At 43.4% G+C, this 144,179-nt stretch overlaps 1 protein-coding gene and 2 long non-coding RNA genes across 7 annotated transcripts; 1 reads left to right on the forward strand and 2 right to left on the reverse strand.

Annotated features, from left to right (window-relative positions):
* Positions 1–264: 264 nt before the first annotated feature.
* Positions 265–3,144, reverse strand: LOC142757448 (uncharacterized). The gene is made up of 2 exons (XR_012883030.1): positions 2,963–3,144; positions 265–894 (listed from the first exon to the last, which is right to left on the reverse strand). It is a non-coding gene; the product is annotated as an uncharacterized LOC142757448 (long non-coding RNA).
* Positions 3,145–3,274: 130 nt separating this feature from the next.
* On the forward strand, positions 3,275–64,078 carry UBE2D3 (ubiquitin conjugating enzyme E2 D3). Of its 5 annotated transcripts, none has more exons than XM_075860615.1 (7): positions 3,275–3,331; positions 46,234–46,297; positions 47,272–47,303; positions 48,812–48,889; positions 53,120–53,225; positions 54,842–54,935; positions 63,094–64,078. In XM_075860615.1, the coding sequence occupies exons 1-7, from the start codon at positions 3,290–3,292 to the stop codon at positions 63,137–63,139; spliced, it is 462 nt and encodes a 153-aa protein (XP_075716730.1). In that variant the 5' UTR covers positions 3,275–3,289; the 3' UTR covers positions 63,140–64,078. The 5 variants fall into 5 exon arrangements, with proteins under 5 accessions (XP_075716730.1, XP_075716732.1, XP_075716731.1 ...); XM_075860617.1 differs by lacking the exon at positions 3,275–3,331 and adding an exon at positions 3,678–4,093; XM_075860616.1 differs by lacking the exon at positions 3,275–3,331 and adding an exon at positions 4,296–4,372.
* LOC142738443 (uncharacterized) lies at positions 6,321–8,353 on the reverse strand. Its single transcript, XR_012880594.1, has 2 exons — positions 8,320–8,353; positions 6,321–6,647 (listed from the first exon to the last, which is right to left on the reverse strand). It is a non-coding gene; the product is annotated as an uncharacterized LOC142738443 (long non-coding RNA).
* Positions 64,079–144,179: the final 80,101 nt, after the last annotated feature.

Consider the following 144,179-nt stretch of genomic DNA (forward strand, 5'->3'; position numbering starts at 1 on the left):
AGTATTTGATTTGCTATTCAGGTGGGATCAATTATTGGTGACTTTTGAGTCCTCTTTTGGAGGAATTCTTATTTGGTAATTTACACAGCATTGACCCACAATTGCAGGAGCTCTGAACTCAAATAGTAGAAAAAAAAAAAAGTGACCCCATTTTAAAAACTACATCCCTCTCCCTCAGGATATTCATCTAGGAGTGTAGTGAGCATTTTGACCCCACAGGTGTTTTCAAGAAATTTGTGGTCAATGGATGTTGCCAAGTCAAAATTGCCATTTTTCAACAGATATTTAATCTTCTCGCCAAGAAAAACATCAAGGATAGACTGACATTCTGCAGGAAGTACAGGGATTGGACTGCAGAGGACTGGGGCAAAGTTATTTTCTCTGATGAAGCCCCCTTCAGACTGTTTGGGACATCTGGAGGAATGATTGTCCGGAGAAGAAAAGGTGAGCGCTACCATGAGTCCTGTGTTATGCCAACAGTAAAGAATCCTGAGATCATTCATGTGGGGGGGTTCCTTTTCATCCAAGGGAGTGGGCTCACTCACAAGTTTGCCGAAGAACACTTCCATGAATAAAGGTTATTTCTAAACATTCTCCAAGAGCAACTTCTCCCAACGATCCAGGAGCAATTTGGTGATGAACAATGTCACGAGGAAAAAGTGATCACTAAGTGGCTCGGTGAACAAAACATTCAAATTTTGGGTCTGTGGCCAGGAAACTCCCCAAATCTCAATCCCATTGAGAACCTGCGGTCAATCCTCAAAAAGCGGGTGGACAAGCAAAAACACAGAAATTGTGATAAACTCCAACGCTGATTGGGCAAGAATGGGTTGCCATCAGTCAGGATTTGCCCCAGAAGCTGATATCCGGGATGCCAGGGCGAATTGCAGAAGTCTTGAAAAAGAAGGGGTGAACACTGTAAATATTGAGTCTTTGCATAAACGTGATTTGTCAATAAAAGTTTAAAATCTTATAAAATACTTATAATTGTACTTCAGTATACCATAGAAACATCTGACTAAAAGATCTTCAGAAACACTGAAGCAGCAAACTTTGTGAAGACTGAAATTTGTGTCAGTCTCAAAACCATTGGTCAGGACTGTACATTGGATTCAGATTTTTCCTTTCTTGCCGATATTCATTTCATTCACCTCCTGAATCTTTCCCTTCATCACTATAAAAACTGCTAAAATACCAATGCGTGCCATAAAGTACATCTTATGTGGATGTTCATACTTCACTATTGATAAAATACTACTCCTGAGGTCTACCTTAAAGAGACTCTGTCACCACATTATAAGTGCCCTGTCTCCTATATAAGGAGATCGGCGCTGTAATGTAGGTGACAGTAATGCTTTTTATTTAGAAAAACAATCTATTTTAAACCACTTTATGAGCGATTTTTAGCTTTATGCTAATGAGTTTCTTAATGCCCAAGTGGGCGTGTTTTTACGTTAGACCAAGTGGGTGTTGTACAGAGGAGTGTGTGACGCTGATCAATCGGCATCATGCACTTCTCCCCATTCATTTACACTGCACTAGCGATATAGTTATATCATTATGTGCAGCCTCATACACAAACACTAACATTACTGCAGTGTCCTGATAATAAATATACATCACTACCAGCCAGGACGTGATGTTTATTCAGAATCCTGAAATGTCTGTAGCGTCTCTGTGAGATTCCAGCAAGGCAAGCGTAATCTCGCGAGATTACGATGTAACCTGTCATTTCGAACGAGATTACGCTTGCCTTGCTGGAATCTCACAGAAAATATTCAGAAGTGTCAGGATTCTGAATAAACATCACGTCCAGGCTGGTAGTGATGTATATTCATTATCAGGACACTACAGTAATGTTAGTATTTGTGTATGTATCTGCACATAGCAATATAACTATATCGCTAGTGCAGTGTAAATGAATGGAGAAGTGTATGACGCTGATTGGTCAGCGTCATACACTCCTCTGTACAACGCCCACTTGGTGTAAAGTAAAACACGCCCACTTGGGCATTAAGAAACTCATTAGCATAAAGCTAGAAATTGCTACGTTCATGAAGTGAGGAGGAATGGGGGCTCAAGACCCTCATTCTAGTGATGAGTGGTGGTCCCAGCAAACATACATTTATCACCTATCCCGTGTATTTTTTTTCGTGGGATAACCTTTACATCAACTTGGTCTCGTTAGATGGACTGACGGTGATCAGTTGATCGCTGCGCTGGCTCTCGGGTTAAAGGGGTTTTCTGCAGACAATCCCTTTAAAATTAATCGATGGAATTTCATTTACATAGTGTTAGAAGATTGCAATGTGTTCAGGGAATGATTTGATTTCTGTTTTCTTTATTGTCTTAGGCTATGTTCACACGGGGTATTTTGGCGAGTTTTTTGACGCGGAAACCGCGTCGCAAAACTCGGCAAAAACGGCCCGAGAACGCCTCCCATTCATTCAATGGGAGGCGTCGGCGTCTTTTTCCCGCGAGCAGTAAAACTGCCTCGCGGGAAAAAGAAGCGACATGCCCTATCTTCGGGCGCTTCCGCCTCTGACCTCCCATTGACTTCAATGGTAGGCAGGAGAAAGCGTATTTCTCACTGTTTTATGCCCGCGGCGCTCAATGGCCGAGGGCGAAAATCGGTGTGCAGGGAGAGGAATATCTGCCTCAAAGTTCCAAACTGAATTTTGAGGCAGATATTCCTCCCCCAAAATACTCCGTGTGAACATAGCCTTACTATCATAGGGAGTTTTCACCTTCAGAACTGTGATGCAGTTTTCCAGTCAAGGAACATTTTCTTTTATAAAACCGCATGTATTTCCACATACTACTGGTACATGCGCCATTCTCTAGGCTTTTGTTCCACTATCAGATGTTTTTCATTATTTATGGAATATGTTGTTACTCTAGAATTTATACTGATATCCATATATATTTTCCTTTTATTCAACCCAAGATTACTTTAGCCCACCATCATAATGAGGCAGGTTAACAGGTGCACTGCCAGGTTAGTACGCTCATTGTGATACACACTATGGTTCTTGCTGCGTCAGGAGTCACTACAAGCTTGTATAGCGATCGCTCCACGTATTCCCGCCACTCGGTCACGACGCCATGCCTTCAACGGCGGTTACATGCTGCTGCTGCTGCTGCTGCTGCTGCTGCTGAAACGTCACATTCGTCGGAGACACTCATTGTGTGCCCGCGCCTAGCAACAAACCCGCGCACTTCTCGACGTTTCTGTGACGCAGCGGGCGCGCGGATTTTAGCTCCCTGCATTTGTTTGGCTGCGCGCCTCATGTTCTGTAAAAGCCCCTCCCACACACACCAACCACCCAAGGTGGGTAATGTGGTATAATGGCGGGAGTACTGTACATCTAGAAACAAGATCACGCAGGCTGATACAGACACTCTCGTTAACTCAGTGTATCAATTCTCAGTCACAGACCACCCTTCTTTTACCGCCACGTCAGTGAACCGGTGCCGCACCTCGTTGCATAACACCGGACTCCACCATTAAAAGCAGAGTAGAAAAAAGGGTGTGAGAACCGCCGCTTCCGCTCGTGCACTCGTGGCGTGACATCACTCTTCACACATTGCCATGTTTTGTTCTTCCCACAGCTGTCAACCTCATAAGCAGCGGACACCAGCACGTCCGCTGGTGCCGCCCGCAAGCTGCCGCCGTGCGTTTCGCATTCACGTGATGCCAAATGGGGCGTGTCTTGCGTGAAAAGGAAGAGAGCGCGCTACCCAGCCACAGCTGTAGCTCAGCCTATGACGTATAGTGTGCGTGGCCAGGCCAGCCCAAAGGTGGTTGCGACGAGCTGAGGACAGAGCCGTATAACGGGGGGAGGGGCGAATAAAAACAAAACACCCGGTGGGTCAGATAATTGTCGTGAGACACCCGCCTTCATTCACCCCCTGCGACGAGTGTGGGCGGCTCCGGGTTGTAGCGTGTCCCGGATATTGTAGGGGGAGGACCACCACCTCTCCTCTTTCTCCGCCTCTTCCTCGGCTCTCTCCTCCTCCGCCCAGCTCGCCCGAATACCCGCCCGGCACCGGCAGAAGCAAGAGCATCATGGCGCTGAAGCGGATCCACAAGGTGAGGGACGACCGATTGTGTAGCTATCATCGGTTGTATGTACATATGTAATACTACTATAGAGGCAAGCGTACGGCTTGGGCCTCCTGTAGTATCCGCTCTGCGTACACTAGACTCCCGCCGGGTCATCCTACTTTTCGCCTCAGGTTAGATGGCCGGAGATGGAAGCTGGATTTGCGTGACGGTGCGGATGGACGAGGATAGGGTTATGTACTGTGGGTGCACCCAGCCTTAGTCTGGACTGAGATGGCTTCTTACCATCCCCCATGTTGCCCCATGGTAGGTTACGTGTGTGTATACTGTATGTGAAGGAGTGCCTATCATGGCCGGGCTTGTGTTCATGTGTATCTGTAGCATCGTCTCGTACATGCAGAGCGCTGCTGTTCCCTCCCATGGCTGATCCCGCAGTATAAGATGGCGGCGCTGCTTCTGTGTTGTTGCCGCACACAGCGCGATGTGTAACACTAGCACCGACCTCCCACAGGCGACGTCCACCAGTACCCGATGTGGGAGAACATGTCAGTGAGGCAAGGCCTCCGCTGGGTGTTGACTACGTGGTTGTGACATGTGTGTTCGGCAGATACTGGCCAGTCACACCGCATAATGACTGCCTGCTCATGTGACTGCCAGGCCATAGAGGCCTCAGGTAGATTCGCGTTCTCGAGCCTTGGTTATCCTGCCTGATCCTTTCACTCTCCCGTTTCTGATACCCGATGACTAGGCCCAAGTGCGCTGCTTCATGTTCAGCTTCTTACGTCCGTGACACGACTGACTGACCTCCCTTTACTGCAACTATAAACAAGTATCGGGAGTCGGGACACGATGTATGTTACGTATATACAAATTCCGTACTTCCTCCTTTAGGGTGCTTTCACTTCCGTACTACCATCTCATTGAGATGTATTTATTTTAAATATACGTTATTTGAGGGACAGAAGTGCTTACTAGCCAAAATGCCTAGAAGCCGGATAGTTGTGCCTATCTTCTTGGTTTATTTTCTATAGTACTCTTTATGTAGTTTTGGCTAGTGGTCTCCGTAGAGGTGTAGACTGAGACCACTCATTTACACATCCCTATGATCATTAGTGTTTCTATTCAAGTATGAGTGCCCCGTCTAAATCTGGTAAAACCACGCTTTATTGAATAAAATTCGTAGCGGATACATAAGTCGTTATTGGCGGTATCTGGTAAATGTGGCTAGTCTGAAACTAACAGTACATAAGCGGTGACAATCAAACTTGCGTTAGAAAATGGCGGCAGGCGTTGATTGTAGTGATGGACATGTCCATCACATACTTGTTATGATTCCTCAAACTATCAACCATGTTAAAGGGGTTGTTGGACTCGGGGCAGCTTTTCATACTGATAACCTGTCCACGGGAACACGGCCTGGTGACAACCGGAGCAGCCGATCGGTGTTGGATCCCCATCAGCTGATACTTTAAGGCTTCGTTCAGACGAGCGTCTGCAACCTCGGACGTGAAAAACGGACGATGTGCACCCGTGCGGGACGCGTTGTCACGGACTAGTCTATGGAGGGATCCGTTAAACGGCATAAAATAGGACATGTCATGCGCTCCATTGAAACGGTCATGTGTGACGGCCGTTGTTTTACATGCTCGTCTAAATGAGCCCTAATGTCTGGCTAAAAAAATCTGATAAACTGTGTCAAAACTGTGTGTGTGATCATAGCCTTAGACTTTGACAGGAGCCGCTCCGTTCATAGTCTAGGGGACTGACTGAAGCGAGTACAGCACTTTGCTGTTTTAGTAAGTCCCATAGATATTAAATGGAATGGCAAGTGCATTCTGTAAAAGCTCCTCCTCACTGCGGTCAACAGTGATGAGAAATGGAGAGTTTGGGGACCTCTGATCTCACGATTGGTGGGGAGCCCAGCTGGATAGGTGATAACTGTCGTTTCTGATACAACCCCATAAAACGGGGCTGTGACCATTGAGAGATCCCAGTGACTTATCAGATTTCCTTTGGTGGTTCTGGGATGTTTGTTGGCCATAATAGAACTGCAGACTACACTGTTCTCGCCATCAAAACCTGGACCGAGCACAACTTCAGTGTGAGTAGTACCATTGCGTTATCGTTCTTCTCCGTCTAACTTGTGAAAGGCTAGTCCTAGTTTTCATTATGTAAAATATTACATAGTGCTAAGAATAACTGTAAAAGCAGTCATGACTAATTTTTCTCAACAATTTTCTCTCATAGGCACCTGTAACATGTATGAAACAATTTTTATCTTGGATATTCGATTCTGTTGACTAATGGGACACAGCAGATGTGTCACCAACACGGTCACTGACACCTCATCAAATTTATAACCTCAATGTGAGAGGTTGGTTATTATAGTGCAGGTAAAAATTCAGTCTTCAGATCCCTCGGCTTTACTTGTAGGAGCTCCTGTTTCACAGCAGAACACACATTTAGTGAGTATACCCAACATAAAAGTTGATGGCACCCAACTGATGCCCAGCACGAAGTTGGCTTTGGAAGCGGCCCTTTTGTTCTGGAACAGCACAACTCCTGGCCTAGAAGTGGTATGCTATGGAAAAAAAAAAGGATGATTAAGTTCTAGGCATTTGTAGGGGTCTGTCTTGCTTGCCCCCCACCAATTAGACTTTGCTGGCATATCTGCTCGATATGTCACCTGATATTTCTTATTGGGGATCGCTTGAAATGCAGTGTCCTTCTCTTGGTCTTTTTATTAGACCACCCTTGTAAAATGTTTAGAGAGGTTCCCTACGATCAGCTGTAGGGTGAGACCACTTGTAGTGGCCAAGCATCAGGCAATGTGCAAAAGTTTTTGGAAGTTTTTTTTTTTTTTTTTTTTTTTTTTACTTTTTACATGCAGAACTCCAAAATCGCCTGCTTTTGCAGTTTTTGGTCACGTATCCGCCAAACATCGATCACTAACTCTTACACATTAACGTTACTCAAGTGTCCTGACAGTGAATATACATGACCTCCAGCCAGGATGTGATGTCTATTCAGAATCCTGACACTTCGGTAACGTTTGTGTGAGCAGCAAGGCAAGTGTGATCTCGCAAGATTACGCTGTAAACTGTTATTTAAAACGAGATCACACTTGCCTTGCTGTAGATCTCACACAAAAGTTACCGACATGTCAGGATTCTGAATCGACGCCATGTCCTGGCTGGAGGTAATGTATATTCACTGTCAAGATGCTTCAGTAACGTTCGTGTATGTGATCTAGCTAGAACACTATGTGCTGTGTAAATGAATGGGGAGAAGTGTATTATGCTGATTGGTCAGCGTCATACACTCCTGTACAACGCCCACTTGGTCAAAAAGTAAAACATGCCCAATTTGTCCATTAAGAAACTCATTAGCATAAAGCTAATATAGGTCATAACTCTGTCAAAAATGATCATTTTTCTAAATAAAAAACACTGCTGTAATCTACATTACAGCGTTGATCACATGATGTACAAGATAGGCCACTTATAATGTGGTGACAGCCTCTTTAATATGTCATCTTGGATGTTCGTGTAAGGCAAGCCCTCTTATGGATAAATATACAGTGCTAATGAGCAGACAGGTGTTCTGAGTATGTGTTTAGCATCCCATGAATAGTATACTTTCAATTTAGTGATGGGCCTTATTCATGTCAGTTGGCTTTTGGAATACTAGATATGTTGTCCTGGTAGGTTTCGTATTCAAACTAACAACCTAAACGCACAAGACATGTCATCTGCCAGCACCCCCATGGACCCATCCAAAATAGTATAAGGCTACGTTCACATCTGCGTTTTCATGTTCCATTCTGCTCAGTAGAGCAGAACAAGAGAATAACTGAAGCAACGGTTCTGTTGCACGACGCCAATGGAACCCATTGACTTTAATAGGCTCTGTCAGGGTGCCGTGATTTTACTGGAGACAGTAGCGCAGCATACTGCGCTATTGACTAATCCCTGCCGGATCTGCAGCAGAGGCCTCCAACGCAAATGTGAAGGAAGCGTAAGTTGTGTTAATAATGAAAGCTATAACGCTGTGCTGGATCTGAACAGACCCCTTTGATTTACAATGGGGTTGGTCTGTGCTCTGCATTCATGCGTTAGTCTTGCGCTATTTTTGCTGTCATGTGACTGAAACCTCGACGGATCCCTGAATGAAATCCCCAATGCAAATGTGAACAGAGCCTATGAAAATTAGGGAAGTCTTTGCTCCAGCGATATATTCCACTGATGGCTTACTCTGTTTCTTGAATGGGGTGTCTGAGAAATGCGGTAACTTGTATGTTTTTTTTATTAGTTTATTTCAGATTACATCCTATCGTGCATCTCTGTTGTGAGGTCACAATTAAGAAAGTGCTTCTGCAGTCGACAGTAGTAATTTATCAGATACCCGTTTCAGAGCTGAGGCCCCGCTCTCTGAGGCCCTGGCACCAGAATCTCCTGTTGCGGTCGCGTGTCGGTGTAGTTTCTGACACTGAATCCAATTGCTGGCCCCAGCGGTCACCAGCAGTTTATGGCAGCATATTTGCGGCAAGTTTGTAGTGTTATACAGTACCGGCAAAGTAAATGAGATTTTAAGTAATCTCCTATACAAGTCTGTCCATGGATTTTGAAATCTGCAGCATGTACATTTTATTTGACAAGTTTATAAAATAACGCACAAATTCTGTAGCATATAATCTGCACTTGCTTACGCAAGTGTAAAATACCCATTAAAAAACAGAATATTAGGTATTTTTTTACCTGCGGAACTACCTGAAATTATCTGCGGTTTTGATGCAGGTTTCCCGCATCAAATTCCACAACGTGTGCATATAGCCTTAAGGCCAGGTTCACACGTAGCATAAACGCTGCAGAATTTCTGCAATGAAATTCTATGCCCACACTTTGCAGCATTTACAGTTGCCGCAAAGTGTATGAGATTTAGAAAATCTCGTGCACACGCTGCGGAAATTGACCTGCGGTGTGGATTTTAAATCTGTGGCATGTCAGTTTATGCTGCGTTCTTCCTTTTGTATTGCGGGTTTTCTCCATTGAATTCAATGGGGATGTGAAACCCGTAACAATTAGCCAGGTATTGCGACTTTTGCAGTGGAATCGCAGTGATTCTGCCTGAAATAGCAAGTCGGCGGGAAAAAAAAAAGCTTATACTTGCCCAGAACACTCTGCTCCTGTGTCCAGCTCGGCCTACATGGATGAGGTTTCATCCCAGGTGACTGCTGCAGCCAATTGCAGGCTACAGTGGTCACATGGGATGAAATGTCATCCCAGGAGTCCGGGATTCAAGTTGTCAGGGGGACGCGTTACCATGGTTACAGCCGGGTTAAGTATGAACTTTTTATTTTCTTGCGCTGCTTTCCGTTGTGGAAATTTCGCCTGATAAACTGTACCACAATGTGGTTTGGTTTTCCCGGGTGGAATGTGCTTTTGGTTCTGTCGGGTACGTTGCGTAGTTCTACACAGTGTATCTGACCTGTGGGAACCCAGCCTAACGTAACACTCCGGTGAATTATTATTATTTTTTTTTATTATTGTGGGTCTGGTTTTGCAAGTACACTTGGTAAAAGGTAGGGTAATTCTTCCTCTTACTGGGCGCTTTGTTGCCGTCTTAAATACGCAGTTCCCGGGCCACCGTTGCGTTACTGTCTGATCCTACAGCTTCTACTGTGTGGACCGGAAGTCTTCCACTATGCATTCCTGTGTGATGCTCATTGTTGGTCGCATAGTAAAAGCGACTTCTGGTACACACAGCAGATGCTGTAGGAATCAGACAGTCACAATGCAGTCACGTGACAGAACGGTGGCCCGGGAACTGAGTGTATAGTTCGGCGACAAAGCGCCCGGTAACGGGATGAACTGCCTTACCTATTAGGCCCCATACACACATGTAATTTTATCCGCAATTACGTATCTATTGCAGATAAAATATTGACCTGCTTTTCTGTTGGCCATGGACAACTTCCCATTTATTTACAGGTGTGTCCGGCCTGTAGAAATGAGCCACAACAAATAGGACGTTCTATTTTTCGCATTTACGGACTGTGCTGCTATATTACTGTGAGCACGGTCCGCAAATGCGGCTGACACTGCGGCTTGTCCGTGCAGTATTTACTGACCGTAAAAAACGTCTCGTTGATTTCAATGGGGTTTTTGTGGTGGAAAACGCCTCAAGATAGGGCATGTCACTTCTTTTTACTGCAAGTGTTTTTCAAAGTCGGTCGTTTTTTGCCGCAGTTTCCGCTGCAAAAACCGCGGCAAAAAAACTGAACAGGGCCCAAGGCCCCATGCACATCACTAGATTTTGTCCATAATTACGGACCCATTCAGTTCTATGGCCCACTGACACCTTCCCGTATATTTACGGCAAGGTGTCGGTGCCGTAGAAACCTGTGAAAAAAAATAATTAATAATTTACGGACCGTGCTCTCATACTCTATAATGGGAGCATGGCCCGCAAGTGCAGACGGATGCCTGTAAACAGCTTTGTGTCCTGTGTGTGGAGGAACATAATTATCTGATGCTAGGAGTGCCTTCCTCTCTGTGGGAATACTGTCTCGTATTGTAATGTTTTCAGTATGGGACAGTAGTTCTGCAGGGAGGCAGTGACTCTCCGTGTCATGGATGACTGATGCTAGTAGTCTGGCTCCCTGAACGGTTTGGTCTGGGATAATCTGTCCATAGCCTTAGGCTATGTTCACACATCGCGATATGTTGCAGATTTTTTTTAGCCGGATCCAAATGTGGTTTCAAAGGAATGGGGAAATATAAAGGAAGAACTTCTATCCACTTCTGGCTTTAGCTTAAAAAAGACCATCAAATTCTGTCACAAATTGCGATGTGTGAACATTGCCTTAGTGCATTTAGATCTCCAAATAGAAAAAACTTGGAACATTGGGGAAAGTTACTAGGAGTGTCAGAATTGCCATATGGGCACAGTTGCCACTGACAACGAAGTTTCAGAACATTAAATAGTCTCCGTCCGTCACCGACTGTCCACACACACACACACACACACACACACACACACACACACACACACACACACACACACACACACACACACACACACACACACACACACACACACACCTTTTTGAAAAGCCATAACTTTATTTTACGTATAAGCTCCATTCTGGGCTGCTGTTGGGTGACGTGATCCCTGCTCTGACTTCTGTTTTCTACAGAGGACACTGAAGGATTCAAGGCGTCAGTCTATTAATGCAAACCTATGTCAGCCTTGATGTGAGTCTCGTAGACTTGCGTTGAGACTTAAGACGCTCTGTCACCAGTTTATAACTGCCCTATCTCCTACCCAATGTAATAGGCGCTCTGATGTAGATAACTACTGGTTTTGTTTTGAGGGTACGTTTATTTTTGTCAGTTATAAATAGTTTAAGATTTATGCAAATTTGTTAATGCCCAACTGGGTGTTTTTTTTTACTTTTGACCAAGTGGGCGTTGTAAAGAAAAGTGTGTGACTGATTGGTCAGCATCATACAGTTTTCTTTACAATGCCCACTTGGTCAAATTAGCATAAATCCTAGTCTTCATAACTTTGTCTAAATAAAAAAAACAGTACTTATCTGCGTCAAAGCGCCTATTGCATTAGGTAGGTGGTAGGGAAGCTATAAACTGGTGACAGCCTCTTTACGGGAAGGTATCCGTGCTATCTCTTCAGCAATCGCAGTAGGATTTGGGTGGTCAGAGTGCAGGTCACATGATCCAGGAGCAGCTAACCGTAAAATAAATTAAGTTTTAAGGAAATAAAGCCCACTACCTTTCACTTAAGCCCTTCCAGCTCAGTACTATTACGTTGGGCTGAGTGCATCGTTCGCGCTCAGCTCCGTAATATTACTGACCTGAGTTAACACGTCGCCGGTTTTCCCAGGCACACGTTTTAGAGCTGTGATGCCTATTTCCAACAGCAGGCTGTCACAGCTCAGTGTGCAGGGACCGATCACGGTGGTCCCTGCTAATTAACCCCTTAGAAGCCACGTTCAATACCAATCGCAGATTCTTGGAGGTTAAAACACGATCGACATGATCACATCCGCCGATGGTTGCTATGGCAACCGGAGGCCTAACAAAGGCCTCCGGCTATGCCATCTACGGAAGCCTAGTGGGTCCTGACAATGGGTTGCTGTCAGTGAGTAGCCTGTGTATTAGAATTGCAATCAGGGCCTCCTTCTTTCAAGTCCCCTAGTGGGGAAAAAAAACAAAACTTTAAAAGTAACTGTTTCTCTTAGGGCCCTGTTCACAATGCGTTGTTTGACGCGGAATCCCCGTCTGAAAACGCCTCCCATTGATTTCGATGGAAGACGGAGGCTTTTTTTTCCCCCCGAGATCAGTAAAACCGGCTTGCTGGGAAAAAAGCGACGTGCCCTATGGGTGTTTACATCTGACTTCCTATTGACATCAATAGGAGGCAGAGAAAGTGTTTTTTCGTGGTAATCAGAAGCAGAATGCCTCCAAACATCTGCCCATTGATTTCAATGGAAAGAACAGTGTTCAGTTCAAACGGGACGTTTTTTTACGCGGCTGTTTTTCAAAACAAAACTGCCGTGTAAAAAAAAAAACTGCTGCGAAAAAGTGCATGTCACTACTCCAGCCGTTTTTGGAGCAGTTATTCATAGACTATAGAAAAACAGCTCATGATTTTCAGATGTTGTTTTTTTTTAAGCAAACTCGTGTTTTTCATGCCACTTTTTGGAGCTGTTTTTCTATAGTCCATGAGAAACGGCTCCAAAAACTACTTAGGACGTGACATGCACTTTTTTGCGGTCGTTTTTTTTTTACGTGTCCGTTTTTCAAAATGGCTGCATAAATAACCGCTCCCGTCGGATCAGAACGCTGTATTTCCCATTTGAAATCAATGGACAGATGTTAAAGGTTCTGCTTCTGATTTTTCGGCCTGAAAATAAGCCGTGTGCACATAACCTAAAAGGTAAATAATGAACCATACCAGAATAAAACATTTTTTGGTCCCTTCACCTCCAACAAAAAGTAATAAAAAGAGATCTAAGTGTTGCATGTACCCAAAACTGGTACTGATCGAAACTACAGTTTGTTACGCAAAAAACAAGCCCTCACAGCTTTTCTGATGGAAAAATAAGTGTTCGCTCTTGGAATAAGGCAACACAAAAAGTAAACTATTTTATTATAAAGTGTTTTATTGTGCAAATGCTAAGACATAAAAAGCTATAAACCTACGGTATCACCGTAATTGTATCGACCCGCAGAATAAAGTGTCATTTGTGCTGTAAAAAAACAAAAAAAAACTGATCAAAAAGTCGCGCACCCCATAAAAACTACAATGAATTCCTCAAGGGGTCTAGTTTCCAAAATATAGCCACTTTTAAGGGGTTTCCCCTGTACTGGTATCTCAGAAGCTCTGCAAATGCAACATGGTGCCCAGAAACCAATCCCGCAAAATCTACATGCCAAATAGCACTCCTGCCTTTCTGAGCCCTTCAGTGTGTCCAACCAGCAGTTTATAACCACCTATGGGGTATCGCCATAAAGGGGAGATATTTATTTTTTAAATGTTGGGGTGCTTTTTCTCCTTTATTCCTTGTAAAAATTAAACATTTTTTACCTTTTTATCTGAAAAATGTGTATTTCAATTGCACAGCCTAATTCCACAAAATGCAACAAAAAACTGTGGGCACCGCAAACCCTCTTAACCCCTTCCCGACATTTGCCGTATAGGTACGTCATGGAAAGCATTGACTTCCCGCATTTTGACGTACCCATACGCCGAATGTTTGGCACCGGCTCAGAAGCTGAGCCGGTGCCATCATCACCGGATCTCAGCTGTATCTTACAGCTGACATCCGGCTGTAACGGCGGGGACCGAAATTAGCTTAAATCCCCGCCATTAACCCCTTAAGTACTGCGCTCAAACGCGATCGCTACATTTAAGGTGTTTGCAGCTCATCGGAACCCCAGTAATGAAATTGCTGGGGTTCCGGTGGCTGCAATGGCAACCGGAGGCCTAATACTGGCCTCCCGGTCTGCCTAGCACGGAAGCCGGTCAAGATCCGCCCGGCGGCGGAGCCTGATCGGCTTCCGTAGCCGCCGGCAAGATGGCTGATCCGGCGTAGTCAGCGGTGGAAGTCAGCTGTATGTTACAGTTGACATCCACCTGTAACGGCATGAAACCGGAGCTAGCTAGTTTCCTAAATGGTGTCACTTTTTGGGCGTTTTCATTGTTTTTTTTTCCCCTCAGGGGCTTTGCAAATGTGACATGGCCGCCGCAAACCATTCCTGCTCAATGTGATCTCCAAAAGCCAAATAGCGCTCTTTCCCTTCTAAGCCCTGCCGTGGGTCCAAACAGCCGTTTATTACCACATGTGGGGTATTGTTTTACTCGGGAGAAATTGCTTTACAAATTTTGTGGTGCTTTTTCTCCTTCAGTCCTTGTGGAAATGAGAAAAAATAAGCTAAACCTACATTTTCTTTGAAAAAATGTAGATTTTTATTTTCAGGGCCTACTTCCAATAATTTCTGTAAAAAAAACCTGTGCGGTCAAAATGCTCACTAAACCCCTAGATAATTTCCTTGAGGTGTGTAGTTTCCCAGATAGGGTCACTTTTGGGGGATTTTCACGGTTTTGGCACCGCAAGAGCCCTTCAAACCTGACATGGTGCCTAAAATTTATTCTAACAAAAATAAGGCCCCAAAATCCACTAGGTGCTCCTTTGCTTCTGAGGCCAGTGCTTCAGTCCAGTAGCACACTAGGGCCACATGTGGAATATTTCCTAAAACTGCAGAACCTGGGCAACAAATATTGAGTTGAATTTCTCTGGTAAAACCTTCTGTGTTATAAAAAAAAATTTTATTCAACATTTATTTCTGCCAAAAAATATGAAATTTGTAAATTTCACCTCTACTTTGCTTTAAAGAGGCTCTGTCACCAGATTTTGCAACCCCTATCTGCTATTGCAGCAGATAGGCGCTGCAATGTAGATTACAGTAACGTTTTTATTTTTAAAAAACGAGCATTTTTGGCCAAGTTATGACCATTTTTGTAATTATGCAAATGAGGCTTGCAAAAGTCCAAGTGGGTGTGTTTAAAAGTACAAGTCCAAGTGGGTGTGTATTATGTGCGTACATCGGGGCGTTTTTAATACTTTCACTAGCTGGGCGCTCTGATGAGAAGTAACATCCTCTTCTCTTCAGAACGCCCAGCTTGTGACAGTGCAGATCTGTGACGTCACTCACAGGTCCTGCATCGTGACGGCCACATCGGCAGCAGAGGCTACAGTTGATTCTGCAGCAGCATCAGCGTTTGCAGGTAAGATCGACTTACCTGCAAACGCTGATGCTGCTGCAGAATCAACTGTAGCCTCTGGTGCCGATGTGGCCGTCACGATGCAGGACCTGTGAGTGACGTCACAGATCTGCACTGTCACAAGCTGGGCGTTCTGAAGAGAAGAGGATGTTACTTCTCATCAGAGCGCCCAGCTAGTGAAAGTATTAAAAACGCCCCGATGTACGCACATAATACACACCCACTTGGACTTGTACTTTTAAACACACCCACTTGGACTTTTGCAAGCCTCATTTGCATAACTACAAAAATGGTCATAACTTGGCCAAAAATGCTCGTTTTTTAAAAATAAAAACGTTACTGTAATCTACATTGCAGCGCCTATCTGCTGCAATAGCAGATAGGGGTTGCAAAATCTGGTGACAGAGCCTCTTTAATTCCTGTGAAATGTGTAAAGGGTTAAGACATTTTCTAAATGCTGTTTTGAATACTTTGAGGGGTGAAGTTTTTAAAATGGGGTGACTTTTTGGGGGTTTCTAATAAGGCCTTCAAAGCCACTTCACAACTGAACTGGCCCCTGTAAAAATGGCCTTTTGAAATTTTCTTGAAAATGTGAGAAATTGCTGCTAAAGTTCTAAGCCTTGTGATGTCATAAAAAAATAAAAGGATGTTCAAAAAACAATGCCAATTAGCAACAATTTTGTGTGGTATAACGGCCTGTCTTACAAGCAGATACATTTAAATTGAGAAAAATGCAAATTTTTGCAATTTTTCGCTAAATTTTGGTGTATTTCACAATTAAATACTGAACATATCGAGCAAATTTTGCCAGTAACTTAAAGTCCGATATGTCACGAGAAAACATCTCAGAATCTCTTGGATAGGTGAAAGCATTCCGGAGTTATTACCACATAAAGTGACACATGTCAGATTTGAAAAATGAGGCTCGGTCAGGAAGGTCAAAAGTGGCTAAAGAGGGAAGGGGTTAAAGGGAATGTGTCGCTAGAAATTTTTTTTTTTTTTTGTGTTTAACAGTTAGTATATACAGGATTAGACATTGTCTTATTTTTTTAACATTTTTTCACACGTCGGGAAATATTATAAATTGGATTCTAATTTATAACATTTCCCTCTGGTCACTAGAGGGAGCAATTCCCAAAATTGCAGCATTGGCATGTGGTAAAGCAACCACATTGCTTTATGCTGCAAAATTAGTGTAGACACACACGCTCTAGTGAGCTCACAGAATCCCCCCTCCCTTATCCTGGCTAGTTCCAGGAGAAAGGAGGGGATTGAATGTTCAAACCTACTACACTGTGTGCCGCCATTTTTTGAGCGAATGCAGTGTAGTAGGCTTACATACAGTGGTAATCACACAGTAAAACACAAACATAACTTACCTGCCGCTGTCCCCTCCGCTCCTAGTACTTCTAATCACATGTCCGGAAGCCGCGACCGGAAGTAGTCATCTTACTGTCCGGCCGCAGCTTCCGGTCCACCTGAAAATGGCGCCGGATGTCGCTCGGGCGAAGACCTTCCTTTTGGACTGTGTGGGAGCGGCGCATGCGCCTTTCCCACACAGACGGCGTACACCATAGTGAACGGAACGGCTCCCGTACGCATTCTCTATGGGGATGTATGTGCCGTATTCCAACTCTGTGTCGTTAATCGACACATACAGAGATGAGAAAAAAATATGGCAGCCCCCATAGTGAAGTAAAAGTTAGAAAAAATAAACAAGTAGAACACAAACACACAAATCAATAAAATTAATTTTAATAACACACTAAAATCTAATTTATATTTTAAAAAAAATTCACGACACCCTTCCTTTAAAACCTGACATTGTGCCTAAAATATAATCTAATAAAAGGAGGCCTCAAAATCCACTGGTTGCTCCTTTTGCTTCTGAGGCATGGGCTTCAGTTCATTAGCACTCTAGGGTCACATTTGGTATATTTCTAAAAACTGCAGAATCTGGGCAATAAATATTGTTTCTTAGGGTAAATCCTATTGCTTTACAGAAACAAATGAAATAAAAGATTTTCTCACAAAAAAGAAATTGGTAAATTTCACCTACTTTGCTTAACCCCTTCATGACATTTGACGTATCCATACGCCAAAGTCGGGTAGGGGGAAGTATGGAGCGGGCTCACGCAGTCTGTGTAGTCTGTATGATACAGCCGAAACTTCAGAGTAACTAGCGGCATCGCGCTCGAGCGCGATCCCACTAGTTTAACTCGTTAAATGCTGCGGTAAATGTAAATCGTCAGAAAGAGGGTGGGCGGCCCCCTCAAACAGGTCATCACGCCCCCCGCAACGCGATAGCGGGGAGGGCGATGGTTGCTATGGCTGCCTGGGGGCTTAATGAACGCCCCCAGGTCCGCCATCTTTGTACACCTATTAAGCCTTGCCTCCGGCAGGGCTTAATGGGTGCCTGTCAGAATCACGATATACTGCAATACATTAGGGGGATAGGACGCAGCAATACCAATTATGTTTATTTATTTATTTTTTTACTATGCTCTAGGGGCAAAATGGGAAAAGTTTTTTTTTTTTTTTAACTTTTAATTAAAAATTTGTTTTTTTACACCAAAAAAAGTAAAAATAAGTTAGTTTTTTTTGGTGTAAAAAAACAAATTTTTAATTAAAAGTTCAAAAAAAAACCTTTTCCCATTTTGCCCCTAGAGCATAGTAAAAAAATAAATAAATAAACATAATTGGTATTGCTGCGTCCGTAAAAGTCTGAACTACTATAATATATCGTTATTTAACCCGCACGGTGAACGCCGTGAAAAAAAAAAAATTGTCAACGCCAGAATGTCTATTTTTTTGGTCCCCTCATCTCCCACAAAAAAATGAAATAAAAAGTGATCAAACCGTCGCATTTATACCAAAATCGTATTAAAAACGATAGCTTATGCCGCAAAAAATAAGCCCACATAATGCTTAATCGACGGAAAAATCAAAAAGTTGTGGCTCTCGGAATTTGGCGACGCAAAATTAATGTTGTTTTTTACACTTAGGTTTTTACATGTAAAACATAGAAAAAACTATATATATATTTGGTATCGGCGTAATCGTATTGACCCATAGAATAAAGTTAACATGTTGTTTTAATTGCACAGTGAATTCCGTAAAAACGGTGCGCAAAAAAACATGGAGGAATCGCTTTTTTCATTTTCTACCCCACAAATAATTTTTTCCCCATTTCCCAGTACATTATATGGCAAAATAAATGGTGCTACGAAAAACTACAACTCGGCCCGCAAAAATCAAGCCCTCATAGTACTATATCGATGGAAAAAGAAAAGTTATGGCTTCTGGAATGTGGGGAGGAAAAAACGAAAATGAAAATCTGAAAGTTGTTTACGACGGGAAGGGGTTAAAATTCCTGTGAAACGCCTAAAGGCTGTTGTCTCCTGTTGCCATAGCAGCAGTTGCCTGTCAGGGCTGGCGATCTGCTAGTAACCGCTAAAATGCACCAATCTCTTTCGATTGCTGCATCCAAGGGGTTAATGGCAGGGATCGGATCTAGCTCCGGTTGCTGCCATTACAGGTGGATGTCAGCTGTAACATACAGCTGACTTCCACCGCTGATGACGCCGGATCAGCTCCTGAGCCGGCGCCATCTTGCCGGCGGCTACGGAAGCCGGTCAGGCTCCGCCGCCGTGCAGATTTTGACCGGCTTCCGTGCTAGAAAGACCGGGAGGCCAGTATTAGGCCTCGGGTTGCCATTGCAGCCACCGGAACCCCGGCAATTTCATTACTGGGGTTCCGATGAGCTGCAAATCGCTTAAGTGCAGCACTCGCGTTTGAGCGACCATGGCAACCTTTGACCTGCACATAATTAATTGCAACACACAGGATAGCTCCTCTGAGATATGCAGCAGTTAGGCCCCATGCACAGGACCGTATTTTTTCCCACCTTTTTTAACCCGTATTTATGGACCCGTCCCCGTAAATACGGGTCAGTTGTCGTCCGTATTCCATCCGTATTTACGGACCCGTAAAAAATGGGGGGCTGGAAATGTCACAATCATGTCCAAAACCCCTTAAGAGTCACATGATCGCTCAGACACCATTTTCTCTGCTTCTCTTTATTCAAAAATTGACATCCCCTGATATCGCCTAGCAACGCTCCCGTAATTACGGGTGCACACACAGTCACTCGTAATTACGGGAGCCCCATAGATTCTATGGGCCTGCCCGTGCTGTAATTATGGCCTGAAATAGGACCTGTTCTATATTTTTCAACGGCCCGGGCACCTTCCTGTACGCAAACGGGAAGGTACCCGTGACCAATAAAAGTCTATGGGCCCGTAATTACGGGAGTCTTTACGGTCATGTTCATGGGGCCTTAGGCTTAATTCACAGCAGATTTGCACCCATGCATGACCAGTTTTCACAAATCGCTCGTAGACTTCAGTGTGAATAGCCCCATATAGATGCGTTGACGTTAATGCAGTCGTGTGATGGCCGCCACCTGGCCGATTATCCCGGTCATGCGAGTAAGGCCTTAAACTCCGGACGCATAAGATTTTTATTTTTTTTCATGGATCTACCTATACTTTGAGATGTCTGCAATTATCAATGTAGAAGAAGCAGTATCACACTGATGACTCCTGTCAGGTACAAGCAGTCACTATTGCAGCATGCTCCAAACAGCTGCTCACCTGCGAGTTAAGCTATTTGATAGGCTGAAACTTCAAAAGCTCGTGCTGTGACTCCAATTCAGTTTAGTCTCTTAGGTAAAAAAATAAAAAAAAAATAAAAAAAGGCTGCCTTTAAAGTGTTAATATGCACAAACTGCTGTCAATGATGTCCGTAGAGGTGTTATTGCGACTTTTGTTTTAGAGTTCTGGTGACCAAAAGACCCCAGAACTGTTTCTTTGCGTGACTTAATGTTTGGTTCGATCATAATCTGCTATGTTTTAACCCGTTAGTGACCGCCAATACGCCTTTTAACGGCGGCCACTAACGGGCTTTATTCTGATGCATATGCCTTTTTACGGCACTGCATCAGGATAATGTAAATAGAGCAGGGAGTGTCAAATCTCCCTGCTCTCAGCTGCTAGAGGCAGCTGAGGGCTGGGAGCGTCCCTGCTCTGCCGGGTGAGATCGATATTCGTATCGATCTCACCCGTTTAACCCTTCAGATGCGGTGCGCAATAGCTCCCCCTAGGACATAGGATGCATGCAGGTTGTTGGTACCCAGATGCATAACTTTACATTTATCTACATTAACCCGTTAGTGACCGCCAATACGCCTTTTAACGGCGGCCACTAACGGGCTTTATTCTGATGCATATGCCTTTTTACGGGAACTGCATCAGGATGAGTAAACAGAGCAGGGAGCCGTCAAATCTCCCTGCTCTCAGCTGCCAGATCTGCCGTGTGAGATCGATATAAGTATCGATCTCACATGTTTAACCCCTCAGATGCGGTGCGCAATAGCGAGCACCGCATCTGAGCTCCCTCTCTCTCCCACCGACACCCGGCGATACGATCGCCGAGTGTCTGTGTCTCTAATGGCAGCCGGGGGCCTAATAAAGGCCCCCAGGTCTGCTTGGAGCGACTGCCTGCTAGATCATGCCGGAGGCATGACCTAGCAGATGCCTGTCCGTTTTAAACGGACAGGCAGTAATACACTGCAATACAAAAGTATTGCAGTGTATTACAATAGCGATCGGAGAATCGCATATTATAGTCCCCTAGTGGGACTAGTAAAAAAGTAAAAAAAAAGTTTAAAGTTAATGTAAAACCCAGCTTTTCCCCTTACAAACTGCTTTACTATTAAAAAACCAAAATAAAGTAAAAAAGTTACACACATTTGGTATCGCCGCGTCCGTAACGACCCCGACTATAAATCTATAATATTATTTAACCCGCACGGTGAACGGCGTAAAAAATTTAATAAACTATGGAAAAATTGCTGTTTTCTGTGAATCCTGACTTTAAAAAAAATGTTATAAAAAGTGGTCAAAAAGTCGCATCTACTCAAAAATGGTACCAATAAAAACTACAAGTCTTCCCGCAAAAAAAAGCCCTCATACAACCGCATCGGCGAAAAAATGAAAACGTTACGGCTCTTCAAATATGGAGACACAAAAACAAATAATTTTGAAAAAAAAGCGTTTTTACTGTGTAAAAGTAGTAAAACATACAAAAACTATACAAATTTGGTATCGTTGCAATCGGAACAACCCGCTGAATAAAGTTACTGTGTTATTTATATCACACGGTAAACGCCGTTGATTTAAGACGCGAAAGAGTGGCAATTTCAGGTTTTTTTCTATTCCCTCCCCCCCCCAAAAAAAAGTTAATAAAAGTTAATCAAATATGTCCCCCAAAATGGTGCTATTAAAAAGTACAACTTGTCCCGCAAAAAACAAGACCTTATATAGCTATGTCGACGCAAAAATAAAAGTTATAGCTCTTGGAATGCGACGGTGGAAAAACGTAAAAAATGGCTTAGTCATTAAGGTCTAAAATAGGCTGGTCATTAAGGGGTTAAGGGTATGTCCACACGTATTGTAAATACTGCTGATTTTCCGCACCATATTTCATTGTGGAAAACCTGCAGCATAATGCAGTAGCAGCGAAGTGGATACGTTTTGAACAAATCTCATACACACGGTGTAAAATATTCACCAAAAAAAACATCCTCTGCATGTCAATGAATAAGTGAAATTTTTTTTTTTTATGCTGCCCATTCGCTGGTATTCTGTTGCGAGTTTTCTCCTTTTGAAATTCTATAGGGAGGTAAAACCTGCAACAAATAGCAGATGTGGAGATCGCCTTTAGCAGGAATGGTTTGCGGAGCCTATGTCCCATTTACAAAGCCCCTCAGGGCCAAAACGTGACTCCATTTAGGAAACTGCACTCCTTGAGGAATTCATCTAGGGGTGTAGTGAGCATTTTGACCCCACGGGTTTTTAATAGAATTTATTAGAATTTGGCAGTGAAAATAAAAATCCCTTTTCTTCTATAAGACGTAGCCTTAGTTCAAAAGTTTTTCCTTTATTTGTTGAGGAAAATGAAAAAAAAAAACCCCAACATTTGAGAAGCAATTTCTCCCGAGCACGGCAAACCCCATATGTGGTCATAAGCTGCTGTTTTGGCACACGGCAGATCTCAGAAGGTTAGGAGCGGCTTTTGGAGTGAGTGTAGCTTTTGCTGGATTGGTCTCTGGGCACTGTCGTATTTGCAATGCCCCTGTGGAACCAAAGCAGTGGACCCCTTCCCCCCCCCCCCCCCAGAAGTGACCACATTTTGGAAACTACACCCCTCAAGATGTTCCCTAGGGGTGTAGTGCGCATGTTAACCCGGCAGGTGTTTTGCAGAAATTAGTGTGCACTCGATGTTGTAGAGTGAAAATGGGATTTTTTCCATAGATATGCAAATATGTTGTCCCCAGCTTGTTCCACCTTAAGGGTATGTTCACACGACAACGCCAAATACATCTGAAATTACGAAGCTGTATTCAGGAGAAAACGGCTCCTGAATTTCAGACGTTTTTACAAGTGCACGCGTTGTTCGCGGCGTCTTTTACGGACGTGATTGGAGCTGGTTTTCATTGGAGTCAATGAAAAATGGCTCTAATTACGTTCCAAGAAGTGTCCTGCACTTTGACGCCGTCGTAATTTTACGCGCCGTCTTTTGACGACCGGAAGTAGTCGTCTTACTGTCTGGCCGCGGCTTCCGGTCCACATGAAAATGGCGCCGGATGTCACTCGGCCGAAGACCTTCCTTTTGGACTGTGTGGGAGCAGCGCATGCGCCGTTCCCACACAGACGTACGCTATAGTGAATGGAACGGCTCCCGTTCGCATTCACTATGGGGATGTATGTGCTGTATTCCATCTCTGTATGTGTCGTTAATCGACACATACAGAGATGAAAAAAAAATGGCAGCCCCCATAGTGAAGTAAAAAAGAGAAAAAATAAAGTAAAACGCAAATAAAATTTATTTTAATAAGCAAAAACATATAAAGAAAAAAAATTCCCGCGACCCATGTCCTTATAAAACCTTTCCCCCCCCCCCCTCCCCAAGACTTGAAGGTCCAACTGTCTGATTTATTTATTTTCTAATACATTGCACAACCTATGTAGTACAATGTACGGTCAGTTATTCACTGACCGCAAGCCGATAAGGCTTCGCCTTCCCGCGGGTGTTAATCGGCTTCTGTAATGGCACAGCGGGAGGCCATTGTTAGGCAGGGCTGCCGATCTGCTAGCAGCCTCTAAGATGCAGCGATCGCTTCAGATTGCTGCGCCTAAGGGGTTAACGGCAGGTATCTAAGCTAGCTCTATTTCCTGCCGTTACAGGTGGATGTCAGCTGTATCATACAGCAGACATCCACCGCTGATGACGCCGGCTCCGCTACTGGGCTGGCACCATGTTGCTGTCGCTACGGAAGCCTTTCAGGCCCTGCCTCCGGGCGGAGGCTTGATAACTTACATTCTAGGCAGACCTGGAGGACCGTATTAGGCCTCCGGTTGCCATTGCAGCCACCAGAACCCCTGCGACTTCATTGCTGGGGTTTCCGATGAGCTGCAAACAACTTAAAGCGGCTCTGTCACCACATTATAAGTGGCTTATATTGTACATGATGTGATCGGTGCTGTAATACCTATATCTTTACGCTAATGAGTTTCTCAATGGACAACTGGGCGTGTTTTTTCCTCTTTGACCAAGTGGGCATTGTGGAGAGAAGTGTATGACGCTGACCAATCGGCGTCATACGCTTCTCTCCATTCATTTACTCTGCAGATAGCAATATAGCTATCGTTATTTGCAGCCTCTTACGCACACTATAACATTACTGCAGTGTCCGGACAATGAATATACATTAACTCAAGCCAGGACGTGATGTGTATTCAGAATCCTGACCACTTCTGTAGAGTCTCTGTGATTCACAGCACAGCGAAATCTCACTGTGAATGACCGCTTACAGCGTAATCTCTTGAGACGTAGCTTTAGCGCAAATGTTTTAAGTTTCTCAACAAATAAAGGAAAAAAAAGAACCCCAACATTTGTAAAGCCACTTCTCTGGAGTACGGCAATACCCCACACGTGGTCATAAACTTCTGTTTAGACACACGGCAGGGCTCAGAAGGGAAGGAGCGCCATTTGCTTTTGGTGTACAGATTTTGCGGCATTTGGTTTCAGGTCGCTATGTTGCATTTGCAAAGTCCCTGTGGAACCAAAACAGTGCATCCCCCCCCAGAAGTGACCCCATTTTGGAAACAACACCCTCAAGGTATTCACCTAGGGGTGTAGTGAGCATGTTAACCCCACAGGTGTTTTGCAGAAATTCGTGTGCACACGATGTGGGAGAGTGAAAATGGGAATTTTTCCTTAGATACGCCAATATGTGGTGCCCGGCTTGTGCCACCATAACAAGACAGCTCTCAATTTTTATGCGGTGTTTCCCGGTTTTAGAAACACCATACGTGTGGCCCTAATCTTTTGCTTGGACATTCGACAGGGCTCAGAAGTGAGAGTACCATATAAAATTGAGGCCTAATTTGGGGACATATAAAGTGTTGGTTCACAATTGCAGAGGCTTTGATGTGAAATAAAAGAAACCCCTGAGAAGTGACCCCATTTTCGAAACTGCACCCCTCATTTATTAAGGGGTGTAGTGAGCATTTTCACCCCACGTGTCTTTTCCATAAATGATAGCGCTGCCGAAGATACCAAATAAAATGTTGCCCTAGATATGCCAATTCATTGTAAAATATCTCGTGCCCAGCTTGTGCCACTGGGGACACACACCTCAATTTGTTAAAAGGGTTCTCCCGGGTATGGCGATGCCATATATGTGGACGTAAACAGCTGTTTGGGCATGCTGTAGGGCTCAGATGGGTGGGAGCGCCTTTTGGCTTTTGGAGAGCGGAATTTGCTTGGTAATTTTGTTTGGAGTATCACAGTTGTTTCCGTTTATAATGTGGGGCATATGTGAGCTCGGCAGAGTACATCGGGGCATAGTCTGGTGGTATAATAATAAGTTCAAAAAAACAATAAAATGATCCATAGATGTGTGTTACGCTGTGATCGATCCTTTCTGCACAGGCCGGTGTTGCACTGATAACTGGCGTCCTTCCTTATCCCCCTTTTGGTCCACACTCCGCACGTTTTGCAGTTTGGGCAATTTTGCTGGTAAGTGTTGTCCTGGTATAATACAGATGCCCTCACTTCCAGCGGCTATGGTTGGGCCCTCCCCTTCCTGGTTCCCTAATATTAGTGCCTTGATACATCGCCTTTTGAAACAGAAGAAATGTTTCCCTCGGGCCGGCACAACCGGATATTTTTCTTTCCTGACTTATTGGAGCCATAACTTATTTTATTTTTTCATAGACTTAGTGGTATGAGAGCTCTTTTTTTACGGGACGAGCTGTAGCTTTTATTGGTACCATATTGGGGTACATGCAACTTTTTGATCACTTGTTATCCTTTTTTTGGGAGGCAAGGTGACAAAAAAAACAGCACTTCTGCCATAGTTTTTTTTTTTTTTTTTATATATATACAGCGTTCACCATGCGTTATAAACTACATGTTACCTTTATTCTGCGGGTCAGTACGATTCCGGCGATGCCAAATTTATAGAACTTTTTTATAACTTTTTGCACAATAAAATTACTTTTGGAAAGAGAATGTATTTTTGTGTGAGCCATAACTTTTACATTTTTTCGTCGATGGAGCTGTGTGAGGGTTTGTTTTTTGCGAGACGAGGTATAGATTTTATAGGTACCATTTTTGGATACATGCGACTTTTTGATCACTTATTTCAATTTTTGGAAGACGGTGACCAAAAAAACAGTAATTATGGCAGTGTTTTTGAGGCGTTTTTTTTTTTTACGGCGTTCACTGCGCTGGATAAATAAAATAATATTTTATGGCTTTATTATTTTTTTCAATAATAAATGACTTGATAAGGGAAAAAGGGCGATTGTGTTTTATTACTTGAAACTTTTATTGTATGTTTTACAACTTTTATTTGTACTTTTTTGACACTTTTTTTTTTTTTTTTTCTTTAGTCCCACTAGGGGATTTGAAGGTCCAACTGTTTGTTTGATGTTCTAATACATTGCACTACCTATGTAGTGCAATGTATTGGAACTGTCAGTTGTTCACTGACAGCAAGCCGATCAAGCTCCGCCTCTGGGCGGGGCCTGATCAGCTTACGTAGCAGTCGCCAGCCTTGCCATCGCGTGGCAAGGCTGCCGATTTGCTACAAACCTCTAGGATGCAGCGATCACAAGGCATCGCTGCATCAAAGGGGTTAATGCCAGGAATCGGAGCTAGCTCCGGTTCCTGGCGATAGATCGGGGTGCCCGCTGTAACATACAGCGGACACCCACTGCTGATGACGCCGGCTCAGCTTCTGAGCCGGAAGCTGGGCCGGCGCCATCTTGCCAATGGTACCGGAAGCCTCCTGGGCCCCGCCGACGACGGGGCATAGGAGGATTCCGTTACTGACGGACCGGGAGGTAAGTATAAGCCCTCCGATCGCTTTTGCAGCCACCGGAAATCCAGCGATCACGTTGCTGGGGTGCCGGTGGCTATAAACTCCTCACATGCTGCGATCTCTATTGATCGCAGCATGTGACGGGTTAATCGGCCGGATCGGATGCCAGTTCCGGTCCTGGCCGATACCTCAGGGTGACAGCTGTAACATACAGTTTTCACCCGGCGGTGATGTCGCTGGCTCAGCTCCTGAGCCAGCTTCATCTCCATCACGTACAGTTGCGTGAAAAGGCGGTAAGACATCAGCTTTAATCACGTAACTGTACGTGATTGGGCGGGAAGGGGTTAAAGGGATTGTCAGAGCCTCTTTAACACAAAGTCATTAAATCTCAGTCATCAGTTTTTGCAACCCCTATCTCCTATTGCAGCAGATCGGCGCTGCAATGTAGATAAGAGTAAGTTTTTTTTGTTTTTTTTTGTTTTTTTTTTTTTGAAACAAGCATTTTTGGCCAAGTTATGACTATTTTTATATTTATGCAAATGAGGCTTTCTAAAGTAGAAGTGGGCGTGTATTGTGTATGTACATCTGGGCGTGTATTATATGTGTTACATCTGGGCGTTTTTACTTCTTTTACTAGCTGGGCGTTGTGAATGGAAGTGTATGATGCTGACGAATCAGCATCATCCTCTTCTTCGTTACCACCCAGCTTCTGGCAGTGCACAGACACACAGCGTGCTCTCGAGAGATCACGCTGTGACGTCACTTCCTGCCCCAGGTCCTGCATCGTGTCAGATGAGCGAGGAGGACACCGAGCACCAGGGGACAGAGCCTACAGTTCATTCTGCAGCAGCATCGGCGTTTGCAGGTAAGTCTATTTGACCTCCTCGCTCGTCCGACATGATGCACAAAGTATTTTGACCCCACAGTTTTTTGTAAGAATTCATGCAAAGGCATATAAAAATATAATTACTTTTTTTTTCACAAATGTGTCATTTTTAAGACCGATTTTCTTTTAAAGCGAATATGAGAATGAAGAAACACACCCCAAATCTATCACCCGGTTTCTGTGGTTTTCAAAAATACCCCCGTTGTGGCCCTAATGCGTTGTGCCTGGACACACGGCAGGGCCCGAAAGGAAGGGAGCAACCGGAGGCTTTCAGGACTCATATTTTGCTTGAAAATGTTGTAGGTCCCACTGTACATTTGGAGAGGCTTTGATCTACAAGAACGATAGAAACTCCCCATAAAAGACCCCATTTAGAAAACTAGACCCCTTAAGGTATTTATCTAGGGGTGTACTTAACATTTTGACCACACAGGTTTTTCACTAAATATATTTGGAATTAGTCTGTAAAAATTAAAATCTACTTTTCTGAAACAACATAGAAATTTTTAATATTTACAAGGAATAACGAAGAAAATGCACCCCAACATTTGTAAAGCAATGTCTCCCGATTACGACAATACACCATATGTGGTAATAAACTGCTGTTTGGACCCACAGCAGGGCTCAGAAGGGGAGGAGCGCCATTTGGATTTCTGATTTTGCTGGAATGGCTTTCGGCGCAATGTCGCATTTGCAATGCACTGGAGAGGCCAAAACAGTGAAAAGCCCCCAAAAGTTACCATATTTTGGAAACTACACCTCTCAAGGGGAATCTAGGGGTATAGTGAGCATTTAGCAGAGTTTATTAGCATTAAGCCGTGAAAATTAATATCCATTTTTTCCCCACTAAAATGTTGCATTTTCACAAGCGATAAAGGAGAAAAAAAAACAACCAATTTTTGTAAAGCAATTTCTCCAGAGTACGGAAATACCCTACATGTGGTCATACGGTTTTCATTAGAAATGAATTAACCCTTTCAGGACTGATCAATTTTTTTGCTTTCTTAATTTAGGTTTTCACTCCCCGCCTTCCAAGAGCCATAACTTTTTTTTATTTTTCCATCAATAGTGGTGTGAGGGCTTATTTCTTGCGGGAGGAGCTGTAGTTTTTTTTTTATTGGTACACAAAAAGTGATTAAAAAGTTGTATTACCTTTTTTTTTTTTTTTTTTTTTTTTGATTTTTAAGAGCTAAGGTGACAAAATAAACAGCAATTTTGGTTTCAATTATTACATTTTTTTTGAAGGTGTTCACTGTGCAAATTAAATGGTAACACGCACCTGACACCCGCAGTGTATGGAGCGGGCTCAGCACGTGAGCCCGCTCCATACATCAACCCCTGCACCGTAACGTGCAATTAAGTCTTAGTGCGCAAATGGGTTAAAGAGGCTCTGTCACCAGATTTTGCAACCCCTATCTGCTATTACACATCAGCGTTTGCAGGTAAGTCGATCTTACCTGCAAACGCTGATGCTGCTGCAGAATCAACTGTAGCCTCTGGTGCCGATGTGGCCGTCACGATGCAGGACCTGTGAGTGACGTCACAGATCTGCACTGTCAGAAGCTGGGCGTTCTGAAGAGAAGAGGATGTTACTTCTCTTCAGAGCACCCAGCTAGTGAAAGTATTAAAAACGCCCCGATGTACGCACATAATACACGCCCACTTGGACTTTTACTTTTAAACACACCCACTTGGACTTTTGCAAGCCTCATTTGCATAATTACAAAAATGGTCATAACTTGGCCAAAAATGCTCGTTTTTTAAAAATAAAAACGTTACTGTAATCTACATTGCAGCGCCTATCTGCTGCAATAGCAGATAGGGGTTGCAAAATCTGGTGACAGAGCCTCTTTAATGCACAGCGGATGGTTCAAAGTGATGATTGCAATTTTCCTCTGGTATGCCATTTCAGGGCATATGTTGTGCCCAGTTCTTGCCACAGAATACAAATACCTCATAAAACGTTAAGCGGGTTCTCCCGGGTATGGTGATGCCATATATTTGGGTGCAAACTGCTGCTTGGCCACGCTGCAGGGCTCAGAAGGGAGGGACGCCATTTTGCTTTTGGAGCGCAGATTTTGCTTGGTAGTAGTTGTTGTGTTTGGGGTTTTACTGGTATTTCAGTTTATCCTGTGGGGACATGTGTAAGCTGGGTAGAGTACATCAGGGCATAATAAGATAGATATGTGGCCGGTGTCGCACTGTTAAATGGCGCCCGATCTTAACCACTTTTGGAACACTGCACATTTTGCTATATTCTGAAAGCCAGAACTTTTTTATTTTTTCACCACCGGAGCCGTGTGAGGGCTTATTTGTTGCGGGACAATCTGTAGTTTTCATTGGTACCATTTTGGGGTACATGTGTTTTTTTGTTGTGTTTTTTTGGATCACTTATTTCAATTATTTGCAATCCTGACACAACCAGGAATTCTGACAGTTTTTTAGTTAGTTTTTTTTGCGTTGTTCACCGTACGCTATAAATGAAATTTTTACTTTATTCTGCGAGTTGGTACGATTACGGCGATACCATATGTATATAGGGTTTTTTTTAGCATTTGCACAATAAAATCTAAAAAAAAAAATTTGTCTTGCCATATTCTGAGAGCCATAATGTTTTAATTTTTTAGTCAAAAAAAGTTGTGTAAGGGCTTGTTTTTTGTGGGAAGGATTGAAGTTTTTATTGGTACTATTTTTGGGTACATGTGACTTTTTGATCACTTTTTTTATTTATTTTGAGAGGGGTGGTGACCAAAAAAATTGATTGTCTATGTTTTGTTTTTTTTCTTGGGGGGTGTTCATCGTGCGGGAAAAACATTATAGTTTTATAGTTGGGGTCGTTACGAATGCGGTGATACCAAATAGGTGTACTTTTTTTAACGTGTTCATTTTTTTCCTATAATAAGTCTTATAGGAAAAAAAGCATTTTGTGTTTATATAAACTTATAACTTATTTTGACACTTTTTTTTTTTTTTATTTTTTATTTTATTTTTTTTAAACCTTCCTTATTTTTACTTTTTTTACTTGTCCCACTAGGGGACTACGAGACTAGCAGCTTTGATCGCTGATAGAGTACATTACACTACACACGTAGTGTAATGTACTCTAAGGGTATGTGCACACGAGAAGTGCCTTTTACGTCTGAAAAGACAGACTGTTTTCAGGAGAAAACAGCTGCGTCGTTTCAGCCGTAAAAGCTCCTCGCATTATGCGAGGCGTCTGTGACGCTCGTAAATCTTGAGCTGCGCTTCATTGACTTCAATGAAGAACGGATCAAATTACGTTGCAGGGAAGTGTCCTGCACTTCTTTGCCGAGGCAGTCAATTTAGGCGTCGTCGTTTGACAGCTGTCAAACGACGACGCGTAAATTACAGGTCGTCTGCACAGTACGTCGGCAAACCCATTCAAATGATTGGGCAGTTGTTTGCCGACGTATTGTAGCCCTGTTTTCAGGCGTAAAACGAGGCATAATATGCCTTGTTTATGTCTGAAAATAGGTAGTGTGAGCCCAGCCTAACTGTCATTGTGACGTAACTGTCACTGATGGGAAGCCGAGGAGGACCGGCCGGAGTCTGTTCCTCCGAGGCTTCGGTACATGGCAACCCGGAAGCCATTGTCTGGCCTCCGAGGCTTCGGTACATGGCAACCCGGAAGCCATTGTCTGGCCTCCGAGGCTTCGGTACATGGCAACCCGGAAGCCATTGTCTGGCCTCCGATTGCCACAACCATCGGCATCCCCCACAATCACTTCGTAGGGGCTGCCAATGTGCTTCAAACCACTTAAATGCCGAAAGCTGACCGGCAAGACTGATGTCGGCTGTCTAGGACAGCTGTCAGCGCGGGCTTGTCACTGTGTTTACACAGTGACAGTTTGAAATACTGACGAAGATGAACGTCATGATGCGCGATCTAGCAGCCGACCATGACGTTCATTTTTGTCATAGGTCGGGAAAGGGTTAAAAGGCTACATGTCCGATTTGAAAAATGAGGCAGTCAGGAAAAATTGAGGTATGTATGCATGTTTATCATGAAGGTAAAATGTCTATAGAGCAAGGAATAGTACCTTTTTCTGTTTTATATTGGGTGTCACTATATTCACTAGATGCTTGAATGGGTTTGACATCAGCCTGTTGCTAGAAAAGGGTCCATGTGCCCCTTTTAAGGGCACATGTATGTCATCTGAGAAAAAAAGGTCATGTTTTTGTTTGTCGTCCCACCCCCCTCCCTAGAAGTGATAGCGCCTGGAAGACTTGATGCAACAATGTATTACATGGTCCCCCAGTTATCTCGATGTTCTACCAGTTGCCTCTTAAAGGGGTTTTACTGTCCTGGACATTTATGGAGTGTCCACAGGGTATGCCAAATTGACAGGATATGCCATACATGTCAAATAGATGTGGGTGCCACCCCTGAGACCCACACCGATCTCTAGAACGGTGCCCACTAAACCCCCTTCTACCTTCTGTGCTCAGGCTGACTTGTGTGCTTCCCAACCACGAAGAACTGAATGGTTGTTACGGAAATGGCGTAGCTCACATGCTACGCTTTTTCCGTAACTGTCATTCACTAGTATGGGACTTGCGGAACAGTGTAGCTCAGCGAGCTAGACTGTTTTATTCATGGTCGGGAATCCCATGCTGCAGCCGCAACGTAGAACTGCTTAGGGGTGGGACCCGGAGCTGACAATTCTAGCATATGCTGTGGATATGCCATAAATGTCCTTGATTTGGGGGGGGGCACAGCTTGTCTTTACCGAATTGACCAGGCCATATTTTTCCAAATCTGACATATAATTTTATGTGGCAATAACTTTGGAGTGCTTTTATTTTTTTCAAGCGACTCTGAGATTTTCTTGTGCCACAATTTGGTCGATACATTTAGTATTTTGTTAAAAATACCAACATTTTGAGATTTGCAAAAATTTGCATTTTTCTAAATTTTGATTGAATCTACTTGTAATACCACTGAAAATAGTTACTAGTGGCATTGTTTTTTTTGAACATTTTATTTTTCTAGGACGTTACAACGCTTAGAAATTTAGCAGCAGCTTCTCACGTTTTCACAAATTTCTAAAGGCTATTTTTACAGGGTTCAGTTCTGAAGTGGCTTTGAGAAGCCCCTATAAAACACCCCATTTTAAAAACTGCGCCCCTCAAAGTATTCGGAACATTTAGCAAGTTTCTTAACCCCTTTTGGTGTTTCACAGGAATTAAAGCAAAATGGAAGTGAAATTTACAAATTGAATTATAACAGATTTTCTGCTAAAATTACCTTTTTTTTTCTGTAACGCAGAAGGTTTTACCAGAGAAACGCAACTCCATACTTATTGCCCAGATGCTGCAGTTTTTAGAAATATCCCACATGTGGCCCTAGTCTGCTAATGGCCGGAAACACAGGCCTCGGAAGCAAAGGAGTACCTAGTGGATTTTGGGGCCTCCATCTTATTAGAATATATTTTATGCACCATGTCAGGTTTGAAGCAGTTTAGTGGTGCCAAAATAGTGGAATCCCCCCCCCCCCCCTGCAAAAGGACACAATTTGGCAACTGCACACCTCAAGGAATTTATCAAGGGGTATAGTGAGCATTTTAACCCCACTGGTTGCTTGAATATTCAATATTTACAAGGCATAAAAAAGAAAAACTACCCCAACATTTGAATTGCAATTTTCCCCGATTACAGCAATACCCTGTATGCGGTGATAAACTTCTGTTTGGACCCGCGGCAGGGCTTAGAAGGGAAGGAGCACCATTTTGGCTTTTAGAGCTCAAATTTTCCTGGAATGGTTTTCGGCTGTCATGTCACGTTTGCAAAGCCCGTGCGGGACCAAATCGGTGGAAACCACCCAAAAGTGACCCCATTTCAGAAACTACACTCCTGATGGATTTTATCGAGCGGTATAGTGAACGTTTTGACCCCATAGTTTTTTTTTCGTTGCTGAGTTTAGTGGAATTATGCTGTGAAATTGAAAACTACATGTTTGAAAGAAAAAGCACCCCAACATTTGAAAAGCAATTTCTCCGGACTTTGACCCTATATGGGGCATTGCCATAAACTGCTGTTTGGACACACAGTGGGGCTCAGAAAGGCATGAGTGCTATGTGGCACACAGATTTTGCTGGCTTGGTTTTTGGGTGCCATGTTGCATTTGCAAAAACCTGAGGTACCAGAGTACAGTGGAAGCCCCCATGAAGTGACCCCATTTTAGAAACTACACCCCTCAAGGCATTTATCGTTTGCCTGGACATATGACAGGCCTCAGAAGTGAAGAGCAGCATGTGCATTTGAGGTCTATTTTGGTGATTTTCACAGCATTGACCCACAATTGCAGTGCTTTTAGGTCAAATAGTAAAACAAACCCCCAAGTAGTGACCCCTATTTTGGTAACTACACCCCTTAAGGCCTTTTAAGGGGTGTAGTGAGCATTTTGACTCCATGTCTTTTCATTAGAAATTAATGTGCAGCGGATGCTGCAAAGTGAAAATTTAAATTTTCCACTGATGTCATTTTACACTATGTTGTGCCCAGTTTGTGCCACCGTAGTCAAATACCTCACATGTTAAGCGGGTTCTCTGCGGTATGGCGATGCCATATATGTGGACGTAAACTGCTGTTTGGGTACACTGTAGGTTTCAGAAGGGAGGGAGCGCCGTTTGGCTTTTGGAGCGCAGATTTTGCTTGGTAGTAGTTTGGGGTTTCACTGGCCTTTCTGTTTATAATGTGGGGTCATATGTAGGCTGTGCTGAGTACCTCAGGGCATAATAAGAGGGTATAATAATGGGATAAATAACTCCTAGATGTGTGGCCAGTGTCACACTGACAAATGGTGCCTGATCTTATCAGCTTTTGGAACGCTCTGCACATTTTGTGTTGTCATATTCCGAGAGGCAGAACTTTTTAATTTAGCTGTGAGGGCTTATTTGTTGTGGGATAACCTGTAGTTTACATTGGTACCATTTTGTGGTACATGCAATTTTTTTGAGCCTTTTTTTTATTTTTTTATTACATTTTTTTTGGCAAGCGAGGTGACTAAAAAAAGAAATAAAATTCTCTGCATTCCTGGTTTTTGGTCATATTTTTTTTCTTTACAGTATGGGCTATAAATGACCATTACTTTCTGGTCGATACGATTACAGCGATACCAAATGTATATAGTTTCTTAAGATTTGCAGAATAAAGTCACTATTTTTTTTTTTTTTTTGGTCACTGTTTTCTGAGTTTTTTTTTTTTTTTTTTTTTTTAATTCTGCTGGACCGGTTGTTTTTTGTTTTTTTTTAATGTATTGTTTTGGGGCACGTGTGACTTATCACTTTTAATAAAAATTCAATTTTTTGAGGGAGGGGACTTGAGGGCCTGCACCGCTGATCTTTACTCTAATGCACTGCCCCACCTGACGTAGTGTAGCGTATTAGAGCTGTAATTCACTGACAGCAAGCAGTGAATTACAGGGATTGGTACCAGCTCCGTTCCCTGGCGTTACAGCACGGTGTCAGCTGTAACATACAGCGGATACCGGCGGCTGATGTCGCCGGCTAAACTTTTGAACCTGCGCCATCTTTTGCAGCTGGAAGCCTTTTAGGTCCCGCCTCTGGGTGGGACCTAGCAGGCTTCCATACTTGGCAGACAGGAGGCCATTGTTAGGCCTCCGGTTTGCCAGAACAGCCATCGGAACCTTGCTATTAGATTTGCGGGATTCCGATCTGCTAGTTAACACCATAAATGCTATTTTGAGCGTTTCAGCAACCCCACGTTGAGTTGCTTTAAAGAGTCTCTGTCACCAGTTTATAAGTGCCCTATCGTCTACGTAATGTGATCGGCGCTGTAATGTATACGTTTTTATATTTTGAAAAACTAGGAATTTTGACAGTTATGCACAATTTTAGATTTATTCTAATTACTTTCTTAATAGACAACTGGGCGTGTTTTTTTTTTTTTTTTTTTTTTTTTAACCAACTGGGGCGTTGTAAAGTGTATGACGCTGACCAATCAGCGTCATACACTTCTCTCCATTCATTTTTAGCAGTGTTCAAAACACAGCGTGATATCGCGAGATCATGCGTCCTTCACATACTCCCACATTACCTTTACCGATGTGTCTTGAGAGTGAATAGACATTGCCTCCAGCCAGGACGTGATGTCTATTCACACTCACGACACTTCGATAAAGTTTCTTGAGGACTTACTCACAAAGCATGGCGTGATCTCGCGAGATCATGCTGTGCTGTCATTCACAGAAACTTTACTGAAGTTTTGGGAGTGTGAATAGACATCACATCCTGGCTGGAGGCAATGTCTACTCACTCTGAAGACGCTTTGGTGGGAGTATGTGACTGCACAGCATGATCTCGCGAGATCACGCTCTGTTGCGAGTACTTCTAAAAATGAATGGAGAGAAGTGTATGACGCTAATTGGTCAGGTCAGCGTCATACACTTTTCTCTTTACAACGCCGAGTTGGTTAAAAAATAAAAACACGCCCAGTTGTCAACCCCTTCCTGACCACCCCACGTAGATTAACTGGCTGCTGAGCTGGTCCTTGTGTCTGCAGCCCGGCATCTCCCAGTACGGGCTGCTACTAGCAGCCTTAGTACTGGGGGAATACATCGGGTCGGATCACAACAGTGATCCGAACCGATTAACCCCTTAAATGCGGCAGTCAATAGTGACCGCCGCATTTAAAGGGAATGTGTCGCTAGAATTTTATTTTTTTTAGTTGCAGTGTATACATGATTAGACATTGTTATAATTTTTTTACGTTTTTCACAAGTCAGGAAATATTATAAATTAGATTCTCATTTATAACATTTCCCTCTGCTGGTCACTAGAGGGAGCAATTCCCAAAATTGCAGCATTGGCATGTGGTAAAGCAACCACATTGCTTTATTCTTCAAATTTGGTGTAAACACACACGCTCTAGTAAGCTCACAGAATCCCCCCTCCCTTATCCTGGCTAGTTCCAGGAAAAAGGAGGGGATTGAATGTTCAAACCTCCTACACTGTGTGCCACCATTTTTTGAGCGATTACAGTGTAGTAGGTTTGCATACAGTGGTAATCACACACTAAAACACGAACATACACAGACCTAACTTACCTGCTCCTGCCGCCGCCGCTACTTCCGGTCCGTCCGATCCGTCTGCTCCCTCCGCTCCTAGTGCTTGCTTCAGAACACATGTCTGGCCGCGGCTTCCGGTACACAAGAAAATGGCGCCGGATGACGCTCGGCCCAAGACCTTCCATTTGGACTGTGTGGGAGCGGCGCATGCGCCGTTCCCACACAGACGCGTACACCATAGTGAATGCGAACGGCTCTCGTTCGCATTTTCTATGGGGATGTATGTGCCGTATTTCATCTCTGTATGTGTCGTTAATCGACACATAGAGATGAAAAAGAAAAATGGCAGCCCCCATAGTGAAGAAAAAGTTAGAGAAAAAAAAGTAAAACACAAACACACAAAACATTTTTTTTTTTTAATAAAACACTAAAAGCAAATTGTTTTAAAAAAAATTAACGGGATTGCGGGGGCTGATTGTTGCGAGGGGGCGATTGCTATGGCAACCAGAAGCCTAAGATAGGCTTCTGGTCTGCCATCTATTGAAGGCGATTACATCCTGCCAGATGTTTCACACTAACAGGAGACATAATACCCTACAATACATAAGAATTGCAGGGTATTATAAAAACGATCCAACAATTGGATCTTCAAGTCCATAGAAGAACTAAAAAAAAGTCAGAAAAGTTACAAAAGTAAAATGTAAAAATTGACTTTTTCCCCTTATAAAGTCCTTTATTAGAAAAAAATAAACTTCATAATTGGTATCGCTGCGTCCGTAACGGCCTGACCTATGAACCTATATAACGTCATTTATCCCGCACGGTGACCGCCATAAAAAAAATAATTGAAAAACTATACCGGAATCGTTATTTTTAGTCACTTCAGCTCCCAAATTTTCATAAATAGGGATCAAAAAGTCATATGTACCCAAAAATTGGACCGATAAAAGCTACAGTTTGTTCCGCAAACAACAAGCCCTCACACAGCTTTCCTGATAGAAAAATAAAAAAGTTGTGGCTCTTAGATTATGGCGACACAAAAACAAAATAATTTTTTTAAAACCGAGATTTTATTGTGCAAACACCCTAAAACATAAACATATGGATACATATGGTATCGCTGTAATCGCATCGTCCTACAGAATAAATTAAATGTCATTTATAGCGCACTGTGAACGCAGTGAAAAAAGAATAAAAAACAATAGAAGTTTTGACCGCCTAATTCCACTAAATTCAGCAAAAAACCTATGGGATCAAAATGCTCACTATACCCCTAGACAAATTCTTTTTAGGGCTGTAGTTTCCCAATGGGGTCACTTCTGGGGGGTGTCCACAATTTTGGTCCCTCGGGGGCTTTGCAAATGCGACATGACACCCGAAAATCAATTGAGTAAACTTGAGCTCCAAAAGCTAAATAGCGCTCCTTCGCTTATGAGCCCTGCTGTGCGTCCAAACAGCCGTTTATTACCACATATTGGGTATTGCCGTAATCAGGAGAAATTGCTTTAGAAATCTTGGGGTGCTTTTTCTTTATTTTTTTTTAATCAGTTCAATTTTATTCAACAAAACTCCACATTATTACAGGTCATTATACGTTCTCATACAGTGTACAAGCAATTTTCAACAGACCCAATTCTTTACATTTAACCAAACATTCCCTTCCCCCCAACTCCCCCCTGTATCCCCCCCAGCCGATCTCCTCAGTACCACTTTTCCCATCCTCTCCCCTCAGTGACCCTATACCTGCACTTGTTGCCTTAGTCTCATTAGCTCCACAGAAGCATACCCAGATTGATCAATCCACCTAGCCCATTGTTTGTCGAACTTGACCCTGGACCCCCTCTTGGAGTATATCCTATACTCCATCAGAACCTGTGAGTTAAGTGCCCCTATGATTTCTTGTTTTGATGGTGGCTCCGCATCCAGCCAGTGCTTTGCAATTCCTTTCCGAACTTGATACAGTATTTTAGCAATTGCCAACCCTGACATCCTATCTCCCCCCAAATCTCCAACATACCCTAGCAGCATTATTACAGGATCCCATGGGATCTGTACCTCAAACACTCTCCCCACTAGTTCCAATATTTCCTTCCACAGACTCCCCAGCCTCCCGCATGTCCAGAACATATGAAGGATGTCTGCTTTTTCTTCCGGGCACCTAGGGCACTTTGCATCCGCTCTTAATCCCATTTGTTTCAGCACCCACGGGGTCCTGTACACCCTATGTATCAGAAACAACTGCGATCTTCGTTGTGCTACATTAATGGACAAAGTACATGTTGCTGCCAATACCGCCTCCCAGTGGTCTGTTGTAATAGGACCCACATCCCTCTCCCATATTGCTTTCACTGGTGCCATAGGATCTCCCAGATGTTCCACCAACAACCTGCGATAAACCAATGAGATTAATCCTTTTGATGTTACTGCCTTTGCAATATGCTCCAACACCCCCGCGGCATGCATTGTCAGGTCCACACTGGCCGCTTGTGTCTGCACAGCGTGCCGAATCTGCAGGTACTGATAGAACATGCGGGAGTCCAGTTGAAACTCCTCCCTTACTTGCTGAAAAGATTTGAGTATGCCTCCCTCGTACAACTGATTCAACCGTATTATGCCTTGCTGCTCCCACCCCTGCATCCCTTCCAATTTACCCAATTCCCCCAAATAAGCATTTCTCCAGAGCGGTGTATATTTAGTGCACTCCCCTATCCCCAGCAATTGCTTGCACTGCCACCACACCTTATGTATGAGAAGCAGAGTGGGTCTGGTACTCGCCATCTGTTTATATCTGTGCGCTTCCAGTCCTGCCAACGGGTTCTCCCCCCCCCCCCCCCCAGATATGATAGGATGCGCGCACTGGACCCCCATGTCTCTTCCTGCTCCCACCCCCAGAAATGCTGACATTGGGCAGCTAAATAATACACCCAAGCATTGGGAACAGCCAGGCCCCCCTCCTCCTTTGGCAGCTGTAATTTCTCCAGTTTAATCCTAGGTACCCCCTTCTTCCATACTAGGTCCCTAAAAAGGTTATGCAATCTCCTGAACCAATATTTGGGGATCCATACCGGTGAGTTATGTAGGACATACAACACCTGGGGCATAAGGATCATTTTAATCAAATTTGTCCTACCCAGAGCCGATAGGGGCAACTTATTCCACGCCTCTACTTTGGCTTTTATCTTTGTTAACAGTGGCATTACATTAAGGGACATATAATCCTGTACTTTCGCCGTCACCCTCACCCCCAAATACTTAAACTCCTTAACCACAGGTACCTCCACCTCCTCTTCCCCATTCTGGATATCCCCCGGGTCCATGAGCATTAGGGCCGATTTTGACCAATTAATGAGTAGTCCTGAATATTTCCCAAACCGCTTAATTAGGGCCATCACTAACGGTAGTGTGCGCTCGGTGTCCGCCATGAATAACAGCATATCATCTGCGTATAATGCAATTCTTTCCTCCACCCCCCCATATCTCAACCCCTGAATATGTTCATGTTGTCTCACTGCACACGCCAAGGGTTCCACCGCCAACGCAAACAACAATGGGGACAATGGACATCCCTGACGCGTTCCCCGCTCCAGCGCAAACCGATCCGATAACACCCCATTCACCCTTATCTTTGCTGTCGGGGCTACATACAACAATTTTACCCATTTTATATAATTAGGGCCAAATCCCATTTTTTCCAGAACTGACCACAAATAATTCCACTCCACACAATCGAATGCTTTGGCCGCATCTAAGGACATTATGGCTCTCCCCCCACGATTATCCGGCATAACTTGTAGATTTAAGAACAGCCGTCTCAGATTCACCGCCGTCGATTTGGATGGCATAAAACCGGCCTGATCTCCGTGTACCACCCCAGCTACTACTTTAGCTAGTCGAAGCGCCAATACTTTCGCCATGATTTTAATATCCGCCGTCAGCAGTGAAACTGGTCTATAAGAGCCCGGGAGTTGAGGATCCTTCCCCTCAGGCAGAACTACTATAGTCGCTTCATACATTGTTTCTGGAAGCCGCCCCCTATTGAAGCTATCTAAAAGAGTGGCCAGTAACTGCGGCGCAAGCTCCTCCCCATATTCCTTAAAAACTTCCACCGGAAGACCATCCGGCCCCGGCGCCTTTTCACTGGCTAGTATCCCTATAGCCGCCTGTATTTCCTCCAGAGATATTGGCTCCTCCAATGTCCCTCTCTCCTCCCCCCCCAACCTAGGATATTCTATCTCCCCTATATACTCTTCCAGCTGCTGAGGCGTGTGCTCTGCCCTAGAGGCATACAAATCCGAGTAGAACTGCTGAAACACTTTCAAAATCTGTCCTGTATCCGTCTCCAACTTCCCCCCCTCCCCTTTAATGGTGTGTATGTAATTATTCTCCCTCTGAGCCTGCGCCATCCTTGCCAGTAACCGTCCAGTGGTTTCCCCCTCCTCATAATATTGGCGTTTTAAAAACATCCTTTTGTTATCTGCCCTCTCCAACTGATGTTGCTTTAACAACCGCTGCGCCTCCACCCAATGCTTCAATGTGTCTGTTGTGTTATCTATTATATGCAGCCTTTCTGTCTCCTCTACCCTTTCCAACAGCGCTTCCCCTAATTGTCTAGACCGTGTTTTTACTGCTGAAATGTGCTGGATGAACACCCCTCTCAGCCACGCCTTCATCGCGTCCCACAGTATCTCTTGCGGTACCGTTCCTGAGTTGAACTGAAAGTACTCCTTTATGAGGTCTAAAATTTGTTTATTGTCTATCAGCTTTAGCCAAAAGGCATTAAGTTTCCAACACCCTTGCCCCCGCCCTGTCCTCCCCTCCGTCTCTACCTTCATTAACAAAGGAGAATGGTCCGATAACGCTCTTTGCAAGTATTCTATCTGAGCTACAAATGGTACCGCTGCCGGTGAGCACAAGATTAAGTCTATCCTGGATAAAGACTGATATGTGGAAGACGCACAAGAATACTGAAGGCTATTTGGATGTTTATCCCTCCATATGTCCCGCCAACCCATTTCAGCAACCAGATGGCCAAAAGCTGTTACACCTCCCCCTGTCATGCCGAATTTATCCATATTGGTATTCAATACTGCGTTAAAATCCCCCATCACTAGTAACGGCACCTCCGGGTACCTAGCCAGTTCCTCCACCACTTTCTTGATACATCCGCTAGAAAACGGAGGGGGGACATACAACACCACCAACACACAATTCCAATGATACATTGTACAGTGTACCCCCACATACCGCCCCTCCCCATCCTGGAAGGAGTCGTGACATACAAATGGCACTGCCCTATGTATGAGAAGACTCACCCCCCTTGAATATGTAGTATGGTAAGAATGAAAACTATGGCCTACCCAGGCCCTATGCATCATGGAAACTGAATCCCTAGTCATATGTGTCTCCTGTAGTCCTATCACCCTCGACTCCTGTTTTCTAATAAAATCAAATACCGCCTGTCGTTTTCTGGCTTCCCGCAGGCCCCGTACATTCCAGGACAAACAATTAAGTGATCCCATCATCCCTCAACATATCACAACTCCTCCTATCCTGTTCTCTTAATTTTACATATCCGACCGGCTGGGTCGTCTTTCCCTCCCTCCCCTCCCCCCCCCTGCAACCTCCCCCGTAAACCTACCCCTTTCCAAGGGTTGGGGCAACAGAACGTATCTGCCATAACAAACATCGGCAGGTCAACTCCGCCCACCATACATTCAACAATACCATAACTCGTTATGTGCTTTTCCCGCTTAACTGACCATCCCTCCCGCTGCCATTTTCTTACAAATAAACTACCATCCCTTCAGCATATCAATACCCCTCAATGTCCATAAACACATTCCTCCTCTTCCGGTCTTCCTGCTTTTTCTTTATTGATTGTAAAAATGTATAATTTCTAAGTTTTATTAACATTTTTATTAATTTTTTATGGACTAATTCAGCAAAAAACCTGTGGGGTTAAAATGCTCACTATACCCCTTGATTAATTCCTTGAGGTGTGTAGTTTGCCAAATTGTGTCTTTTTGGGGGATGTCCACTGTTCTGGCACTACAAAACCTCTTCAAAACTGACATGGTGCCTAAAATATATTCAATTAGAGTCCCCAAAATCCACTAGGTGCTCCTTTGCTTCGGAGGTCGGTGTTTCAGTCCATTAGCGCACTAGAGCCACATGTGGGATATTTCTAAAAACTGCACAATCCGGGTAATATATATTGAGTTGCGTTTCTCTGGTAAAAAAAAACCTTTTGTGTTACAGAAAAAAATGGATTTTCTCACAAAAATAAAGAAATTTGTAAATTTCACCTCTACATTGCTTTAATTCCTGTAAAATACCTAAAGGGTTAAGAAACTTTCTAAATGCTGTATTGAATACTTTGAGGGGTGTAGTTTTTAAAATTGGGTGACTTATGGGGGTTTCTATATATAAGGCCCTCAAAGCCACTTCTGAACTTGTACCTATAAAAATAGTTTTTGGAAATTTTCTTGAAAATGTGAGAAATTGCTGCTAAAGTTCTAAGCCTTGTAACTTCGTAGAAAAATAAAATGTTCAAAAAACGATGCAAATATAAAGTAGACATATGGAATATGTGAAATAGTAACTATTTTGTGTGGTATTACTGTCTGTCTTACAAGCAGATAAATTTAAAATGAGAAATCATAATTTTTGCACATTTTCTTTACATTTTGGTGTTTTTCACAAATAAGCAAAGAATTTATTGACCCAATTTTTCCACTAGCAAAGTACAATGTCACGAGAAAACAATCTCAGTCGCTTAGATAGACAAAAGCATTCCAGAGTTACCACATAAAGTGACACATGTCAGATTTGAAAAAAATGGGGCTAGTCCTGAAGGCCAAAATGAGCTCGGTCCTGAAAGGGTTAAGAAACTAATTAGCATAAATCTAAAATTGTGCATAACTTGCTAAAAATTTATCGTTTTTCAAAATGAAAAACGTATCTACATTACAGCACCGATCACATTATGTAGGAGATGGGGCACATATAATCTGGTGACAGAGCCTCTAAGTCCTTATGTGATGACAGAGCCTCTTTAAGTGGCCTATATTGTACATCATCTGATTGGCGCTGTAATGTGGATTACATCAGTATTTTTTATTTAGAAAAATGATAATTTTTGAGTTATGACCTATTTTAGATTTATGCTAATGAGTTTCTTAATGACCAACTGGGCTTGTTTTAATTTTTGACCAAGTGGGCGTTGTACAGAGGAGTGTATGACACTGACCAATCCGTGACCAATCAGCGTCATGCACTTCTCTCCATTCATTTACACAGCACATATCAATATAGCTATATCACTATGTGCAGCTACATACACCAAGACTAACATTACTGCAGTGTCCTGACAATGAATACACATCCAGCCAGGACGTGATGTTTGTTCAGAATCCTGACCCTTCGCGAACACAATCCCGACACTACAGCACAGCAAGCGTAACCTCGCGAGATTACGCAGTAAACTGTCATTTCTAATGAGATTACGCTTCCTGTGCTGGGATTGTGTTAGCGAAGTGTCAGGATTCTGAATAAACATCACGTCCCGGCTGGAGGCAATGTATTTTCATTGTCAAGACACTGCAGTAATGCTGTGTAAATGAATGGGGAGAAGTGCATGACGCTGATTGGTCAGTCATACACTCCTCTGTACAACACCCACTTGGTCTTATAGTAAAACACGCCCAGTTGTGCATTAAACATTAGCATAAAGCTAATATAGGTCAACTCTGTCAAAAATGATCGGTTTTCTAAATAAAAAATCACTACTGTTATCTACATTACAGCACCGATCACATCATGTACAATATAGGCCACTTATAATGTGGTGACAGAGCCTCTTTAACGACAACAACGTACTACGTTAGCTTTCGTTAAGGTGTTAAATGTGCTTATGGCATTAGCTTCCCCTGGCAATAATAATGCCAGGTATGACAGTTTTTATATTTGGTGTAATTTGCAGCATTTTTGCAGACTGAAATATATCCATCCTATGTTACCAGTGCTATCTCCTCAGTATGTTGGATTCAATATATAATTTTGGGGTAGATGTGAGGTTTTGATCACTTTTTATTCTATTTTTTTGTGGGAGATGTGACCAAAAAACAGGTTTTTCAAGTTTTATTTTTTACGCTGTAAACCGTTCAGGTTTAATAATAATTTTGTAATAGTTCAGACTTTTACAGAAGCGGCAATACCAATTGTGTTTTTTGATTTTTACAATGCTTCAGGCGGAAAATGGGAAAAGGTGTGTTTTTGTTTTTTTTTGAAACTTTTTATTTTTTATTTTTTGTACGTAAAAAAAAAAACAACAAATTTTTAACTTTCATTATATATTATATATTATAATACTGATGTATTGCAGTATATCCCTATACTGAGGCAGGGCTTCAAAGGAGCACAAAGATGGCAAACGTGGGGGCCTTCATTAGGCCCACAGGCTGCCATAGCAACCATCGGCACTCCACAATCGTGACACGGAGGGGCGATGAGCTGTTAGAGGGGGTCACCCTCTATTTCTAACAATTTAAATGCTGCGGTCGCTATTGACCGTGGCAGTTAATGGGTTAAACTAGTGTGATCGCGCTTGAGCGTGATCCCGCTAGTTACAGTGAAGTGACAGCTGACACCTGCGTTGTATGGAGTGGGCTCAGCCAGTAAGCCCGCTCCATACTCCCCTCCCCCATATACCCAGCTATGACGTAGGCATAAATCAAAATTCGGGTAGAGGTTAACAGTGCGCATATAAATATTAGGGCATGTTCACATCTGCATTATGGGCCTCTGTTGTAAATCAAGCTGAAAATACTGGAAACCGTGCAGTTATAACGTTGCGAATGACATAAAGCAGATGTGAACAGGCGCTTAGACCTCCAGGGCTTCAAAGTATTCTCGAAGATACCACTGCAGAATACAACTTAAGGGTCAGTTCACACTGCGTTTTCTGACGCGGAAACCACGCCAAAAGACTACCAAAAATGCCTCCCATTAGTTTCAAACAGTCTCGTGGGAAAAAGACACGACATGCCCTATCTTCAGGCGTTTACGTCTCCGACCTCCCATTGACATCATGAGAGGCAGAGAGAGCTTATTTCGTGGCATTTTTTGCCTGCGGCGCTCAGTGGCCGTGGGTAGAAAGCGGCACAAATTGACGTGCAGGCAGCTTTTCTGACTGCAAGAAACTCCATGTGAACCCAGCCTAACATGATCTGTATTTGGTATGGGACTGTCCTGTAGATGTTGCTTACTGAAAACATATGTAATGTTTTGGAAGGCGGTAACTTGATGAAATGAATACAAACGGCATGCACTGCATACAAATTGTGTTTTGGTTTTTTTATTTTTATTTTTTTTAGGTTAAACGTAGTGCCTCACACAGCGTGTGTGTTTTTTTTTTTTTTTTTTTTTTACTAATGCTATATTTAAAAAAAAAATATATATTATCTTCACAGGAACTGAATGATTTGGCCCGTGATCCTCCAGCGCAATGTTCTGCAGGCCCAGTTGGAGATGACAGTAAGCATTCTTTAGTTGTATGTTTTTAAAAAAAAAACAAAAAAAAAACTTGCTATGATGGTACTTACAAGTTTTAGTATTTGATAGAAATTTTTAAACTGAATGTATTGCCTACTTCTAATCATACCTCCGATTATAAAAGAAACTATTATAGTGCAGAAGTTTGCAATAGAATATATTTTTCTAAATCAAGGTGCTAATATATATTGCTGTTAAACTGCTGCACATTAGATCGAAGGAGACGGTGGAGCAGGAGCCAGCGCTGTAGGATCCAAATTTACAGAAAATTCAATTAGATATTCCGCAAACCTTAAGTTGAAACTTTTTTTTTTATATTTTAACTGCCATGAGAATGACTATCTATGGAATGTTACCTTCTGAGTTGGGGGCTCCGGACGAAAATACTAGAAATAAAAGCACAGATTGAAGCCCTATTGTTTCTTTTAACCCCTTCGCGCACCCAGACGTGCAATTATGGCCAGGTGCGGGGGGTGATGTTTAGAGCACACTCCATATGCTGCGAGTGTCTGCTGTATTTTACAGTGGACACCTGGGACTAACAGCCAGGAGCAGCGATCGCGCTGTTCAACCCCTCAAATGCTGCGGTCGATCACGACCGTAGCATCTGAGGTGTTGAAAAGAGGGGGTGGCCCCCCTCAGACAGCTCACCCCCTCCCCACCACTGTGAGATCGCGGGGTGACTGCAGTTGTTATGGCAGCCCAGGGGCCTAATGAAGGCCCCCCAGACCTGCCTTCACTCTGCCTCTGTTAAGCCCTGCCTGTTGCTTCCGGTGTTTTTGATGTATTGCAAAGGAAAGCCGAACAGTGGTTTGAACCCAGCCTAACTTGTCTGCAAATATATTTGTGTATTTTCTCCTTTACTTCCATTAGGGTCTTTCAGTTTAAGATGACAATTTGCAAAGACTCAGTGATAGTGTACTGGTGCTTATAACACTTTTTTTCTTCTTTTGCAGTGTTTCATTGGCAAGCAACAATTATGGGCCCTGTAAGTACTAAGCTATTCTAAATATGTTACGGTTTTGTCCAGTTTTTTTTCATGTGATATCTGTACTGCTGTTTATTTGCAAAGAATAGGAATTCCAGGTACACGTTTTATTACTTATCTAGTGTGAGGCTAACAATTTGAATAATTTGATCGCTAGAAAGGGCAACGCGTCTTCTTACCCCCCACCCTGCCGCACATCAGCAGTAAGAAGTTTGAAAAAAAGTGATCCAACATGGAGTTTGAATGGAGTGTTTCATCCCATGTAACTGCTGCAGCCAACCACAGGCTGCACTGCCACATGGCCTGCAACGTCATCCTGGGATGCAGGACTATGCGCAGAGAAAAGGGAGGGTTATGTATCTGACTTTTTTTTTTTTTCTTCCCAAGCGCTGCTTTCCGTAGCGAAATTCCTTTTGAAAACCACACAATGTGTGATTTTTTTTTATTTATTTATTTTTTTAATGGAACTTGCTGCGGGTTCCAGGTCTGATAAGCTGCGTGATTTTTACGCAGCGTATCCAGCCTGTGGGAACCCGACCTAATAAGCTAAATGCGCCAGAAAACTCATCTGTGTGAAATTTATTATGGGTATTCGCCTTTGTGCTTCATTAGATCATTTTCAAAAAGGGATGGGACTTTGACTTAAGTGAAGTATAACTTGCCAGATTTATTAATGTCGTGTGCCGCATTTTTGGGACAAAATACTCGAGTAAAGTAAGCCTCCCAAGAAGTGGTGTGTATAAGAAAAAAAAGTATCTAACAAGATATGCCTAATCTATCAGTGTCCACCATGGAGGTAGTTTTGGCACATCTACTGCCTGCCTGGTCTAGTTTTTTTAAACAGTCTAAATTTCAGGAAGTAATACAAAAAAAATCTGCTACTTTGTGCTTTCTAAGGAAGCTTCTGTCATGGAAGACCTAATCGCTGTGAGAACACCCACCATAAATACACGTCAGCCCAGCAAGTGCTGACTAAAATTTAGTCTGGTTGTGAAAGGGTTAAGTGAACACTAACTTTCTAAATTCATGCTAATCTAATGGTATACCTGATATATATTCTATAACAACTTTGTAACTTACTATATAAAGGGGTTTTCCTGTCCTAAGAATTTGATGGCCTATCCACAGGATAGGTTTATCAATATCTGATCGCTGGGGGTTTGACTCCCGGAATGGGCGCTGCTTCCTCTTAATTTCCTTTTTTAGATTTGCAGTGCGAGCGGTACTGATACTGTGAACCGCCGCTACAAGTGTATTGCAGCTCAGTGGAGCAGAACAAGGGGATACCTGAAGTACCGGCAGCCGGCGGAACCCATTGACTACAATTGGTTTTACTGTAAATGCTGCTGCGCTGTTTCTGGTAATCTCTGCCGGAACTGCAGATGTGAAGAGGGCCTTAGGCTATTGGTTTGTTTTCCAACCCCCACGGACATTCAAATTGCATTACAGATTTGTAATATGATACATCCAGTTTTAGCAAAATGTTTTAACTATTGTATTTCTGACAGAATGACAGTCCATATCAAGGTGGTGTTTTTTTCTTGACGATCCATTTCCCAACAGACTACCCATTTAAACCTCCCAAAGTAAGTCATTGTGTTGCCCCCTATTTATTTATTTTCATAAAACTTTTGTATTGCAATATACTGTCACAAGCTGTGTTTTAGGGTGTTGACATGCTGCTGCTAATTTCCACTGCGGAACCCTGAATAATCTTTAGTAAGTATTAACTTGCGGTTTTAAAGATGGATTTTGTTGTGGATTTAACCATTTCCAGCAGATTTCATCCACTAAAAGTTTGACTCCTCCATATTTTATTAATAACTGGTTACTGCTTGGGTGTCAATGATAAGCATATAAGTAAGCCATACCTGCAACACTGATCTACATTTTCTTAAAGTAGGTTATTGCTATGACCACATATTATTTGCATACATAGTCATCCGTTTACTACATGTGCAATTGCCAAGAATTTCTGGTTCTCCCCACACCAGTGCTTATTCTGCTACCACTCCCAAAACACCAAGAGCAGTGGGCTGATGACGTGTTCTGTTGGTAGGCAAGGCCCGAAATCTTCTCTCTGTACAGAATATGGCATCGGTGTGCTGAGGGCATGCACAGTACTTTGTATGAAGGGGGTATGGATCGTTCTACTTTTACAGGGATAAAGTTAATGGGCTGACTCATTACAGCTTGCTTGGATGAAGGGTTCCGCTGCCGACTATTTGGTTTGTTTTCCTGGTGCAATGCTGCATGAATGCGTTAGTGTCGTTTTTATGGCGTTCACCCTACAGTAAAAATGTCATGTTATCTTTATTCTGTGGGTCGATACGATTATGGCAATACCAAATCTAGTTTGTTTTACTACTTTTAAAACGTTTGGTAAAGAGTATCTAACGGTGGAGCTGTGTGGCGGGCTTGTTTGTGCAGTGCAAGCTGTAGTTTTTATTGGTACCATTTTGGGGCACATACGTTTTTGATCACTTATATTTTTTTATTTTTTTTAATAAGAAATAAATTGACACTAGCAGGGCTTGAAGAGACTGTCACCGTTGAAAAAAACACTTAAATACAGTAATCCGTTAGTAGCTTCAAAGACACTGGTTTGAAACTTGCAAGTTTTATTGTTCTATTCGCTTGTATTCCCTCCTAAGCACACACAAAGCCTGTGCATTGCATGCTGATTCCGTTATCCTCTGCATTAGCATGTAGCGCTCCTTCAGTTTGCGTTGTTATGCAAGTGAGTAGAAAGATGAAACTTTGGGTACGAACACACAACTGATACGCTGTGTAAAACTACACAGCGCATCCGTCCCGGAAGCTGCAGGTTTACTTGCCACCAACGTGTTGTCATGGCAACGCATCCATCTCTTCTGAAAGTAGCCCAGTCTCCTGGGATGATGCTGTAGTCCATGGGACCGGACCTGGGAGGCCAGCCTGAGCTCAGAACAGAGGATCGCATTGCTAGGACAACAGGTGTTATTTTATGAACTCCAAAAAAGAGCAGCGGTTCCACACCTAAATTGACATGCTGCTTTGTGTTTTTAGGTAGTTATTTTTCTGCTGTGTGGATGAGATGTTCAAATCTCATCCACTCTGCTGCTACTATTTTCCGCAATGAAATCCATTGTGGAAAATCCAGTGTTCATACCCAGTGTGCCCCTAGCCTTACAGATTCTAAATGTGTCCTTTGAACTATATACAGATATTTGTCGTTTGGGTGGCATTCCGGTGGTGACTGGCTCTTTTTAATAGGAGCACAAAGATGATAGACTGGGGGGGCCTTCATTAGGCCCACAGGCTGACATGACAACCATCGGCACCCTGCAATCACGTTCCGGTGGCGGTTAATAGGCTATTAGAGGGCGGCCATCACCTTATTTCTAACGGCTTAAATGCCACAGTGATTCTCGTGCGCTCGCTCCATACGACCCTTACCATGACATACAGGTACCATTCTTCGGTCAGCAGCAGGTTAAAGCTCTGAGATGTTTGGGAGTCTATAGCAAAATATGAATGTTTACCTACTTCGTTTTGGTCAGGGGCGTTTTTATGAAAATGCAGCATGCTGAAGGTATGTCGTTTTATAGGGAAATATGACTTGCAATAACTTCAAGAACACTCGTACAAAAGGGCATCATTTAAAACCGCTTATTTTTTTTTTATAAGGATTAGTGTTTTCCCCGCCCAATCTGTAACTTATACTGCATGACGGCACTATGTAAACCATAGCTGAGCACTGATGGACTCTGCAGTGCCATGATAAATCACATAACCTCTGTGTTCATAGCGTATAAGTAGGGGACAAGTAATAGCGTGACTTCAGAGTCCATTAATGCTCTACTATTGTGTACAAGGCCCCAATCTTGAAATTACAGTTTGGGTGGGGGACGCACAATTTCTGAAGACAAGCTATAGGTAAAGATGTACGTTTTCAAGTTGGGCTTCTTTTCTGAAAATGGCCACTGATGGAGGGACATGTGACCAGACACTTCCATTAGTCCAGGAAATCAGGTGGGTTTTCATGGGACATGTGACCCAACACATCCATCAGTTATCTCACGCTACCTCTATCAGCGGCCATTTTCAGGAGGCCTATTTCACATACAAAAAAAACATTTATAAGGTGGCCTTATATATAAGGTGGTTGGCCATTTTCTAAGCATCAAAGGGATTCTCCAGGTGTTTTATATTGATGGCCTATTTTTAGGCCATCAATATCCGATTTGGTAGTGGTCTGACTCCTAACACTTCCTCCGATCTGCTGACTGAAGTGGCTATGGAGTTCGTCACCGCGGCCTCTTCATTGTTTACCAGGCACACCGTACCTTACATATCTGTAACGGGGAATGCAGCTCAATCCCATTTACATGATTTGTACTGGAACTACAAATCCAGGCCCAGCTGCTATGGTTGTGTGCTGTGCCTGTAAACTGGGACTTGGCTGCAGCGAGGAACGCCAGGGCCTGATTGATCGGCAGGGAGTGGGACCCACACAAATCTGATATTGATGGCCTATTCTAAGGGTAGGCCATCAATTAAAAAAAAAAAATGCCTGGAGCACCCCTTTAAGTAAGAGACCTTTTTGATTAAGGCCTCATGCACACGACCGTGGTGTTTTTCTGGTCCGCAAATTCCAGGACCGTGTTCCGTGGAATGTCATCCGCAGTTCATCCGTATGTAATCCGCAAAATCCGGATGAAAAAAAAAAAGCCTAGGTAAAACAGGATGACGACAGAACTCCTTCCCGGTCGTCGCCTAGCAACACTTCCGCAAATCCGCAAACTGCGGATGACACACGGAGGTGTAACCGCAATTTCCACGGGCCCATTGACTTCTATTGGCATGTCCGCAGCGCATTTGCGGCCCGTAATAAGACATGTCCGGAGTTTCTGCGGCACGGATGTGCGGACATGCGGAGAGCCGTGAAAACACGGATAGTGGGTATGGCCACATAGAAATGAATGGGTCCGCAATTAACCCGTGGATTTGCGGTGGAATTGCGGACGCAAAAACACGGTCGTGTGCATGAGGCCTTAGAAGGTATTTGTGTTCACTTTCCTGTGGGCTGCCATATTGGACACGCACGTGACAGGGGAGCCTTATCTGTGTGTATGGTGTTAGCCTGCCTTTTTTTATTGGCTTTCAGCAGAATAGCCCTGTGCGAATCCCACTAGTCTAAGACTTCAGACTGAGATTTCCTTCAGAACGGAGCCCTGACGTACCCAAACGGAAACCATAGGTTTCCGTTTCCATCACCATTGATTTCAATGGTTACTGATCCGGTGCCAATTGCTTCTGTTTTGTCAGTTGTGCAAGGGTTCTGTCGTTTTGACGGAATCCATACCGTAGTAGACTGCGCTATCGATTCAGTCAAAACGACGGAATCCTTGCACAATGGAGACCAACTGAAACCATCGGCACCGGATCTGTCACCATTGAAATCAATGGTGATGGAAACAGAATTCCGTTTGTGTAGGTCAGGGCTCCGTTCTGACAAAAATCTCGGTCTGAACGGAGCTCTAGCGCAGATGTGAACGAAGCCTAACCAGCAAAGCTGACTAATGAGCTCCAGAGAAGTGTGTGTGTGTGTGTGCGCGTGTGCGTTCCAGATTCAAGTGTGAATTTTAATACTTCAGAATTCCCAAAAACATTTTTGTCACTAGACCCATTTCGAAAAAATGAAGTTTTAATAAACATATGTCATTTACTAATAAGGTTCTGTTAATTTCAACCGCTAATGATTGCAGTTTTGGTAGGCAATACATGCTTAAATATGGTACTGAACTGCTCTATCCTTGCCTTTTATTAAACAGGTTGCGTTTACAACGAGAATCTACCATCCAAATATTAACAGCAATGGCAGCATTTGTCTTGACATACTCAGATCACAGTGGTCCCCAGCTTTAACTATTTCTAAGGGTGAGTCTACCCAGTTTTTGTATTGTTAGACTTTTGTCAAACTAAAACTATGCTGAATTCCCTTGGAGCGTCTGGTAGACGCTATTACATCGCTATTACATTGAATTCATTTACACACAGCGATTGTGATAAAGACCTTGGGTAGGCCGAAACGTTCATTTAAAATCGTTAATTTAAAAAAAAAAAAAAATCCAGTATTTTGAATAAAGCGATTATTGAAAAATAAATATTCAGTGTGTTTTTTAGAGTGCTTAACCCCTTCCCGCCGCAGCCCTACAGATTTTTATTTGTTTTTTCCTCCCCACCTGCCAGAAGCCATAACGTCTTTATTTTTCTGTCGATATAGTACTATGAGGGCTTGATTTTTGCGGGACAAGTTGTCGTTTTTCGTAGCATCGTTTATTTTGCCATATAATGTACTAGGAAACGGGGGGTAAAAAATATTTTTGGGGTAGAAAATGGAAAAAAACAGCGAATCCTCTGTTTTTTTCCGTGCCGTTTTTAGGGAATTCACTGTGCCATTAAAACATGTTAACTTTATTCTGTGGGTCAATACGATTACAGCGATACCAAATATATATAGTTTTACCTATGTTTTCCTACTTTTAAAAAGTAAAAACCGAAGTGTAAAAAATTATTTTAATTTTGTCGCCAAATTCCGAGAGCCATAAGTTAGTTTTTTTTATTTTTCCGTCGATTTTAAGTGGTATGAGGGCTTATTTTTTGCGGGATAAGCTGTAGTTTTTATTTATACCATTTTGGTGTACATGCGACGGTTTGATCACTTTATTTAATTTTTTGTGGGAGATGAGGTGATCAAAATTCTGGCGGTTTTTACTTTTTTTTACACGGTGGCAACAGTGTGGGTTAAATAATGATATATTGTAATAGTTCAGACTTTTACGGACAAGGCGATACCAATTATGTATTTATTTTTTACTATGCTGAAGGGTGAAAATGGGGCGTTTTTAACTTTTTAATATATTTTTTTTTGTGTAAAAAAAAGTCTTATTTACTTTTTTCTTATTAGTCCCCCTAGGGGGACTAATAGATTGCTTGCACAATATACTGCAATACTAATGTATTGCAGTATATCGTGATTCTGACAGGCATCTATTAAGCCCGGCCGGAGGACCTGGGGGCCTTCATTAAGCACCCAGACAGCCATAGGAACCAGTGTGGATTTCCTAACCTGAACCTTACAGCACCACCACATCATATTCCGGAGTGCATTCTTACATATATCTTTCTATGTCAGTGACCTGTCAGACGTTTTGATTGGTGGGGGTCTGAGTACGGAGACCCCCACCAATCGCTAGACCGAAGCGCTCGTGTGAGCACTCAGCCGCTTGGTGTCTGTTTTTCTTTTTCCGGAAATGTATCGAAGCGGCTGAGCGCTCGCACGAGCACTTCAGCTGCTTCGTTTTAGTGATTGGTGGGTTTCTCCATGCTCTGACCCCCACTAATCCAAACGTTTAGCTACACTTTAAGATTCATGAACATGCAACAAGCTTGGCAGATTTCGCAATTACAATATAAAACACATTTTGCAGATTCATACAAATGGGGTTTAGTGGCTTTTACTAATGTATTAACGAACGTTTTCTTTTTTTCAGTTCTTTTGTCAATTTGTTCACTGTTATGTGACCCAAACCCAGATGACCCTCTAGTGCCAGAGATTGCACGGATCTACAAAACAGATAGGGAAAAGTAAGTATGCCCCATGCTTGGCAGCTTCAGTAATTCTATAAAGTTGGTGACATCGCAGGATTTGAAAATCAACCCTCAACTAAGTTAAATGTTTTTTGTTTAAAACTTTTTTGACCCTTGCAGTTCTGGAATGTATAAATGCTTTACAGCAACTTGCATCTCCAGTGGCTGCTTACAAAAATGTGTGTTTAATTTATTAGGTACAATAGGCTAGCGAGAGAATGGACAGAGAAATACGCTATGTTGTAGGGTAAGAGTACTTTACAATATGGGTCTATGAAATTGCAAGCTGAGTGCGGCATGGATTACTCTTTGCTAAAGATTAATTCAGAGGTATATTAGTTCTGTGGTTACCATTTGGTATTGTTGCATGGCATATGTCAGATACAATTTTTCCTTTAACAAAGCTAGTTTTTTTTTTTTATATCGTATATGTTTGTTTTTTTCATTAAGACGTTGCACTCCACCGGTTATGGAAGCAATGCGTGAGAAACATTAATCTGTCTGCTCATGCTATGTTCAGTAATAGTATGCACACAGACCTCTATATAGGACGCTCATGTGTTGCTACCTTGTGAGATCACTGCACACAAAGAAGTGTTAAATATTATCGAAGGATCTGTTCACATCACCGTTTGCTTTCCGTTCCAGGCTTCCGTCTGAGGTCTCCGGGTGAACCCCGCAACGGAAAGTGAAACCACAGCTTCCGTTTGTCACCATTGCGGAGTCTACTGCGCTATTGATTCAGTCGGAAAACCGGAAACCTGACGGAATGGTGACGAACGGAAACCATTAGCGATGTTTCCGTCACCATTGATATCAATGGTGACTGAAATGGAAGCTGTGGTTTCACTTTCCGTTGCGGGGTTCACCTGACGGAAACCTCCAACGGAACCCCGGAACGCAAAGCAAAATTGTCAAAAAAAACTAAAAACACAAGACTATGCAATGCAATTCCATATAGGAGTTATTCTAGGACATTTCTTCAAACTGCAGCAACGGACTGTGGTAAAGCCTAAAAATAAATTTAAGAAATTCATGTATTTACACGTGTTTTTTTGCTGATTTGAAGGGGCTGCGTCAGTCAGTCTGTCTGGTTAGGGAAAACGAGAACAATTAAAGAGGCTCTGTCACCAGATTTTGCAACCCCTATCTGCTATTTCAGCAGATCGGTGCTGCAATGTAGATAAGAGTAACGTTTTTGTTTTTTTAAAAACTAGCATTTTTGGCCAAGTTATTACCATTTTTATATTTATGCTAATGAGGCTTTCTAAAGTACAACTGGGCGTGTATTGTTTATGTACATCTGGGCGTTTTTACTTTTACTAGCTGGGCGTAGTGAATAGAAGTGTATGATGCTGACGAATCAGCATCATCCACTTCTCATTGTTACCACCCAGCTTCTGGCAGTGCACAGACACACAGCGTGTTCTCGAGAGATCACGCTGTGACGTCACTCACTTCCTGCCCCAGGTCCAGCATCGTGTCGGACGAGCGAGGACACATCGGCACCAGAGGCTACAGTTGATTCTGCAGCAGCATCAGCGTTTGCAGGTAAGTAGCTACATCGACTTACCTGCAAACGTCGATGCTGCTGCAGAATCAACTGTAGCCTCTGGTGCCGATGTGTCCTCGCTCGTCCGACACGATGCAGGACCTGGGGCAGGAAGTGAGTGACGTCACAGCGTGATCTCTCGAGAACACGCTGTGTGTACTGCCAGAAGCTGGGTGGTAACTAAGAGAAGTGGATGATGCTGATTCGTCAGCATCATACACTTCTATTCACAACGCCCAGCTAGTAAAAACGCCCAGATGTAACACACATAATACACGCCCCGATGTAAGCACATAATACACGCCCAGTTGTACTTTAGAAAGGCTCATTTGCATAAATATAAAAATGGTCATAACTTGGCCAAAAATGCTGGTTTTAAAAAAAAAAAAACGTTACTCTTATCTACATTGCAGCGCCGATCTGCTGCAATAGGAGATAGGGGTTGCAAAATCTGGTGACAGAGCCTCTTTGTTAAATTTCTTCAGTCAGGAAGGGAGGGTGTTTTGTCACATTTTAGGGGAGGATTTTTTTTTCTTCTGTCCTGCAATTGAATAAGTTGCATATCTAATCCCCTCCAGCACCTTCTCAGACAATTTGTCGAATTTGTGGCTCAAACGTTTACTGGCATTTGAATCATGGAGATTTTTGGCTCCAGTTCGAGTGAATGTGAAGATGTGTGCACGTTGACAGTGGGTATAAGTGGCATGTATGAACTTGGCACATCTTGAACTTTCGGATGTGTTGTGCATCTCCGGCTCTGCTTGGATCAGACTTTTAGCCACAAACTGACTTTTTTGCGTTTTTCAAACATTGTACACGACCGTTCAAAAGTTTGGGGTCACCCAGACAATTTTGTGTTTTCCATGAAAACTCACACTTATATTTATCAAATGAATTGCAAAATGACTAGAAATATAGTCAAGACATTGACAAGGTTAGAAATTATTTTTTATTTGAAATAATAATTTTCTCCTTCAAACTTTGCTTTCGTCAAAGAATGCTCCATTTGCAGCAATTACAGCATTGCAGACCTTTGGCATTCTAGCTGTTAATTTGCTGAGGTAATCGGGAGAAATTTCACCCCATGCTTCCAGAAGGCCCTCCCACAAGTTGGATTGGCTTGATGGGCACTTCTTGCGTACCATACGGTCAAGCTGCTCCCACAACAGCTCTATGGGGTTGAGATCTGGTGACTGCGCTGGCCACTCCATTACAGATAGAATACCAGCTGCCTGCTTCTTCCCTAAATAGTTCTTGTATAATTTGGAGGTGTGCTTTGGGTCATTGTCCTGTTGTAGGATGAAATTGGCTCCAATCAAGCGCTGTCCACAGGGTATGGCATGGCGTTGCAAAATGGAGTGATAGCCTTCCTTATTCAAAATCCCTTTTACCTTGTACAAATCTCCCACTTTACCAGCACCAAAGCAACCCCAGACCATCACATTACCTCCACCATGCTTGACAGATGGCGTCAGGCACTCTTCCAGCATCTTTTCAGTTGTTCTGCGTCTCACAAATGTGTGATCCAAACACCTCAAACTTCGATTCGTCTGTCCATAACACTTTTTTCCAATCTTCCTCTGTCCAATGTCTATGTGCTTTTGCCCATATTAATCTTTTCCTTTTATTAGCCAGTCTCAGATATGGCTTTTTCTTTGCCACTCTACCCTGAAGGCCAGCATCCCGGAGTCGCCTCTTCACTGTAGACGTTGACACTGGCGTTTTGTGGGAACTATTTAATGAAGCTGCCAGTTGAGGACCTGTGAGGCGTCTATTTCTCAAACTAGAGACTCTAATGTACTTGTCTTGTTGCTCAGTTGTGCAGCGGGGCCTCCCACTTCTCTTTCTACTCTGGTTAGAGCCTGTTTGTGCTGTCCTCTGAAGGGAGTAGTACACACCGTTGTAGGAAATCTTCAGTTTCTTGGCAATTTCTCGCATGGAATAGCCTTCATTTCTAAGAACAAGAATAGACTGTCGAGTTTCACATGAAAGCTCTCTTTTTCTAGCCATTTTGAGAGTTTAATCGAACCCACAAATGTAATGCTCCAGATTCTCAACTAGCTCAAAGGAAGGTCAGTTTTATAGCTGCTCTAAACAGCAAAACTGTTTACAGCGGTGCTAACATAATTGCACAAGGGTTTTCAAGTGTTTTCTAATCATCCATTAGCCTTCTAACACAGTTATCTAATTGCTAGGTGAGGCCTTCAGGGATCGGACTTTTTTTTTTCTAAAATACCCCACAAATAATTGCCGATGTTGAGTTCTGGGGAATCTATAGGCCAAGTCAATACCTTGAACGCAGTCATGTTCCCCAAACCACTCCTGAACAATTTGTGCAGTGGTGGGGGCATTATCCTGCGGAAAGAAGCCACTGCCATTAGGAAATACTGTTACTGCCATTAAGGTGTGTACTTGGTCTGCGACAAAATTTAGGTAGTTTGTGTCAAAAGGAATATCCACATTAAATTGGTTCAGTCCCTAAAAATTAATGGCCTAACTTCAGTATAGGACTCCCGGGACCCCCACCGATGCGCTTGTACGAGCACTGCTTCCCCTTTCCTTATCTGCTCGTACTGTGAATTGCCAACACACTGGTAGCGGCGGTTCACAGTACTAGAGCCTTAGAGCATGTTTTGATCAAACTCTGTAAGCCCAGTTGCCACGACAAGAAACTTATTTTTAGTAGGTCCCCTGAATAAACTGGTTGTGGGTTTTAACTCCCCATCTAATTAAATGGGGAAAAACATGCAACCGGTCAATGAATGCTTTTGTTTTTCGGCCCCCCCCCCCCCCCAACTTTGTGTGGATGACATTTGTTCATATCTCACCCACACGGCTGCTGCTGTATTACTACATTTACAGCAACGTATTTCATTGCGGACAATCTAGTCTCTACGCCTAATATGTTCCTACCCTTAAGGTGTACTCAGAGTTCCAGTAAAAACTGCATCTGAAAACCTTGTGCATTTTTTTATCACTATTTCATGCAGTTTTTTTTATTAGTTTGCAGTAAACTGCTCTGCTCTAACTCAAGCAATAGGCAATGTGACTGCCCCTTGCGGTCATGCCATTGGTAATACGCCGACACGAACAGCACAGGAAGCGAGCACCATTTAGCTCAGAGTTTTTAATTAAAGTACATCAGTAAGTGACTTTTTACATAAATTGCATTGCATTCATATTTTTTTGACATTTTTGCTCCCCGGATAACCCCTTTAACCGCACCGTGTGAATGGACCCTTGGACCACAGGATGAACTTTGGAATTTTGGTTCCTACCCACCCAAAGTGTTATTCCTTTCAAAGGCTGCTTTGGGCAAAAAGAGGAGCGCACGACAAAATTAGAGGCAGTCTGATCATATCTGACAACAGGCAGGAAATGTGATGACTACATTGGTGAAATTGTAATAACCATTGACGTTTAACACGTTTGTGTAACTTTATTCTCCATTCACGTTAGTTTTGGCCATCCGTTCGAGGTATACATAGGGAGGACTCCCGACATACCTCTGACAAGGGGCCAAAATGTCTCACTGTATGGCATACGGTGGAATACGTCGCCCGCTGACGTCTGGAGCTTTCCTAGCACCAGAGTCCTCAGGCAGAGCATTAGCTCTGCAGGTATTTTTTTGGGGGGAAAAAACGCATTTTGGTTGCCTTTTGGCAAATTCTTGGTAAATAAATCTTTTTGCCAACCAACTATCTGGGTCTTTAGTGCTACAGTAATCATATAGTGGTATCCGTCAGCCGTAGGCTCCAATGTTTAAAAAATAATCATAATTTACTGTGCGGTACAGGTTGTTTTTTGTGTGGGATCCCTCAGGGTGGAATAGCAATAGGATATACCGACGCAAACCAAAAGGACACTTTTGGTCTCAGTCGGGAAAATGGAGCCCCATAATCATGTTTATCAGTACTTTGGGAGCTTTCCTGATGTATGACAAATCTAGGGCAAAAACGGTGTAATTGGGGCCTGAGACACATTTATTAAGGCCAGGTTCCCATGTAGCGGAAACGCTGCGGAATTTCCACAATGGAATTCTGTGCGGAAATTCCGCAGCATCTACAGTAGCAACAAAGTGAATGAGATTTTAGAAAATCTCATGCCCACGCTGCGGAAAATAAACGCACAAGGCGTGCGGAAAGTGTTCTGCGGTAGGTTTTCTCAATTCCGCAGCATGTCCATTTATGCTTCGGGTTCTCTGCAGAGATGTTGCATATTTGGCCCGTAGACTGTAATGAGGAGCAGACGTTCCACAACAGGTTTATATTGCGGTTTTTACAGCAGAAAATCCGCAGGTGCACATGTACTTTGCTATAACCAATGTTTAACACTAAATCCGCAGCGTTTCCGCAGGAAAAACTCACTATTTGGTGCAGATTTCTGTAACCAATTTATCAGCGTTTTTCTAGAGATTCTGCTGCAGATTTTCTGTTGCAGAAAATCTGCAGCATATCCTGTGTGTGGGAACATGCCCTTAGGCCCTGTTCACACAAGCATTTTGCAGGCAGAAAAATCTGCCACAAATTCCTTAAAGGAATTTTAAAGGCAGATTTTTACTTGCCTGCAGCCCTTGAGCGCTGCATTCTAAAATGCAGCGAAAAATGCGTTCTCCGCCTCCCGTTGATGGCAATCAGAGGTCCGAGATGGAAGCGCCCGAAAAAAGGGCATGTCGCTTCTTTGAAATCAATGGGAGGCGATTTTGGCCTTTATTTTGCCACGGCTTCTGACAGTTTCCGTGTCAAAAACCGCAGTGTGAACAGGGCTTTAGACTGTTTACAATTCTGGACATTTAATCTTAGTACATGTTCCCTCTTAGTAGTGATCCTAGCTGACTTATATTTCAAGAATGGGAAATGTCTGAATAAGACTAGATTTATTTCAGCTATTCTTTCTTTCAATACATAGTTAAAAATGTGAACTTCCGAGCCACTGTCTGGCTTTTTAAATAGCTTGGAAGATTCCAGAAAATGATGTCATGCTTTAGAAGCTTCTGCTAGGCTAATTGACATAGCTTTGAGTAAATTGGAGGTGGCAGTATTTTAAGGTCTACTTTCAAGGCCCATTTGCGTCTTTGCTTGCGATAATGGGAAAATCGAAAAATCCGGATTAATGTTCAGGAATTCATGATTGTGGCCACGGTGCATGGAAACTCATGACTTCAACTGTGTGCGTTTAATGCATGTTTATGGACTTGAGGACACCCTAATACGCTTTAGTTTGAACATGTCTTGCCATATATTGTATTTGTGCAGTGGTGTAAGTGTCGAGTGCAATTTTTAACTGGATTGCTTGGGTGTCTTGAATATTCCATGGTTAAAACTGGTACTTTAACCCCTTCCCGCCGCAGTTCTTTTTCAGATTTTTATTTTCGTTTTTTTCCTCCCCACATTCCAGAAGCCATAATTTTTTTTTCCCGTCGATATAGTACTATGAGGGCTTGATTTTTTGCGGGACGAGTTGTAGATTTTTGTAGCACCATTTGTGCCATATAATTTACTAGGAAACGGGGAAAAAAAATTGGTGGGGTAGAAAATGAAAGACAGCGATTCCTCCATGGTTTTTTGCGCCTCGTTTTTACGGAATTCACTGTGCAATTAAAACAAAATGTTAACTTTATTCTGTGGGTCAATACGATTACGCCGATACCAAATATATATAGTTGTATTTCTATATTTTACTGCTTTTGTTTTTGTTTTATTTTGTGTTTCCAAATTCCGAGAGCCGTAACTTTATTTTTTTATTTTTCTGGTGATTAAGTGGTATGAGGGCTTATTTTTTTGCGGGATAAGTTATAGTTTTTAATGGGGTACATGCGGCGTTTTGATCACTTTTTCATTTATTTGTGGGAGATTCGGTGACCAAAAAAAAGATTCTGGCGTCTTAGTTTTTTTTAGTTTTTTTTTTACTGATATTGTAATAGTTCAGACTTTTACGGATGTGGTGATACCACTTATGTTTATTTTTTTTATTATGCTCTAGGGGAAAATGGAAAACTTTAAATTTTTTTTATTTTACTTTTTTTTTTTTATTAGTCACCCTAGGGGAGTTCAACCAGCGATCGTTGGATCGCTTGCACGATATACTGCAATACTAATGTATTGTAGTATTTTGTGATCCTGACAGTCTCATATGAAGCCCTGCCGGAGGGGCTTAATAGGCGCACAGATGGCGACCTTAATTAGGCAGTCATAGCAACCACCCCCACCCCTGCGTGATTGTGTTGCGGGGGGTGCGATGAGCTATAAGAGGGTGTCGCCCCTCCCCCCTCTTTCTATCTATTTAAACGCTGCGGTTGCTATTGACCGTGGCATTTAACGAGTTAGACGATCGGTTTAGCGCGATGCCGCTCATTAGTCTGAAGTTTCGGCTGTAACATACAGCCGGCATGGTATGGAGCAGGTACACTCCGTGAGCCCGTTCCATACTTCCCCCTACCCGACTTTGGCGTATTGATACGTCAAATGTCGGAAAGGGGTTAAGTTTGTATTTTGCAGAACTAAACTACTGGCCAACATGGGCGTAATTTACTAGAATCCATTGTAGCACGCTGCATAATTAAGCATTTGCTGTATTTTCTAATCCTACTGTGTATTGTTTCAGGTACAACAGAATAGCCCGGGAATGGACTCAGAAGTATGCGATGTGATGCTACCTTCAAGTCTAAATACACCTGCATTATAGCTGGAATAAAAAACTTTAAATTACTGTTTTCCCCTCCCTTTCAGACCTCATCTACTTATCCCCTCCCCCACCCTTTTTTCCCCTTTTTTTTTATTTTGTGCTGCCTCCCTTCATGCACATGCTCAAATGGGAAGACTAGCTCAGCATTGGACAGAAACTGCTCTAAACTGTCAAGTAGTTGCCAGAATACAATTGCCCAAGATCCTTAATCTTATCAAACTGAGCATGTGTTTAAACATGGCTGACGTCTTCACTGTAACTTGGTTATGAGATAAACCCATCTGTCATTTCTTACTGAAGGGGTGAAGAATAGAGCTTTTTGTTTGGGGTAGGGAGGGGAAAATGTCAGGCAAAATTAAATTGAAAAAAAAAAATTAAAAAAAAAATTCCTCTATTGTCTTATTGTAGGATTCAGCAATGTGGAGTTACTATGGATATTTTGGTCACAACCTCCAGACGTTTAAGACTTTCATTTACTTTATGCTCATAACTGATGTTTTGGGTGGAAAGTTGTTGTTGAAATTATATAGCTGCAGAAGTAATGTATTTTATGCATGTCAATAAACATGACAGATTGGAAGGTGAAACCCCATTAAATAACAGATAGGATCAAAAGTTATGTAATTTTTCATTGAGGTTTTTATTTTATTATTTTTTTTGGAGGCTGAGCTATTAGTTAATCTCTCTTCCAAAACACTGTTAATATAGCACTGAATAAAATGATTCAAGCGTCAATGGATGACTGATCAACTAATAGCTCCATTTTTTTTTTTTCTTCAATAAAGTTGCATAAACCAATGTGTTAGCTGCCTGAATTAATCAATGTTTGCAACCTTATTTTCTATGTAAATTCAACAAATCTGTGTGTATATAAAGTTTGGATTTTGTTCTGTTTGGCGTCAAATGATAGTGTAAAGAGCGTAAACCCTTCTTTTTTTTTTTCCCCCCCTATGTTCATTTAAAGCGGTTTATCCACCTATATGCCAAATTGGTCAATATTGCCCAATCCAGGGCACAAATGCCATCATTTAATATTTGACATGGGGGAGGGGGGGGGGGGGGGGGAAATCACTGGTTTAGAATAACCTGGATGTTTAGCAGATTGAATATTCATGGTATTTTATCAGCTAATAAAGTTCTCTTTAATTTCTGGAACATTCTGCTGCAGATAGCAATCAATCCATGCGTAGGGAGATTGGCACTATTGGGAAATAATGGCGAAGGTCCACATGGGCATATTCTACACTACCAAATCCTGCCTGGCGGTAGGTATGTTGGACTTCTCGCGAAGCTTGTCTAAAAAAAACTTTTTTATTTTTATTTGAGATGGTAATTAAATTGAAAGGATTATTTGCTCTGCTGTCTACAAAATATACGTATTTTAGTGCAAACAACAAGTTTAATCTCTAGGTGACTTATCATGAATGAATTAAAAGCAGTACTGTTTTCATTTCACAATAAAAAAAAAAAAGAAAGTCCGTGCCATTTAGTATTTCCCTTTTTGTTGCAAATGTCATTTTGCAGGGCAGTGAGCGTGTCCATTTAGTTGCAGGTGATTTTTACAAAACTCAAAGCTGTACGTTTTGTGTTGGGTACATTTGTGGAAGTAGAAAAATTTAGATTGGAGTACCAGTCCTTTAAAGTGAATTTTCAGAAGTGTGCGGAATAACACCATTACATCGTAGTTTTTTTTTTCCTGACAAACTTACGATGTAGCCCATTAGAAGTATGGAACGGGCTAAGCCTGCGCCATACAACGTAGGTGTCTGCTGTATGATACTGCTGACACTTAAATGCACACCTACTTGTTGCAGTAAACCCCTTAGATGTCAGTCAGTAGTGACTGACCTCTAAGCCATTAGAGGGATGCCCCCCCCCCCCCCCCCCCCCCTTAACAGTTAGTCGGCTGCTCTGACACGGTCATGGGGTGCTGATAATTGCCACGGCAGCCTGGAGGCCTAATGAAGGTTCCCAGGCCTGCCACCTTTGTACTCCCATTATAGGACACTGTCTGAGTCATATACATTAGTATTGCAGTATATCATGCAATTCAATGATTGTTGGTTCACGTCTCCTAGGGTGACTAATGGAAAAAGTAAAAGTTGTGCTTTATTTATTTTGTCAAATATTTTTCCCCTAAAACATTGTAGGGGAAAAGAAAAAAACGAAACTTAAGTGGTATGGCTACATCTGTAAAAGTGAGTTATTACAATATAATATTGTTTAACCGGCACAGCGAATGCAGTAAAACAAAATTTGAAATGCCAGAATTGCTTGTTAAGTATTCTTGATCCCCCTCATCTCCCACATAAAATGAAATAAAGTTATCAAAACTTTGCATGTATTCAAATGGTACCATCAGAAACCACTGCTCATCCTGACAAAAATGTCCTACTGCTCAATCAACAGAAAAATTAAAGTTATGCCTCTCAGAACATGGTGACACAAAATTAAGTTTATTTTTAACAGTTGGGGTATGTTCACACACTAATTACGTCCGAAAAATGCGGCTTGAAAGCGTTGACAAACATCTGCCCATTGAAAGCAATGGGCTGACGTTTGTCTGTTCACATGAGGCGTATATTTACGTGCCGCTGTCAAATGACGGCGCGTAAATAGACGCCCGCGTCAAAGAAGTGACCTGTCACTTCTTGGGGTGTAATTGGAGCCGTTATTCATTGACTCCAATGAAAAGCAGCGCCAATTACATGCCGTTACGGCTGAAATGACGGGGCTGGTTTCTCCTGAAAACAGCCCTGTAATTTCAGCCGTTACGGATGCTGCCGTGTGAACATACCCTTAGCCTTTTCCTCCTAAAATATATAAAGCAAACTATATATTTGATATCGCTGTAATCTTACTGACCTGCAGACTGAAGTTAGTGTTCACCGTGTAATAAAAATGAAATTCTGTTTCTTTCTTCTCTTCCTCTCCCCCCCCCCCCCCCCCCCCCCCCACCAAAATAAGAATTCATTCTTACCCAGAACTCTGTCTTCTTCGAGTCATGCCTCATATGGGATGAAATGTAACCCCAGGACTACTGCAACTGATCACAGGCTGCAGCATCATCAGGGGAGACCAGATGATGCTATATATTTATGGAGAGATGCTATATATTTATGGAGAGATGCTATATATGCTGCATAGCATAGCATCGCGACACATGAATGTATGAGAGCGGGGCTGCGGCTCTGATACAGCCATTGCCCCACTCCTGAGTCCTGACCATTGTGCACGTGGTCAGCATAAGTTGCTGTGACCAGCGCTGCACTAATGAGCAGCGGCACTGAAGACCGAACAGGGTGGGCGCACTGCTAAACACCAACCCACCCCCCCCCCCCCCCCCCCCCCCCCCTCGGCCGCTACACCTCTGACAAGCACGCAGTAAGCATGAGTGGGACTGCGGCTCTGTAAAACAGCCATTGCCCTGTTCCTAATGGCGTAGATGAGAGAAACATCATCTCTGTGGCTAGTCCCCTGAATGGTGCGATCAAAGCGCACTGCAGCATTCAAGGGGAAAGTGAGAGGGGGGGGGGGAATGATGCTCCTTGGATTGAGGAACATACCATATATGGGCAGACAGCCCAGGGTCCATTGAAGGGCCCCAGGGCTGTCACCGTGTTTCCTGTTAGGACATACCGATCAATACACAGGCTAATGTACTGGCATATGGATAGATCTATGCCAGTATGTTAAAGTTTAAAAAAAATAATAATAATTTGTTAACCCCTTGGTGACATGGCCAGCTTTGGCCTTGTGGACATGTCAGAGTTGAAAAAAAATAGGCTGTTACTTTGTGGTAATAACTTTGGAATGCTTTTACTTATTAAAGCAATTCTGAGTGTTTTCTTGTGACATAGTCAAAAAATGTGATTGATAAATTCAATATTTATTTGTAAAAAAAACAAACTCCCAATTTAGAGAATTTGCATTTTTCTAAATTTAAATGTATCTGGTTGTAAAACAGATAGCTAGTAACTATTTTGTTTAGTGTTACTAACATTTCCCATATGGCCACTGTTTGCATGGGTTTTTGAACATTCTTTTATTTTTCTAGTATGTTACAAGGCTTAGAACTTTGGCAGTGATATCTCACATTTTCAATAAAATTTCAAAGGGCTATTTTTTTCAGGGACCAGTTCAGTTCTGAAGTGGCTTTGAGAGCCTTATATATTAGAAAGTCCCCATAAAACACCATTTTGAAAACTGCATCCCTTAAAACACTTCCTAAATACTGTTTTGAATACTTTAACACTTTTAGGCGTTTCACAGGAATTAAAGCAAAGTAGAGGTGAAATTTACAAATGTCTTTTTTTTTTTTTGCCAAAATTCTATTGTAATACAGGGGGGAAAAAAAAGGAACAAGGTTTAACCTGGGAAATGCAACTTGATATTTATTGCCCAGATTCTGCCGATTTTAGGAATAGCCCACATGTGGCCCTAGTGTGGTAATTTACTGAACCACAGAAGCAAAGGCGCACCTAGTGGATTTTAGGGCCTCCTTTTTTATTAGTTTACATTTTCAATGCAATGTCAGGGTTGAAGAGGTCTTGTGGTGCCAAAACAGTGGAAACTACCCCAAAAAGACACTATTTTGGAAACTCAACCCCCAAGGAATTAATCTGGGGGTGTAGTGAGCATTTTGACCCCAGTTTTTCTGCTAAATTTGTTTGAATTAAAAATGAAAATCTACATATTTTCCAATAAAACATACAATGTTTTCCACAAGGACTTATGGAGAAAAAGCACCACAACATTTGTAAAGCAACTTCTGAGTAAAACAATACCCCACATGTGGTTATAAACGGCTGTTTGGACACACGCCCGGGCTTAGAAGGGAAACAGCGCCGTTTTCCTTTTGGAGCGCAAATTTAGCAGGAATGGTTTGCGGAGGCCATGTCACAATTGCAAAGCCCTTGAAGGATCAAAACAATGGAAACTACCTAAAAGTTACCCTATTTTGGAAACTACACACCTTTATGGAAATTATCTAGTGGGTATAGTGAGCATTTTGACCTCATGGGTTTTTTGCAGAAATTATTGGAAGTAGGCTGTAAAAATGAAAAGCTAATTTTTTTTCAAAGAAAATGTAGGTTTAGCTACGGTTTTTTCCTTCTTCGTTTCCACAAGGACTAATGGAGAAAAAGCAACACCAGATTTCTCCCGAGTAAAACAGTACCCCACCTGTGGTCCTAGATGGCTGTTTGGACACACGGGAGGTCTCCGAATGGAAGGAGCATTTTTTGACATGCAGATTTTGCTGGATTGGTTTTCAGGGGCCATTTTGCTGGATTGGTTTTCAGGGGCCATTTTGCATTGGCAAAGCCCCAGAGGGATAAAAACCAGTGGAAACCCCTAAAAGGGACCCCACTTTGGAAACTACACCCCTTATGGAAATGCTCTAGGGGTATAGTGAGCATTTTGACCCCATAGGTGTTTTGCAGAATTAATTGAAAGTAGGCCGTAAAAATGAAAGCCTACATTTTTTTTTTTCTTCCCCATAAAATTTTTAGTTTTTTAGCTTGGTTTTTTCATTTTCATAAGGTCTAAAGGAGAAAAACCACCCCAAAATTTGGGAATCTATTTCTCCTGAGCACGTTAATACTACACACCTTATGGAAATTATATAGGGGCACAGTGAGCGTTTTGACCCTACGGGTTTTTTGCAGAAATTTTTGGAAGTAGGCCGTAAAAATGAAAAGCTACGTTTTTTTTCAAAGAAAATGTAGGTTTAGCTAAAAAAAAAATCATTTCCACAAGGACTTCTGGAGAAAAAGCACCACAACATTTGTAAAGCAACTTCTCCCGAGTAAAACAATTCCCCCATATGTAGTCCTAAATGGCTGTTTGAAAACACGGCAGGGCTTAGAAGGGAAAGAGCGCCATTTGGTTTTTGGAGCTCAAATTTAGCAGGAATGGTTTGCGGCGGCCATGTCACATTTGCAAAGCCCCTGAAGGATCAAAACAGTGGAAACTCTAAAAAGTGACCCCATTTTAGAAACTAGACGCCTTATGGAAATGATCTAGGGGTATTGTAAGCATTTTGACCCTACAGGTTTTTTGCATAAATTATTGGAAGTAGGCTGTAAAAAATGAAAACCTACACCCCCCCCCCCCCCCCCCCATAAAATTTAGCTTTTAGTTTTTTCAATTTCACAAGGTCTAAAGGAGAAAAATACCCCCAAAATGTGTGAATCCATTTCTCCTGAGCATGTCAATGCCCCATATGTGGTCCTAAACTGCTGTTTGGGCACACGGTACGCTTCAGAATTGAAGGAGCATTTTTTGGTGTGCAGATTTTGCTGGATTGGTTTTCAGGGGCCATGCCGCATTGGCAAAGCCCCTGAGGGACCAAAACAGTGGAAACCCCCCCCCCCCCTAAAAGTGACCCCATTTAAAATAAACACCCCTTAGGGCATCTCCAGCTAGAGGTAAAAATAAGAGGTAGTATTTTTGGGGGGGATTTTGCTGGTATTTTAATTTGTAATTGCGGGGGCATATGTAAGCTGTGCGGAGTGCATCAGGGTATAATAAGGTGGTATAAAAAAAAAAAATTATGTGAATAAAAAAATTTATAATTCATAGAGGTGGGGTACACTTTAAAATACTCCTTTATGCACAGGCCAGGTTTTTCTGGGAAGGTGTCATGCTGATAAGTGGTGTCCCTTTTTATCCCCCTTTTGGAACACACTGCACCTTTTTTGGGGTCCTTCCCTTTGCAGTTTGGGGGAACATTGCTGGGAAAGTGCTGCCCTGGTACAATATGGGCACCCTCGCTTCCAGCAGATGTGCTTGGCCCCTCTCCTTTCTGATTTCCAAATAGAAGTGCCTTAATAACTACCTCTTGATACTGAAGAAATGTCCCTGTCCGGCCGGCACATCGGGATAGCATGTAAGCGTAATACAATGCCATCTGTACAATGCGCACGGCCACTTTTTTGTACCACGCCCTTGCCTTCCGCATTGAGCTATGCGGCTTCAGCACGGATCGGAAAGATCAACCTCCGATGTATTTATTATATCCCAGGATGCAATCTGGCTTGGGGGTCACTGTACTGGTACCTTGTACAGGGACAGGGTTCTGCCATTCCCATGTATTGTGGTCAAGAGAAGGACGTCCCACTTGTACTTGACAAACACGTTCTTGCTGCATAGTGCTCTGCTCTCACTCTTCTGAGACTTTGGCCAAGCAGGGTTTTAGGGAGACCTCTGATTTTTGCGCACCGTGCCGCATGCTGCAGTATTTCTGGTGGAGAGGCATGTGTTGATCATCAATTCTTTTCCGGGTATACGACACTTGTGACGTGCCGTGTATGAGCTGTTCTGTTGTAACGCGCATGCGCGGTCCCTGCTGTTATCTAGAAAACAGCAGGGACCGCACATGTGCGTTACGGGCTGTGCAGCAGAACAGCCCATTCACGGCATGTCACAACTGACGTGTCGCATACCCGGCAAAGAATTGAAGATCGACACAGCGGCCAGTGCAGAGTTTGACGTCACCCGTCAAGTACCCCACGGCAGGATCTGGAAATGGGGACACTTTGGTAAAAGTAAGTATATGACAAACGTATTTACATTTATAAATTACAAGCATTGACACAGTCATTTAATCTCGGACAACCCCGTTAAATAGTGGGTTGCTGGTGTAAAAGCTATCCACATAAGGGTATGTTCACACGGAGTGTTTTCAGCCATTTTTCAGGTTGTAAACGTCCCGAAAAACGACTCCAAACATCTGCCCATGGATTTCAATTGGAAAAACGCCATTCTGTTCCGATGGGGCATTTTTTTTATGCGGCGGTTTAAAAAAACGGCCACGAAAAAGAAGTGCATGTCACTTCAGCCGTAATTGGAGCCGTTTTTCATACACTCTATAAAAACGAGTTTTCTTAAAAAACTTCTGAAAATCAGGAGCTATTTTCCCTTGAAAACAGCTCCGTATTTTGAGACGTTTTTTATTTTGTGTGTGCACATACCCTAAGGCCTCATTTACACGAGCGTGTGCGTTTTGCGTTCGCAAAAAGCACTTGACAGCTCCGTGTGTCATCCGTGTATGATGCGCGGCTGCGTGATTTTCGCGCAGCCGCCATCATAGAGATGAGGCTAGTCGACGTCAGTCACTGTCCATGGTGCTGAAAGAGTTAACTGATCGGCAGTAACTCAGCACCCTCGACAGTGCATTCCGATCACCATATCGAGTAACCTGTTAAAAAAAAAAAAAAAAGAGGTTCGTACTTACCGAGAACTTCCCGGCCGTTGCCTTGGTGATGCGTCCTTGGTGACGCGCCTCTCTTGACATCTGGCCCCACCTCCCTGGATGACGCGGCAGTCCATGTGACCGCTGCAGCCTGTGATTGGCTGCAGCTGTCACTTTGACTGAATTGTCATCCCGGGAGGTCAGACTGGAGGAAGAAGCCGGGAGTTATCGGTAAGTCAGAACTTTTTTTTTTTTTTTTTTGTTACACTTTCACGTATATTGGAATCGGAAGTCACTGGCCAGGGTGCTGAACCAGTTTAACTCTTTCAGCACCCTGCACAGTGACTGTCTCCTGCCGGGTTCGGCCGAACCCGGTAAAGTTCGGTTCGCGCGTGTCTAAGACACTCCGTTCGGATGTTTGTAAACAGAAAAGCACGTGGTGCTTTTCTGTTAACATTCAGTTTGACAGCTCTTGCGCGAATCACGCAGTTCCGTGCGACCTTCGTGGTTTTCACGCACCCATTGACTTCAATGGGTGCGTGATGCGCGAAAAACGCACGATTATAGAACATGTCGTGAGTTTTACGCAACGCACTCGCGCTGCGAAAAATTCACGCATCGTCTGCACTGCCCCATAGAGCAATATAGGTGCGTATATTACGCTCGTGTAAATGAGGCCTAAAGGTGATAACCCTGGTACAGCAGTGGGTGCACCAAATCCCTCACTATTTTCCCACTAAGGCCTCATGCACACTTCCTTCACCTTTTTGACGGATTTGTGTGCCCGTTTTGTTGTCCGTGTGCACTCCGTATTTCCGAGCGGCGAGCATGGTACTGTCCAGGGTGCTGAAAGAGCATGGTTGTTCAGCGCTAGTCACTGTACAGGGTGCTGAAAGACTTAATGGGCTGCACTGATCGGCGGTAACTCTTTCAGCACCCTGGACAGTGACTAGCGCTGAAGAATGACCATGCTCGGTGCTCGCAAAATACAATTCTAATGAAATAAAAAAAATCAGTTCATACCCAGAACTCCCTGCTTTTTCCTCCTGTGATGACATTTCATCTGATGTCACCGCTGTAGCCAATCACAGGCTGTAGTGGCGGTCACATGGGATAAAAGTCATAATAGAAGGCCGGACTGGATGACGCTTCATCCCATATGACCCCAATCACAGGCTGCAGCGGCCACATGGACTGCCGCGTCATACAGGAAGGTCAGACTGGAGGAACAAGAGGGACTCCTCACCAAGACAACGACCGGCGTACGTATGAACTGCTTTTTATTTTCATCAGCAGCCTCTTCTCTCTATCAGTGCTGGATAGAGAGAAGTGGCTGCCGATTAGTGTAATATCTCTAATGTACTACTGCCCGCCCGGCCGTTGCTAGGCAACGGCTTCGTCACACACGTGTGCCTTCAGGTTTTTTGACGGCCCCATTGACTTGCATGGGCCTCACGGTCACGGAATCTTGGACCAAAGTAGGACACGCTCTACTTTTGTCGGAACGGAGCAACGGGACCGTCAAAAAAACTGAAGTGTGCCTGGCCCCATTGAACTGAATGGGTCAGGGTGCTAGCCGTCAGAAAAACGGCTAGAACTCTGAAGGAAAAGACTGAGGTGGGCATGAAGCCTAACTCCCAGGAAGGGGGGGGCATTCTGGAGGTTCAATCCTGGAGTCCTTCCCTTCATAAACCCAAAGCATGTGGGTGTACCCTGAGCTACTCTCGCACAGCTTGTATATTTTTATGCCATACCTTGCCCTCTTACTTGGCAGGTATTGGCGGAATTTTAGCCTCCCCTTAAAATGTACAAGGGACACGTCTACTGCAATGTTCTTTTCGAGGGTGTACACTTCTTGAAATTTGGTGCTAAAGTGATCAATGACTGGCCTCGTTTTATATAGGCGGTCATATGTGGGGTCGTCACGGGGCTGGCACTGTGCATTATCATTATAATGCAAAAACTTTTAAATCGCTTCAAAGCGAGTCCGGTTCATGGCCATACAGTAAATTGGGGTGTTGTACAAAACATCTGTACTCCAGTATTGCTTAATCTTTGGCTTCTTCACTAGTCTCATATGCAGCACCAGGCCCTAAAATGTCCTGATATCCACTGCATGTATGGGGGTCCACCTGGGTGGGGGTCTAGCATATAATGACGTGGGGTTCTGGGCAGTAAATTCCTGGGCGTATAAATTGGTCTGGGCCACCATTAAATTAACAAATTCCTCACTAAAAAAAAGCCTTAAAAAAAATTCTGTGCGGCCTTCAGTCTCAAAATTAATTCCTCAGTTGCGCATGAAATCGGGTATCTGAGGCTGCTAATTTACGGGGGCTGGGTTCTACATGAGCTCAGTAATTTGGGGGGTTTCCTCAGCTGATGTTCTGGGGCGCCTTTGTGTGGGTTCCTTCCTCATCACTGGATGATAAGGAGAAGATGTATGGGACAAATTCCTCTTCTGTTGGCCGAAACAGTGTCAGAGGCCAGGATGGTGTATGCAGAAGAGACCCTTTTGGGTGATTGGGACATTTTTATTAGGAGAGTATGTAATGCTTCAACACGTGTAATACTCAATTTATTTTTACACAGGGTTGTGCTTTTACACGTGTATAGATGTACAAAATAAAAAAAAATTCTAGAATAAAAAGTTCTGAATAAACTTCAGGAAATAAATATGGCAATATGAAACTGCAAAAAAAAGTTCTGACTTCCTGACACTAAATTTACTGTAGTAGATTTTTTTATACTGCAGTAAGGGATATTTTTTTAGACCAAAACTATAAAGGTACGCTATGTAAAATGTAGTGAACAAACTTCAGTAAAAACCAAATTGAACATCTGTTGCTAACTGACGCTAAATCTGTAACGCTATTTATTACTACTAAAAAACTAGTAAAAATAATTACTACAGTAAATTTAGACTAAAACTACGCTATGTAAAATTTAGTGAATGAACTTCAGTAAAAAAAAACTGACCGTCAGTCACTGACGCTAAGGGTATGTTCACACGTACACGTCCGTTACGGCTTAAATCACGGAGCTGTTTTCAGGAGAAAACAGCTCCGCAATTTCAGACGTAATGGCAAGTGCAGGCGCTTTTCGCTTCTTCCATTACGGACGTAATTGGAGCTGTTTTTCCATGGTGTCAATGGAAAACGGCTCCAATTACGTCTCAAGAAGTGACAGGCACTTTGACGCGGGCGTCTTTTTTACGCGCCGTCTTTTGACAGCGGCGCGTAAAAAAAAAATGACCGTTGGCACAGAACATCGTAAAGCCCATTCAAATGAATGGGCAGATGTTTGCCGACGCTTTGGTGCCGTATTTTCGGACGTAATTCGAGGTTAAAACGCCCGTATTACGTCCGTAAATAGGGCGTGTGAACATACCCTAAATCTTTAACTCTATATATTAGTTCTAAAAATACTGTAGTATAAAAATAATACTGCAGTAAACTTAGATAAAATATAAAGCTATACCTTTACCTCAAATTTAATGAACGAACTTCAGTAAAAACCAAACTGAACGTCTGTCACTAACTGACGCTAATCCTGTAACTCTATTTATTAGTGCTAAAAATAACTAGTAAACGAAAAGGACTACAGTAAATTTATACTAAAATTATAAAGCTAGGCTATGTAAAATTTAGAGAACAAACTTCAGTAAAAACCAAACTGAACATCACTAACTGACGCTAATCCTGTAACGCTACGGTATCACGAACTGCCGCTAATTCTGTAACGCTACGGTATCACAAACTGACGCTAATCCTGTAACGCTATGGTATTGGATGCTAACAAAAAAACTAGTATAAAAAATATACTACAGTAAATTTACACTAACTCCCTACCTAAGCAGGTACTAGCTACACCTAGCTATATGTATATATTTTTTACTTTTCACTTTTTTTACAGTTTTATAAAAGGCCCAAAAAAAACCTGCGTAAACAAATTACTACTAAGGCGGAGTATAGACTCGGCACTCAGTGGCCGCAGGGCGCACACAGGTAGATGGTGCAGTCAAAAGGCCCAAAAACAGCACAAATACCGATCAGTGCTAAGCGGCTGCAGGGCACATACACGGAGATGGTGCTGTTAGAAAAATGAAAAATAAAAGCAAAAAAAACCTGCGTCAAACAAAATAACCACAGATGCTGGTCATTGATCAGCACTCAGTGGCCGCAGGGCGCACACAGGAAGACGGTACAGAGGGAAAAATAAAAAAAAAGTACTGTGGCAAAAATTAAGCACAGTGACCGCAGGGAGGTCACTGATCAGCGCGGAGTGGCCACAGGACAGGGAAGGGTGGTGGGGGACTGAAACAGGCAAATTTAGGGACAGATCACAGTTCTGCTGCTAAAAAAAAAACCAGCAGCACAGTTGATGATGATAATGACAAGAATGCAGGAGACCACGATCGCCAGCAACACAGGCCTCAAAAACAGTCGGTGTGATTCACAGTGGGTATGCACCAGTTCTGCTCACCGTTCCTAACCGGAATGAGGCAGGCAGAGCTGGTGCAGGGTGTTCGAAACACCCGCAATGGCTACGATTGGTCGGTCTGTGCAGACCAACCAATTGTAGCGATCGGGGAGGGGGCGCCGGGTTCCACCGGCCAGTCCTAGACAGCACTAATCACCACCTATCACTGCCGTGTGGCACAGTGATAGGTATATGCCGAACAAAGCTGCGATTGGCCGGTCAGAATTGCATCACAATTGAATTGAATGACACCAGCCATCTTTACTCGGTCACCGTGTCTTTACACACAGTGACCGCTTAACGATCCAACGTAACTACGTTGAATTGCGTTAAGACCTTGGTGACTGCGACGTAATCGTATGTTGCATGTCGCCAAGGGGTTAAATAAAACAAATTACACACACATTTTTTACAATAAACATTAAATTAAGTCTCAATACATAAAATATACACATATTCGGTATTGTCGTGGCCGTAATAACCTGCACAACAAACTTTTTGCGTCATTTATGTTTACGCTATAAAAAATACATTAATAAGTGTAAGAAGTTTTTATTTTGAGTCACGAGGTGTGATGAATTTAACATCCATGTGTCACATTAATAGTAATTAACCCCATCATGTACCTCACACATTAACCCAATGTTGTCCATTATGACTCAGAAACATAATGGGGTTAATTACTATTAGGGCTTATTCAGACGAACGTATAATAGGTCAGTGCAACGCGCGTGATTTTCACGCGCCTCGCATGGACCTATGTTAGTCTATGGGGCCGTGCAGACTGTCCGTGAGTTTCACGCAGCGTGTGTCCGCTGCGTAAAACTCACGACATGTCCTATATTTGTGCGTTATTCGCGCGTCACGCACCCATTGAAGTCAATAGGTGCGTGAAAATCACTCGCAGCGCACGGAAGCACTTCCGTGTGATGCGTGTGATTCACGCAACAGCAGTAAAAAGTATGAATGAAAACAAAAGCACCACGTGTTTTTCTGTTTACAAACATAGTGTCCATAAAGATGGCGGCTGCGTGAAAATCACGCATCATACGCGGCTGACACTGAGCTGTTAAGTAGCTTTTGCACGCGCAAAACGCACACGCTCGTGTAAATCCGGCCTTAATGTGATGCACATTCAAAATACATCACACCTCGAGCCTCACATCAGAAAATGGAAGAACTTATTATTTTTTTATTACTGTTAGTATCGTTTTGGTTTAGAAAATCGCAATACTACACAAAGTATCAGGATCTAAGTCCAAATTCTGGTATCGTGACAACCCTAATATATATATATATATATATATATATATATATATATATATATATATACATATACACAGTGGTCCAAATTATTATGCACATTGGATTTAAGTGTCAAAAACATTTAATTATTAGTTTTTCAATTAAACTCATGGATGGTATTGTCGGGCTGGGTTCACACGACCTATTTTCAGACGTAAACGAGGCGTATTATGCCTCGTTTTACATCTGAAAATACGGCTACAATACGTCGGCAAACATCTGCCCATTCATTTGAATGGGTGTGCCGACGACCTGTCATTTACGCGTCGTCATTTGACAGCTGTCAAACGACGACGCGTAAATTGACTGCCTCGGCAAAGAAGTGCAGGACACTTCTTTGCAACGTAATTTGAGCCGTTCTTCATTGAAGTCAATGATGAGCAGCTCAAGATTACGGGCGTCAAAGATGCCTCGCATAATGCGAAGAGGAGCTTTTACGTCTGAAACGACGCAGCTGGTTTCTCCTGAAAACAGTCTGTCTTTTCAGACGTAAAAGACAGTTCTCGTGTGCACATACCCTTAGGGCTCTTTGGATCATTGTAAATCAATCTCAGACACCTGTGATAATAAGTTTGCCAGGTGTGCCCAATCAAAGGAAAACTACTTAAGAAGGACGTTCCACATTATTAAGCAGGCCACAGGTTTCAAGCAATATGGGAAAGAAAAAGGATCGCTGCTGCCGAAAAACGCGAAATAGGGCAATACCTTGGACAAGGTATGAAAACATTGGATATTTCAAGAAAACTTAAGCGTGATCATCGTACTGTGAAAAGATTTGTGGCTGATTCAGAGTACAGACTGGTTCGTTCAGATAAAGGCATAATGAGGAAGGTTTCTGCCAGACAAATAGGATTAGGAGAGCAGCTGCTAAAATGCCATTGCAAAGCAGCAAATAGGTATTTGAAGCCGCTGGTGCATCTGGAGTCCCGCGAACCTCAAGGTGTAGGACCCTCCAGAGGTTTGCAAGTGTGCATAAAGCTATTATTTTGCCAACCCTAAACAATGCTCACAAGCAGAAACGGTTGCAGTGGGCTCAGAAATACATGAAGACTAATTTTCAAACCGTGTTGTTTACTGATGAGTGCCGTGCAACCCTGGATGGTCCAGATGGATGGAGTAGTGGATGGTTGGTGAATGGCCACCATGTCCCAACAAGGCTGCGACGTCAGCAAGAAGGTGGCGGAGTCATGTTTTGGGCTGGAATCATAGGGAGAGAGCTGGTAGGCCCCTTTAGGCTCCCTGACGGTGTAAAAATGACCTCTGCAAAGTATGTAGAGTTTATGACTGACCACTTTCTTCCGTGGTACAAAAAGAAGAACCGTGCCTTCCGTAGCAAAATTATCTTCATGCATGACAATGCACCATCACATGCTGCAAAGAATACCTCTGTGTCATTGGCTGCTATGGGCATAAAAGGAGAGAAACTCATGGTGTGGCCCCCATGTTCCCCTGACCTTAACCCTATTGAGAACCTTTGGAGCATCCTCAAGCAAAATATCTATGAGGGTGGGAGGCAGTTCACATCAAAACAGACGCTCTGGGAGGCTATTCTGACATCCTGCAAATATATTCAAGCAGAAACTGTCCAAATACTCACAAATTCAATGGATGCAAGAATTGTGAAGGTGATATCAAAGAAGGGGTCCTATGTTAATATGTAACTTGGCCTGCTAAGTTTTTTTTTATTGAAAGAGCTTTTGATTTCTGTAAATATGACCTCCTGATGCTGCAAATTGAACAACTTACCATTTTAGTTCTCTTTACATCCTTTAAAATGTTTTGATCTCTGTTGTGCATAATAATTTGAAACAGTGCATTTTGAGTTTTTTTACTTCTAAAAAAAAATCTGTTATTAGGAGATTTGTTCAATAAAATTAGCATTATACTCCCAACAGTTGATGGCTTGAAGATTATACTGACTGTCATTTGCATCGACTATTTAGGAAAATCAATGAAAAATAACATTTGCATAATAATTTGGAACGCAGTGTATGTGTGTGTGTGTATATATATATATATATATATATATATATACATACATACATACATACATACATACATACATACATACATACATACATACACACACACACACACACACACACACACACACACTACCGTTCAAAAGTTTTGGGTCACCCAGACAATTTTGTGTTTTCCATGAAAACTCGCACTTATATTTATCAAATGAGTTGCAAAATGACTAGACAATATAGTCAAGACATTGACAAGGTTAGAAATAATAATTTTTATTTCAAATAATAATTTTCTCCTTCAAACTTTGCTTTCGTCAAAGAATGCTCCATTTGCAGCAATTACAGCATTGCAGACCTTTGGCATTCTAGCTGTTAATCTGCTGAGGTAATCGGGAGAAATTTCACCCCATGCTTCCAGAAGGCCCTCCCACAAGTTGGATTGGCTTGATGGGCACTTCTTGCGTACCATACGGTCAAGCTGCTCCCACAACAGCTCTATGGGGTTGAGATCTGGTGACTGCGCTGGCCACTCCATTATACAGATATAATACCAGCTGCCTGCTTCTTCCCTAAATAGTTCTTGCATAATTTGGAGGTGTGCTTTGGGTCACTGTCCTGTTGTAGGATGAAATTGGCTCCAATCAAGCGCTGTCCACAGGGTATGGTATGGTATGGCATGGCGTTGCAAAATGGAGTGATAGCCTTCCTTATTCAAACTACCTTTTACCTTGTACAAGTCTCCCACTTTACCAGCACCAAAGCAACCCCAGACCATCACATTACCTCCACCATGCTTGACAGATGGCGTCAGGCACTCTTCCAGCATCTTTTCAGTTGTTCTGCGTCTCACAAATGTTCTTCAGTGTGATCCAAACACCTCAAACTTCAATTCGTCTGTCCATAACACTTTTTTTCCAATCTTCCTCTGTCCAATGTCTGTGTGCTTTTGCCCATATTAATCTTTTCCTTTTATTAGCCAGTCTCAGATATGGCTTTTTCTTTGCCACTCTGCCCTGAAGGCCAGCATCCCGGAGTCGCCTCTTCACTGTAGACGTTGACACTGGCGTTTTGCGGGTACTATTTAATGAAGCTGCCAGTTGAGGACCTGTGAGGCGTCTATTTCTCAAACTAGAGACTCTAATGTACTTGTCTTGTTGCTCAGTTGTGCAGCGGGGCCTCCCACTTCTCTTTCTACTCTGGTTAGACCCTGTGTGTGCTGTCCTCTGAAGGGAGTAGTACACACCGTTGTAGGAAATCTTCCGTTTCTTGGCAATTTCTCGCATGGAATAGCCTTCATTTCTAAGAACAAGAATAGACTGTCGAGTTTCACATGAAAGCTCTCTTTTTCTAGCCATTTTGAGAGTTTAATCGAACCCACAAATGTAATGCTCCAGATTCTCAACTAGCTCAAAGGAAGGTCCGTTTTATAGCTCCTCTAAACAGCAAAACTGTTTACAGCGGTGCTAACATAATTGCACAAGGGTTTTCAAGTGTTTTCTAATCATCCATTAGCCTTCTAACACAGTTAGCAAACACAATGTACCATTAGAACACTGGAGTGATGGTTGCTGGAAATGGGTCTCTATACACCTATGTAGATATTGCATTAAAAACCAGACGTTTACAGCTAGAATAGTCATTTAGCACATTAACAATGTATAGAGTGTATTTCTGATTAATTTAATGTTATCTTCATTATAAAAAACTGCTTTTCTTTCAAAAATAAGGAAATTTCTAAGTGACCCTAAAGTTTTGAACGGTAGTGTACATACATACTCTACTAAACGAATACTACTTAATGAATTAGAATATCAAAAAGTTAATTTATTTCAGTAATTCAATTCAAAAAGTGAAATTCATATAGATTCATTACACACAGAGTGATCTATTTCCAGCATTTTTTTTCTTTTAATGTTGAAGATTATGGCTAACAGTTACTGAAAACCCAAAATTTAGTCTCTCAAAAAATTAGAATATTATATAAGCCCAATTTCAAAAATTATTTTTAATACCGAAATATTGGCCTACTGAAAAGTTTGTACAGTATATGCCATCAATACTTGGTCGGGGCTCCTTTTGCATGAATTACTGTATAAATGCGGCATGGCATGGATGTGATCAGCCTGTGGCACTGCTGAGGTTTATGGAAGCACAGGTGGCTTTGATAGCGGCCTTCAGCTTGTCTGCATTGCTGGGTCTGGTGTCTCTCATCTTCCTCTTGACAATACCCCATAGATTCTCTATGGGGTTTAGGTCAGGCGAGTTTGCTGGCCAATCAAGCACAGTGATACTGTGGTTATTAAACCAGATATTGGTACTTTTGGCAGTGTGGGCAGGTGCTAAGTCCTGCTGGAAAATTAAATCAGCATCTCCATAAAGCTTGTCAGCAGAGGGAAGCATGAAGTGCTCGAAAATTTCCTGGTGGACGGCTGTGCTGACTCTGGACTTGATATAACACAGTGGACCAACACCAGCAGATGACATGGCTCCCCAAACCATCACTGACTCTGGAAACTTCACACTGGACCGCAAGCAACTTGGATTGATGCCTCTCTACTCTTCCTCCAGATTCCGGGACTTTGATTTCAAAACGAAATGCAAAATTTACTTTCATCTGAAAACAGGACTTTGGACACTGAGCAACAGACCAGTCCTTTTTCTCCAATAAAAATTGGGAATGAAATAGAGAAGAAAAGACAAAAACAAGAAAGGCATGAGCTCTTATCCATCAAAGAGCCTATTATACGTATAGAAAAAAGTCTCAGTCAGGAGGAGTTCTTAGACGTTGCTCGTACTGATGCAGCCATCTCACCGCCATCTTCGAGTGTTCAAAGAAATGTGTAGTCCCTAAGGCAACCACCCGTAAATGGGCCGGTTACAGCATCGCGTAGGGAACCTGAAGAGCCCTCAGACGTCGCTTCACATCCAGGAATTGTGATCTTTTTTTCTGAACATCCATAGAGTAGTCTGGATACAAGGATATGCGCCTGCCATCCATCCATAAGTCAGGATGGTCCCGAGCTTTATGAAGTAGAATGTCACGGTCTCTGTAGTGCAGAATTTTCGCTAGCATAGTACGCGGAGGACTGCCTGGCGGTAACGGCCGCAAAGGAACTCTGTGTGCCCTCTCTACCGCAAACAACAGAGTCTGGTTATCCTTGCCAAAGATTTTAAGCAGCCAGGATTCTACATATTCTGTGGGGGTAGACCCCTCCACTTTTTCCGGCATACCGACTATGCGTATATTGTTGCGCCTCAAGCGATTTTCCAAGTCATCCTGCTTAGCTTTAATGGCCACAATATCATCAGAATGGCTGTCCACTCTCCTCTGCAAAGGCGTTAGCACATCCTCAACTTCACTAACCCGCTGTTCCAGGGCAGTGGTTCTCTCAGAGATCTTTTTAACATCCTGCCGTAGAATAGAAATGTCCTCCTTTACACTGCCAACTTGAAAAGCCAGGGATTTGTGGCAGTGGGCAATCGCTTTCATCACATCAGATAGTGTAAGCATTGGCTGCACAGTAATGTCCCCCTGCACAGCAGCACCCAGATCTTCCTCCTGCTCCATATCCAGGGAACATGTCAGCATCTCCTCCCCTGTATCCACATCTCTCCCCACTCACCGCTTTCTGATTGGAATCAGTCTGCAGGACCTGTGGTGCCATGGTGCTGTCTGAGGAAGCATGGCAGGCATACTGGGAGTTTTTGCCCTATCACAGAAAATCTGGTTTTTCGATTCCTCTTTCTCTGAAGAGGAGGAGGAGTGTAATTCCTAGTCTACTCTTATGTCTCTAGTAGATGATTGTCTCTGAAAATTCAATCCACGTGAGATGGGATCTAAAGAGGCTTTAAATTCATCCTAATTTCTTGCACAGAAGACCAGACAAAATGACAACATTCCTTGTTAAGGGAAGGCTTGCAGATGGGTCTTCTGGTAGGCAATATATACAAGTTTACTTCCTACAGGAAAGGGGGTGTTGCATTCTTTACCACTGTCACGGCGCGGGGTGTGGACCCACTGGGCCATACCACGTAGCGGGATAGCAGCTGGCCAAACAGGTACAATGCAATATGTTTCACGATGCGGGGTGTGGACCCACTGTGCCGTACCACGTAGCGGGATGGCAGCTGGCCAAACAGGTAAGTACAGAGTTCAAATAGTTCAGCGAGGGTACCTGAGGCAATCGTAGACAATAGCGAGGCAGGCATGTCCAGGACCAGGCGGCGGGAAGACGTCAGGTGAGGCATAGCAAATCAAGCGTAGACTATAGCATGGCAACAGCACGGCACTAGGAAACGGGATACAGGAACATGGGAAACTGGGAGACCATAAGCACGACAAACTTTGGGTAACAAACAACGCTCTGGCAAAGAGCAAGCAGACTTCCTGCAAAAATGCGCGTACTGGCCCTTCAAGACCATGCGGGCGCGCGCGCCCCCGTCGTAGACACTCGAAGTCCGGAAGTGAGTGCCGGCGCCTCACAGGAGGACGACGCTGCAAGCAGGTAAGATGTCCATGGCCACGGCCGTCGGGGATTAAGGCAGAAAGACGGACCGTGGCCATAGGCGTTACAGTATCCCGCCTCTTACGCCCCCTCTTCTTGGGACCAGAGCGGGAGAGAAACTTCCTCACGAGGACAGGAGCATCGATGTTCTCTGGCTCCCAAGACCTCTCTTCTGGGCCAAACCCCTTCCAATCCACCAAATAAAATGTCCTTCCTCCCACCTTCTTGGTAGCCAGAATCTCCTTTACTTCGAAAGTCCCCGCTGAGTCGCCAAGAACCACTGTAGAACTAGGAGTCCTGGAGTAGCGGTTCAGGACCACGGGTTTCAGCAGGGAGTCGTGGAAGGAGTTAGGAATACTGAGGGTAGGGGGGAGCCGCAGCTTGTAGGATACCGGGTTGATCTGTAGCAGGGTTTCGAAGGGTCCGAGGAACCAAGGAGCAAATTTGCACGACGACACCTTCATCCGGATATTCCTAGAAGACAACCAGACCTTAGTCCCTGGAAGGAACTGTGGAGGCGTCCGTATTCTTGTATCTGCCTTTCTCTTCATGCGGTCCACCGCCAACAGGATAGAAGAACGGGTCTGTTGCCAAATCTGTAGAAAGTCCCTGAAGGCCGACTCAGCTGCAGGAACATGGAACAGGAAGAGCAGGGGCGTAACTAGGAAAGACTGGGCCCCATAGCAAACTTTTGACTGGGGCCCCCCTCCCCTGGGTGTCACACAACCCCCTCTTGTAGATAGTGCCTTTTTTACAGCCCCCCCCTGTCGTTATCTACAGGGGTGGGCTGTATGGTGTTATCTACAGGGGAGAGCTGTATAGCGTTATCTACAGTGGGGGCTGTATGGAGTTATCTACAGAGGGGGGCTATATGGCGTTATCTACAGGACGGCTGTATGGCGTTCTCTACAGGGGGGCTGTATGGCATTCTCTACAGGGGGCTGTATGGCGTTCTCTACAGGGGGGCTGTATGGCGTTATCTACAGGGGGGGCTGTATGGCGTTATCTACAGGGGGGGCTGTATGGCGTTATCTACAGGGGGGGGGGCTGTATGGCGTTCTCTACAGGGGGGGCTGTATGGCGTTATCTACAGAGGGGGCTGTATGGCGCTAATGCCATACAGCCCCCCCTGTAGAGAATGCCATACAGCCCCCCCCCCTGTAGGGAACGCCATACAGCCCCCCTGTAGGGAACACCATACAGCCCCCCCTGTAGGGAACCTCATACAGCCCTCCCCTGTAGGGAATGCCATACAGCCCCCCCTGTCAGGAACACCATACAGCCCCCCCTGTAGGGAACGCCATACAGCCCCCCCAGGGGCGTAACTAGGAAAGACTGGGCCCCATAGCAAACTTGACTGGGGCCCCCCTCCCCTTGGTGTCACACAATCCCCCCTTGTAGATAGTGCCTTTTTTACAGCCCCCCCTGTAGATAACGCCATACATCCCCCTGTAGATAACACCATACAGCCCCCCCCCTGTAGATAACACCATACAGCCCCCCTGTAGATAACGCCATACAGCCCCCCTGTAGATAACGCTATACAGCCCCCTTTGTACTTATCTACAGAGGGGGCTGTATGGCGTTATCTACAGGGGGGACTCTGTATGGCGTTATCTACAGTGGGGGCTGTATGGCGTAATCTACAGAGGGGGCTGTATGGCGTTATCTACAGAGCTCTCCTTGCATACAGTATTGCACTGTCCATGCCATTATTTGCATTATAGCTCTCATTGATTATTTATTTATCTATTCAGCTAGCCTGTTTGCATCAGCTTGACAAATACACTTTGTCTTTGTCTGTTATTTCACCCATCATGTTTACAGTTCCTCTGCATTTGTTGAACGTCTCCATGTCATGCTTTGTATGACTCATCTTTTAATTCTTGTGATTATGTCTAATAAAGTTTATATTTTTGTATCAGACATGTGTTGTGTTAATTGCACCCTACTCTCTATAGGCTATATAATAGATTTTTAGGGTCAATGCACCAAGATTTACTTGCTTTTTTCAAGATCTTGCGTTTGATTTGGTTAAACATTGGTAACTTACTATCTTATGCATACTAACAAGATCGCTTCTCCTGTACGTACCAATAGGTTTCTGTAGGGAACGCCATACAGCCCCCCCTGTAGGGAACGCCATACAGCCCCCCCTGTAGGGAATGCCATACAGCCCCCCCCCTGCAGGGAAGGCCATACAGCCCCCCCTGTAGGGAACGCCATACAGCCCTCCCCCTGTAGGGAACGCCATACAGCCCCCCTGTAGGGAAAGCCATACACCCCCCCCTGTAGGGAACGTCATACAGCGTCCCCCCTCCCAAAAAAATGCGACCTACAGTGTGTCCTACAAAAGACATGTATCCCCTCTCCACAGGATAGGGGATACATGTGTGATCGCTGGCAGCGATAGGGAGAACGGGGGACCGAAAGTCCCCTGAAGTTCTCCATGACTAACCTCTGACTTCCGGCGTCTGCGCAGATCAATAAAAATGCAAGGAGCGCTGGTCACGCATCCGCAGAAGCGCGACCGGCGCTCCATTCATTTCTACGGAGCTGCCGACACAGACCCCGGAAGACCGAGGTTTGTGATGGAGAACTTCAGGGGACTTTCAGTCCCCCGTTCTCCCTATCAATACCAGCGATCACACATGTATCCCCTGTCCTGTGGATAGGGGATACATGTCTTTTGTTTAATGGCAGAGCGGGGAGATACCTCCCTGCTCTGCCGTAGTTTTCAGTGGCGTCGCGCTGTAGCAGCTGCGGCAGCTAGCGGAGCCTCCGGCCATGGTGGGGGCCCGTGCCGGTGGGCGACACGGGCCCCCTCATGCCGCGGGCCCCGTAGCAGCTGCTACGGCGGTAGTTACTCCACTGAGGAAGAGGTATACGAGGATGCTGACAGTAGACCATGAAGAATGGACTGGAAGTGGTCGACTCACTGGTGTGGTTGTTATAAGAGAAATCTGCCTACGGGAGCAACTGCACCCAATCATCATGGCGCCTGGAAACAAAGTGACGTAGATAGTTCTCCATGATCTGGTTAACTCTCTCGACTTGCCCATTGGACTGGGGATGATAGGCCGAAGAGAAGTCCAATTTTACACCGAGGAGGCCGCAGAGTGCTCTCCAAAACTTTGAGGTGAACTGGACCCCTCGGTCCGAGACAATATGCAGCGGCAAGCCGTGCGTCAGTGACTATTGAAGTCAATAGGTGCGTGAAAATCACTCGCAGCGCACGGAAGCACTTCCGTGTGATGCGTGTGATTCACGCAACAGCAGTAAAAAGTATGAATGAAAACAAAAGCACCACGTGTTTTTCTGTTTACAAACATACAGTGTCCATAAAGATGGCGGCTGCGTGAAAATCACGCATCATACGCGGCTGACACTGAGCTGTTAAGTAGCTTTTGCACGCGCAAAACGCACACGCTCGTGTAAATCCGGCCTTAATGTGATGCACATTCAAAATACATCACACCTCGAGCCTCACATCAGAAAATGGAAGAACTTATTATTTTTTTATTACTGTTAGTATCGTTTTGGTTTAGAAAATCGCAATACTACACAAAGTATCAGGATCTAAGTCCAAATTCTGGTATCGTGACAACCCTAATATATATATATATATATATATATATATATACATATACACAGTGGTCCAAATTATTATGCACATTGGATTTAAGTGTCAAAAACATTTAATTATTAGTTTTTCAATTAAACTCATGGATGGTATTGTCGGGCTGGGTTCACACGACCTATTTTCAGACGTAAACGAGGCGTATTATGCCTCGTTTTACATCTGAAAATACGGCTACAATACGTCGGCAAACATCTGCCCATTCATTTGAATGGGTGTGCCGACGACCTGTCATTTACGCGTCGTCATTTGACAGCTGTCAAACGACGACGCGTAAATTGACTGCCTCGGCAAAGAAGTGCAGGACACTTCTTTGCAACGTAATTTGAGCCGTTCTTCATTGAAGTCAATGATGAGCAGCTCAAGATTACGGGCGTCAAAGATGCCTCGCATAATGCGAAGAGGAGCTTTTACGTCTGAAACGACGCAGCTGGTTTCTCCTGAAAACAGTCTGTCTTTTCAGACGTAAAAGACAGTTCTCGTGTGCACATACCCTTAGGGCTCTTTGGATCATTGTAAATCAATCTCAGACACCTGTGATAATAAGTTTGCCAGGTGTGCCCAATCAAAGGAAAACTACTTAAGAAGGACGTTCCACATTATTAAGCAGGCCACAGGTTTCAAGCAATATGGGAAAGAAAAAGGATCGCTGCTGCCGAAAAACGCGAAATAGGGCAATACCTTGGACAAGGTATGAAAACATTGGATATTTCAAGAAAACTTAAGCGTGATCATCGTACTGTGAAAAGATTTGTGGCTGATTCAGAGTACAGACTGGTTCGTTCAGATAAAGGCATAATGAGGAAGGTTTCTGCCAGACAAATAGGATTAGGAGAGCAGCTGCTAAAATGCCATTGCAAAGCAGCAAATAGGTATTTGAAGCCGCTGGTGCATCTGGAGTCCCGCGAACCTCAAGGTGTAGGACCCTCCAGAGGTTTGCAAGTGTGCATAAAGCTATTATTTTGCCAACCCTAAACAATGCTCACAAGCAGAAACGGTTGCAGTGGGCTCAGAAATACATGAAGACTAATTTTCAAACCGTGTTGTTTACTGATGAGTGCCGTGCAACCCTGGATGGTCCAGATGGATGGAGTAGTGGATGGTTGGTGAATGGCCACCATGTCCCAACAAGGCTGCGACGTCAGCAAGAAGGTGGCGGAGTCATGTTTTGGGCTGGAATCATAGGGAGAGAGCTGGTAGGCCCCTTTAGGCTCCCTGACGGTGTAAAAATGACCTCTGCAAAGTATGTAGAGTTTATGACTGACCACTTTCTTCCGTGGTACAAAAAGAAGAACCGTGCCTTCCGTAGCAAAATTATCTTCATGCATGACAATGCACCATCACATGCTGCAAAGAATACCTCTGTGTCATTGGCTGCTATGGGCATAAAAGGAGAGAAACTCATGGTGTGGCCCCCATGTTCCCCTGACCTTAACCCTATTGAGAACCTTTGGAGCATCCTCAAGCAAAATATCTATGAGGGTGGGAGGCAGTTCACATCAAAACAGACGCTCTGGGAGGCTATTCTGACATCCTGCAAATATATTCAAGCAGAAACTGTCCAAATACTCACAAATTCAATGGATGCAAGAATTGTGAAGGTGATATCAAAGAAGGGGTCCTATGTTAATATGTAACTTGGCCTGCTAAGTTTTTTTTTATTGAAAGAGCTTTTGATTTCTGTAAATATGACCTCCTGATGCTGCAAATTGAACAACTTACCATTTTAGTTCTCTTTACATCCTTTAAAATGTTTTGATCTCTGTTGTGCATAATAATTTGAAACAGTGCATTTTGAGTTTTTTTACTTCTAAAAAAAAATCTGTTGTCATTAGGAGATTTGTTCAATAAAATTAGCATTATACTCCCAACAGTTGATGGCTTGAAGATTATACTGACTGTCATTTGCATCGACTATTTAGGAAAATCAATGAAAAATAACATTTGCATAATAATTTGGAACGCAGTGTATGTGTGTGTGTGTATATATATATATATATATATATATATATACATACATACATACATACATACATACACACACACACACACACTACCGTTCAAAAGTTTTGGGTCACCCAGACAATTTTGTGTTTTCCATGAAAACTCGCACTTATATTTATCAAATGAGTTGCAAAATGACTAGACAATATAGTCAAGACATTGACAAGGTTAGAAATAATAATTTTTATTTCAAATAATAATTTTCTCCTTCAAACTTTGCTTTCGTCAAAGAATGCTCCATTTGCAGCAATTACAGCATTGCAGACCTTTGGCATTCTAGCTGTTAATCTGCTGAGGTAATCGGGAGAAATTTCACCCCATGCTTCCAGAAGGCCCTCCCACAAGTTGGATTGGCTTGATGGGCACTTCTTGCGTACCATACGGTCAAGCTGCTCCCACAACAGCTCTATGGGGTTGAGATCTGGTGACTGCGCTGGCCACTCCATTATACAGATATAATACCAGCTGCCTGCTTCTTCCCTAAATAGTTCTTGCATAATTTGGAGGTGTGCTTTGGGTCACTGTCCTGTTGTAGGATGAAATTGGCTCCAATCAAGCGCTGTCCACAGGGTATGGTATGGCATGGCGTTGCAAAATGGAGTGATAGCCTTCCTTATTCAAACTACCTTTTACCTTGTACAAGTCTCCCACTTTACCAGCACCAAAGCAACCCCAGACCATCACATTACCTCCACCATGCTTGACAGATGGCGTCAGGCACTCTTCCAGCATCTTTTCAGTTGTTCTGCGTCTCACAAATGTTCTTCAGTGTGATCCAAACACCTCAAACTTCAATTCGTCTGTCCATAACACTTTTTTTCCAATCTTCCTCTGTCCAATGTCTGTGTGCTTTTGCCCATATTAATCTTTTCCTTTTATTAGCCAGTCTCAGATATGGCTTTTTCTTTGCCACTCTGCCCTGAAGGCCAGCATCCCGGAGTCGCCTCTTCACTGTAGACGTTGACACTGGCGTTTTGCGGGTACTATTTAATGAAGCTGCCAGTTGAGGACCTGTGAGGCGTCTATTTCTCAAACTAGAGACTCTAATGTACTTGTCTTGTTGCTCAGTTGTGCAGCGGGGCCTCCCACTTCTCTTTCTACTCTGGTTAGACCCTGTGTGTGCTGTCCTCTGAAGGGAGTAGTACACACCGTTGTAGGAAATCTTCCGTTTCTTGGCAATTTCTCGCATGGAATAGCCTTCATTTCTAAGAACAAGAATAGACTGTCGAGTTTCACATGAAAGCTCTCTTTTTCTAGCCATTTTGAGAGTTTAATCGAACCCACAAATGTAATGCTCCAGATTCTCAACTAGCTCAAAGGAAGGTCCGTTTTATAGCTCCTCTAAACAGCAAAACTGTTTACAGCGGTGCTAACATAATTGCACAAGGGTTTTCAAGTGTTTTCTAATCATCCATTAGCCTTCTAACACAGTTAGCAAACACAATGTACCATTAGAACACTGGAGTGATGGTTGCTGGAAATGGGTCTCTATACACCTATGTAGATATTGCATTAAAAACCAGACGTTTACAGCTAGAATAGTCATTTAGCACATTAACAATGTATAGAGTGTATTTCTGATTAATTTAATGTTATCTTCATTATAAAAAACTGCTTTTCTTTCAAAAATAAGGAAATTTCTAAGTGACCCTAAAGTTTTGAACGGTAGTGTACATACATACTCTACTAAACGAATACTACTTAATGAATTAGAATATCAAAAAGTTAATTTATTTCAGTAATTCAATTCAAAAAGTGAAATTCATATAGATTCATTACACACAGAGTGATCTATTTCCAGCATTTTTTTTCTTTTAATGTTGAAGATTATGGCTAACAGTTACTGAAAACCCAAAATTTAGTCTCTCAAAAAATTAGAATATTATATAAGCCCAATTTCAAAAATTATTTTTAATACCGAAATATTGGCCTACTGAAAAGTTTGTACAGTATATGCCATCAATACTTGGTCGGGGCTCCTTTTGCATGAATTACTGTATAAATGCGGCATGGCATGGATGTGATCAGCCTGTGGCACTGCTGAGGTTTATGGAAGCACAGGTGGCTTTGATAGCGGCCTTCAGCTTGTCTGCATTGCTGGGTCTGGTGTCTCTCATCTTCCTCTTGACAATACCCCATAGATTCTCTATGGGGTTTAGGTCAGGCGAGTTTGCTGGCCAATCAAGCACAGTGATACTGTGGTTATTAAACCAGATATTGGTACTTTTGGCAGTGTGGGCAGGTGCTAAGTCCTGCTGGAAAATTAAATCAGCATCTCCATAAAGCTTGTCAGCAGAGGGAAGCATGAAGTGCTCGAAAATTTCCTGGTGGACGGCTGTGCTGACTCTGGACTTGATATAACACAGTGGACCAACACCAGCAGATGACATGGCTCCCCAAACCATCACTGACTCTGGAAACTTCACACTGGACCGCAAGCAACTTGGATTGATGCCTCTCTACTCTTCCTCCAGATTCCGGGACTTTGATTTCAAAACGAAATGCAAAATTTACTTTCATCTGAAAACAGGACTTTGGACACTGAGCAACAGACCAGTCCTTTTTCTCCAATAAAAATTGGGAATGAAATAGAGAAGAAAAGACAAAAACAAGAAAGGCATGAGCTCTTATCCATCAAAGAGCCTATTATACGTATAGAAAAAAGTCTCAGTCAGGAGGAGTTCTTAGACGTTGCTCGTACTGATGCAGCCATCTCACCGCCATCTTCGAGTGTTCAAAGAAATGTGTAGTCCCTAAGGCAACCACCCGTAAATGGGCCGGTTACAGCATCGCGTAGGGAACCTGAAGAGCCCTCAGACGTCGCTTCACATCCAGGAATTGTGATCTTTTTTTCTGAACATCCATAGAGTAGTCTGGATACAAGGATATGCGCCTGCCATCCATCCATAAGTCAGGATGGTCCCGAGCTTTATGAAGTAGAATGTCACGGTCTCTGTAGTGCAGAATTTTCGCTAGCATAGTACGCGGAGGACTGCCTGGCGGTAACGGCCGCAAAGGAACTCTGTGTGCCCTCTCTACCGCAAACAACAGAGTCTGGTTATCCTTGCCAAAGATTTTAAGCAGCCAGGATTCTACATATTCTGTGGGGGTAGACCCCTCCACTTTTTCCGGCATACCGACTATGCGTATATTGTTGCGCCTCAAGCGATTTTCCAAGTCATCCTGCTTAGCTTTAATGGCCACAATATCATCAGAATGGCTGTCCACTCTCCTCTGCAAAGGCGTTAGCACATCCTCAACTTCACTAACCCGCTGTTCCAGGGCAGTGGTTCTCTCAGAGATCTTTTTAACATCCTGCCGTAGAATAGAAATGTCCTCCTTTACACTGCCAACTTGAAAAGCCAGGGATTTGTGGCAGTGGGCAATCGCTTTCATCACATCAGATAGTGTAAGCATTGGCTGCACAGTAATGTCCCCCTGCACAGCAGCACCCAGATCTTCCTCCTGCTCCATATCCAGGGAACATGTCAGCATCTCCTCCCCTGTATCCACATCTCTCCCCACTCACCGCTTTCTGATTGGAATCAGTCTGCAGGACCTGTGGTGCCATGGTGCTGTCTGAGGAAGCATGGCAGGCATACTGGGAGTTTTTGCCCTATCACAGAAAATCTGGTTTTTCGATTCCTCTTTCTCTGAAGAGGAGGAGGAGTGTAATTCCTAGTCTACTCTTATGTCTCTAGTAGATGATTGTCTCTGAAAATTCAATCCACGTGAGATGGGATCTAAAGAGGCTTTAAATTCATCCTAATTTCTTGCACAGAAGACCAGACAAAATGACAACATTCCTTGTTAAGGGAAGGCTTGCAGATGGGTCTTCTGGTAGGCAATATATACAAGTTTACTTCCTACAGGAAAGGGGGTGTTGCATTCTTTACCACTGTCACGGCGCGGGGTGTGGACCCACTGGGCCATACCACGTAGCGGGATAGCAGCTGGCCAAACAGGTACAATGCAATATGTTTCACGATGCGGGGTGTGGACCCACTGTGCCGTACCACGTAGCGGGATGGCAGCTGGCCAAACAGGTAAGTACAGAGTTCAAATAGTTCAGCGAGGGTACCTGAGGCAATCGTAGACAATAGCGAGGCAGGCATGTCCAGGACCAGGCGGCGGGAAGACGTCAGGTGAGGCATAGCAAATCAAGCGTAGACTATAGCATGGCAACAGCACGGCACTAGGAAACGGGATACAGGAACATGGGAAACTGGGAGACCATAAGCACGACAAACTTTGGGTAACAAACAACGCTCTGGCAAAGAGCAAGCAGACTTCCTGCAAAAATGCGCGTACTGGCCCTTCAAGACCATGCGGGCGCGCGCGCCCCCGTCGTAGACACTCGAAGTCCGGAAGTGAGTGCCGGCGCCTCACAGGAGGACGACGCTGCAAGCAGGTAAGATGTCCATGGCCACGGCCGTCGGGGATTAAGGCAGAAAGACGGACCGTGGCCATAGGCGTTACAGTATCCCGCCTCTTACGCCCCCTCTTCTTGGGACCAGAGCGGGAGAGAAACTTCCTCACGAGGACAGGAGCATCGATGTTCTCTGGCTCCCAAGACCTCTCTTCTGGGCCAAACCCCTTCCAATCCACCAAATAAAATGTCCTTCCTCCCACCTTCTTGGTAGCCAGAATCTCCTTTACTTCGAAAGTCCCCGCTGAGTCGCCAAGAACCACTGTAGAACTAGGAGTCCTGGAGTAGCGGTTCAGGACCACGGGTTTCAGCAGGGAGTCGTGGAAGGAGTTAGGAATACTGAGGGTAGGGGGGAGCCGCAGCTTGTAGGATACCGGGTTGATCTGTAGCAGGGTTTCGAAGGGTCCGAGGAACCAAGGAGCAAATTTGCACGACGACACCTTCATCCGGATATTCCTAGAAGACAACCAGACCTTAGTCCCTGGAAGGAACTGTGGAGGCGTCCGTATTCTTGTATCTGCCTTTCTCTTCATGCGGTCCACCGCCAACAGGATAGAAGAACGGGTCTGTTGCCAAATCTGTAGAAAGTCCCTGAAGGCCGACTCAGCTGCAGGAACATGGAACAGGAAGAGCAGGGGCGTAACTAGGAAAGACTGGGCCCCATAGCAAACTTTTGACTGGGGCCCCCCTCCCCTGGGTGTCACACAACCCCCTCTTGTAGATAGTGCCTTTTTTACAGCCCCCCCTGTCGTTATCTACAGGGGTGGGCTGTATGGTGTTATCTACAGGGGAGAGCTGTATAGCGTTATCTACAGTGGGGGCTGTATGGAGTTATCTACAGAGGGGGGCTATATGGCGTTATCTACAGGACGGCTGTATGGCGTTCTCTACAGGGGGGCTGTATGGCATTCTCTACAGGGGGCTGTATGGCGTTCTCTACAGGGGGGCTGTATGGCGTTATCTACAGGGGGGGCTGTATGGCGTTATCTACAGGGGGGGCTGTATGGCGTTATCTACAGGGGGGGGCTGTATGGCGTTCTCTACAGGGGGGGCTGTATGGCGTTATCTACAGAGGGGGCTGTATGGCGCTAATGCCATACAGCCCCCCCTGTAGAGAATGCCATACAGCCCCCCCCCCTGTAGGGAACGCCATACAGCCCCCCTGTAGGGAACACCATACAGCCCCCCCTGTAGGGAACCTCATACAGCCCTCCCCTGTAGGGAATGCCATACAGCCCCCCCTGTCAGGAACACCATACAGCCCCCCCTGTAGGGAACGCCATACAGCCCCCCCAGGGGCGTAACTAGGAAAGACTGGGCCCCATAGCAAACTTGACTGGGGCCCCCCTCCCCTTGGTGTCACACAATCCCCCCTTGTAGATAGTGCCTTTTTTACAGCCCCCCCTGTAGATAACGCCATACATCCCCCTGTAGATAACACCATACAGCCCCCCCCTGTAGATAACACCATACAGCCCCCCTGTAGATAACGCCATACAGCCCCCCTGTAGATAACGCTATACAGCCCCCTTTGTACTTATCTACAGAGGGGGCTGTATGGCGTTATCTACAGGGGGGACTCTGTATGGCGTTATCTACAGTGGGGGCTGTATGGCGTAATCTACAGAGGGGGCTGTATGGCGTTATCTACAGAGCTCTCCTTGCATACAGTATTGCACTGTCCATGCCATTATTTGCATTATAGCTCTCATTGATTATTTATTTATCTATTCAGCTAGCCTGTTTGCATCAGCTTGACAAATACACTTTGTCTTTGTCTGTTATTTCACCCATCATGTTTACAGTTCCTCTGCATTTGTTGAACGTCTCCATGTCATGCTTTGTATGACTCATCTTTTAATTCTTGTGATTATGTCTAATAAAGTTTATATTTTTGTATCAGACATGTGTTGTGTTAATTGCACCCTACTCTCTATAGGCTATATAATAGATTTTTAGGGTCAATGCACCAAGATTTACTTGCTTTTTTCAAGATCTTGCGTTTGATTTGGTTAAACATTGGTAACTTACTATCTTATGCATACTAACAAGATCGCTTCTCCTGTACGTACCAATAGGTTTCTGTAGGGAACGCCATACAGCCCCCCCTGTAGGGAACGCCATACAGCCCCCCCTGTAGGGAATGCCATACAGCCCCCCCCCCTGCAGGGAAGGCCATACAGCCCCCCCTGTAGGGAACGCCATACAGCCCTCCCCCTGTAGGGAACGCCATACAGCCCCCCTGTAGGGAAAGCCATACACCCCCCCCTGTAGGGAACGTCATACAGCGTCCCCCCTCCCAAAAAAATGCGACCTACAGTGTGTCCTACAAAAGACATGTATCCCCTCTCCACAGGATAGGGGATACATGTGTGATCGCTGGCAGCGATAGGGAGAACGGGGGACCGAAAGTCCCCTGAAGTTCTCCATGACTAACCTCTGACTTCCGGCGTCTGCGCAGATCAATAAAAATGCAAGGAGCGCTGGTCACGCATGCGCAGAAGCGCGACCGGCGCTCCATTCATTTCTACGGAGCTGCCGACACAGACCCCGGAAGACCGAGGTTTGTGATGGAGAACTTCAGGGGACTTTCAGTCCCCCGTTCTCCCTATCAATACCAGCGATCACACATGTATCCCCTGTCCTGTGGATAGGGGATACATGTCTTTTGTTTAATGGCAGAGCGGGGAGATACCTCCCTGCTCTGCCGTAGTTTTCAGTGGCGTCGCGCTGTAGCAGCTGCGGCAGCTAGCGGAGCCTCCGGCCATGGTGGGGGCCCGTGCCGGTGGGCGACACGGGCCCCCTCATGCCGCGGGCCCCGTAGCAGCTGCTACGGCGGTAGTTACTCCACTGAGGAAGAGGTATACGAGGATGCTGACAGTAGACCATGAAGAATGGACTGGAAGTGGTCGACTCACTGGTGTGGTTGTTATAAGAGAAATCTGCCTACGGGAGCAACTGCACCCAATCATCATGGCGCCTGGAAACAAAGTGACGTAGATAGTTCTCCATGATCTGGTTAACTCTCTCGACTTGCCCATTGGACTGGGGATGATAGGCCGAAGAGAAGTCCAATTTTACACCGAGGAGGCCGCAGAGTGCTCTCCAAAACTTTGAGGTGAACTGGACCCCTCGGTCCGAGACAATATGCAGCGGCAAGCCGTGCAGACGGAAGATGTGCTGTATGAAGAGGTCAGCCAATCGCGTAGCAGACGGCAGACCGGTCAAGGAAATGAAGTGAGCCACCTTGGAAAAACGATCCACCACCACCCAGATCACACTGCAACTCGCAGAAGAAGGAAGATCCGTGACAAAGTCCATAGCGACATGTTGCCAGGGGGCAACGGGCACAGGCAGTGGTTGGAGCAGACCAGCAGGTCTGGAGTGAGCAACTTTATTTGCTGCGCATACCGTGCATGAGTAGACAAAGTCCACAACGTCTTTGGGTAGCGTGGGCCACCAGAACTACGGGTGATTAGATCTTGGGTCTTATGAGCACCCGCGTGACCTGCCAGCTTAGAACTGTGACCCCAGCGAAGAATTCTTCCTCGGTCAGCCAGACGTACAAAAGTCCTACCCGGAGGAATGTCTCTAACTTGCAGGGGATTCACAGAGAAGATGCAGGATGGGTCAATAATATACTGTGGAGATTCCATGGCGTCCTCGGTTTCAAAAGATCTAGACAAGGCGTCGGCCCTCACATTCTTGTCGGTAGTGGAGTTCAAACCGGAACCAAGCAAAGAACAACGACCACCTGGCTCGACGAGGATTCAACCGCTGGGCCATCTGTAGGTAGGTCAAATTCTTGTAATCCGTGAAGATCAGGATAGGATGAACCGTGCCTTCCAGTAGATGTCTCTCTCCTGCAGAGACAGCTTGATGGCCAGTAACTCCCGGTCCCCAATCGAGTAGTTGCGCTCTGCGGAAGAAAACAGCTTAGAATAGTAACCACATACCACAGCCTTGCCTTTCGATCTTCTCTGGAACAACAGTGCACCAGCACCAACCGAGGAAGCGTCTACCTCTAACGAAAACTGTAGGGATACATCAGGATGGTGCAGAATGGAGGCATACGTGAAGGCCTTTTTTAAGGATTCAAATGCGGCTTCAGCTTCCGGAGTCCCTATCTTGGCATTCATACCCTTCTTTTTTTATAACATATTTTTATTAAAATTTTCCAAAAAAAAACACAAATCATACAGTAATGCATTGCCATAATAATAAATATTACAAAAAAATGTATAAATGAACATGAGATAGTAAATACTTCCTAGCAAAATAGGTTTAATCTTGGATGGTATTCCCCAGAGGCTATCAACCCTCCTTCATCTCCTCTGTCTTTCCCATCCTTTAACCCCACATGTCGGGTAGTCCTGTAACCATAGTTACATAAACTCGCGTAACTGCCTAACTAACACATCAAAACAGTACATAAAACAATTAAGAAATGAGAGCATACATAACATTTGGAGCTTCGTGAAGCAGTTCACCCACTCAGGCAGCTAGTCCGCAAGAAGAAAGAAATCCAAGAGGAGACATACGCTTTACTCCCGTGGTATTTTCAGTGCCCCTAAAGTGCCCTTGAGATCCTCAATCAAGTACCATGGCGTTCCCGTGAATGGGCCTATAATGTCCCTTCGTTCTGCACTGGTGAAATATTTTGTGAGGAAAAGCTTCCATTTCTCAAAGAATTTTTTACTCTGCGTGTCTTTATTCTGTAATATACCAATGCGGTCTAGATAAAACAGTTTCCTCAACCCCTGGACCACCATATTCTGAGTCGGTACTTCAGCTACCAGCCAGTTTTGGAGTATGCATCTCTTTGCCACTATCAGTGTGGCATGGGCCATGGGGGATAAATGTGTAGTTTCTGTCTCTTCTAATTCTCCATCATGTTGTATATGGAATAAGACCTCCATTGGCCCTACATTCCCGTGGAACCTGCCTACCTGCTGCAGTAAGGATGTTATCTCCCCCCAGAATGGCTGAATATGTGCACACGCCCAAAGGCCATGATACATGTCCGTCTTTGAGATATTACATCTAGGGCATGACGTTTTCCTATCTGGTTGTGAGGCGGAGGGGGCCAGAGTAAATGCATATATTGCTTGGTGTATAATCTTCAATTGAGTTTCCCTCCAGTTTTCGTTGTGTATGTGCGCCCTGAAATCCACCAGCCCTTTTTCAATATGCTTTTCAATGCCTGGTAAATTAAACAGTTTTTCCCATCTCCCAAAGGCCTGCCCCGGGGACATCTTCAGTAGTAATGGTCTGAGTGTACTATATAATTGGGAAATGGAGTGTCTGTGATTGTCCGTGAACCATGAGTCAAACAGGTTGGGGGGGACCTCATCCGCTACATCCGCAAGTTTAGTTTTACAGTGATTAACTATTTGCATGTACTGTAAGTGCTGATGCCGTGCAAAAACGTATTTATTCTGGAGCTCTTGCAAGGTTAACCACCTCTTATCCTGTGCGTGAAACATATCCCCCCAGTGTCGCTACCCCTTTCTCCCTCCATTCTGACATTAGTTTCTTAGATCTTCCTGCTGCAAACTCTGGGTGCTGCCATAAGGGCATATGTTTTGAAATGCGATAAGAGAGGTTATAATGTTTGCATAGTACCTTCCAGGCAATGATGGTATCTCGTAACAGAGATGATTTCTTGACGATCTTTGGGAGACAAGTGAACGTTGTGTGTACCAGAGCCATGAGATCCCAAGGTTTTGCTAGCTGTCTCTCCAATCTAGTGTTGGAGTGGAACTCTGTGTTGTGTTTCCAGTCTAGCAGATGTCTACTCAGACAGGCCAGGTTATAACCCCGGATGTTAGGGAAATTGACCCCTCCTTCCGCCTTCCGCATCATGAGTTTCGTGAGCGCTATTCTTGGTTTCTTTCCCCCCCATATGAATTTGGTAAATGATGAGTTGAGTATATTGATATCTGAGTGCTTGACCAGAAGTGGAATAGTCTGGAGCGGGTAGAGTAATTTCGCAAATCCTGACATTTTGACCAAACAGCTCCTTCCCATAAGTGATAGAGGTAGACTGTGCCATCTCAGAAGATCTGCTTGGATATCCTGTGTAAGGGGAGGATAATTTAGATCATATAGGGAGTTGGGTGCTCGACCCACCTTAATACCCAGATAAGTAATGTTTGGCTTTGCCATCTCAACATCCAGGGTGGCTAGGGACCGCCTATATGCTGGGTCCTGTGTTCCCAAATCTAATAACTGGCATTTTAACGTGTTAACTTTGTACCCTGAATAGCTCCCAAAGTCGTTCAATGCCTGGAAGATACGCGGAACATCTTTAAGGGGGTTTGCGAGAAATAACAAGATGTCATCTGCAAACAACGTTTCCTTGACCTCCATCTCCCCCACCCTTATGCCCGTATATAGATTGGATGACGCCAGATAACGTGCCAGCGGCTCCAAAGCCAGATTGAACAATAGTGGCGATAGCGGACACCCCTGTCTTGTACCTTTGCACAGACGGAATGGTTTAGATAGAAAGCCCGGTGTGGAGATTCTAGCCTTAGGGTCTTTGTAAATGTGGTGTAATAAAATCCTGAATGCCCCCGTTATTTCCATCCTATCCAGGACTGCATCCAACCATTTCCATCGGACATTGTCAAAAGCTTTCTCCGCGTCTAGTAAAAGTAAAGCCGAATGTTCCTCCGGAAATGGGTTATGCTGTACTCTATCTAGCACTGCCAGAACCGTCCTAATGTTAGTGACCGCCGACCTACCTTTAATAAAACCTACTTGTTCTGGGGCTATGAGGAACGGCATTATATTCGCTAACCTATCAGCTATGATTTTGGAAAGGAGTTTAGCGTCCACGTTTATGAGCGATATGGGCCTGTATGACCCTGGTAGTAGGGGATCCTTTCCAGGTTTTAGCAATAATTTCACATAAGATGTGTCTGCTGATGGTGGTAGTCCCTCCTCTCCCAGAGCATTGTTAAACAAGGAGACCAGAGTCTCCGTAATCTGTTCCCGCATTACTTTAAAAAATTCACCGGTCAGCCCATCTGGGCCATGTGCCTTACTATTTTTAAGGTTTCTTATTGCCTCATCTACCTCCTCCCTTGTGACCCTGGCATTTAAAAGTTGCAACTGTTCCGCGGAAATGACCGGTAAAGTGACCTTGTCTAACAGTGTGTCTGTCAGCGGAAGGGAAGATGTATCAGAGTACAGCTCCTCATAGAATTTGGCCAGGATGGTGTTAATACTAGATGGATCGCATGTTTCTCGCCCATTATGATCCCTCAGTTTCGCTATGTGTTGCACTGAACGTTTTCCTTGAGCCATATTGGCCAAAAGTTTACCCGCCTTATTTCCAAACTTATGTAAAGTAGCTTCAAAGTCTCGAGTATGCATTGTTTCTTTCTGAGCTGCCCACTCGTCAAAAGAGTGTTTTGCCTGAATCCAGACCTGTAGGGTCCAATGTAGGGTGTGCCAAATATGCTGTATAGGTTGCCCTCAGTGTAGCACTAGAGGCTTTAAATTTTTGCGTTATTTCCCGTTTTTTGCTGACGGTATACGCCATTATCCTCCCCCTCAGCACTGCCTTGGCCGTATCCCAGAACAGTGAGGGGTCATCTCTGTGTCCTGAATTCGTCGACGTGTATTCTAACCACCACCCTCTTAGCTGTCTCACAAAGGTGTCATCAGTTGCTAAATGAGCCGGGAATCTCCATATGAAGTCTGATCCTCTGGGATATATTTCCTGGAAATCTACCCGTACCGGGGCGTGATCTGAGATCACTAGGTCCCCTATCTCGGCGACCCCCAGCCTCGGTTGTAATGTTGGGGATATTAAAAGGTAGTCTATCCTGGACCAGGACTGTTGAGCGTGGGAGTAATGCGTAAATTCCCGGGCATCCGGGTTACCCCTTCTCCAGGGATCTATTAAGTGTGTTCTTTCCATCAGGGGTCCTAACACTCGGTCCTGTTTTCTGGGGGCCCTTGTAGGAATGGATTCAGTGCTTTGTGAATTATGTGTGCGTCTATCCTCCTTGTGATCAGAAACTGAATTAAAATCACCTCCCACTATTTTGTGCTGGACATTATCTGACAGAAGGGCCCTCTCCAAACCATTGAAAAACTGAATATTATCACTGTTAGGTCCATACACGTTATAAATGCTTAATACCCCGCATGGTGTGCTTAGAGTAATATGGAGCAGTCGCCCTTCCTTATCTGCATCAGTGTGAATTACCTCATGTACCAGGTTTCTATTTATTAAAATAAGTACCCCCGCTTTACGGCCACAAGCTGAAGAGCCGTATACTTGGCCCACCCACAATTTTTTCATGCGGTGGAAGTCGCTCTCCTCCAAATGTGCCTCCTGAAGAAGAGCGATGTCTGTATGGAGTTTTTTTAAGTGACGGAGTACCATCATTCTCTTGTTAGGGGACCTGAGCCCCTTTACAGGTCAGCTGCATAAATTGGGCGTTCCGAAAAGGTTCACTATTGACTGGTCATATATATCTATTTCTAGGCAAAAGTGCTTTGTTGCCTTGGTAGCCGCTCGGCGGCGTCTGCTCCAGATTGCTCCCAACATTACAATAACAACATTTACATTTGGTGCCAGAGAATTGGCACAACCTTTAACAACAAAATGCCCATCCAGGAATGTCACCAGCATTTCCTGTGAGACAAACTTTAAATTGGCATACATAACTTCACTTTTTTCTGGTCTGTGACCCCTCCCTCCCCCTCCCCTTCCCGCCATCTTTTCGTGACATACTGGATCTTCATATTTTAAATTTTAAAATATTAAAATAAGTTGGACTTCCTATACATCACGGGTAGAAGTGCTTATGCCTATTATAGCAGGAATTTTGTCGGAATAACATCCCACCAGAACCAATTGCCACATGAATATATAAGGCACAATCAAATGCGCTCATGGAGCCCCTATGAGATACTTATCAGTCCGGGATGGTTGCAGGCCAGTTTTCTGAGCGTTGTCGGTGTGGCGTCTTCGATGATTCTGCCCGTTGTTGCTTGGGTGAGGAAGTGGAATTGCGGGCGATATCTGACCATGTACAGTCCCTCGGTGGAGAAACTGGTGCACGGGGTCCTTCCCCTCCTGTACCTTGACTCGCCGTCTCCTCTCCCGATTTTCTAGGGCCCCGAAGTCCAGGGATCTTGTCTACATATAATGCCGCCTCCTCAGGATTGTGGAATACCTTGGTGGCGCCATCCGTCTGCATGATCCTCAAGGTGGCCGGATACTGTAGCTGGAATTTGATTTTGCGTTTGTAAAGGGAGGTGCAGACCCCTCCAAATGCTCTCCGACGCCTTGTGACTTCTGCCGAATAATCTGCAAATAGGATGATTTTTGCACCCCTTATATGCAAAGGGGTATTACGGTTCCGGAAAGTGCGCAGAATTTCCTCTTTATCATTGTAATCCAAGTAACGCATGATCACCTGGCGCGGTCTGCTTTGCGGCTCTCCTTTGGCGTTGGCGCTGGCGCTCGGACCAGGGGGGCCCACTCGGTGCGCCCTTTCCACTCTACAAGATCTGGTCAGGCCTAGCGCTTCTGGTAGCTCCGTCTCGCAAATGCCCTGGAGAAGCTGCGGTCTAATATGTTCAGGCAGTCCCACTATCCTTAGATTATTCCTTCTGGAACGATTCTCAAGATCTTCTAAGCGGTCCCTGAGTTTTGTGTTATCTCGCATTAGGTCTCTAATGCAGGTATGTGCCCCTGCGGATTCATCTTCCATGAGGCCAACCCGCTGTTCCAATTCATCTAGTCGATTGCCATGAGATGTCACCTCATTTTGGAGTTTTTGGAGCGTTGTTGTAACTGTGGCTATTAGGGAGTCTCTGACGTCAGGGGCCAGTTGGGTAGCCACCTCAATTGCCATCTTCCTATAATCAATCTGCGAGTCAGTCATTACCGACGGCGATAACATTTCCCTCTGTATTTCTGGGCTCTGAGACCGGCTCTGTGAAAGTGATGGCTGCAGCGGCGCCGCCATCTTGGATGGCGCCTCACCTCGTGTGCTGTATTCGGCCGGGCAGGAGATCTCTCTGCTGCCGCTCCGGAGGAGATATCTCTCCATAAACCGCCCGGTTCTTGTCACCCAACTCTCCTCCAAATGCTGGGGTGGTTATATCCTGCGGGTGTGTGGCGTCGATGGGTTAGGGGATCAGGGCTTCAGGAGCTCATGCAGCTCCGTCCTCACATCCCAGCGCCGGAACCGGAAGTCTAAATCTCATACCCTTCTTAGTGAGGGTGGAGATAGGAGCAGTCAGAAATGAGAAGTTGGGGATGAACAGTCGGTAGACGTTGGCGAATCCTAGGAAGCATTATATGGCCCTTAAGCCTTGGGGGCGTGGCCATTCCAGGACAGCCTTTACCTTCTGGGGGTCCATCTTGAGGCCCCGATCGGAGATAATGTAGCCCAGGAAGTATAGAGACTTCTTCTCAAATACACACTTCTCCAACTTGGCATAATGGCGATTCTCTCTTAGACGGAGCAACACCTGGTGGACATGACTTTGATGAGTTACTGGATCTGGGGAAAAAATCTAAATGTCATCGAGATACACCACAACACAAACATAAAGGAGATCACAAAAAATTTCATTGACAAATTCTTGAAATACTGCGGGGGCGTTACACAGGCCGAAGGTCATAACTAAGTATTCGTAGTGCCCATCACGAGTATTAAGGGCAGTCTTCCATTCGTCACCTCGACGAATCCGAATCAGATTGTAGGCCCCTCGCAGGTCCAGTTTAGAAAAAAAATTTGCCCCCCGTATGCGATCAAACAGTTCAGAAATCAAAGGCAGAGGGTACCTGTTCTTCACCGTGATCTGGTTTAGGCCCCGGTAGTCAATGCAAGGTCGTAGCGATTCATCTTTATTTTTAACAAAGAAGAACCCCGCTCTGGCTAGGGATGAGGATTTACGAATGAAACCCCACTCCAGGTTCTCCTTAATGTAGGCTGACATGGACTGGGTCTCTGGCAATGAGAGGGGGTACACTCTACCACGAAGAGGAGACGATTAAGGAACTAGGTCAATGAGACAGTCATATGTCCGGTGTGGCGGCAAGGTCTCAGCCTCCTTTTTGTTGAAGACATCGCAGAACATGGAGAAACAAGAAGGCAACTCTGTCAAAGACTGAAGAGGAGCAAGCTGTGGCGACTGGATAGGGCCCAGACAGCGGTCAAGACACTTCAGACCCCACTGGATGACCTCTCCAGAGTTCCAATCGGGGGCGTGCAGACGGAGCCAAGGCAAACCCAGCAGCACAGGGTTGACAGCCTTTGACAGGATGAACAGTGAGATGAGTTCAGCATGAAGGGCTCCCACTTGGAGTCTCAACGGCTATGTTACGGACACAACTGGGTCAGACAATGGCAGTCCATCCACCGAGGCAACGATCAACGGCCTTTTAAGCGGGACAGTAGGCAACTGAAGGAGGTCTACAAGGTCCTGGCAGATGAAGTTGGCTGCAGAGCAAGAGTCCAGATAGGCAGAGACCTGATTAGACCTCTCGCCAGCAATGATGGTTACGGGAATTAATAGTTTGGAAGAAAGTTCTTGATTCAATGTGTTGACGCCCAGGGTTGTCTCTCCAACCAAACCTAGGCGCTGGGGTTTTTTGGCTTGTGAGGACACAGATGCACAACATGGCCAGCGAGGCCGCAATATAAGCAAAGTCCAGAGGTGCGCCTGCGCTGTTTCTCCTGGATCGATAATTTTAGTCGGTCTACTTGCATCGGGACCTCAGGCAAAGCAATAGAAGCAGGCAAGAAGGGTTGCTGAAAGTTGGGCGCCAGTCTAGGGTGCCGACGCTCCTGACGAACCTTGTGACATCTCTCCCTCAGCCTTATGTCTACCCGAGTGGCAAGCAGAATCAAGTCGTCCAAGACAGAAGGCAGGTCTCGAGCAGCCAGTTTATCCTTGATCTCGGACGACAGGCCATGCCAATAGGATGCCACGAAGGCCTCATTGTTCCAGGATAGCTCTCCTGTCAGAGTCCGGAACTGAATCGTATACTCGCCCACGGAGGTGTCCTCTTGGCGAAGGTTGAGGATGGCCCAGGCTCCTCAAAAACAGTTCGGAATATTCGCACAAACTCCTGGAAATCTTGGGTCTCGGGTCCCTGACGTTCCCAGATCGGATTAGCCCATGCCAGGGCCTTGCCAGTCAGGAGGGATATGATGAATGCGATCTTGGCTCCATCCGACGGAAATGCTCGAGAGTGCAGGGTAAAATTAATATGGCATTGGTTCAGAAACCCCCGACAAGCACTGGCGTCTCCATCGAACTGAGAGGGCAACCGAGGATCCGGACAGGAACTGCCAGAAGGAGTAACAGGAGGATCGGGTTGAAGGACTTGCATAGAGGCAGGAAGAGAAGCAACTAGCGTCCCTAGCTGCTGCGCCATAGAGTCCACTGCCACAAGGAGCTGATGCTGCCTAGCTCAGAGATCCAGCAGGTCCACCTGCATGGCTTGGGAAGGTGCCAAGCCCTTGAATTGACAGTGGAGTCCATGGCCAGAGCGTACTGTCACGATGCGGGGTGTGGACCCACTGGGCCGTACCACGTAGCGGGATGGCAGCTGGCCAAACAGGTAAGTAGAGAGTTCAAATAGTTCAGTGAGGGTACCTGAGGCAATCGTAGACAGTAGCGAGGCAGGCACGTCCAGGACCAGGCGGTGGGAAGACGTCAGATGAGGCGTAGCAAATCAAGCGTAGACTATAGCACAGCACGGCACTAGGACTGGGTAGCACGGAAACAGGATACGGGATACAGGAACAAGGTACACTGGGAAACGAAGACACTGGGAGACCATAAGCACAACAAAATTTGGGTAACAAACAATGCTCTGGCAAAGAGCAAGAGAGCAGAGCCCTTTTTATAGCCCAGGGCATCCTGGGCTATATTGCAGACGTCCTGCAAAAATGCGCGCACTGGCCCTTTAAGACCGTGCGCGCGCCCGCCGGAGACATTCGAAGTCCGGAAGTGAGTGCCGGCGCCACACAGGAGGACGACGCTGCAAGCAGGTAATATGTCCATGGCCACGGCCATCGGGGATTAAGGCAGAACGACGGACCGTGGCCATAGACGTTACAATATGTCTATAGTTCAGAAAGGGTACCTGAGGCAATGTAGACAGTAGAGGTGGATTCAGGCTAAGATGAGGCTCCGACAGTAAACAGACACTCGGCGGGGTGCGACACAATAGATGCAGCGGAGGGCACAACACGACTCCAACTCTTGAAGGCACAGAGGCACGTTAGCATGGGATACAGGGTACAGGCAGCAGGAACGGGTAACACTGGGAACTGGAAAACACTAGGAGACCATTTGCACAGACAACCTTAAGGTAACACAAAAACGCTCAGTCAAGTATCGAGAGGGCAGAGCCCCTTTTATAGTCCAAAAGAATTCTGGGCTAATTGCAGTATTCTGCAACTGTGCACGTACTGGCCCTTTAAGGCCATGCACGCGTGGGCGCCCTGTGGGAGACCGTGTCTGGACCAGGAAGTGAATGCCGGTGTCTCCCAGGAGGGAGATGCCGCCGGGAACTCGTTCATGCATGGCCGTGGCCGTCAGAGGGTAAGTCAGGACGACGGTCCGCGGCAATAGACGTGTTACACACACCAAATCACCTCTTTTTCCAGTAAATTTTTTAGGTGCCGAGTCAAGACTGGGCGTATGTTCAAAATAAAATCAACATTAGCAACACACATGATGGCTAAAATACCCATGTAGAAAACTTACTGCGCAATATGCAGATTAACCACAAGAGGGCACTAGATGAACAAATCTAACTTTTCGGCACTTGCTAAGCGTAACAACTAAGGAAGCTAAGAAAACTATCCTCACAAGAACCCTGAAAACAAACACTGAAGCAAGAACATACCAGGGTTTGAATACATTAAGCAGAGGACATGATGATACATAAGGAAACCTGATACTGCATATGATGATAGCTTTAACTCCAACATTGACTCTACAAATATAAGAACAACGTTAGATAGACTACAACCATCTGATTGTTATGACAGGAAAAACACAAGGGGGTGGAGCTTTAGGGGTTTGTATATAGTTTTAGGTTTGATAAAAAAAAAAAAAAAAATCTCCCTGTCCTATCAGTTTGCAGGGCGTAGAATATCCCCACTGTTGTAGTGGACAGAGTTACTTTCATCCCTTTTCATAATTCTTACACTTTTTTGCAAGATGGAAATCCCAATTAATTCAGAAAGAACACAACTTTTGTTTCCTTATCATCCTCAGCAGCACAATACAAATATGTTAGTCATGCCTCCTGGCTACTAGGACAAAAGAAAACAACACATGAGTGGTTAATCAATTAATCAGTACAATTAACCAGAATAGCTAGTGTATATAGTAAGGGCTGAGCCACTAACCACTTGTGTTTTTTTTCTTCTGTCCTACAGGACACTGTAGTTTATTCGTTACATGTATTATACCTTCTACTTCCCGGCTTTTAAGCGTGCGCTTTATTAAGCCGAGGTTTATCACCTATGGATACTCTGAGGGTGTTCCTCTTATTTATCCTAGTGTGTTCAAGGCATCTGCGCAGCCCGTAGGCCGATTCCCTGTGGATCCGTCCTCCATGCTGGAAAACGCTATGTTCCTGCCTTAGCTCCCATGCCTAGCAGTCGGCTCCATTTGGGGGTGGAGTCTCGTCTCCCCACGCTTCTATTGGCTATACGGGTATGACGAGCAGCTAGCTCTATCCAATGACGTGAAGGCCGTTCTGAGCATGCACGAGATTTGTGAAGTCTCACGTTACCTTCCTGGATAAAAGGGCACCAGTGTGAGATGTCCGTGCAGCATATGGCTGGGCAGCCGCTCTTTAAAGCAGTTAAGGTAAGCGTTTTCTACCCTAGAGCTCTGACTGAAGCGCTCTTTATATATAGAGCTTTTGTAAACCATGATAGGATCCCTAAATGTTTCCTATCTGTTTCTTTTAGATGTCCAGCCCCTCTAGTGGGAAAATAAAATGTAAAAGCAGACACAGACAGTGTGTTAAATGCCTACAGCTATAACCTGATGATGTAGAGTCTGACTTATGCTCCAGCTGCACTCCTCCAGAGGATCCCTCCTTGGGCTCAGAAGTCAAAGAATTTTTTTCGTGTTTTAAAACCAATTCATCTCAAGCCGTCCATGAAGTAACTTCTTCACATAAAAATAGAGGTTCTCAGAGTGTAGCAAGGAGAATTTCCTCTTCAGACGAGTCCCCTGGACCATCTTCCCCACGGTCTGAGGGAGAATTATTATCTGAAGACTCGGATAGCTCCTCCGGAGAAGACTGCCATCTCTTTCATAAAGATAGGGTTAGTTCTCTGGTAAAGTTGGTGGAAAAGAGCGTAGAAATGGATGATCTCAGAGAGTTCAGTTCAAAGAAGGAGAGGCTCTTCTATTTTCCCAAAAAGAAAGCAGGGGTACTCCCTCACCACCCCATTCTTGATGATCTCTTAAAATCAGACTGGAAGAAACCAGAGAAAAGTGCAGATCCAGGGGCTAGGTTTAAATCTGTATTTATTAGACCCAAGTATATCTCAGGAATGGCAGGATCCTCCTAAAGTGGATTTAGCGGTTGCCTGCTTATCAATGAGATCTATTTTTCCTTCTGACCAGTCATCACTTTTGAAGGATCAAATGGATCGGAAAGAAGATGCTCTCCTTAAAAAGTCTTATTTAGCCTTCGCCTCAGTCTGTAAACCCTCCCTGGCTTCGGTCTCAGTTGCCAGAACCTTACGTGTTCTACTTAGCCAACTTACTAAAGACCTCAAAGAAGGGGTCCTTAGGGACGAAATTTTACAGTCTATCCCTGAGATGAAGTTAACCTCTGATTTCTTATGTGATTTCCCTATTGATACCCTTAAATTGGCATCTAAAAACCTAGCCCTCACCATCGCGACTAGGAGAGCACTGGCTGAAACAATGGTCGGGGGACATACCATCCAAAAATAATTTTTGCTCCCTCCCATTTTAACCTGACGGATCGTTTGGGCTGCAACTAAATACAATATTAGAATCTCTAACTGAAGATAAGGGTGTCTTTTTTCCTCAAGTTAAGAGAACCAAACAGCGTAATTTTCACCCACAAAGGAGATCTTCCCCTAAGTTCAGAAGGAACTATAGACCCTTTCACAGGCAAAGAAAGTTCCAATCTAAACCAGGATATAGAGACCCTGGTTTCAGGAGGAAGAACGTCAATGATCCTCAATTATGACGCCATAATTCAACCTCCTCAAGTGGGCGCAAGGCTTTTAGAATTCTCCATAGTCAGGGAGAAAACTACTTCAGACTCTTGGGTGCTTTCCTGTGTCCAAAGAGGATATTCTCTGGAATTAATCTCCCCTCCTCCAGACAGGTTTCTACTGAATTCTCCAAAAGATCTAACGGTTCTCCACCTTTTGCAGTAATTCATCGTAAAATGAGTTCTAGAAGAGGTTCCTATTCATCAAAGAGGCCTGGGGGTATAGTTAAGGGTGTTTACTGTTCCGAAGCCAGATCATCAGTGGAGGCTTATCATAGACCTTACCTGTCTAAACAAAATTCTTCTAAAGAAAAAATTCAAGATGGCCTCCATAAAGTCAGTCATCAATATTTTACAGCAAGTGGACTTTCTAGCATCAATCAACCTCAAGGATACATACCTACACATTCCTATTTGTCCAACTCACAGGAAATTTCTGAGACTATCAGTAAAAAGAGGCAAGGACATAATTCACCTACAGTTCAAATGTCTTCCATTCGGCCTTTCAACTGCTCCCGAGGTTTTCACCAAGATCATCATAGTCCTAGCAGCAGCTCTCAGAATGCAGGGCATCTACCTGGTCCAATACCTAGACGATTGGCTACTAAGAGCTCCAACCGCACATCTTCTTTCTGTCCATTTAGCCACCATTCTCTCATGTCTAAGTCAGCACGGGTTTCTGATCAACAGAAATAAATCTCAGCTTCTTCCTTCTCAAAGGTTTACCTAACTAGGGTTTCTACTAGACACAAGGTCCTTTACCATCACTCTATCCAGAGAAAGAATCCTAAATATAAGACGAGGTGTCAACTTCCTGCTACATCATCAGGTGGTCTCTCTGAGATCTGCAATGAGAGTCCTGGGCCGCCTGACGTCGTCCATAGAAGCAGTCCCCTGGGCCAGGATACACTTCAGAAGTCTCCAGTATTCTGTCCCAATGGAACAGACATCATCAATCTCTCGACAATATCCTAAAGATCCTTCCACAAACCAAAATAGACTTGAGGTGGTGGCTCAAGAATAAGATTCTCTCTTCAGGCAGATCTCTCGTCCCCCTTGTCCAGTCAGTGGTAACCACATATGCTTCAATTCTCGGCTGAGGAGCTCATTTCGGTGCCCTTTGGATACAGAACAATTGGTCTCCCATGGAGAGAGCACTCTCATCCAACTTGAGAGAACTCAGGGAGGTGAAATTAGCCCTTCATCATTTCCAACCTCTTCTCAAAGGGAAAGCTGTTCTTGTTCAGTCCAACAACTCTCCCATAGTATTACTATGTAGTACTATGTACTAGTATTACCGGGATGTTCACGCTGGGGTATTGGTCAGGAGGTTCCACCTTCGTTTCCCCAATAAACCAGGTCCATTTAGAAAGGGTCCGGTGGCCCCTTATAAAAGGGGGGGTACTGTTAAGGATCTGCCAGGCACAGCTTCTGTATCCACGCCCATAGGTAATCAGTCTGCACCTGCTTCTATGTCTGTGAGACTGACTCCATCTTCCACCACTCAGGATGGCAGGCTTAGGAGTGGGAGAGCCTATCACAGCCTGGCCAGACGGAGCTAGCTCCCGCCCTCTGTCTATTTATACCTGCCTTTCCGGTTCCTCCTTGCTTGTGATTCTTCTCTGTTGGTTTCCTGGCCCTGCTGCAGCTTCTTGAACTACTTGTCCCTGCTTTGTATTGACCCAGGCTTACTGACTACTCTTCTGCTCTGCGTTTGGTACCTCACCCACTCCTTGTTTGACTCGGCTTGTTCACTACTCTCCTGCTCTGCGTTTGGCACCTCGTACTCTCCTGGTTTGACTCGGCTCGTTTACTACTCTTGTTGCTCACGGTGTTGCCGTGGGCAACTGCCCCGTTTCCCTTTGTTCTGTGTTTCCTTGTCTGGTTGTCTGTCGTGCACTTATTGAGTGTAGGGACCGTCGCCCAGTTGTACCCCGTCGCCTAGGGCGGGTCGTTGCAAGTAGGCAGGGACTGAGTGGCGGGTAGATTAGGGCTCACTTGTCTGTTTCCCTATCCCTGGCATTACAGCTATCCTAGGGTGGTGGTCTGCTCAAAGAAGATGGACGTGTCGCATAGTATAGAACTGAAAATAAGTCCCATGATATATTCAAAAGGGCATAGGCATTCTTAAACTTGTGGGTATTTTTATACTATGGACACATAAATGTATTCATATACAGCACTAGATAATGCTTGAGCATCAATATATTAACATACAGTTTGAAAAAAAACCTGATTCAGACAGGTGAATTTACACTTCATCAAAGAGAGGGAATTATGAATTAACATTCCTTGATTTAACTGCAAACAGCCTTTGAACCGGATGGTGAAGATAAAAGCCTCCTCTGATGCTGCAGAATGTCTCATGTGCTGCTATGCTGCACACTGGATAAAAGCAGGAAGATTTACACAGACTATGTGCCCCTTCCCTTTTTCTCTAGATTCTTCCAGACATTCTGGCGCCAGTTCTGAGGGGCTGGGTAGGGGGAGGCACTCTTTTGTCACATGATTTTCATATTTGCTAGAAATGGTATTAAAAACATGTACGATTAACTTATGCTAACATATAGTTTTAACCCCTAGCCGCACCACTCAGTAACTATACGTCGTCAAGGGCGGTTACTTCCCGCACAAGGTCGTATAGTTACTGAGTCTTTCGCGCTGCAGACTGTCGACGACAGTGTGCACCGGGAACCACTCCACTCATGCCGGCCAGCGATCCTTTGCCGCTGATTTCGGCAATTAACCCCTTAAATTTGACGATCGGTTGCGATCGCCGCATTTTAGGGGTTTCTAGCACATCGGCAGATCCCGCTCTGAAATTGCGTGGTTTGCCGATGGTTGGCATGGCAACCGGAAGCCAAACAATGGCCTTCGTGTCTGCCATGGACGGAAGTCTCCGGCTGGTCCTGATGGGCTTCCTGTCAGAGTGACAGGAAGTCAATGTTGTCACGAAGCGGGTTAGTGGGCCCACTAGGCCGTACCACCATAGCGGGGAGGCAGATGGCCACACAACAGGAAACCCCAGTAATACAATGTCCCGCACAAGGGTACCTGGATAGTCCGGACAGTGGCCGCAGCTCTGGCACTGATGGAGATGGGTGCAGCAGATAATGCCAAACTTGGAGGATGACACAGGTGCCGCAGGTTGCGCCAGATGTGGCGGATTCCTCCAGACGTGGCAGATGACACAGGACATGGCGGATTCCTCCGGACGTGGCAGATAACGCAGGACGTGGCGGATTCCTCCAGACGTGGCAGATGACACAGGACACAGGACGAGGCGGATTTCTCCGGACATGGCAGACTCAATACTAAAGGCACAACACGGGAAACAGGAACAGGAACAAGGCACGGGAAACAACTGGAACGGGAAACACTAAGGGACCATTTGCAAGACAGACTGGGAAAACTAACAACGCTCAGGCAAGTATCAGGGGCCTTCTTATAGACCAGGAAATCATGGTAGTTGATGGACACAGCAGACCAGAGCGGAAGTGAGCGCTGGCGTCTCCTAGGAAGGAGATGGGGACCAGCGCTCATGGATCCATTGCTGCAGGCGTCGGGAGGTGAGTAAACCGCTAGAGTATCCCCTCTCTTACGCCCCCTCTTCTTAGGGCCAGAGTGAAAGAGGAATTTCTTAATAAGCACAAGGGCACTGAGGTTCTCTTCTGGCTCCCAGGACCTCTCCTCAGGACCAAATCCTCTCCAGTCCACCAAATAGAAAGTCCTTCCACCTACCCTCTTGCAGTCCAAGATCTCCCTCACCTCGAATATATCAGAAGCAACTGTGGAACTAGAAGTCTTGCTGTAGCGGTTCAGGACCACTGGGTTCAGGAGGGACACATGAAAGGAGTTGGGGATTCTGAGGGTAGGAGGCAGCCGCAGCTTATAGGAGACAGGGTTTATCTGTTGCAGAATCTCGAAAGGACCAAGAAACCTGGGAGCAAACTTGTATGAGGGCACCTTAAAGCAAATGTTCCGAGTGGACAGCCAGACTTTAGTCCCCGGAAGATACTGAGGCGGCTCTCTTCTTCTAGTATCAGCTTTTCGCTTCATGCGATCGACTGCCAGTAAAATAAAGGACCGTGTACTTGAGATGTGGTCGATACTGGAAGAGGGACTCTAGGATGTTGACTGTACACAATGTGAAATGGAGTGGAAGTGGTGGACTCACTTGTGTGGTTGTTGTATGAGAACTCGGCCCATGGAAGAAGCTGTACCCAGTTATCGTGCTGTGAAGAGATGAAGTGGCGGAGATAATTCTCCATGATCTAGTTGATCCTCTCAACTTGCCCATTGGACTGGGGGTGATAAGCTGAGGAAAAGTCCAATCTCACATCCAGGAGTTTACAGAGGGCTCTCCAGAACTTTGAGGTAAATTGAACACCCCGATCTGACACGATGTGAAGAGCCAAGCCATGCAAGCGATAGATTTGTAGAATGAAGAGACTCGCCAGATGAGGAGCAGAAGGTAGGCCGGTCAGCGGGATAAAATGTGCCATCTTAGAGAACCGTCAGTAGGAATGGATGCCTGCCGGCAAAAAGGCCCTTTTTAACAACTATAAGCAAAGTAAAATAACAAAATTTTATTAGGCTATTAAAGCAAGAGACTCACTACATAGAAATTAAAAAGTTCATGTCCACTGCTAACATTGACCAGTGTAGTGCAATGTGTGCCAGCAAGGAGATACAGAGTGTCAGCGGCTGCAGCACGCCGCACTCAGACCAAGGTTCAGCATCAGAGGTCAGCAGTCAACAATTATTACAATTTCAAGAAAGCCCCCCCCCCCCGACATGTTTCACTGCAGATGCAGTGTCTTCAGGGGTATCGGGGCTAATGACGGCGCGCCACGGATTTCTCAGGGCTAAATACATAGGGAATTGGTTGCAGCTGTTACTTCAATAAGGCAAATGGCCAATAGAAGTTGAATTGGAAGGTCGAGCCTCCACATCAATGATGGACAGGCGGTGGAACGAATAGTACGTTCGGTGTATACTGACCAATGGACTGTAGTCTGGTGACGCATGCGTAGTAGTCCACTAGGAGGAAACAGAATATCACAGTCAGGAGGGGAATCCCGCTGGAGCGCAGAAAAGAATATTTTGCACAGTCAACGGCGTAAGAAATAAAGAATTTAACCCCTTAATGACCGGGCCATTTTGCACGTTAATGACCAAGGATTATTTTTTGTTTTTCCACGGTCGCATTCCAAGAGTCGTAACTCTTTTTTTATTCCGTCGACATAGCCGTATAAAGGCTTGTTTTTTCCGGGACGAGTTGTATTTTGTAATTGTACCATTTTTAGATGCTTATAACATATTGATTAACTTTTATTAACTTTATTTTAGGAGAGAATTGAAAATAAGCAGCTATTCCAGCATTAATTTTCACGTTATAAATTTACGCCGTTTACTATGCAGCGTAAATAACATGTTAACTTTATTCTATGGGTCGGCACGATTACAGGGATACCAAATGTGTAAAGGTTTTATATGTTTTTTCTACGTTTGCACAATAAAAACCCTTTTAGAAAAAAATTACTTGTTTTTGCATCGCCGCGTTCCAAGAGGCGTAATTTTTTTATTTTTCCGTCGATGTGGCCGTACGTGGGATTGATTTTTGCGGGACAATGTGTAGTTTTCATTAGTACTATTTTGGGGTACATAGGACTTATAGATGAACTTTTATTTTATTTTTTATGGGGGGAATGGGAGAAAAGAGAGAATTTTGCCGTTGTTTTTTGCGTTTTCTTTGGACGCCGTTCATCCGGCGGTTTAATTAATGTGTTCATTTTATTGGTCAAGTTGTTACGATCGCGGGGATACCATATATGTGTATGTGTGATTTGTTTTGACCGTTTTATTAAATAAAACCACTTTTTGGGGCAAAAAAGTAGTTTTATTTGACTTTGACTGTAATTTTTTTTATTTTTTTTTTCACAAACTTTATTTAACGGTTTTACTTTTTTTTTTTTAGTCCCACCAGGGGACTTCACTATGCGATATGCCGATCGCATATATAATGCTTTGGTATACTTCGTATACCAAAGCATTATTGCCTGTCAGTGTAAAACTGACAGGCAACCTGTTAGGTCATGCCTCTGGCATCGCCTAACAGGCAGATGCTGAAGACAGACCTGGGGGTCTTTGTTAGACCCCCGGCTGTCATGGAAACCCGACGGCGACCCGCGATTTGTTTGCGGGGGCGCCGATCGGGAGACAGAGGGAGTTCCCCCCTCTGTCAAACACATTAAATGCCGCTGTCACTGTTGACAGCGGCATTTAATGGGTTAAACTGCCGGAATCGGCGCGTGCTTCGATTCCGGCAGTTGCAGCAGGAGCCAGGCTGTGTATAACAGCCGTGCTCCTGCCGCTGATCGCGTGGGTAAACTGTCAGTACCCGCGCGATCACAGGACGGATATATCCGTCCTCCTGCGCGAACTAGCAGCTGCTGAGGACGGATATATCCGTCCTTCGGCGTTAAGGGGTTAAACCGCCAAAATCGCTGTTTTTTGATCACTTAGCTCTAAAAAAAATTAATAAAAAGTGATCAAGAAGTTGTATGTACCATTTAATGGTACCAATAATAGCTACAGCTCGTCCCGCCAAACATAAGCCCTCACACCGCTCAATCGACCAAAAAAAAAAAAAGTTATGGCTCTCAGAATGTAGTGATATAAAACTATTTACTATTAACAAATAGTCTTTTCTTTGTAAAAGTAGTAAAATATAACAAAAACACCTATATAAATTTGGTATCATCGTAATTATATTGAGATGCAGAATAAAGTTGAGTTGTCGTTTTTACCGCACGGTGAAAGACGTAAAAACAAAACCCCAAAAACAATGGAGGAATCATTTGTTTCCAATTTCAGCCCGCAAAGAATTTTTTTCGGTTTCCCAGTATATTATATGATACTTTAAATTGTGTAAATACAGTCTACAACTCCTCCCGCAAAAAAATAAGCCCTCACACCACTCTATTGATGGAAAAATAGTTAAGGCTCTTAGAAGGCAGGGAGTGAAAAACTAAAATGAAAAAGCAAAAAAGGATCAGTCCTAAAAGAGTTAATTAATTACTAATTAAAAAAAAAAATGATGACCTTATATGGGGCATTGCCGTACTCGGGAGAAATTGCTTTACAAATGTTGGGCAGCTTTTTCTCCTTTGTTCCTTGGGAAAATTAAAAAATTCAACATTTTAGTGGACAAAAATGTTGATATTAATTTTCACGGCCTAATCCCACTAAATTCTACAAAAAATCTTTGGGGTCAAAATGCTAAATATACCCCTAAAAAATTCCTTGAGGGGTGTAGTTTCCAAAATGGGGTAACTTTTGGGGAGTTTCCACTGTTTTGGTCCCTCCAGGGCGTTGCAAACAAGTCATGGAACCGAAAACCATTCCAGAAAAATCTGCGCTCCAAAATCCAAAATGCGCTCCTTCCCTTCTGAGCACTGCTGTTGCTCCAAACATCAGTTTATGACCACACATTGCCGTAATCGGGAGTAATTGCTTTACAAATGTTGCGGTGCTTTTTCTCCTTTATTCCTTGTAAAAATTAAAAAATTCTATGATGTAGCAGAAAAAAAGTTGATTTTCATCTTTACAGACTAATTCCACTAAATTCTGCAAAAAAAACCTGTGGGGTCAAAATGCTAACTATACCCCTAGAAAAATGCCTTGAGGGGTGTAGTTTAAAAAAAGGGGTCACTTTTCGTGGGTTTCGATTGTTTAGGGACCACAAGACCTCTTCAAACCTGACATGGTTCCTAAAATATATTCCTAAAAAAAGGAGGCCCCAAAATCATCTAGTTTGTCCTTTGCTTCTGAGGCCGGTGCTTCAGTCCATTACCACACTAGGGCCACATGTGGGATATTTCTAAAAACTGCAGAATCTGGGCAATAAATATTAAGTTGCTTTTCTCTGGTAAAACCTTCTGTGTTACAGAATTTTTTTTATTACAAATGAATTTCAGCAAAAAAAATTTAATTTGGAAATTTCACCTCTACATTGCTTTAATTCCTGTGAAACGCATAAAGGTTTCTGAATGCTGTTTTGAATACTTTGAGGGGTGTAGTTTTCTAAATGGGGTGATTTATGGGGACTTTCTAATATACAAGGCCCTCAAAGCCACTTCACACCTGAACTGGTCCCTGAAAACATAGCCTTTTGACATTTTCTTGAAAATGTGAGAAATTGCTGCTAAAGTTCTATGCCTTGTAACGTCCTAGAAAAATAAAAGGACGTGGAAAAAAACAATGTAAACATAAAGTAGACATATGGGAAATGTAAACTAGTAACTATTTTGTATGGTATTACTATCTGTTTTACAAGTAGATACATTTAGATTTAGAAAAATGCTATTTTTTGCAGATTTTCTCTAAAATTTGAAGATATTCACAAATAGATATTGAATTTATCGACCAAATTTTTCCACTAACATAAAGTACAATATGTCATGAGAAAACAATCTCAGAATCGCTTGGATAGGTTAAAGCATTCCAAAGTTATTACCACATAAAGCAACACATGTCAGATTTTAAAAAAAGCATCTGTGTCCACAAGGTCAAAACAGGCTGCGTCCTAAAGGGGTTAACTTAGCATACGTTGTCAATACGACGCCATTGACTTTTATACTATGTAAAACGTATATGTGTGGTATACATTTTTACAAAGTACAGAAAAGCGTAGTAGAATAAATTTTTCAGGACTTGAAATTAAAAGGATAGAACGTAAGCACGCAAGACGTGTGCACAAACTAGACTGTTTGGCATCTGTCGTGATTATAGGAATCAATGTATATGCTGTGGTACATGTTTTAACACTGGTTTTTCATGTCATAACGTGCCTGTCTCACGTAAATTAAAAACGAGATGTGAATCTAGCCTAACGTGCAAATAAAATTGAACAACATTTTTGCGGCCGAAATTGTTACGTATTTGAAGCATACAAATGACATTAAAACAGCATACAAATAATAGAAGAATGTAGATTAGTTTATACGTGTGTGTGTGTGTGTGTGTGTGTGTGTGTGTGTGTGTGTGTGTGTGTTTTTAACCATACATAGACTGTTTGTAAAATTCCTTTAAAGTGGCAGACGTCTGCGACTTGCCCGCTCTCAGCTCATCCAAACAAAGGCAAAGGGTGGGTTTGCTTTTCCTAATGTCCAAATATATTACAGAGCAAACCATGTGTCCTGATGGTTGCACCTGGTGTCCCAATCTGCACCCCACATTGGTCTATAGAAATCTCACTTAGGACAAAATAATTCATTACTTCTGTTGTCACCTTCTACACTTTTCCATGTCCACCACGTCATTAGCAATATTTCAAGAGGTACCCTTAAGGTGTGGCAATCTACGCAATCTCAGCAAACAACATGATCCTCATAATCTTGTCCGTCTGGTGCCCTCATTCTTACAAACCTGGCCCAGGTTGCTGGGAGACCTTACCCTTAGATCAGCTTTCAGAGGGGACATAATGTTAGATGTTCAACAGTTGTTAGGTGACTCAGCTATACAAAACCTTATTTTTCAACAGAAATCAGCTTTCAGACAACAGTGTAAAACCTTTGCCGGCACCTGATTGGCTACAGAACTACTTTTTCCTTCCCAGACTCTCTCCCTTATTGTACTCTAAATTGCATAAGCGGTTTCTGCCTCTCCTGATATGTCAACCTTTCTTAGAGCCTGGGAGTCGAAAGTAGATAGAAAATTCACATTCTCACCCATTCTTACAACTTCTCTAGTTGTATCAGAATACAAGAAAATTCCTTAAAGATAGTAACTAGATGGTATAAAACCCCTGTGTTCTTAAAGAGGGCCCATTTATCCTCTTCTCAAATTTGTTGGAGATGTAAATTAGTCCCAGAATCTGTGTCACTTATTTGGTTCTAGTGCACCGGATTAAAGGATTTCTGGGGCCTGGCCTGGGAGAATAACTCCCATTTCTTGTTACTTGTCCACCTGGGGCAAATGGTATACCTTCAGGGCAGATGGTCACCCGGACTGTGACAATTGCTGCTCTCAGGTCACGTCACAGGGGTGAATTACACTACTGAGCTTATAAATTTACCACATAAATTCACGCCCACCTACTCTAGATGACAGAAGTATGCTAAATTAGTCACATAGGTTTCCAACACCCCAATATTTCATAACACAGTATGCTACCACCAGCTATACTTAGCTAGGCAATAGGGCCCTACGTTTCTAAATTTCCTCAACACCAGGTAGCATCAATAACACAGGTTATCTTAACGGAACATAAAATACTCTAAATTAATACAGGTAACGTTCTTTACTTTCGGAAGATTAAGTTCTGCACGACTACAAGGAAGAGACTTATTAATATTTCAAATTGAATACACAATAGTGCAGTGCAATACAAAAAGTAATTGTCAGATTGAATGCGTTGTAACTGTATGTATATTTTTTAAACACTTTCTGAAAATAGAAGGGATAAATTAAACAAAACAAAAGCTTACTCATGTACAGAAGTGATATCCTGGCTGTGGGGACAGCTGAAAATATGGGCAGTCATTCCAATCGAGATATGGATCCCCAAAGAGTGACACGTGGTGAAAAAACGGGAAAACCCTTTTCAAAGAGGCTCTGTCACCAGTTTACAACTTCCCTATCTTCTATCTAATCTAATAGGCGCTTTGATGTAGATAACTACTGTTTTTTTGTTTTTCTTAAAAAAAAAATATTATTGACCAAGTTAGGGACATTTTTCAATTTATGCACATTTTTTCTAAATGCCCAACTTGGCGTTTTTTTTTTCTACCAAGTGGGCGTTGTAAAGAGAAGTGTATCACGCTGACCAATCAGCATCATACACTTCTCTTCATTCCAGCCCAGCTTGACTTACAGCACAGCATTATCTTGCGAGATCACGCTGTGATGTCACTTCTTCCCGCAGGTCATTCACCAGAACGATAGAAGACTGAATAGACATCGCCTCCAGTCATGCCAGGACGTTTATCCGAATCTGCAGCGGCTGGGGGTGATGTCTATAAAGTGTTCCGTATGTAATGACACAGGGCTGTTCTTAACTAATTATTCCGCCCCCTCTGTGTCTATTGGCCCTCCCCACTAGTTCTCCCTTCCCCTTTAGTTTATCCCGCCCACCTTACTTTATCTGAGGTGCGGTCACAGAATCCTGTGAGCGCACCTCAGATATCTAATATAATCCCCATCATCCCTAAATATATGTACTCCATCATTCCTAGATATAAAATGGTGCTGCTATTGAAGTACAAGCAAAGAATGAACAGGACGGACATTGAGGAAGCTGTGGACCAATAGTATTCCTCAAACCCGGAACTTCTGACGTGTACCCGGGTTTGAGACATCCTATTGGTCCACAGCCTCTTCAATGTCTGCTCCATTCATTCTTTGCTTGTACTTCATGTACTTCAATGGCAGCACAATTTTCTTTGCGAACACGCTATTCCTCAATTATTACTGAGGAATAGCATGCACGCAAACAAAATGGTGCTGCTATTGAAGTAGAAGCAAAGAATGAACAGAGTGGACATTGAGGAAGCTGTGTACCAATAGGATGCCTCAAACCCTGGACTTCGGACGTATACCCGGGTTTGAGGCATCCTATTTGTCCACTCTCCTCGATGCCCGCCCCGTTGAATTCTTTTATTACGCTTCAATGCCCGCCCCATTTGCCTCTAATTAATAAAAGTCCTCAGTGCTCGTGCACTGCCCGGCCAGAAAAAAATTGTGTCCCTGGAAAACCCCTTTAATGTATGTGATTTACTTTTGATACCCCCCTGATACTCCTAGCTAATCAGTTTGGAGATGGGCATCTAGGCTTCAGGAACTAGGCCTCCTGAAATCTGTAAGAGGTTGATAATCCACCCTCTGAAGTGTGAGCAAAATTGGTGGGTACTGTAGCTCTCTGACAAAGGTCTGAAAGCTAACTCATCCTGAGATATGTCACCTTAAGGTACTATTACATGGCCCAACATGGGCCATGTAAACAAGCGTCGATTAACGAGACAACTTGTTGATCAGCGCTGGTTTGCTCCTACCACACGGAGCAATGATTGTATATGTATAGGGACGAGCGCTCGTGACCAGGGCGGCCTTAGTTTGGATGATGCCCTGTGCAGTACTCTCTATTGCCAGCCCCCTACTCAAACCAAACCTTAACCACATATATAGACACGCACATACTGGAACATATATACTGTACATACATAAAGACAGATATTTAGACATACAGGCAAATATATATACACACACATTCTGGAATATATACATACATACATACATACATACAGGTAAATATATAGACGTACATACACATATACATACACCGGCAGATAAATACACAGACAGGAACATATACAAATACATAAAAGGCATATATATACAAGCACAAAGACACATTCACAAACAGACCCATATATAAACACACAGGCACATATATACACAGTACAGATAATGTAGTAGATTTCACATGCAGTCCTCCGTAATACCACAGATAACACAGTGATAACTCTCTGAGTACAGATAATGGAGTAGATTTCCCATGCAGTCCTATGTAACACCACAGATAACACACAGTGATAACTCTCTGAGTAAAGATAATGTAGTAGTTTACCTGCAGTCCTATGTAACACCACAGATAACATAGTCCTAACTCTCTGAGTACAGATAATGTAGTAGTGTGTGTTACATGCAGACCTATGTAACACCACAGATAACACATAGTGATTACTCTGAGTAAAGATAATGTAGTAGTGTTATCTGCCGTCCTATGTAACATCGCTGATAACATACTGATAACTCTCTGAGTACAGATAATGTAGTAGTGTTACCTGCAGTCCTATGGAACACCGCTGATAACAGTGATAACTCTCTGAGTACAGATAATGTAGTAGATAATAACTATAGCCACAGACACATAAAATCAGAAACAGAGGCATGCATATACATGTGTGTGTGTGTGTGTGTGTGTGTGTGTGTGTGTGTGTGTGTGTGTGTGTGTGTGTGTGTGTGTGTGTGTAAGTATATGTATGTATATCATGCAGTGCACTTCCAAACTGGAGATACACATTAAAAATATTATTTCCATTAATGAATTGCCATGAATTGGTTAAAGTTTTATAGATTACTATAAATGATAATGTGGTGTTTCCCTTAAGGGCAGCAGAGTATATAATGGGCAGCAGGGTATATAAGGGGTAGCAGAGTATATAAGGATCAGCAGGGTATATAAGGGACAGCAGAGTATATAAGGGGCAGCAGGGTATATAAGGGGCAGCAGCGTATATAAGGGGCAGCGGAGTATATAAGGGGCAGCAGGGTATATAAGGGGCAGCAGAGTATATAAGGGGCAGCGGAGTGTATAAGGGGCAGCCGGGTATATAAGGGGCAGCAGAGCATATAAGGGGCAGCAGGGTATATAAGGGGCAGCAAGTATATAAGGGGCAGCTGAGTATATAAGGGACAGCAGAGTATATAAAGGGCAGCATGGTATATAGGGGCAGCAGGGTATATAGGGGCAGCAGGGTATATAAGGGGTAGCAGAGTATATAGGGGGCATCAAGATATATAGGGGCAGCAGGGTATATAGGGGCAGCAGGGTACATAAGGGCAGCAGGTTATATAGGGGCAGCAGGGTATATAAGGGGCAGCAGGGTATATAGGGGCAGCATGGTATATAGTGGCAGCAGGGTATATATAAGGGGCAGCAGGGTATATAAGGATTAGTAGGGAATATAGGGGCAGCAGGGTATATAGGAGGCAGCAGGGTATATAAGGGGCAGCAGGGTATATAGGGGCAGCATGGTATATAGTGGCAGCAGGGTATATATAAGGGGCAGCAGGGTATATAAGGATTAGTAGGGAATATAGGGGCAGCAGGGTATATAAGGGGCAGCAAGGTAAATAGAAGGTAGCAGGGTATATAAGGGGCAGCAGGGTATATAAAAGGCAACAGGATTTATAGGGGCAGCAGAGTATATGGGGAGCAGCACAGATGTCTTCATTTTATCTGTTCTACTTTAATATTGAACACACACTTTTACAAAACATAAACACACACACACACTGTAACATATACACATACAAACACAGGGACACAAACTGTATACACACACATATACACATAGAGATACATACTGCATACACACACATATACACACAGAGACACATACTGTATACACACACACACACATATACACAGACATATGTACTGGAGTTTCCTGGACACATACTGTATACGCACATATATTCACACACACAGAGAGACACTGTATACACACACATATACACACAGAGACACACATACAGACTTACCATCTGTCCTTGCTGACAGGATCACAGGCTTCTTGCAGGATGGGCTGCGGGCAGAGCTTCCTCCTCTTCTCTTGCTCCTCAGCTCTTATTTACTCCATGTGTGTAACTAAGAGCAGAGGAAAGAGTAGAGGCAGAGCCCAGTGGCGCCCCCTGCATGCTGGGAGGATGCAGCGCCCTGTGCACTCGCACAGGTCGCACACCCCTAAGGCTGGTCATGCTTGTTACTACGATCGCTCGTCTCTATACATTTTCATCATGTCGGCAGCACATCTACCTGTTTACACAGGGAGATGTGTTGCCGACAACAATGATTTTTAATTCTGCATAAAAGAGCAGATCAGCTGATCACCCTGAATGCCCACCTCCAAGAAAAACTGCCTCCCATACTCCTTTTCCATAACCTCTATATATGTTTGAGATTTTTGCATTGCATGTCTAGTGCAGCTATTTTATGTTCTCTGTATTTCATATTTTTTTTATGTTTTATAATACGTCTCCATTCATTTTACTCTATGTACTATTTGTAACTTGTGAACCTGCGTGTCCAACTTAATATTGTGCTCTAATATCCTTTGCAATTTTCAATTATTGTTTTAATTTTAAAACTAATAAAAAAAAATAGGTCAGAGTTGGAAAATCTTTTGATCATACCATTACTGCATGTGTAACATATAACTGAACAGATAATATTATATTTTATTGCAAATGTCAAAATATCAGGTTTCTAATTCACAGATCCATTCACCATATATAACAAAATATTTACTGCACCATTCTTGAAACAGGCTTGTCAAACTGATGGATCTGCACCACTACAGCTACTGGCATCTGGAGGATTTAAATGCATGTATTTTTCGGTATTGCTGGGGTAGGTTAAATAGTTTAAGCTTTGATATTTTCTTATCATCATGACATCTCTGGAAGATTTTTTTTTTTATAATACAATCCACACAGAGAAAACCATTATATGATGTATAAGTCTATACAGAGAAAAGGGACTGCAGAATGCAAAGTTTCTCTGGGGTCATTTAACCTAAGTGGTCCATTTTACTCTATGATCATTTGAGGTTTTTCATCTGTATCAAGGAGGTATTTTTTCTAAATTGTAAGTAAACGGGGACATTAAATAAAATGACTAGACACTGTAAAGGAAGATTTTACAGGCTCTAAACTTGGTTTGTGGACTCATTGGAATCTGCAAATAAAATAGATCAAGTTATTTTATTCCAGCTCCAAATGAACAATGACTCTGTTTTATCTGTTAGCAAATGGTAATTTAAAGGGAACCTGTCACCAGCATTTTAGCTATAAAGCCAGCAATACCTGGTGAAAGTGGGTGAAAACTCATTGTCATCTAAGCTATAAATATGTTCTAAGTAAGCTCTGTAACTTTAGTATTCAGTTTTTCAGTGGTCCCACACTGTATGCAAATGAGCAGAAAAGAGTCAAATCTTCATCTGAAAAGAGTCAGGTTTTCATTCCTCCAGCATCTCAGAGTGGACTCCACCTCCTTCTTTTTGATTGACAGCTCCTTAGCCAGTCAGGGCCGGACAGGTGGTGGCAGTGGGCGTGGTTAAGAAGCTGCATCCCAGAGGGAAAAATAATTACCATAAAAGGCGGGAAAAGTTTAAACGACTATATTTACTGACAGAGGAGGACTTCAGGAAAGAAGAGAACAGGAATGAACTCTGGACAGCTGCGGCCATTGAGGGGTCAGGTGAGTTTAATAGGTAAGATGTTGATGACAGGATCCCTTTAAAGCAAGAGAGCAGATAGCAGATAGAAACTTTAGTGTGAAGAACATTTACATCACGTTAAATAGTTGTTACACAGTATACTGGCAGTTAGAGCTTTACACCATAGGTTTAGTTGACCATTGTTGAATAAAAGGCATTTACAGATTTTACAGTTCTCCCAAAATGTTTAGAAAAAAGGCACACCTTCCTGTCCAGCAGACCTTCAGCTATTACATTTTGACCTTAAGGCTATGTTGACACTTGGCGGAATTGCTGTGAATTTTCCATCCAGATTTCACAGCATATTACAATAGCAGCAAAGTGGAAGAGTAAAATCCTAGAGAAATTGACCTGTGGTGCTGATTTTTTAATGTGCAGCATGTCAATTTATGCTGCATCCCAGACTGCAACGGTCACATGGGACGAAACGTTATCCCAGGAGGACGGCAGAGCAAAGACCAGCCAGGGGAGCAGGGATGCGTCGTTATGGGAGACCAGGGAATGTGAGTATGGCATTTTTTTATCCCCTCTTCTTCCACAGCGGCAAATACAGCTGAAAATCTGCACCAAATTAAACAAAATTTAGTGTGGAGTCTCAGCCAAAATACCTTGCAAAATCGGATTATACGCAGCAAATTCTACCTGTGTGAACATACCATTAATAGGACATGTTAGTTATTCTGACTTGTTTGTTTTAGTAAATACCCCCCCCCCCCCCAAAAAAAATATCTATTCTGGATATTTTTTTCTTAAAACTCTGCGTTTTGTCTGTCTTCTGTTTTTCCTCCTGAAAAAAGTATGAATAAATTGATAAGTGGATGTTATCATTTTCCTTATCCATGTGCGCTCACAGCATCATACTGTGTAAGGGTATACTCCATTGACAAGGGTAATGGTTCCCCTACAAACTATAACTACCAAAAATAACCTCTCTGCCAAGTGGACCTACAGCAGGGGTCTCATGCACACAGGCCGCGGGATGCAGAGCCGCTAGTATAGGCTCTGCTCTGGGACTCTGTGGAATTCCCTGACATCGCTGTCCATATATGGACAGTGTTGTCAGGGTCTTCCCCAGAGCGAAGTCTCGGGCAGAGCGCTAGCATAGGCTCTGCTCCGGGACTCTGAAATCCCTAGACATCGCTGTCCATGAATGTCTGGGGCTTCCCTAGAGCAGAGTCCCAGACAAAGCACTAGCATAGGCTCTGCCCTTGGACTCTGTTGAATCACGCGATGTCTGGGGCTTCCTCAGAGCCTGAGTCCCGGGCAGAGCGCTAGTATAGGCTCTGCTCCGGGTCTCTGTGCAATTCCCTGACATCGCTGTCCATATATGGACAGTGTTGTCAGGGTCTTCCCCAGAGCGGACACTTGGGCAGAGCGCTAGCATAGGCTCTGCTCCGGGACTCTGGAATCCCTAGACAACGCTGCCCATGAATGGACACGCGATGTCTGGGGCTTCCCCAGAGCCTGAGTCCCGGGCAGAGCGCTAGTATAGGCTCTGCTCTGGGTCTCTGTGGAATTCCCTGACATCGCTGTCCATATATGGACAGTGTTGTCAGGGTCTTCCCCAGAGTGGAGACTCGGGCAGAGCGCTAGCATAGGCTCTGCTCTGGGACTCTGGAATCCCTAGACAACGCTGCCCATGAATGTACACGCGATGTCTGGGGCTTCCCCAGAACCTGAGACCCGGGCAGAGCGCTAGTATAGGCTCTGCTCCGGGTCTCTGTGGAATTCCCTGACATCGCTGTCGATATATGGACAGTTTTGTCAGGGTCTTCCCCAGAACGGAGTCCTGGGCAAAGAGGCTAGTATAGGCTCTGCTCCGGGACTCTGTGGAATTCCCTGACATTGCTGTATATGGACACGCGATGTCTGGTGCTTCCTCAGAGCCGGAGTCCCGGGCAGAGCGCTAGTATAGGCTGTGCTCCGAGACTCTGTGGAATCCCCTGACAGTGATATCAGATATCGACAGTGATGTCAGGAGCACAGCTGGAGTCCCAGTAGGAGCGCTAGTAGCGCTCTGCTTGGGAATCCAGCTCTGGGGTTGCCCCTGACATCTCTGTCCATATATGAACAGTGATGTCAGGAGCAGAGCTGGAATCCCAGGCATATATGGACACCAATGTCAGTTCCTTCCCCAGAGTTCCGGAGCAGAGCCTATACTAGTGCTCCGTTCTGGGATACAGGCTCTGGGATTGCCCCTGACATCACATTCCGGTCCAGGAGGATCCCCTGACAACACTGTGTATAGACAGTAACATCAGGGGCTCCTCCAGCAGAGGAATCCCTTGCCAAAGTGTCGTCAATGCTCTGGCTGGGGATTCCACTCCTAGAGGGAGTGGCCACTGTGGCAGCATCTACTGAGGGCACTGTGGCCGAATCTACAGAGGGCACTGTGGCCGAATCTACAGAGGGCACTGTGGCCGAATCTACAGAGGGCACTGTGGAATTATCTACAGAGGGCACTGTGGAATTAACTACAGAGGGAACTGTGGAATTATCTACAGAGGGCACTGTGGCAGCATCTACAGAGGGCACTGTGGCAGCATCTACAGAGGGCACTGTGGCATTATCTACAGAGGGCACTGTGGCATTATCTACAGAGGGCACTGTGGCAGCATCTACAGAGGGCACTGTGGCAGCATCTACAGAGGGCACTGTGGCATTATCTACAGAGGGCACTGTGGCATTATCTACGGGTGGATGTGTGGCAGCATCTACAGAGGACACTGTGGCATTATCTAGGGGTGTGTGGTATTATCTACACAGGGTACTGTGGCATTATCTACACAGGGCACTGTGGCATTATCTACAGAGGGCACTGTGGCAGTATCTACAGAGGGCACTGTGGCATTATCTACAGAGGGCACTAGGGCAGTATCTACAGAGGGCACTGTGGCAGTATCTATAGAGGACACTGTGGCAGTATCTATAGAGTGCACTGTGGCAGTATCTATAGAGGGCTCTGTGGCACAATCTAAAAAGGGGCTGCCTAATCTTGACATTTGTGTGTCTGCCAAACGCTGTCAACTGAGCCGCCGGACTGCATTTAGTGACACTTAAACTGTAAAACTGGATTGTTGAAATAAGCACGTGGAGAAATCTCACAAATATCCGTTAAATTTAAACCTAGCGCTATTATTACAGTAATGTAGTATTGTTATAGTGGTGTAGTATTGTTATAGCAGTGTAGTATTGTTATGGTAATGTAGTTTTATTATAGTAATGTAGTGTTATAGTAATGTAGCATTATAATAATGTAGTATTGTTATGGTAATGTCGTTTTATTATAGTAATGTAGTGTTATAGTAATGTAGTATTGTTATAGTAATGCAGTATTATTATAGTAATGTAGCATTATAATAATGTAGTATTGTTATAGTAATGTAGTATTATTATAGTAATGTAGTATTATAGTAATGTAGCAATATTATTATAGTAATGTAGTATTATAGTAATGTAGTAGTATTATAGTAATGTAGTATTATTATAGTAATGTAGTATTATAGTAATGTAGTATTGTTATAGTAATGTAGTATTATTATTATTATTATTATTATTATTATTATTATTATTATTATACTAGTAATGTCGTATTATTATAGCAATGTAGTATTGTTATAGTAATGTAGTAATGTTATAGTAATGTAGTATTATTATAGTAATGCAGTATTACAGTAATGTAGTATTGTTATAGTAATGTAGTATTATTATTATACTAGTAATGTCGTATTATTATAGTAATGCAGTATTACAGTAATGTAGTATTGTTATAGTAATGTAGTAATGTTATAGTAATGTAGTATTATTATAGTAATGTAGTATTGTTATAGTAATGTAGTATTATTATTATTATTATTATTATTATTATTATTATTATACTAGTAATGTCGTATTATTATAGCAATGTAGTATTGTTATAGTAATGTAGTAATGTTATAGTAATGTAGTATTATTATAGTAATTCAGTATTACAGTAATGTAGTATTGTTATAGTAATGTAGTATTATTATAGTAATGTAGCATTATAATAATGTAGTATTGTTATAGTAATGTAGTATTGTTATAGTAATGTAGTAGTATTATTATACTAGTAATGTCGTATTATTATAGTAATGCAGTATTACAGTAATGCATAGTATCCCATAAAGAAGCAAGTGGGGACCAGGAGTCAGCTTCTGTTGAAGGAATGCAGGGCCATCATGGCATGAGCAGAGAAAAATGTGACAGGTCTCTCAGCCGTACATATCAGAGGCATCCCCAACCAACAAGCAGACTGGTTTAGCAGGAATTCTCTCCTCCCAGGAGAATGGAATCTAAATCAAGAGGTTTACCACAGCATTATATCCCGGTGGGGGATTCCCTCCATAGACATACCGGCTATGAGAAGCAACTTCAAGGCTTGCATCGCTGAACCATCTAGACTTTCCAATGTTTTTAGACGGCCTCTCAGTCCCCTGGAAAGCAGAGTTCATTTATGCCTCCCATTCCTCTGGTTCCGAAAGTCCTCAAAAGATCTGGGAGGAACAAATAGAAGCCATTCTAATAGTCCCATTTTGGCCCAGGAGACCTTGGTTCCCTCTCTTATTAGAGCTTTCGAGGGGAGAATATTGGAGACTACCAGTCCAACAAGACCGTCTCACTCAGAACAGGTTTCACCATCGAGACATCAAGTTCCTTCATCTTAAGGCCTGGAGAGTGAGAGGTCACTACTAGCAGATAAAGGGCTGTCAGAAGAGGTCATCCAGAACCTATTGTCATCCAGGAGACCTTCAACCATTAAATCTTATGGCAGAATTTGGAAGGTTTTTAATGAATGGTGCCATCAAAGGTCTATAACCTCCATCTCTGTTCCCGTGATTTTACAGTTTCTCCAAGAGGGGTTCTCCAAAGGTTTGAAGCTTAACACCTGAAAATCTCATTTTTCAGCCATTAACGTTCTTTAATGTTCTTTAATATGCTCTAATCAGTCCCTAGTCCGTAGATTTTTCCGTGCAGTTAAGAATTTGAGGCCTCCAGTTAGATCTCCCTTCCCTTCCTGGGATTTATCTATGGTCCTTAACCACCTTACAGGTCCACCCTTTGAACCTCTACCTGAGGTCCATTTTAAATTCCTCTCCTTGAAGACCTTACTTTTAGTCACCATCTCTTCAGCGAAGAGGGTGGCAGAACTTCAAGCCATATCATGTAGAGAACCGTATTTGAGAATTCTACCGCATTGTCTCATTATCCGAAATGTGCCATACTTCTTACCAAAGGTCTCTTCTGATAGTAACATCAATCAGGAAATTCAGTTACCCACCTTTTTTCCAGATCCACAAAGTGAAGAGCAGGAAAGATTACATCATTTAGAAAAAGAGCTGTTACTAGTTACCTAGAAAGAACACAGGAATTTAGGGATTCTGATGTGTTGTTTATTCAATTCCAAGGCAAATATAGAGGCAAAAAGGCCAGTAAATCATTGCTGGCTAGATGGATTAAGACACTATTTCCCAATGTTATTCCTCTGAAGGTCGCCCGCTTCCAGCAAACATCAGTGCTCACTCTACTCGTTCTACCGCTACCTCATGGGCACAAAGGAATTATGTATGTTTTGACCAGATTTGCAAAGCTGCAACATTGTCCTCTTCATCAACATTTGCAAACCACTATAGACTGGACATCCCTGCCTCCAGAGATGCAGCCTTTGGCAGACATGTGCTTGAAGCAGTTGTTTCATCCCACCCTTAATATTGCTTCTCAAGTCCCATTTATATTGTGCTGCCAAGGATGATAACGAAAGCTAAAATTGTCTTACCCGTAATTTTCCTTTCCTTCAATCCGAAAACAGCACAACATTCCCACCCTTAAAGGGAACCTGTCACCAGCATTTCACCTATTGAACTTTACTTATCCCTCACTGGCCGCTGCTATTAAAAGTTCATTGCCATTATCCCCTCTCCTAAACTCCTCCTCCGACTGTAAATAACGGTTTGTAAAAATTTTGCGCCTTTTATCGTAATAATCCGGTGTCCCTTTGTGCGCACACACCAGAAGAGAACATCAATGCACAAGCGCAGGATTTTGTGTGCTGGGGGAAGGCGAGGAGCTGTCAATCAAAAGTAAGGAGGCGTGGTAAACTCTGAAAGACTTGAGGATTGAAGATATGACTGCAAATGAAGATTTGACTCTTTTCAAACGAAGATATGACTCTTTTATGCTCATTAGCATACTTGTAAGAACACTAAAAAACGGTGTACTAAAGCTACAGGTTAGCGGTAGATAGGGGTGTCATCACACGGGAGGAACATGAGGGATTAATTGTGAAAGAACCGAAGGTGCCTACTTTATATTTCTTGCCCAAAGTACATAAAAGCTTGTAATGTCCTCCAGGTAGACCTATCATTTCGAGGATCAGAGGGATCTGTGAAATGACTTGTAGATTTATTGACTTGAGGGTATAAGATTGGTGCATGGTATGTACCTTGTCACGAGTGCTGTCGATTCCTTATACACTCCTATTAAACACGATCACGGTCTCCGGGCTTGTAGATTTTTTTCTACAAACGGGTAAGATGGCTAATGAGTTGGTTGATCTTATTCTTGAATTGTTAGAATTCGTACTTAGGCATAACTTTTTTTGTTTTCAAAGATAAATTCTATTTGCAAAATCGAGGAACAGCGATGGGGGCAACTTGAGCCCCATCATATGCTAATTTATTTATGGGCTTTTGGGAGAGATACATGATCTCCACTGAGAATAATTCTTTTGAAATGTCTGTAGTGTCTTGGAGGCGTTTCATTGATGACGTGTTATTTATTTGGCAGGGTACTGAAGATGATCTTAATCTTTTTCTGAATTATCTGAATTCTAATGAAATGGGTATCAAACTTGTGAGCAAATACAGTAGAATTGAAACAGATTTTTTTGGACCTAAAGATCTCAATTGAAACTGATGGTAAGCTTAGCACTGATATTTTTCGAAAATCAACCTCTGTAAACTCATACCTAATGGTTGACTCCTCCCACCCTAGACACATCATTAGGGTTATCCCACGAGGGCAATTTCTTAGAGCAAGAAGAATTTGCTCTTCTGATGAATGCTTTGAACACCGATCCAAAGATTTGACAAAGAGATTCCTCAATAGAGGTTATGAAAATACTCATGTGGTTCAGGAATATGAACATGCAAAGACCAAGAATAGGACTGATCTTTTGAAATCTAAAAGAATACAAGATTCTGATGGAGATGTGGTAAGATTTATATTGGGGTATAATAAGCAGTGGAATGCTATACGTAATATATTTCACAAACATTGGTCTATACTAAAAACAGATAAACGCTTGTCTAAGATACTTACCCCTGTTCCAGCCATGACACCACGCCGGAGCCCTAAACTTCGTGACATGCTTGTTCGAAGTCATTATGTTCCTCCTTTGTCTAATCAATATATATTTGGATCTAAGGGGCCCAAATGGGGTAATGTATCCTGTGGAAAATGTGAAGCTTGTCAGGTAATGGAGAGGACTGACTCTTTTTCTGGTTCAGACTGTACTAATATGTAAAAAATTGTACATTTTATAAATTGTAACACCAACAATGTGATTTATCATGCACAGTGCCCTTGTAGGGAAATCTATTTTGGGATGACCTCAAGAGAGCTTAGGGAGCGAGTGATGGAACACATTCGGGATATCAAGGGCATCCAAAATAGACAAACTAATTCTGATGAGGTTGAATTTGGTGATAGGAGTAAACCCCTTGCGAGACACTTTAAAGAACATCACGGAAGTAACTGGAGGTTACTGAGAGTGAGCGGTATTGACCGTATTTATCTGGGTAATCGCGGGGATGATGTTGTAAAAAACCTTCTGCGTATGGAAATGAAGTGGATTGTAACTTTGGACACCCTGTCTCCAAGGGGTCTAAATGAATCACAGAGTTTTGCATTTTTTTTTTTATAGATATGTGTTTTTTGTCTATGACTAATGCTATTTTTATTTTGCTAATTCCGTGACATTGGACCTTAATTATGAATAAAAGAATGATGTCATCCTGAAAGAACTTAATCTAGGGAATCCTTGTGGGTTGAAGATAAAAGAATGAGAAAACAGGATGATGGAAATTAAAGTTGAATAGTAGACTAAATGTGTTTATATCTTTTGATGTATTGGTATTTTGTCCACAATAATATCATGTTTGGATATTCCATTATTATGATTACGCTTTACTGCTTTCAGATTGTAGCCTATTAAATATGTCTTCTTGATCTATAGAAATGACTAAAGATAGAATATATTTTAATTGAAATAAAATGTAATTATATTTACGGGTATGTATTTACACATTAATAATTCACTATTAACACAGAGAGATATATGGACATATGTCTCCCTTTAATATTTATCAAATTTTTATTATTATTATTTTTATTTGTCACCATTTTTATATATGCATGTACATATATATATATATATATATATATATATATATATATATATATATATATATATATATATATATATATATATATATACACACTTTGGTTTTTATAATGGTTTTTGCTCGTGTGGTCTCGGGACTTGTCCAAGGTAATTTTTGGGGGTGGCTTGTGTGCCTGCTCCTGCGAGGTATTTATTATGCTTTGTGGGACCTAGGCGCCTGGCCAGGCACCTGAGCTTGGGATGGGTCTCTGATCCATTCGGGACATTATTATCACATAGTATATTACATCACATTAATTTTTTCACATTTTTAATATTTATTGTAATTTATTTATTTTATAGAACTGTAATTGTGTGCATTGTATTTTTCTTTTATATTTTCGATGATTGTTTTTTTAGCACTTTACTTTGCCCATATATGCACATGGTGTAATATATACCCGTATTTGAATCTCGGTTTGTGTTTAATTGCTCTGATTTTCGTATGTATATCGATACGTGAGTTTTTCATTATTGTATATTGACATGTGTATATAGATTTGGCTTTAAAAGTATAATTTGGGAGAGACTTATATTTGTGTACATGTATATACATATGTAATTGACACATTATACATTTATATGTATATGTACATTGCCTGTCTGGATCACAATTTTATAAATTCTGTATATATGTAATGTGTTGTTAAAGGGGGTGGGGTAATAGCGGGATTCACTGGTTAGTGGCATCCACTATTACTACCGCCTTTATAATCAGGGTCACTAGGGTTATGCCTAGTTCCACTACCTTTTCCTTATACTAACGTCGATCTAATTGCTTTAGCGGCTACTCAAGGGAATAAGACCGTATAGTAAATAAAGGTAATATTTATTAACATACAGTAATCACTCTTATATATATAATACAGTAACTAATCACAGTACAGTATAAACACGGTATCACAATATTATACCGCCACCGACTTACCTAAACATACACAGAATACAGTTACGTTACAACACAATACACTTAAGTTACTTGTGATTCTCACACGCTCTCTATCTCTATCCCACTCCCTCCTAATATAACTTTCCCTATACACTAAGGGTTAATACGGGATAAGGTGGAGCAAGGGGAATGGGTTTCTGTGTACCTGGGGATGTGCAGGTCAAGGGTCACTGCAGGGTACTTAGGGCAGCAAGGGTGAACTTAGGGAACACAGGGTTACTCAGAGAAGCAAGGTTTAACTCTGGGACAGTACTCAGGGAGAGCAAGGGGTTAACTCAGGGACTCAGGGAAGCAAGGGTTAACTCTGGGACAGCACTCAGGGAGAGCAAGGGGTTAACTCAGGGACTCAGGGAAGCAAGGGTTAACTTAGGGAGAACAAGGGGTTAACTTACTCAGGGAGAGCAAGGGTTTAACTCAGGGAAGCAAGGGTTAACTCTGGGACAGTAGGGACTCAGGGAGATCAAGGGGTTAACTCAGGGAAGCAAAGGTTACAGCAGGAGGAGACAGGGAGAGACAGGGTTAAGTGTAGCTGCTGCTACACTTGATACTTAGCGTGACTTTGGTGGAGCAGCAGAGGCAGAAGCAGGAGCCCAGGTCTTTGGAGGAGAGAGAGGTGAGCCGGGTCGGTGATGTGGGAGGCAGGCAGCTCTCAGCTGATTGTCTTCTGCTAGCTCCAGCTAGCTTCGGCTCCTGAGCGTACCGACGCAGGGCTATTTAACCCTGTCGGTATGCTCGCAGCGGGGGATGTGGCGCTTGCCCCTGGCTAGCATGGGTCGGCATGGTGATAATGTATCACCAGCCGACTCATGAGCGCCCGCACGAGACAGTCCGTGCGTGCGGGAGACTTGAAATGGAGACAGGGGATAACTATCCCTTGTCTCCATGGTTTCCAAACAAAGCAGGGCCATGCTAATTGTCCTGCTTCGCTTAGAACCGCATTCATGACCAGGGCTGTTGTTGTTACAAGCCCTGGCTCATGATACATTATATGTATTATACATACACATATATATTATATATATGTGTATATATATATATATATATATATATATACATATACACTGTATATATACACACATATACATACACAATATATATATATATATATATATATATATATATATATAAAAAATACGCCAATACGCCAAAAAATACGCCAATATTTTTATGCGGAGTATTGAGGAGGGCCTTGTCTATGTGTCCCACCACTTCAGTTCAGTGCTGCGGTGGTGGAGATACATAGACGATGTCTTCCTCATATGGACCGGTTCAATGAATCAATTACAGGAGTTTGTTACATTTCTAAATGATTTAAATCCCACAATAATATTTACCATGTCTTTCTCTACAAGTTCTATTGAATTTTTGGATACTCGAATTTCCATTATTAATAATAGATTGGTTTCTGATCTGTTCTCTAAAAAAACTGACAGAAATAATCTCTTACATTTCACTAGTGGGCATCCAAGTATGCTGTTAAAGTCATTACCCTATAGTCAGCTTATCAGAGTTAAAAGGGTGGTGAGTCAGGAGGATAAGTTATCCTCAAGACTCAACCAAATGTGTAAGAAATTTTCAGATCGGGGTTATCCAGACTATGTATTGGATCTCAATAGACGAAAGGTGGATTTGTTGGATAGGCAAGACCTTCTTGGTGGTCAGACTGCTACTAAAAAGAATGTTCGGTTGCCATTTATCTCCACTTTCTCCTCATTAAGCCCACAGATTGGTGGGATTCTGAGGAGGGATTGGAAGATGTTGGAAAGAGCTCTTCCGAGGGTTACCGAATTCCGGGAGAGGCCTATGATGGCTTATAGGAGAGGTAAAACACTCAAAAACAGTGTGGTTAAGGCCGATATTGGGTCGCATCGGAGAAACCAGATGTTTCTGGCCCCCCCGAAATATGGGTGCTTCCCATGTCTTGGTTGTAACATCTGTGATATGATGATCAAGGGTGGCATTTTTAATCACCCACATAATGACCAACCTATAAATATCAAAGGTTTTTTTACGTGCCAATCATCATATGTAATTTATCTGCTCAGCTGCCCCTGTGGTCTTCACTATGTTGGTGAGACCACTACAGAGGTACGCCTCAGGATAAGAAATCACAAATCAAACATCAAAACTAAGAGACAAGATCTACCAGTATCGAGACATTTTGTTGAGAAGAAGCATAGTTTATCACAGCTGAGATTTAGAATCATTGACTCGGTGCCTCAGCTTAGACGTGGTGGTGACAGGGGGTTAATGCTCAAAAGAAAAGAGCTCGAGTGGATTTTTAGACTAGAAACCATGTCTCCTAAGGGGTTGAACATAGAATATCCTTGTGGCCCACATATTTGAGTTAGTGACTACGTATTCATTTTCTCCCGTGGACCTATAAAGATAGGATGGGTTGGCGTTCTCAAAGGTATAATTTGTGTCTGTTATGTATAGTTCAAGTGAGGTCCCATGTTGACCTTCCTTGAATATACATACTATATTATATATTTTATATATTTTTTTAAACTTGCATATTTTGTATATTAATGCACTTTTTCTCTTTTTTTTCCCACGTTTTAGATACATAACTGTTTGTTAAGCAATTTTGAGAGATATTGGAAAGCGGCAGAAGTTCTTCTCTTCTCTCTTTGAAAAGCACCAACGTTACACTTGGAATATATTTTTGTAGGGCTCTTTTGAGATAGCTAAATTCAATTATAACCTGGAAGTACTGTGTATCCGGACCATACTGTTGCAATGCGGTTCATGTATGTAATTCCTCCCAGTTAATTCTAATAAACGTTAGTTCATTTCTCCATTTAAATATTGGTTCAATGTGTTTCTCTTTGTTACACTATTCTACTGGGATTATTTGATATCCATGTTTGGAGTGTATTTTCCCTTTATATATTATACGTAGCAGTCCCATTAAGTGATTATAATCACATCATATTGAGAGAACATAACGTGTAGATTTGGTTTTTTACCACTAGGGGGCCATATACTGCATTTACAGCACTGCATCTATGTACACATATGCATTTGGTATAGTCGTTCTATTTTTATGGACTTATATCGATATGCTTTTATGTGGATGGATAAGTGTGTCCTAGTTTCTGTCCCAATCCTATTTTGGACATTATGGTATACACAGATATTCATAGGTTCTTAACTAATTAGCTGTATCCCGGCTGGCGCATGCGCAGGAGCGGTGGAACGCAAGCTCCGCTGTGACGCGTGCGCAGTGGGAACCTGCTGTCTGATGCGGTCCACCGGATATAATATCCGGTTTGGGCGCCATCTTGGGACATGCGCATTAGACACACACATGTGTGTGTCGGGCGCACTTTCCATTCTCTCTACAGATTGATTTACAGTGAGTACATGTGTGCTATATTGCAATTAGCCTCTGCCTGCTTCCAATTATCCGAAATTGCCCTCATTTACAGTATCCCTTGTAATTTTTACCACATTTCGTATATATATTGCATTTTTCCTATATATTTCACAGTGGTAGAGTGATGTGCACTGTATAAAATGCTTTTATTTAATATGTACATATGCTCCATACATGTTTTGATGGATTTATACATATAATTGCTTTATTATCGATTGATGTATGCTCCTCCTATAAATGCTTGACACTTTATTCAGTTTGTTATGGCTTGAGAAAGGTTCCTGTTGAACCGAAACGTTGCTGTGTTGAGGTGAAATAAATCCACTTTTGCTTTCATCTATCTTGAAGTCCTGGTGCCGTTACTGCGCTCTATATTTTTCTCTATTGGATTTTGGGGAATTGATTCACCCCCAGGTAACGTGCACATGGCCTGATTTGTTATAGCATTGGAGTGCTGTGTTCATCTACTCTGGACTGTGTTTGGTTGAATCGAACACGTGCACCCTGCTTTTATTTTTTCAATTATGTCTACTGAAGATGAGCTGGATATAGGTGTGATTACGCCTCAAGTTTTTACTTATACCAGAGAGGACGCTGACCGTATCCTACAAGGTCTATCGGGAGATGTCACCTTTCTAAGTGTTCCCACCGTTGAAAACGTACGGAGAAAATGGGAGGCAGATTCTAAGAGAGTGATTTCCCTTGAGCTACACCTATCAACACTTGGCGAGTATTATAGATGTCTCCGTATACCGCGTGGCATGCGCTCACATTTGAGGCCCAATCTCTTTCCTGCCAATACAGCATTTAAGGAGAGGTTTGAAGCTATCTCAAACAAGTATTCCCAAGATCTTTTGCTGTTGAACCTGGAGTTCTTACAGAAAGAAATCGATCTGGTGAAAATACGTCTGAGCGAGAAAGAGGCCCAGCTGAGAGAGATGATGTCCACACAAGATTTCTCAAACCTGAGAGAGAAAGTTTCTGCATTTTTACAGAGGTTTCGTGGCGATATTGAGAAGACCAAACGCCAGAAATGGCAGCGAGATCTAGATGATTACGCCACTGGCAAAATTTATTGCTGGCAGGGCGAAGATGCTGACCTAAGGGGTCCCAGGAGGATCGAAAGAGGACCCAGAAGAAGACAAAGGGGAGCCGAGCCATACGTCACGGATTCAGAATTTTCTGATGACCAGTATAATGTTCCTTTTTTAGGGGACAACATGGACACCCCCATTATGGGAGAAAGCGAACCCGCAGGGGCGGGAGGAAACACAGGAGGAAGAGTGAGTGCCAACAGAACCAGAGGCAGGTCGACTCCAGCACGGGGGACACGACAATACCAGACCAGAAAGAAAAATCCCCAGATCTAGTGGTGAATATTTCGTCATGTATACTTACCGATTTACAGGTCAAAGTGCTCAATCGTGGCCTATCTTTTTGTCCTAATAACCCTGTAGATTGGTTTGGATTGAATTTAGATCTTGAATGTTTTTTTAGATCATTAAGGCTTAAAGCGTATTTCTCTGAACAGCCTCAATCGGCTGATGTTGTTTCCATAACTTCAGCTAGTGAGATGCTCCATCTTAAGGATTATGGGTTATTTAATAAAAGCAAATTTCAACCTCCCCAAAATATCCATGCTGTTGAAACGTATATCTTACTTGTTAGAGAACAGATAAATTCATTGAGGAAAGTGCAGAGTGGTCAGTATATTCAGAGAAATTTGACACACTCAGAAAATATGGCGCTTAAAGAATTGATATGTAACAGGGATCTTACCATTAAACCGGCAGATAAGGGGGGTGCCATAGTTGTTATGGACACCTCCCTTTATCTGGAAGAAATGACCAGACAACTGAATGATAATAATGTCTATGCTGTTCTTTCGGGTGACCCTAAGTTCACGTATTTACGTGAGTTAGATATCCTGATCGGCAATGCATTTAAGAGCAAAATCATTGACAGGAATTTACATGATTTTTTACAGGTGAAATTCCCTGTGACCCCTGTCCTTTATTTATTGCCTAAAATTCACAAGGATTCCACTCGGCCCCCTGGACGACCTATTGTCTCGGGGAGTGATTCCCTATTTGTCCCAGCTGCAACATTTTTGGATAAAATTCTTAGGGAATTTGCTATTGGTGCAGACTCCTATATCAGGGACACCTCGGACTTCCTGGTCAGGATTCAGGATTTGGTGATTCCTGACCGGTCGGTTCTGGTTACCCTTGATGTAGGGAGTCTGTATACCTCAATTACCCATCAGGAGGGTATTGATGCCTCACTCTTCTATCTAGAGAGATCTGGCTTTTCTGACGATAAAATTGGGTTTATTCGATCGTTATTGGAATTTATTCTTGTGAAAAATTACTTTTTGGTAGGAGATACTTTTTATCTACAGAAAAGAGGAACGGCAATGGGGTCCAATATGGCCCCTACATACGCCAATATTTTTATGCGGAGTATTGAGGAGGGCCTTGTCTATGTGTCCCACCACTTCAGTTCAGTGCTGCGGTGGTGGAGATACATAGACGATGTCTTCCTCATATGGACCGGTTCAATGAATCAATTACAGGAGTTTGTTACATTTCTAAATGATTTAAATCCCACAATAATATTTACCATGTCTTTCTCTACAAGTTCTATTGAATTTTTGGATACTCGAATTTCCATTATTAATAATAGATTGGTTTCTGATCTGTTCTCTAAAAAAACTGACAGAAATAATCTCTTACATTTCACTAGTGGGCATCCAAGTATGCTGTTAAAGTCATTACCCTATAGTCAGCTTATCAGAGTTAAAAGGGTGGTGAGTCAGGAGGATAAGTTATCCTCAAGACTCAACCAAATGTGTAAGAAATTTTCAGATCGGGGTTATCCAGACTATGTATTGGATCTCAATAGACGAAAGGTGGATTTGTTGGATAGGCAAGACCTTCTTGGTGGTCAGACTGCTACTAAAAAGAATGTTCGGTTGCCATTTATCTCCACTTTCTCCTCATTAAGCCCACAGATTGGTGGGATTCTGAGGAGGGATTGGAAGATGTTGGAAAGAGCTCTTCCGAGGGTTACCGAATTCCGGGAGAGGCCTATGATGGCTTATAGGAGAGGTAAAACACTCAAAAACAGTGTGGTTAAGGCCGATATTGGGTCGCATCGGAGAAACCAGATGTTTCTGGCCCCCCCGAAATATGGGTGCTTCCCATGTCTTGGTTGTAACATCTGTGATATGATGATCAAGGGTGGCATTTTTAATCACCCACATAATGACCAACCTATAAATATCAAAGGTTTTTTTACGTGCCAATCATCATATGTAATTTATCTGCTCAGCTGCCCCTGTGGTCTTCACTATGTTGGTGAGACCACTACAGAGGTACGCCTCAGGATAAGAAATCACAAATCAAACATCAAAACTAAGAGACAAGATCTACCAGTATCGAGACATTTTGTTGAGAAGAAGCATAGTTTATCACAGCTGAGATTTAGAATCATTGACTCGGTGCCTCAGCTTAGACGTGGTGGTGACAGGGGGTTAATGCTCAAAAGAAAAGAGCTCGAGTGGATTTTTAGACTAGAAACCATGTCTCCTAAGGGGTTGAACATAGAATATCCTTGTGGCCCACATATTTGAGTTAGTGACTACGTATTCATTTTCTCCCGTGGACCTATAAAGATAGGATGGGTTGGCGTTCTCAAAGGTATAATTTGTGTCTGTTATGTATAGTTCAAGTGAGGTCCCATGTTGACCTTCCTTGAATATACATACTATATTATATATTTTTTATATATTTTTTTTAAACTTGCATATTTTGTATATTAATGCACTTTTTCTCCTTTTTTTTCCCACGTTTTAGATACATAACTGTTTGTTAAGCAATTTTGAGAGATATTGGAAAGCGGCAGAAGTTCTTCTCTTCTCTCTTTGAAAAGCACCAACGTTACACTTGGAATATATTTTTGTAGGGCTCTTTTGAGATAGCTAAATTCAATTATAACCTGGAAGTACTGTGTATCCGGACCATACTGTTGCAATGCGGTTCATGTATGTAATTCCTCCCAGTTAATTCTAATAAACGTTAGTTCATTTCTCCATTTAAATATTGGTTCAATGTGTTTCTCTTTGTTACACTATTCTACTGGGATTATTTGATATCCATGTTTGGAGTGTATTTTCCCTTTATATATTATACGTAGCAGTCCCATTAAGTGATTATAATCACATCATATTGAGAGAACATAACGTGTAGATTTGGTTTTTTACCACTAGGGGGCCATATACTGCATTTACAGCACTGCATCTATGTACACATATGCATTTGGTATAGTCGTTCTATTTTTATGGACTTATATCGATATGCTTTTATGTGGATGGATAAGTGTGTCCTAGTTTCTGTCCCAATCCTATTTTGGACATTATGGTATACACAGATATTCATAGGTTCTTAACTAATTAGCTGTATCCCGGCTGGCGCATGCGCAGGAGCGGTGGAACGCAAGCTCCGCTGTGACGCGTGCGCAGTGGGAACCTGCTGTCTGATGCGGTCCACCGGATATAATATCCGGTTTGGGCGCCATCTTGGGACATGCGCATTAGACACACACATGTGTGTGTCGGGCGCACTTTCCATTCTCTCTACAGATTGATTTACAGTGAGTACATGTGTGCTATATTGCAATTAGCCTCTGCCTGCTTCCAATTATCCGAAATTGCCCTCATTTACAGTATCCCTTGTAATTTTTACCACATTTCGTATATATATTGCATTTTTCCTATATATTTCACAGTGGTAGAGTGATGTGCACTGTATAAAATGCTTTTATTTAATATGTACATATGCTCCATACATGTTTTGATGGATTTATACATATAATTGCTTTATTATCGATTGATGTATGCTCCTCCTATAAATGCTTGACACTTTATTCAGTTTGTTATGGCTTGAGAAAGGTTCCTGTTGAACCGAAACGTTGCTGTGTTGAGGTGAAATAAATCCACTTTTGCTTTCATCTATCTTGAAGTCCTGGTGCCGTTACTGCGCTCTATATTTTTCTCTATTGGATTTTGGGGAATTGATTCACCCCCAGGTAACGTGCACATGGCCTGATTTGTTATAGCATTGGAGTGCTGTGTTCATCTACTCTGGACTGTGTTTGGTTGAATCGAACACGTGCACCCTGCTTTTATTTTTTCAATTATGTCTACTGAAGATGAGCTGGATATAGGTGTGATTACGCCTCAAGTTTTTACTTATACCAGAGAGGACGCTGACCGTATCCTACAAGGTCTATCGGGAGATGTCACCTTTCTAAGTGTTCCCACCGTTGAAAACGTACG

The sequence above is a fragment of the Rhinoderma darwinii genome, chromosome 1 (genome assembly GCF_050947455.1).
Source record: "Rhinoderma darwinii isolate aRhiDar2 chromosome 1, aRhiDar2.hap1, whole genome shotgun sequence".
Classification (NCBI taxonomy): domain Eukaryota; kingdom Metazoa; phylum Chordata; class Amphibia; order Anura; family Rhinodermatidae; genus Rhinoderma; species Rhinoderma darwinii.

What these genes read in the sequence shown, in the direction of transcription:
- UBE2D3 (XM_075860615.1), top strand. Translation starts at nt 3,290, where the DNA reads ATGTTCTGTAAAAGCCCCTCCCACACACACCAACCACCCAAG. An exon ending in ACACACACCAACCACCCAAG is followed by an intron (nt 3,332 to 46,233) that starts GTGGGTAATGTG and finishes TTATCTTCACAG; the next exon opens with GAACTGAATGATTTGGCCCG. An exon ending in ACCCATTTAAACCTCCCAAA is followed by an intron (nt 48,890 to 53,119) that starts GTAAGTCATTGT and finishes TTTATTAAACAG; the next exon opens with GTTGCGTTTACAACGAGAAT.